Source organism: Wyeomyia smithii, chromosome 2, assembly GCF_029784165.1.
Source record: "Wyeomyia smithii strain HCP4-BCI-WySm-NY-G18 chromosome 2, ASM2978416v1, whole genome shotgun sequence".
NCBI classification, from domain to species: domain Eukaryota; kingdom Metazoa; phylum Arthropoda; class Insecta; order Diptera; family Culicidae; genus Wyeomyia; species Wyeomyia smithii.
The window spans coordinates 173150520-173253415 of record NC_073695.1 but is presented as its reverse complement, the minus strand read 5'-3'; the positions used below and the strand labels follow the sequence as shown (position 1 = coordinate 173253415).

At 38.0% G+C, this 102896-nt stretch overlaps 3 protein-coding genes across 6 annotated transcripts; 1 reads left to right on the top strand and 2 right to left on the bottom strand.

Moving 5' to 3' along the window:
* Positions 1–3277: 3277 nt before the first annotated feature.
* Positions 3278–65159, bottom strand: LOC129721382 (zinc finger protein 250). 4 transcript variants are annotated; one of them, XM_055673893.1, is made up of 7 exons: positions 63892–65159; positions 48319–48343; positions 15965–16482; positions 15119–15911; positions 14177–14718; positions 14003–14107; positions 3278–9857 (listed from the first exon to the last, which is right to left on the bottom strand). In XM_055673893.1, exons 3-7 carry the CDS (start codon positions 16388–16390, stop codon positions 9336–9338), a joined length of 2388 nt encoding a protein of 795 aa, XP_055529868.1. In that variant the 5' UTR covers positions 16391–16482; positions 48319–48343; positions 63892–65159; the 3' UTR covers positions 3278–9335. The 4 variants fall into 4 exon arrangements, with proteins under 4 accessions (XP_055529868.1, XP_055529869.1, XP_055529870.1 ...); XM_055673894.1 differs by having other exon boundaries at positions 14006–14107; XM_055673895.1 differs by having other exon boundaries at positions 15209–15911.
* Positions 34387–34998, top strand: LOC129720217 (gametocyte-specific factor 1 homolog). Its single transcript, XM_055671666.1, has one exon. It carries the CDS (start codon positions 34387–34389, stop codon positions 34996–34998), a length of 612 nt encoding a protein of 203 aa, XP_055527641.1.
* LOC129720216 (uncharacterized) lies at positions 43290–44639 on the bottom strand. The gene is made up of 2 exons (XM_055671665.1): positions 43706–44639; positions 43290–43613 (listed from the first exon to the last, which is right to left on the bottom strand). Exons 1-2 carry the CDS (start codon positions 44558–44560, stop codon positions 43290–43292), a joined length of 1179 nt encoding a protein of 392 aa, XP_055527640.1. The 5' UTR covers positions 44561–44639.
* Positions 65160–102896: the final 37737 nt, after the last annotated feature.

Below are 102896 nucleotides of genomic sequence, written 5' to 3'. Positions count from 1 at the left end.
TTCTGTGCATAACGCATTTTTGTTCTCAGCCTTCCCCAGAAATCCTTTTTTAGAAATAAATTTTATAATACTCGAAAGAATTTCGATATAGTTCCTTTAATGTATTTTTGTTCAAAATATATTTATTTGACACGGCACAAGCGTATCGTTGATGATGAATAAGCACCAAGAATTTCTCATAATGCGTCTGAATCATAATTAATTCTAGCTCCTCAAAAACCAATTCTCGCAAATCCAACAATACTTACGTTACAGTGGCACGTATTTAGTTCCGACCAGAAGATCGTAGGTACCTCGTATTTCTTCAACAGAGGAAGTAGACGCTTCTGTAGACGTTCCTCGAGATAGATATCCCCGTTTACAGTCCAGGTATTCACGAACGGCACACTCTTTTTGTCACATAATCAGATCGCCTGCTAAATCAGATTTTCTACTTCCTTACTTCCTCCGGAACATCAAACTTGTGCCGGGCAATGAAGAACAGTAGCCTCGGAAGCTGCCGGAAGTCCGCCTTAACGTAAGTCTCATAGAGGAGCTGCTTAGCCGCAAGGTTACAGAGTCCGCTTTGTCAAGCGAATGGTCGTGGGTTTGAATCTTAGTAGAATCAGGCCATTCGATGTCAAAACTGGACTTAAGTATGGATTCATTCTCAGGCTCCCCACCACTTACCCTTCCTTTACGCCGAAATCTACAACACCTTTGCGTGACGTCCTCTTAACGAAAACATAAGTCCCTCTTAACAATAAAGCTGGCCAGAAGGACGCACGACGAAACTTCTCCAGGGAATTATGATTGGTGATATTTGGCAAGAGGAACGAGCATCGGTATAGTAGAACAGTAAATGTGCAGAAGGAAGAGTATCACATTACACACAAGCACTGATAAACAATAATAATAAGCATGCCACTTCTCAATAGAGGTATTGCTATATTAACAGAAGTGCGGGATATAGCAGACACCCGGGCATATCTCACAATAGATCTACGATTTTGGTCGCAGTGAGGAAGTCCATACAGGAAAAAAAAAGTCTCATCATCCATGAGGCTTTGCCAGCATCTGGTTGTACAGTTTCCGGGCCCGTGACATTCTCACCGTATTTTTCCATTCGTTACGATTTGAAGCCTCCTGCACTTTGTACGTATGCAGTTCTTCCCGGTCCTTGACTCTCTGAACAGAAGACTTGGACAAATTCAACTTTTTGGCCACATCCCTGACAGATCCAGTGGGATTCCGCGTAAACGCTTTCACAGCACGCTTGTGATGCTGATCACTAATAGAATATCCATGCTCAGAGTAATAATCGCGAACACAGACGGAACACGACGAGTGTCACAAGACACTTATTGCTCTTACAGATATAAAAGGATATTAATAAAATTACCTTTCGTCTACAGGTTTCGGGCCACACATTGCCCATCAACAGGATGAGATCTCATGTCCAACTGGTTAAAATTCTCGTACGTTGTATCGCACGCGTCGAAGAGAGTGAGCCGGAGATTATTTTCTTCATTCACAGGTACGCTTGGGAACAGGGCTGTCACATCGAAGGAAACTAGGACTTCCCCCCTACGAATTTCCAGATTTTCTTCTACACCGAGTTAGAAACTAGATGTGTAACAACAACATTCCCTTCTTTTCAACCAGTTGGCCATATAGGTGAAAGTGTTGGTAGGTTGTAGCCTCCATTTGATAATTTAACGCTAACGTAAGAACTAGCACAATAATCACGAATACAGACGGAACACGACGAGTGATTAGACAAGACACTTATTGCTCTCACAGATATAAAAGGATAATAAGAAAATTACCTTTCGTCTACCGGTTTCAGGTTACACATTGCCCATCGACAGGACGTATGCTGTATCGCACGCGTCGAAAAGAGTGAGCTGGAGATTATTTTCTCTCCGTTGTCAAGGTGAAGAGAAATGAATTGATCGGCGTATCGCGTCGTTCATCAATGGTTTTTTAAGGATCATTCATTATTGATGTCACGCACTTAGGGGGGGGGGGGGGTGGGGGAGGTGGTTTAGAGTATTGTGACATATGGGAGAGCGGGGGTTAGCTTGAGTGTGACATCACATTTCAACTCAAAAAAAAAAAAGACACATAGCCATACCACAGAGTTCAACTCAGGACTATTTATGATAATTGCATCATTCATTCATCGTTTTACGATCACTTTTTTTTTGTTGAAGGTTCGCTTGAGATAAAATAATTTTTTTTTAAGTTTAAAAAACTTAATATTTGTTAGTTCTTTTTTGCCGTGCATGTTTGTTTATGAATGACAGCGCAATTTTATTCATTTTTAGTCTCTCATTAGTACAAAAATTGTGACAAAACGTGAATAAGAATGCTTGGTTATTGTAACTTGTGGAGAAAATTTGGATTGCGAATTGTTGAGTTTCGTAGTAACGTGTAATCACACGACTCATTGTTGACTGCACGATTCCGATCGTTTTTCGATATCCCGAAGAGAGCGTCAACGATTTTCCAGTTGTTTACGCAAAATAAATTCGCGACGTTGCTTTCCGGGTAACGCTATTTTTTTCAATTTTCGAAAACCTGACAACGACAAAAATTTACATCTTACCCAAATTTTTATCCAAATATTCAAAACAAAATACCCAATGGGTATATACAGCGTTTTCCCGTGATGTAATTTGATAAGAGATACCCTTTAGTAATCATCTAATCCTGAAGAGGTTAATGCCAAGAAAACACAGAAATGGTTTGCTGAAAACGTTCCGTAGTGTTGGGAGAAGAAAATTCGGCCCCCTTCCAGTTCCAATATCAATCCTTTGGGGTCCTAGAAATCGAGACATAGTAAAACATGCATGTAGCAGTTTTCGGAAGTGTCTATCAATAGTCATTGAAAAAATGAGGCAATTTTTTGAATATTTCAATTATATTCAATTTACAATTTCCGTATGTTACGAAAAAAAATAAACCAAAAAAATTAATACCTTCCTGAAATTTATCACAATTCTGGTGTCAATTTCCTCGACGATGCCATATTTTTTAGAGTTTTCATAGATTCATTATTCAAATTGCTGAACAATTTCATTACGAATTCATGAATTAATCTTTTTCCAGCGATACACGGTTCATGCGATAGGAATTTTCGAAGCAGATGAATTCAAATATTAAAAAGCAAGTTTGGAGTCTCCAGGAAATCTAGTGGAATCATAAAATTCAGTCAAAAGCTACATGATGATTCATCGAGTGTCATTTATTGTGATATTGAACTCCAAACCATGGATGAAGGAATCTTGAAATATATTCGTTAAATATTTACAATAATTTTATTCGATCATTAATTTGATTCAATATCATAACTAAAAACATGAGAAGTTTTGAATTCCGAACTGGTCGTGTTTTAAAATGCCAGACTTTTAATGAGCCAGTTTCTAAGTGTTATATAATGGGATGGTTCTGTTTTAATTTATAAATGTCTTTGATTATGTTTTCGTAGCACAAATTTCTGTGTTTAACTTCAGTTTAGATGATATCTGTATGTGTCGGATTTGATTCATAATTGCCAAAAACCACGTTTTTTTGAGTTTTGGAATTCGGTAATGTTGTTAATACCCATTTATTGAGCTAACTGTGATTCCTAATAAATTATCATAAATTGGGGATTTGCTAATTTTCTGTCGTTTGACTTTTCTTAAAACTAATATGTGTTCACATTTATGAGTGGTGGAGGCTACAAGTATTTAAAACCAAGAACCGCGCAATTTTGTCAGTGTACTGTTTTCTTATGAGCATTATAGTGTTGTTTTCAAAAAATGCTGTTACTTGCGTTATTTTGCACCCAGGAATTTTTCACAAAAATTTGGGTTGATGCATCGCAAGACATATTTTGATTTGGTGTACTTTCAAATAATACCAAATATTATTTTTATCAGAACAATTGAATTCTGAATATTAAATCCAACATCGACAAGGATACAATTTAAAATTAGCGGAGAGCTTTGTTTGCACTTCAGAATCGCAATCGATTTTTCGTTATAAGGACTGGTTGAGAGAATGATTGAGAATACAACATGCGATTTTGGATAGCGGCTAGCATATGCAGAAAATCGTAAGAAACAAAGGGGTTATGATTAACCGCTAACCCGTGGTATCGCGCTATTTCGAAAGTAGACATTTGATTGACATGTTAGTTCGTTAATTTGTTCATACGGTAAAAATGTTCAAGCGACAAATTTTTGTAATATTTCTCATTCCTTTAAAGTTTGTTCACAGTTTCAATAAACAGGGTAGGTTCATTCGTAAAACGGGCGTTATTGTAGTTGATTGCAAGTAACTAGCTCAAAATACGGTTTAAATTTCTCTTTGACTAAAGTTTTGCTCTAGCTATGCGATCTACTGACTATTGCTCTGGTTGTGTGCGAATTATATTTTGTGTGTAATTTGATATGATTTTACAGAAATTACCGGGTTTTCAGTGTAGTTAAAATATTTGCGTTATAGATCGTTTGGTCTTGTTCAACTTGGTTAACCTTTCAATATAGTATGCACATTTTTATCACGTTCTGCATGAAATCAAATTTATCCAATAAAACTATGATTCAGTCTATTGTTTGTTGAGTAAATTAGTATGCGTAAATGAAGATGCCATGTAATCTGTTTATGTTCTGGCTATTTGTACTATTTTGTTTTCACGTTTATAATGCGCAAAAAAAATGTATTGCAGCTTGAAAATTTACGGTTTCACATTCTCCATTTCTGTTCCAAAGCAATTGCATATGCATCCAATAATACAAATAACATATAGCATGAAGCGAACAGATGAATGATTTTGGAAGACACCTGAGCAATTGATCAGTTCAATATTAAATATTGAAAAATATTATTACGGGGTGTTGATAGATGACCAGTGAACGTTAGCTCTTGGTCATATCAATACCGCTGAAAATGCTTGCGGCAGGCTGAAAACGATGTGTTCAGCATGTAAATTTCAGAATCATTTTTCAGTATCTACGAAATGTTTTAAAAATTTTATAAAATATATGGCTATTGTAAAATATAGCAAGATAGCAAACAAAAAATATTCCAAGTGGTTGGTTGAGATCCGTCTTATGGAACTGATTGAAAGAAGTTGATTAGAATTAATGATTAGACGTAATTGATAGGTTGTTAGGTTGAAAAAAAAAAAAAACAATCAAAAAAATGTGGCGATTGAATGATCTTCAATTTGGGAAAGCCACGAGTGAAGTTTGCTTAGAAAAAGAATTTCTCTTGTGCGTTCGGTTTTTACCAAGGGCCACAAACCTTATTAGAGCCTTATCTACAACAGTCAGGAACATTTTGGAAAAGTTTCGAGCGAGGAACATTAGAAAAATTGTTTTCATTATCGCTTTTACTTTATAAATAAAAATTTCTAGACATTGTTTTCGATGAACGTAATCAAGATCTATATTGTTCGGTTGTCGCTCGAGTTTCATACTATGCGATATCTCCAATTATTAGTATATTAGAACATGCAATTGCTTTCAGTTAGTAGTTTTAGTTTGAAAGAATTTCTTACCCATCAGAACATTTGCGCTTCGTTCGAGAACAATAATTTTATTTTATGCATGTTTTATATATCATCATCAATGTGGTATACCAATGTATTGCTTAGAATAAGAGATTTTATATGCTGCTTAAAGTTAGATTATTCTTGCTGTTTGAAATAAATCATATTCTTTCGCATAATATACTTAAACGATTGAAACTTACAGAAACTAATAAAATAATGCAATTAACCAAACCTATGGCACGCGCCGCTGTAGTGGGTCTCCTTTTCACAAAAAAAAAAAACAAAAATGCGTGGGAAAACAACATTGGTTAAAAATGCAATCGACCTGATATACATAATTGCATACGGCTTATCTAAACTTGTCCTAAAATGTTTTGGTTACTCCAAAATTCTCGTGTGTGACTCGCGACACGTTTGGGGTTAACTGTAATTTTAATTTTAACGTTTGGAAATGTTTTTATTCAACACTAACAAAAATTCCAACTAATTAATTAGAACTGTGTCCGAGACGTAAAATAAAAACATTAATTTAGAGCATTTTTATCACAGATTTAGTTTTTCTCTTTTGAATTCACGATAAATTTTTATAGCAAGTTTGAAGGGAAGATACTTAATAAAATAAAAAAAGAAAATTCGAAAAGTATCCATAAATTACTCATTTCATTCAAACTGGCAGGCGACTTTGTTTGAGGAGATGTTCTATCCCTCACACGAGAAAGGATTGTCCTATTCTTCGTCATACCAATAGTTTCTCGCATTCACACATACACTAATTAAAATAATAGTTATATTTAGATTTTAGATATATAGTTAAAATTGGCCTAAATGTCAGATATCACGAGTCTTAGTCTTTTTTCTGGATCAATTTGGTTATTTTTCCTAAATCTTTCTTCAGTAATTTACTTTTGGTAATTATGGCCGTTGTCTATTATATGTTTCAAGACGGTCAAGGAGAAAAGAGAAAATCAACAAACCGAACTCTATCTGCTTGGGTTTTCAAACATATCAAATTAATGAGTTCATTGTGGCACGATGTTCGACATCAATTCATAGAACAGTATTATTTCAGCTTTCTTTATACACATTTGCGATTTAACAGCAAAGCTTTATCTGGAATCTCAGAGCACAGGGATTATTTTTGAGGACATCAAATTAAAATTTTTAAGAACATCATCATTCTTTTGAAGGTGGGACAAGATGCTTTTCAGGAGTTTCCAATCAAAATCAATAATGTAGGCTCAATCAATAATGTAGGGCTTTTCAGTGAACCGTGGAATGCTTGTCTCTAACCCGATATGCTTGAAAATGCTCTTCCAACTATCGTAAAGAACCGTAGACTTTAAGTAACGTTTACGTAAGTTACAATAATTGTAATTTATCTGATACTTCATTGTAATTATTTTCAAATTGTGGTCTGGTAATTAAATACATCTTGCGTCCAAATCGAAAGTGACAAAAACTAGCAATTTCGAAAAAATACTACTTTTGGGTTCAGGCTACTGCTGTGATTCCAAAAAAATATTTTCGCTTGTAAAATAAATAAAAAAAAAAGTTATGAAGCCCTCTTGCTGTAATCGCAAAACTTTCCAAATTTTCTGTCAGCCTGGCAATAAAAATTATTTTAGATCTTCCGGTTTTTGCAGAGATCCGTATACCTTTTAATTCTTTCTCTCTCTATATATGGCAAGACGAATTCCTTACAAACTACAATTCACCATCCGTTTCCTTTGCAACTAATTCTGAGCTATTTCAATCGTGCTTTTGTGCGCGAAATTGTGTCTGCAGCGAAAGCAAATGCCACTGAGTCCTATGGAGTATGTATTTGTAACTGGGGATGTGTTGCTGTAACACTGGCTTATCATTAATTGTTCTTGACGCCGCGTTTACTTCACTTAGGTTCCCATGGCAGTAATTATCACGTTTCAATAATTGGTTTATGGTTTATTTGATTACTCCAGTCTGCTGCCTATTGAGAATTATCGTCGTTGAAGCAACGTGCGTATATCTGTTTTAGAGTGTTGTTTTTGTTGCTTGCGAGTATGAGTTGAAAAACAATTTGATTGAGGTATTTTAAAATATTGATCTTTGTTAACAGAAAAACAAGCATGTTTTAAATTAAGTTTGATCAAAATCCATTATTTGCATTAGCTATTGTTTACCCTGCTTGGTTTTGTATATGTAGAATAACAAAAGGAAGTATTGGGTAAATATATAATTGCGGTTTCGGTATTTTTCTTTATCTTCTTGTTTGTTCTTGCGTATGTGTTTCTGTTGTTGACTCGTTTCGTTAGCTAGCAATATAAATATAACAATTGATGCTTGTCTTGTACATTGTTCAAGCGTTCTTGCTGTTTTAACTATTGTGGGTTGATGTGTATGAGTATGTTAAACTTAATTATGCTATTGCTGGCTGGTTGTTCGTTCATTTTTATGTCTATTGTATTGTTTATGCCATCAGTGTTGGTAGCATAAACATGATAATTATCATTTAACTATCCTGTTAATTATTTAATAAAGTTTTCCACTGTTAAAAAAGTTTTAATAAAAATAGCACCATCTGTTTTGTTATTGTGAAAGTTATATAACTATGTTTTGTTCTTCGGTTGCTCTATGTTTAGTTAGTTTTGTTTTCATTTACAGTTGTGTTTTTCTTCGTTTGCTCTGTAGAGGTATTTAGCGTAAGCTAGTTCTGTTGTGTTTGGTGGACTTATGAGTGGAATTTACGATCGTGCTCTACACCAGAAAGGAAACGGGTGGAAAATTCCTAATGTACAACAGCTAGGCACTCTTGTTTCTTATACATTAATCTTCATACGTCTACCGTTGCCCGGAAAATGTCTAGACTTTGCTTTCATATTGACTTTTGGGTTATATTAGAAAATTTTAAATTCTGTTATCTCTCCAATTTGGCATATACTTTACTGGTAACAACTACTTTTCTAGATTGAAACATTTGAACCTCGGCTAAGCCTGTACACAGTGCATGCAATTTGGAGATTTTAGATTGTTTTATTTCTGTTTCAAAACACGCACACAAAATATGGTTCAAACAATACTCCAGAAATGTACTGCGTACGATTGAATGTGATTGATTGGCTTTATGAAGGTTTAAATATTCTGTTTTAGATAATGTGCAAATTTTTCACTTTTTTCTATAGCAGTCTGAATGAAAGTCATGTGTCGTTAACGTATAGCACCGAAATGCGCATTTTTTAACGTAACGTCAGTCTTTGGGTTCAATTCATATTCGAACGAGCATATTTAGGTATCTGTAACAAAATTGACAGCTTCGTTTCTTGATAGTTACTCGATGAAAATTTATTGGCGTATGCTGAAAACTATGATATTGTAATTTTCAGCGAAGTATCCATTTAGCGTACCGATGGTTTTGAGTAATGATATAATATTATTCTGAAAAGTTAAAAAAAGGAAAAGTTTTTAGAATAAATATTATGTAATCTAGTCTCAATGACGCTATGTTTTTTTATACAACTCTGAAGCTTGTATCACAAATGCTTCGTAATATGAACGCGTCACAAAATTGGGAGAATATAAGTCTTATATTTAAAAAGTGAAAAATTTGCACACTTCCTCAAGTATCTCCAAGTTTTGTTGACTGCGTGCCACGCTTTACGTAGAGTTTTACAAAGGGTGGAAACTGTAATGTCAATAAGTTCTTCCACTAAATCTACGAATATGCATGAATACTACAAGCTTTTCAATGATGAATTGCAATTAATGCCGGTGGGCCAATGGGCGTCGAGTGCGGTTGCGGAATTTCTGGATGAGGATGACCGCCCAACAGGTGTCACTGAGCTGCAATGGTTTGGGGAGGCGCTGCGATTACAGCAGCTATTGATGTCGGAGCCGCCGTTACGGTCGTTGCAGTCTGATTTTGCTGTGTATTGGGATTGGATCCAGCGGTTGTGGACGACTGAGCAACAGTTGGCCCACCGCTGGCTGGTGTATTCGAGGTTACGACAGTAGCTCCTGCTATAAATGGTTGGTTAAAGGGTGAACCATAGCATTGTGGAAAATACAATTCATGTTTTACTGGACCCATTCGTTGGATCAAGTTGTTTTGCTTGTCCACTAGAAAATTTGGTGATACTTTTTGTTCTAATGCTGCGTTATTATTGTTGTTATTATTGTTATTATTATTATTATTGGTATTGTTGTTGTTATTATTATTTAACGCAGACATGGTAGCTAATTTACGCGACTTTGATGAATGCGGATTCATGTGATTATCGATGTGCTTCTTGACCTCTTGTTCAGTCGCAAACCTTCTTCGGCAGTTTGGCATGGGGCAGCAGAATGGTCTGTCTCCCTAAAAAGACAATGAATGATGAAACATAACTACTGAGTGATTACAAGTAGCGTTAAATATAATAGAAATATTTTTCGATTCCGTTTAAAAAACTTATTTAAAGTAACTTCATTCTAAGGCAACTTATTACTGCTATTAAAATTCGCAGTCTCGGAAAAGGTTTTAAAGTTTTGAAGGTTTAAAAAAATACGAGTCCACTTTGCAACTTCGAGTTCAACCGAGCCGAGACTTCGCCTAAAAGACTAAGTTGACGGGAGCTGCGTAGCCGCAAGGTTACACAGTTTGCATTGTCAAGCGAATGGTTGTAGGTTCGAATCTTAGTAGAAACAGGTCATTCGATGTCAAACTAAGTATGGGTTCATTTCCAGGCTCCCCACCACTTACCCTTTCTTTACGCTGAAATATATAACACCCAGAGCTACCGGATTTTATTTTAAAAAATCTGTATGCACCCGTAAAAAATCTGTATTTTTCTGTGTTTTGTTCGTGTACCTACAAGTGCTTGGGTTTGGGGTAACTTGGCTTGGAATCCGACCTTAAACCTTGCCTTAAACCGTAAAAAGGTTGGGTAAAATTCTTGAAAGAAAACTCAGGTCTATAAGCGTGATTTTTTCCTATGAAAGCAATCGAATCAGGTATTTTTGTTCCAAAGCTTTCCCGCTTAGCGAAATGTTGGATGTCCAGAAGAAATGAGAAAGGAAGTTTCTCGCTAAGTCAATGCCGGACGCCCAGCAGAAGTCGAACAGAAGTAATAAAAGGGCAAAAGAAGATCGTTGGTTGTCGTCAACGCAAATACAATATAAATACAATCAGCCGCAAATATTCCACGTTGTGCGAAGAAACAGATTTTGAAGCCTACTCGCACCAATACGAATTCCCATTTCTAACTGTCAGACTGCTTGTGAAAACCGAGGAATCAATGCAAAAATATTGCTTTCTTTTTCTCTCACATAAACAATCCACAAGACAGTTACGATCAACTGATTTCCGTTTTTTTTCAACTTTTTCAACAGCCTCAGGTATGCTTGAAGGATCGCAACGTGAATGCAATCCGGATCGAGAAGCGTTAAAAACAAACGTTGTCCGATCAGTTGTCCTTTGAACAATATTTATGCGAATCGGCCAGTTTGGCCGCTATTTGGGAAATGCATTCGAACAAATGAAAACTGATGCTCGGATCTGTTCGGATGAAATGTTTTTGAGGCCAACCTACCAGTTCTTTAGTTCGAACACTTTGAAATTCTGTACAAATTTGTATTAAAAGTCAAAATTCTGTATTAATTCTGTATTCTGTATCATTTCTGTAACGTGGTCAAAAAATCTGTATAATACAGAAAAATTTGTATACTTGGAAGCCCTGATAACACCTTTGCGTGACTTCCTCTTAACAAAAGCAAAAGTCCCTCTTATTAATAAAACTGGCCAGAAGGACGCACGACGAAACTTCACCAGGGAATTATAATTGGTGATATTTGGCAAGAGGAACGAGCATCGGTATAGTAGAACAGTAAGCGTGTAAAAGGAAGAGTACCACATTACACACAAGCACTGAACAACAATATCGCACGCTTAGCCTTGGGGCTAATAGCGGTCTCGATCAACTAGATTATAGTTGAGAGAATTCGTTATCGATATTGTTTTCGGCACATTTTGCATGCTGTAGGATAAGTACAAGGATACACCGTGCCCCAGTGCTGAGTCGAGGAAATTTCCAGCTCGAAAAGTTCCTTGACTCGATCGGGAATCGAACCCGACATCACAACCGTGTGGGAGAGCTAGCCGACCGACATCGCTAACCACAGAGCCACGGGGACCACACAAGCACAAGCACTGATAAACAATAATAATAAGCATGTCACTTCTCAATAGCGGTATTGCTTCAAGGCGACATCCATAAATTACGTAACGCGAAAAATCCAATTTTTGGACCCCCTTCCCCCATATATAACGAAACGTAACGCCGACACCTACCCCCCCATAAAAATTACGTAACGCTGTAGAAGGATTTGCTAGATACAGTCATGGAGAAAATAATAAATACACTTGCAGTTTTGGTTAATTTTACATATTTTGGGCACTGATTTTAGGTGTTATATGATGTTATGTTACGTCATTACGATCTAAAGATACAAAATATCTGGAATTTCTCTGTGTCGGTGATTCCGAAAATTTTTTTGCGCGAGTTATTGTTTTTAAGGTGGCGAAAAAAATAAATACACTATCGAAATATATATATACAAATCAATCCAAATGAACTTTATTTCTCTACATATCGTTAGCAAAGTGACCTTTCACGTTACAAAACTCACTTTCAAAATTTCATGGCCTGTCCTTTGTTTTGTTAAACCATATTTATTCTTCGTGGTATGTTTACCACCAAGTTTTGCATTTACGACGTTTCATAAGTCTGTTTCATTCTTTAGATGATGCGTTGCAACGTAGGACTTCTCAATGTTTATGATCGTTATCCTCCAACGAAGAGGCATGTTTTGTTTGGCATACGGAAGCATCACGCAACGTAAAATATCTTCATAGTTGTTAGTATTCATAGTCTATGTCAGCGGTTCTCAACCTGGGGTACGCGTACCCCTAGGGGTACGCGACAGCCTTCAGGGGGTACACGAAATAAAAATCAGTAATCAGTGGGACGAAGCATTTTTTCTTTATGTTATTTAATTTGTTTTTCAATCTTGCTCTTAAAACATGGCTGTTGCAATTAAACAAACCATAGTTTAATTTCAAACCTGAACTAGACTACATATCGCGATCTACCACTACTCTCACCCTCTCTGCGAAAACAAACCAAGACAGAGGGTACAATTGATTTGGAAGGTGTTGACAAGAGGTACGCGGTCAAAAAAAGGTTGAGAACCGCTGGTCTATGTTATAAAATGAATGGGTTCCACACCAGCATCAGAAAACACCACCACACCATTTTGTGGTCATTTACAAATTTTACTACTTTCTTGGCTATTTGTGCGTTAAAGGCAGTATTTACCGGTCTTCTCACCAGCTGCTGACCGTTTAGACCAAAAAGGTTAAATTTCGACTCATTCGACCAAAACACGATGTGCCATTTATTTGCACCCTAGTTTAAGAACTCTTTAGAAAATTCAGTTCTTGTCAAAATGTGTCGCTTTTGAAGTAGAGTAAAGTTTTCTGTGCACCTAGGCGGTCGATTTTACTTCCCTATGCCGAAGAAAACATGTCACTTTGTAGGATCTTTATGCAGTATAACGATCCTAAACATACAGTATTGAAAACTTGAAGATGATTTTCAAACGAAAATATAAAATTATTTGGCCAGCGCAGTTTCCTAATTTAAATCCTTTAGAAATTCTATGGAAGATTGTGGCAGTCTAGGTTGCAAAGCATCATCCAAAGAATAAAACCGACTTATCGAACGTCGTACAGGCAGCGTGAAATGCTAGCCCAGCTTCTACTCGTGAAAACCTGGTGGTAAACATACCACGAAGATTGAATATGGTTTTACAAAACAAAGGGCAAGCCACAAAATATTGAAAGTGAGTCTTGTAACGTGAAAGGTCACTTTGCTAACGATATGTAGAGAAATATAGCTTATTCGGAATGTTTTGTATATATATTTCGATAGTGTATTTATTTTTTTCGCCACCCTAAAAACACTAACTCACGCAAAAAACTTTCGCCACCCCTTTGGCATCACGCCATGTTTCAAGGGCTACCATCTCAACATATGTAAAAACGAGATAGCATATCACCGCTTCTTTTCATACATGTTCATCTTTCTGCTGACAGCGGGCACAAATTAATTTGAGCCCAGGACATGAGTTCATTGTCATTCACTGTTACTCGGTATAGGGATGCCAAAGGCTCGACTTTCGCAATCACCGACACAAAGAAATTCCAGTTTTTCTCCGTTCCGCTTTGAAAGCGAGTTTCTGCAGATCGTAATGACGTAACATAACATCATATAACAACTTAAATCAGTACGAAAATATGAAAAATTAATCAAACCTGCAAGTGTATTTATTATTTTCTCCATGACTGTAGATTATTGGCGTTCGCATGTTTCGATTAGTAATTCATGGCATGCGAATCATTAATTTCTTTTTATAGGAAAGTAAAAAATAAATAACTAATAACATGAATCGTAATTTTACAACTACCTGGTGTGTTCGGGTATGCTGATCGAGAATTGCCTTCTGTCGGAAATCCTTGCCGCACTGGGCACATTTGTAAGGTTTCTCGCCGGTATGTATGCGAATATGCTGGAATAGTGATGATACATTTTACTTTACAGTTAAAATAATCTTTATAGAGATGCGTTCGAATTTTACCTGATTTAGTATCGTGCGCTGCCGGAAAAATCGCGGACAGTATGGACATCCGAATGGTTTCTCATTTGTATGAATCCGGAGATGCTGAGTGAGATGTGACTGTTGTCGGAAACGTTTGCCGCATTCTGGACATGGGTACGGTCGCGATTCGATATGAATGCAACCGTGCTGAAGCAGTGTACTTTTCTGTTTGAATTCTTTCTGGCAGATCGGACATCGTACGTACAGTGGCATTCCTGCAGATCGGCCGTGTTGTATTACATCCGGAAGCATAGCTTTCGTCCCTGGTGCTTTGCTCAGGTAGGGTAGGTTGTTTCCGAAGATAGAGTGGTTGACAACTTTTGTGTCTTTGAAATACGATGGATATTGAAGATTAGTTTCAGGAGAGAAACAGCCACGAGACTCGGGTGTACCCTGTGAAGCATCATCTCCAAAGGTTTGTTCGTCTTTGGGTTGACCTTCTTGCTCTGGTGGGTAAGGGACATCCTGGGGCCATAATGTAGCATGTGGGCCATTTTTAAAAATTAAATGCGGAGAAACATCTGTAAAATAATGAAACGTTTATTCGGTTGTTCAATGCAATGTCCTCTTTAATTTTACTGTTGATTGGGTGGCTTTGATTCATTTTTGTTAGTAATTTTTAGAATTTGTTTCAATTGATGTCAAAAATATTGTTTTGGGCCAATTCGTTTTTTATATCAAAAGATAATTGAAAAAAGAACTATAACTGCGTTAACGTAATATCTTACTCTGCACCCGTTATTGTTTTATTATTTTGGGGATTTGAGGATTAATAACCAAGTCGTTATCTGAAGATACTTTGCATTTATAAACATCTTCAAAAATCGACCAGGGTTAATTTAGATCAGAAAGTTAGTATAGCGTGTTAGCAAACGGGTGGTAAAACAAATTAAAAATAATCAGAAATAATCGATCGCTCGCCTTGGTGGGTGCGCACGTGCTGATTCAAAATGGCCTTTTGACGAAATTTTTTGCCACATTCCGGATACGGGCAGCCGAACGGCTTATCACCTGAGTGAATTCGGATGTGCTGATTCAATATGGCTCGCTGTCGAAAAGCTCGCTGACAAAAAGGACACACGAAAGGTTTTTCGTTGGCATGAATCCGAAGATGTTGCGTCAAATGTGATTGCTGGCGAAATCGTTTACCGCACTCGACAGCCGGACAACCGTACGGACGAGAATCGGTGTGAATCCGTTCGTGCTGTAGAAGGGTACTCTTTTGTTTGAAGTCCTTTCCACATGTTAAACATTTGAAAAGGCGGAGATCAGATCCTTTGGGCTTATGAGCTCCGTTGGAGACTGGATGATGAACTTGATTGCCATGGAGTAAATCTGGCATTGCGTATTGCTCCAAATGGTTGCCATGTTCCATTCCCGCTGGCATAGCAGATAGCACTCCGGATTTGTTCAAGTAGTGATGCAATGGAGCAAAACCTGGTGGAGGTAACATCGTAGGCTGCGGTCCATGATGACGCTGCGTGTAGTAGTTCAGATCTGGTTGCGTTGATTCCGGATAACACTGCTGCGGGTTAGAAGCACTCTGTTGCTGCTGCTGTTGTGATGTTTCGATTTGTGGGTTATGGTTGTTTTGGCTAGATTGTTGATTTGGATGTTCTAAAATTTGAGAGGGAGATGTTGCTTGTCCTGTCGGCTGAATTTGGTTTAGAGGTGTGTTATGTTGCTGATTGACATTTTGCGATATATTTTGAGCCTAGAAGATTAAACATTTTGAAGTGCGAAAAACGAAAACAAATTCTATGTTACCTTCATGATTCGCTCGTCCAATTCTGCTCCGTTGTTTGGTGGGTAAGGACTTTTAGATGGGCTTTGTAATTGACCATTGGCTTGTTCACCCGGCTGTGGCTGCGATCTGCTTTCCTGGTGGTTCGGTGGACTGTTAGGTGTCTGTTGTGAAGATTGTTGTGTTTGTGGCTGTTGATGTGGAACTCCAGCGGAATTTGTGATATGATGTGAACCATTAGAGACGTGCTGCGTTTGAGCGTTTGGTAATGCTGGATAAATTTCGCTACCCCACTGACCTCCGATGGCAGCCGTTCGTTCGGTAGCTTCTTGTGAGTCCTTGTAGAGAACGTATGGAGTATCTTGTGAAATGCAGTACATAATTTGTCGCGGAACTTTAAGACCTGCAGCTAAGCAGGCTGCGAATGAAGCTGAGAAGTTGATTGCCATGCTGTCAATGTATGGTATACTCAGGATTAGCAACAAGGCATCGGGGAACTAGGCCAAAGTTGTTAATGATTCATAATTCGATCACGATTCATCTAGGAAGAAAAACAAAAAAACATTGTTTGAAAACTGTCCAATGTTTTTACTTGACTGATTTGATAATATTTCAGCGCAGTAGAAGAACGAAGTTTGCAAAGTGAGTAAACTAACCTTTTGAAAAAAAAAAACGTTATTGAGCAATGTCATTTCAAATCGCCTGGAAATACGCGAAAATTTAATCGACCAATTTTGATTTGAATGAAACTTTGCACACGTATTTGGCTTAGCAAACTGAGCATCATTTTTCACAGGTTTTTTTATTTTTTACACCCATGAGTTACATTCTAAAAGGGCGTATGCCTATAGAAAAACTGTCTGAGAATGAGTTGTAGCGAATCGAAAATGCATCTTAAAAAAATATACAATGTACAAAAAAATTTTTTTTGACCAAAAAAAAATTAAAATAAACATTAAATTTCAATTTAAAAAAAAGAGTTAATTTTTTTTTTAATTTTCGGGTTTTAACATATTGGACATAGATTACCAGCTATTCATTTAGTCACAACTATAAAGGAACGTTCTCCCAGATGGTCTCGAGGTAAGATGCTGGCCTAACAAGCCAGTCGTCGTAGGTTCGAGTCTCGGCTCGGGAGAGACTGTTAGTGTCAGTAGGACCGTAGCGCTAGTCCCGGAATTGTCCTGTACACTTAACAGTTGGCTGCGAAGTCTGTGTATAATAAACAGTAGGTCAGCTTCCGAATCGGAATGTAGCACCAAGGCTTTGCTTTTAAAGAAAAGCTCATGAGCTTTTCAAAGGAAAGCTCATGAGCTTTTTCTTAAATCATACCAAGCCTTTAACTGTTTGAGCATTAATGAAGCCTTTCAAACAGCAGGTAATCTATTCAACACACTCTCTCGATTCCTCTATTTAGCTCCCTCCCTCCCTATCTCTCTCTCTCTCACTCTCTCTCTCTCTCTCGCGTTGCAAATCTTCTGGTCGAGACAGGAGTTATGGAAAAGCTTAAATTATGTACATCAAGAATTGTTTCATCACCAATGCGCTGTGGACCGGCTTCATAGTGATGAGTGGGATGCGCCAACGCGTGATCGGTGCCAGCCGATCAGTGCGAGGATGTGTAAGTTGAGAATTACACGCAAAAATTCATGCTTTAATAAACAAATGCACACTGGGAAAAAATGAACCCAAATTCCCACTAATTAGAAGCCGTTGGGCTGGAAACCTGAAATATAGCATTTCTTATGTAAAATTGGCCAATAAATCGATTAATGATAGTTTCATCCTGTGCAGGGCACACGAAAAGGTCTGTTTTTCCAAAAATACGCAAAAATAGGGTTAACAGGGGCAAAATAAACCATTTTGCGTGCCCTGCACAAAATAAAACCATCACCAATCGATTTACTGATCAATTTCACATGAGAAATGTTATATTTCAGGTTACCAGTCCAGCGGCGATTATTTATTTCATTAACGCACAATGCTTGCTCCGATATGGCACAAAAAATATGTGAAATGCATAACGCAGTTGTACAATGAATCATACACAAAACTTGTGATATTTCGGTAAATTCCGGTCGAACGATCAGTTTTGGGGCGCTCGAAAAACCGTGGCTCTGGCGCCTGTAACGTAGAACCGAATGCTTATAAATAACACCAGAATCACAGTTGTATGCGAAATTTTTTGAGCAAATCTTATGATCTACTTGTTTAATTGTTAATCATCCAATGATGTTTTAAAATGACCGAATCTGGCTGCACTGATTTAACGATACTAGTCTGTCTGGGTCCGAATCTCAACGCCGACATAGGTGTCGATTGTTGTGGGGTGGCGTGATCCATTCACAACTAATCCAACTGGTTTAAATTTAACCCTAGTCGACACCGGGAGCTTTTCTGAGGTGAAAAATCTTTGGGATCGCGCCTTCCATCGCATGAGGAAGTAAAGCCGTTGGCGTCGCACATAGGCGTATTTGACTCAGAAAGTTGGCCAAGTCCGACATACAAAATACATGATTTCCATTATTTTGTATTGATTTCCGTTGAAACATACCGTCATGCTATCCCAGAATCCATCGGTGCCTAATCACATACACCAAACGGTTATATTCCAGAGTTATTCCACAGGTAATTGATCAGTTTGAAAAATACGTGCTATTGTTCGGGTGGCATGTAAAATTGAAAAATTTTATCAAATAGTTTTTTTTCTCTAACGGGACGTAATGTACAACATTAGGAGAATGTTTTGCAATATTTAAAACGTTAAATGCATAAAATAATCCCAGATTGTTTACGAAAAAAGTGATAGTTAGGGGGTTATATACCTTTTTAGTTAAAAAAAAACGAAAAAAAATTTATTGTATTATCTTCAAATACAATATCTTGAGAACATTTTCACAAATTTTCATAAAGATCTGAGCAATAGGAAGAAAGTTGGAGCGATTCGCAGTGCGCCACGCCACGGCCGCATAAGCTAAACTTGAAACTTTACACGCGATTATCTCGGAATAGTGTTTTCCGAAAAATGACTTTGCCGGGATCCTGATTGCGGGAAAACTACTGAACCGATTTCGTTCATCTTTTTTTAAATTTTCGTTATTTAATTCGCCGGTCCTTGAACGATCGCTTTTCGAAACATACAGTAACATTTTGCCGCAAAAAAAAATTTAATGCAATTTTTAACGCTCAAAACGTGCATTTTTTGGGAAAAACTTTCCCATTTGCACTGAAAACAAAATACTCATAAAAGCGATCGTTCAAGGACCCGGCACACTTCTAAACTAATGAAATAATATGAGTTTTTTGATTTCGGTTGACCCGCTGAGTCTCTATTAGGATCACCGCAAGCCTCTGCAAAAAAATAGCGTTTCGGGGAAACGGCCATTACTCCAATAATAATTGGTATATCTCAAAATCAAACGTATTTTTTGTTGTTGATAAACTGTACTTTTCGAGCGGGGGCCTAGTGTGGTTGGTAACGTCTCCGCCAACCACGCTCGACGCCTGGGTTCGTATCCCACCGCCGACATAGGTGTCGATGGTTGTGAGGTGGCGTGATCCACTCACAACCAACCCAACTTGTCTAGATTAAATCCTAGCCGACACCGGGAGATTTTCTGAGGCGAAAAATCTCTGGGATCACGCCTTCCATCGCATGAGGAAGTAAAGCCGTTGGCGCCGGTCCGTTAATAAACGGGTCGTGAGTTAGGGTCCTGGGTGTGGAGTCGCCTCCCTGGGCGTCGGTGATTGGCCACAACAGTGGCGGAACTAGACCGACGGAAAATAAGCGAGAAAAAGAAAAAAAAAACTGTACTTTTAGAAAAATACCCCTTTGATGCAATGAAAATGGTGCTATGCACTTAAAAATAGATTCAAACTTCCCTCATTTTTCTCGACCAAAAAGGTATATAACCCCTTAAAGCCGACCGCGAAAAATCTACTATATAAAATGGAATTCCGTAACGCTTGATCTTATTGATATTATTCCCTCAGTCTCTGAGCTGTACAGTACATTTTGAATCGTTCTAAATCAAAAATAATAAGCGGTGACATGTAGGTTTTTTAACATGAAAATGTTCGCTGATGTTCAGGAAAGACATTTGAGAAAAAATAATAGGTATCCAATTACTAAAACTTGAAATATTATTCACAAAACTACGTAAAACATGCAAAAATATGACTTTCTGTGCTAAATTTGCCTCTGAATCAAAATTCAAAGCGATGACATATGATTCTTTTTTCACTAAAATGTTTGTTAATGTTCAGGAAAGACATTTGAGGAAAAATAATTAGTATCTGATATCTGATCACTAAAACTTGAGATATTATACACAAAACTACGTAAAACATGCAAAATAATGACTTTTTATACTTAATTCGTCTCCAAAACAAAATTCAAAGCGATGACATGTGATTCTTTTTTCATTAAAATATTCGTTGATGTTTGAGAAAGACATTTGAGAAAAAACATTAGGTATCTAATTACTAAAACTTGAAATATTATTCACGAAACTACGTAAAACATGCAAAATTATGACTTTATGTGCTAAATTTGCCATTAAATCGAAATTCAAAGCGATGACATATGATTCTTTTGTCACTAAAATGTTTGTTAATGTTCAGGAAAGACATTTGAGGAGAAAATAATTAGTATCTGATCACTAAAACTTGAGACATTATTCACAAAACTACGTAAAACATGCAAAATAATGACATTTTATAATTAATTCGTCTACAAATCAAAATTCAAAGCGATGACATGTGATTCTTTTTTCATTAAAATATTCGTTGATGTTTAAGAAAGACATTTGAAAAAAACAACAGGTATCTGATTACTTATAATCGAGATATTATCCACAAAACTACGTGGAACATGCAAAATCATGAATTTTATGCTGAAATTGCCTCTAAATCAAAACTCGATGATAAATCAAAACACGTGATTTTTTTTCAATAAAATGTTCGTTGTTATTCAGGAATGACATTCGAGAAGAAATAATAGTTATCTGATAACTGAAAATAGAGATATTATTCACAAAACTAAGTAAAACATGCAATATCATGAATATTTTGGCTCAATTTGTCTCTAAATCCAAATTTAAAGCTATGATATATGATTTTTTTCTATTGAAACGTTGATTTGGTGCGAGTCGGAAGTCGATTGTATGTCGGCAAATTGTCGTGTTAGTGAAATGTTGGTGTGTAGTAACGATCCTACCGGTGTTTAATCCTCCTTATGTTAGTCCGTGCGACGCAGTGCGAGTCGATACCACGGTTCAAAGCAAAAGCGGTAATTTGAAGATAAGTATCGGTGGTGATGTTGGTGATATTTTGTGTAAACATTATTGGAGAGCTGGTTTTTTACGTACAACTTGATGTTACAAATATAAATACCAGGCGATTATTATGGGTCTCTGTGTTGATCGCCTGCGGTAGTTGAGTTGTTGGTAGGATGCCTAATATGTTGCTCAAAGTTTGTTTAGTTTACGAAACAGGCGAAGTCGAAATGTTGTGTTATGGAGTTGTGCTTTTTTGATTTTTCGAGCTTTTGAGCAGATGTTTTATATATTTATATACTATGTCCTGATTATGACTAGTTTGGTATTAAAGCACCAAATTTGCGTTTATATTCTGGCGTCGTGCACATAGAATCGCGGTGATGGACAAGGAGAAAGTACTTTGTGAGCAAATTTAATGGTTTATGTTAAAACACAAAAAATGTGCTATTTTGGCGGAGTTTTACCTGAGCGGCCTCATTTTTGTTTGACTAGGAGAGGTTTGTTTTCGGATCTTGAATAGATTTTTTATATCTTTGGCTGAAATAATTAAATAAATTGAAAAATTATTCAATAAAAAAGCTAGTTTCCTAGAATCCTATGTTGTTATTATATTTTTACGATTCAAATAACTAAAACTTAGACATAGTTGTGTAGGTATTTTGTCAAGCTTCATTTCATGATTTTTAGGTTTTTAAGCAGATATTGATTTTTAAGTGACTGTTTAGTTTGACTTTCGATGATTGTTTAGTCAGCCTGAAATAATCATGATTGGTTTGTCTTGCAAATATTTTTAAGACATTTGATTATTATGTGCATCTACACCTGATGTTTGCACTTAATGTTTTAGATGCACCAAGCTTTGCCATTTTTCTATCTTTCCAAGTGCATCACATCCATTATAAGGTAATGAATAACTCAACTTAGTAATGAGCCAACATAACGCATAGTATACCTCGAATCCGTCATCTACCGCGGTTTTGCACGGTCAGGCTTCAAGTAGGGTTCTATCAGCCAAACATGTTCTCACCTTGAGAGCAATGATGTGGTTTGTGGAAGCTGGGAGTATGGTGCAGTGATAATACATGTAATCTTATGTTTCACTTTTTCGATTTTTCTAGCTTTTGGGCTGTTTATGTTTTGTATACTATGTTCCAACAAGGACTAGGTCGGCATTTTGTTAACAAACTTGAGACTATATATTGGTCAATATTGAAATTTGCATTTTTAAATTATTTGTATGGCTTTGTATGCATGAAACTTTGCCAATTTTTCTATTTAATAGGCAACATTCGCATCGACAACTAAGAGAGAATCGGCGTGAAATGTCGTGTCCCCGAGTGTCTGCGTCGGTAGGAGGAAATAGAGAGGTCCTGCATAGTGCTTCGATGTAAACCGCGTTTTCGGCTCGGAAAAATTTTACTTATATGAACGTTTTCGGAATATAATGATTTCGACTGGTATACCCAGATACTTGTTCATGTCTCACTGTGACTGTTTAACCGAAGATTTGGTCCGGCCAATAAATATCGCGATTAACGAAAACGCGATGTATACCTTCCAAAGAATCGCGTCGGCCGACGTGCATTCGTTTCTTTGAAAGTATTCGGGATTGACAAATAGCTGATTGGCTACATCGCGTGCGTAGTACGAAGAGGATCGCGACGTTTGTCAAGAAAAATAGTCATGATTAGTTTTCGTGATAAGCGCGCAACATTGTTATATTCTGTTTTTCAGGTGTGTTTTTCGCGGGATCCTATCGTTTTTTTAGAGCAGACAAAGTGTGAACGAGAAACGTCGTTGATTGATCTGTTAGGAAGATAATGTCCGGTTGACCGAACGCCTAGAGACTCCGCGTCGATATCTTCATGAGGTCGATAGGTCAACAACGCGCAATTGATTTCGGTGTAAAGAGGATCACCTTACGAGGAGATATCATATCATTTGAATTGTTCCAATTTGATCAAAGGTCCAGTACTCTTGCGTACGATTTATTGTTGCGGTGTTACATTGTCAAACTTGATAGGTTCGAATCGCATTATGAATACCGGGGCGGATATAATGAGCCTGTTCGCGCGATACTTGTTCTAAAGAACCCGACACTCGAAACCAGCGCATCGTTTACCAAAACGAACCCTGCTGTGTACCTTGCCCTTTTTCCAACATCCCAGTGATTTCTCGTGGAAGTGCAGAGGTGTTCTCGGCTTCCAATAAGCGAGTATCGCGTCAACATTTTCCTATACCAATTCCTTCTTTGACCTGCATTCGGACGCGGCCGGCGCTGGTATTGCCTATTATGAAGATTAAGGTCACCAGTTTTTACACATTGAGGATGCATGTTGGTCCCAAGCATCATCTTTTGGTTCTCTGTGTAATTACAGCTGATCTGGCAATAACGGAGTAGCAACCGCGGGCGGTCAATCATGCTCATGCTCATGCTCATGAAACGTTGATTTGGTGCGAGTCGAGCAGAAAAAAATTACATTTCTGATGTTTTCGTAGTTTTGTGAATAGTAACACATTATGGGATTCGAAATACTTTTTTACTTTTACCAAAACTAGATTTTGGGACATTTGGCTGGAAGAAAGGCCGCATTTCATTGGTTTAATCTTTTTTTTAAATTTCCACGTAGTTATGTGGATTAAAACGTTAACTTCTTCTCAGACGTGTTCCTTGGACACCAACAAACATTTTCGTTATAAAAATTTACATGTTATCTCTTTGAATATGATTATAGAAGATAATTAAGCATGATTGGTCACGCTAAAAAGAGGTTTTACTGTGAACGTTTGACGAATATCCGGTTATCACCCGAGTGTGGTATATGCGGAACCCCACATAACATTTTCCAAAATAACGACTTCTGATTTCAGGAAAATAATCAAAGCGGTATTTGGCCAACCATTTCAATACTTCCGAAACTTCCGAACTCCATACGTCGTTTTGATGATGATGGTCCCACCTCATACCCCTACATCGGTTTGAGCTGGTCGATTTATCTATGAAAGATATTATTTAGAGACATACAATGTAACCAGTAGGCAAACAAATAACGGACTGGTTATTAATACAGACATAGTAACCCTTCAAAAGAATACCAATAATTTGAAAATAAAAAAAGCGATTTTCCAATAACATCATTGATCCAAGGCTCATCCAAAACATTTCCAACCCGAAAATTATCTGGATTTGGTTAGGAATCGAACCTAACATTTAGGAGCTTTAACTAATCAGAATTGGTTCTGGATAACGATCCAGAACTACGAGAGAGATCCTATGATACTATAGTTCTCGATAACGAGCTTTACAGTCCACAGGCAAACCCAAGCCTTTTCAGTTTTTTCTCCCAACCCTTTGTTATAAATCGTGAAAACAGATAAATATTAAAAATCTTGGTAAAGATATATATATATATATATACTATTACAAACCAAAAAGCAACTTATCAACCCGATATGCCTTTTGTTTCAATTTCAGGGGTTTAACCCTGATGTACTCAGTATCCAGATTGTCTATGTCAGTCTACGCGCGCGTGGCTCAAACATGTGTAGTCAACTCATTTTTTTAACTCTACTATTTAATATTATTAGCTATATTCAAACAAAAATCCATCATCATCAATGAACATAATAACTTAGTGTACCAGATAAATTTAAAAAAAAACTTAAATATTACAATCTTCTCCATGATTTACAAAAAGTTCGTTGAAATCTGTCTACAAAACAGATTTTATGTGTGAAATACAAAGCCTTTTAAACTCCCCATTGTTGCTGCACGTTTCACTTGTCTGGGCATCGAATTGAAAAAGTTAGTTCCTTTGTACAACAGAGAGTTCTGTGATCTACTAAATAAAAAGTGTGGTGTTCTAGCGTCCTCCGCGTTTCTAGTGTTGTACCTATGAAAATCACTTCCTCTATCAATTCGATCACACAAATATCGAGGCAGCATATTATTAAAAATTTTATAAAGAAACACCATTGTCAAAAAATATACTCGTTGCTTCACAGAAAGCCATTGCAACGCGTCCAGCATGAAACTTGAGGAAGTGTATCTATTACATCTTAATATTAATCGCATTACTTTATTTTGTAACCGCTGTAATCTTAATATTTGTGTATTATTTGCAAGGAATAAGATGGATGAGCAAAAGTCTATATGTGGTGAAATGATTGACTTATACAACAAAATTTTACTACTAACAGTCAATTCATTTTTCAAACGACACAGAATACCGTATTTTTTAGCCATTTTTCTGATGACGTTGTCAATGTGAGACTTAAAAGTTAACTTGTCATCAATGATTACTCCAAGATATTTTACTTCATTCACGCGATCAATCGTCTCACCCTTAATTGCAATATTTACGTCTGGTCTGGAGTTGGCCGAAGAAATAATCAAATATTTTGTTTTGCTAATGTTTAGTTTAAGTTTTTTTAAATTTAACCAATTCGCCAGATAATGTAAATCTTGGTTTAATAGTGTTTCAACATCATTTGGGTTTTTAGCCGCAATGAACAGAACAGTGTCATCGGCAAATAAATTTACATCGCAAAACCGTAAAACTCGCTTCATGTCATTAATATAAATTATAAACAAAATGGGCCCTAAAACACTTCCTTGCGGTACACCCAGTGTATTAGCAATGGAAACTGATTCAGAATCATAAAAACGAGTCTTCTGAGTTCTAGCACACAAATAGCTTTCAAACCATTTGTATGCTGTCCCTACGATACCAAAGCGCTTCAATGTTCGCAACAATAAGGGCCTAGAAATTGTTTCAAAAGCGCGTTTTAGATCCAAAAACACCGCAAAAATAGTTTCTTTAGCCTCGATTTTCTCTTTCCATTTTGCTAACACCAAGTTCAATGCAGACTCACAAGAGTGTCCCTCTCGATAACCTGATTGTTCTGGGATTCGCAAATTATTACTGTTCAAATAATGCATTAGCTGGCCTTTAACAATTAGCTCCAAAATTTTCTCTAATGTGTGCAGTATATTAATGGGGCGGAACTCTTCGGCTTTATCCGTCCCAGTAATTTTGGGGATAGGAACCACAAGAGATTCCTTCCAAACTTCAGGCACGTGCCCTGTTTGTAAAGATTCATTGACAAGGTCCAGCAGGTCGTGTCCAATTACATGAAAGCAATCTTGTATTACTTTTGCGTTGACATTGTCGATACCAGCCGATCTCTTCAAAGAGAAACAAATATCTTTAAACTCTGCAAAAGTAATAGGATGAAAACCATCAAATCTACAGTTATTATGGATCGGCTGTATTATCTCGTCAGGTTCATTGACCACATCAATACTTTGATTGATCGATTGAACACTTTCAACGAAATAACTGTTAAATTTATTTGCAATAACTCGCGCGGAGTTTTCCTCAATACCATTAAAAGTTATGGGCTGTGATAATGTATTATTACTTTTCATTAATTTTTTTAAAGTTTTCCATAACTCTTTGCTGTTATTTTGATGTTGATCGATCTTCCGTTGTATATATGCACATCTAACCTTTTTCAAGGTGCGTGAATATATGTTTCGCGCCTCGGTGTACCTGTTCCAATCATCGTTATCATTACTTCTACAAAAAATTTTATAACATTTATCTCTTTTACGTTTTAAACGCACAAGATCTAAAGAGTACCTGCTGTTCGAATTTTGTAACTCAACAAATTTTTCAAAAACTAAATTCTTGGTACACTCTTCCAGCGTATTGGTTAGAACAGCTGCTTTATTGTCCAAATTTCCAGTTATTGGATGAAAATTCAAACTTCTTGAAACAAGCTGAGACATTGCTTGTTTCGAATAACTATTCCAGCACTTTATTTTTACTTTATCCTCTCGGTTTTGATCGTTTTCAATTGAAATACAAATTGTCTCATGATCTGTTATTTTATAATCGGCCTCTGTAATGGAATGAACATTATCAAAATTTTAGAACACATGATCAATCAAGGTACGAGAGTGTCTGGAAATTCTTGTAAATTGAAAAACTGTTTGTCTTAAATTGAAAAAACCTACTAATTGCTTTAATTGATTCGAATTCGATTCACCAAGCCAATCAATATTGAAATCACCAGCAATTACGTTTAATTTATTCAAATCAACAAAATTTTCCCACCAGTTATCTAAAATTTCCAAAAAACGCTGGTCACTTGAACTGGGGGAATGGTAGACTATTCCAAAATTTCCCATCGTCATGCCTCTCTAAACTGATATTCCCAGAAACCAATTGTTTTCAACAGATTCGTTTGAAAGAATGTTGAACTTGACTGATTCCTTGGCGTAAATAGCAACCCCACCAGTATGTCTGGAATGTGAAAGGCAAAAAGCAACTTTATAACCCGGAATGCTATATTGATCAAATGCATCAGCTTCCACTATGTGAGTTTCAGCCAGCAATACTAACATTGGTCGTTTTGTTTCCACAAGATGCCGCAAAGCAACATAATTTGTGGATAAACCAGCAATATTAAGATAAACTATTTCTAATTTCCTCTCACATTGCATTTTCTTCAGCTGCTATTTACTTGACAACATGTTGCTTTTCCTTTTTTCAAACAGTCTCCGAAAAACTGGACACTGCGAACTTGATGCTGGATGTTTCGCGTCCAAATTCATTTTTAACTCATTTTTATGTTTTAAACAATTTACGCAATTATAATCAGTAGAAGCGCATTCCGATTTTTTGTGCTTTTCACTGCACTTAGAGCATGTCTCAGGATTAACACACTCTGTGCTTCTATGACCAAATTCGCCACATTTAAAGCAACGCAATACATTTATGGCTTCTGGTACAAAACACTTGTCCCACCCAATGCTTACTTTTCCAGCATTCATTAGGCAGTTATAAGTGTCTTGATCAACTTCGATTATCACATTAAACTTGTTATATTTGAAGCGTGAATTTTCATACTCGGCAATAACCTTTACTACTTTAAAGCCGATGCTATCATTTTGACTTTTTAACAAGTCTATGAATTCATCGGAGGAATATCGATCACTCATTCCCACAATTTTCAACTTAGGCTTCGGGATTGTGGGAATAACAGCATTATATCGTTCACCTAGATTGCTTTCAATGTCTTTTTTAACAACCTCAACATTATCCCCTACTGCACACTCTGCAATTATCGAGCCATTCTTACCGTTTCTAAAATTCCTAATTTTGTAGATTTTTGGATCTAAAGTTTTTTTCAAAAAACATCTATTAACTTCACTAGATTGAGAAGTCTCGACCGGTTTGATCACAATGACCGGCCGAGCCTTACGGTTTTCTTTTTTCTGTAATTTATTTGACATACTGCCAGTCGAACCCGCTAAAATATTCGCGTATGTTGGTATACTATTCGAAAAAACCTCGTCATCACGTACTATTAACATCTTTTTACTGGGGTTAGAGTCCGATTCAGAGTGAACCGTTCTCTCATCTCGACTCCTTTTTCTGTTCATTGGACCATTATTTCTATCGCGATCGGTATTTAAGACTATATGGTTTTTGAAATCATCTAGCTTTCTAGCAACACTGGTCTCAATGTTTGCCAGACTCTCACGAAGAGAATCGCTGACAGATTTCAAAATAGTCTCGATCGCGTTAGAAACAGCAACATTTATCTGGGTTTCAATTTTGTTTTGATTATTCGTGAGCGACTGGGAGACAGATGATAAGGCATCTCTCATCTTTGTCAACTCACTCAAAACATCATCTTTCCCACCGTCATCACAGGCTGATAAACACGAAACACATTTAAACACAATATTCTCATTATCATTAACGACTTTCGCTGCTATTTTCGTAAGGGGCGTGCAAACTCTGTGATACTGAGATTTGCATTTACCAACGCAAATAACTGGATCGTCGCTAATGCGAATTATATTACCACATTTGCCACAATCCATCTTCCCGCTGCAAACAAGCCGAAGCTGCTGCAGACAAATACGCTGGACTCGTCCAGCAGCAACGGAGGGTAAAGGCAAATGAACAATGAAAAAAAAACACAACAATGAAATTTCAATCAGCAGCCGTAGCGTCTATATAACATAGATGCGTTGGTCGGCGCTGGTATAAAATAAATCGGTAAAAAACAGAATAAATTAAAAGCATGCAAAGATACTTCTACTTATCCGTTAAATTATCCAATTTTGCCGTCGGATCACTAGCACTAGATCACCTAAAGCACTTGATTTCACACAAAAAAAGCTTTTATATATGAAAACTAGTGGTACACAAGCAACCATGCTCACCGTCATCAACAACTCGACTGAAATCCGAAATGGCGACTTCCAGTTTCTCTAAAACATCCCCAAATCACAAAATACAATCCAATATGGGTATTTCCGATCTATGCGTTCTCAGAATGTTAAAGTACTTAAAGGGATGATGGACGTATAAGATGTGAAATATTTTTAAAGTGAGTTGTGCTAATAATGCAATGAATTATAAAAAATGTTTCCTAATTTTGAAACTTTTGATCCCGAGCATCGCCGGGAACGTTCAACTAGTTCATAATATTGTAAAATTAATTCTATGATTTAGTAACCTTCCGGGCAAGTCCCGTCAACACTTTATTTATTAACAGAAAGGTCAAAGAGTACTTAATATATACGGAAAGAAAAATATTCCTCCTGGTTCCTCTTTTTTATTTTATTGACATTTTGATATATGAAGATTTATATGGAAATTGTTGAAACTTTGTCATAGATCATGTGTAAAAAGACAATAAAAATGCAGTAAGCGAATTCAAAGTAATTGTCATATCATTGGATCATTGTGTGTCATGACGTGACGTACTTCTCCTGGTAGGGGTCATTAATGTGAGACAAAACGTGAAAATGAATTTTGTTCAAAATTTGCGTGACGTACTTAATGGATGTCACCTTGTTTTGTACTTTCTCTAGTTTTATTGGTTGATTATACGAAAATAACACGTTTTCGGTGTAAATAGATCCAATTACTACCAAAATAGAGCGAATTGGACTTTTGGCCAGCTTTTTGGTTCAAATACTCCTATGTGCGTCGGTGTTTTTTCTACAAGAGCCGACAGTCGTTCTACATTTACGACCGAAACTCTAGTGAAGCAAATCAAATAAAAGTGTTGACCGTTTACAAGCCTGTCAAGAAGTACCTTCTTACCCCGCAAAGACATCCGCAAAGCCAGGTGTAGATCACCTGACTTACAAGTTGAAAATTAACCACGTCCTAATCGACGGTAGGTTCTTCTGTGACATCATCAAAGTTCGCACCTAGCGCAGTGCGAATATAGATTAGGCCTCTTTATAGTGCGCTCAAAACTCTCGACCGTGCTCGAAACGCGTCGAAGTCGCTCGTCGGAAACTAACATCGAGCAACTTCGGGACACCGAAGGTGCACAGGAGTGCGCGCAGCAGCTTGCAGCAGTACTACCAACGGAAGAGCAGTTTGGCGCAGCTACTCTTGAAGATGGTTGAAGTGACACTCAATCAGCCATATGTAGTACTGCTGTAGCGGTACTGAGTACAATGGCTTCGAACAGAAGAAGTGACAGGTTCCACAAACGTTCCTAAACAACCATTCGACCCCATTGTATTCAATATACAGAACTCAACGAATCTGTCTCAAGGTCGTTCAAACGAAGATGTCTTTGGGATTTTAAGTTCTTTGGTGTACACACCCTCCCAGCTGGTCTCGAGGTACGATGCTGGCCTAACAAGCCAGTCGTCGTAGGTTCGAGTCTCGGCTCGGGAGAGACTGTTAGTGTCAGTAGGATCGTAGCGCTAGCCCCGCAATTGTCCTGTATACTTTACAGTTGGCTGCGAAGTCTGTGTATAATAAAACAGAAGGTCGAGTTCCGAATCGGAATGTAGCACCAAGGCTTTGCTTTTGGTGTACACAAATACCTGGAGAGCAATGAACTGCAAATAGTTGATTGGTAGAATCAAGAGATGCGATTGAAAATCCCTCGTGGAGGCCGTACAACGTTTTTGTTTCGACAAAAAGTTTTGTTGAAAAGTCGGTTACGGACCTTTTTTAAATGATCATTTTTCGTTGATAATGAATGCATCTTCGTGAGAAAAACTGTCACAACTTCCTTGACCCCCCACTTCATTACGTCATGTTTATATGTTTTAGCTAGAAAAGGCATTTAATCCTTAGTCTAAGGATTCTGTTGATGAAGTCGCATATCGACGACATAGAAAGCCGAGGCAGTAACTGCAGCATTATTGCTGATTTCTGAAAGACCATCCACACTCAGTTCCTCTTCTTCAATCAATTCGCAGCCCAAATCTTCTCCACAAGTTAGTAAGATTAGGAGAGACTAAAAAATGAATGAAATTGCGCTGTCATTCTTAAACAAGCATGCACGGTAAAACAGAATTAACAAACATTATACTTTTTGACAGAAAAAAAATGTCATTTATTTTATCTTGAGCAAATCTTAAACAAAAAAGGGATCGTAAAACTACGAATGAATGATGCAAGTATCATGAATAACTCTAAGTTGAACTCTGTGGTATGGGTATGTGTCTTCTTTATTTTCTTTTCTGAGTTGAAATGTGAGGTCACACTCAAGCTAACACAACCCCCCCCCCTCCCCTATATGTCACAAAATGTCACAATAATCGAAACCCCCTCTCCCACTAAATGCATGACATCATTAATGGATGGACCCTTACCGTAAATTTCCTTGTCTTTTACCAGTCTTGTGCACACAGACTACTCTGTTCCGAAACGATTCGAGGATTCCAGTGAAATATGAGCCGTTGCGGAACAGAGTGGTCTATGTGCCATCGAGCAAATTTGTCAGGAGAAGCAATTTTCGAAAAATCTCTGAATAGAATTCTGTTCAACGGATTCTTTCAAACAAAATGTTCTAATATAAAGGTTATGAAGTGGTTCAACATGTGAATACATAAAATTACCATTTTTTTTTGGCGAAATAAGTTAATTTACCATACCAATGTACATAGACCACTCTGACTTCATATATATTTTACTGGAATCCTCGTATCGTTCCTGAACAGAGTGGTCTATGTACATAATCATAAATAAAAATGACGTTAACTCGTACAAAATGGCTAGTGTCACGTGTTATATGATGTACATGTCATGTCACATGTAACATGTGACGTGTAATATTACATGTAACACAAAATGTTACATATTACATGATATTTGACATGTTACATTTTTCGTGTTACATTACGTGTAACATGTTACAAACCACGTGTAACATGTTACAGAACAAGTGACAAGTTACATATCACATGTAAAATGTTCAATGTCACATGTTACATGATGGTATTACCTCGGTTTATGTACATAGACCACTCTGTTCCGAAACAGAATGGCCATTCTGTTTCGGACGAAATTTCAACATGGTATAAATCAGCTTTAAAGTTCGATTTTTCGAAATTTTTCTAGTCTCCTAACTTCAGTTTTTTGAGTACATGCGGATTATGTAAAAAACTCATTTTTAAAAAAAATGGTCTTTAGACCACTCTGTTCCGCAACGGCTCATATATATAATGTCAGAGTGGTCTACATTGGTAAGATAAAATCAATGATTTGTATTCCAATGTTAAACCACTTCATAACCTTTATTGTATTAAAACAATTTGTTTGAAAGAATCCGTTGAACAGAATTTTATTCAGAGATTTTTCGAAAATTGCTTCTCCTGAAAAATTTGTTCGATGGCACATAGACCACTCTGTTCCGCAACGGCTCATAAGTGTGTCTGTGGCAAGTGAGAGTTCTTCTATTGATTGGGCATAAATGTGGTTCATCAAGTGTCAATTTGAAAATTGTATGTTGCATGTATTTTTAATGCTTGTAGTGTGTATTTTAATGCGGCAGAGCCCCAAATTGAAATTATTTTATAACATTCATACCAGATTGTTCCGCAGAAAAAACGATCAAAATATATTTGAAAATAAACGAATAATTCAACGAAGAAAGATTCGATATTTTGTTTATGTGTTGCAATAGCTTTTGAAATAACGCCATTTGATCTCATGATAGCTTCTTCCGAAAAATGTTGAACCGACTTGGCTGGCAGAGGAAAATTCCGAGGTTGAAACATTTATCAAGCTACCAAACCACATAAAATTTCAATGTTGAAATATTTATAAAGCTATCTAAGTACCAATGGTAATTTACCATCATTCGGATATCAGTAGAAATTGGCACATCATGGTATCTACATATGGATATCTGTAGTGATCCGCGTTTTTTCTGTATAGTATTAAGTCTTACAATTTACGATCGCCCACACGCCCCTTTGGATTGACTGCATCGACAAATGAACATCTGAGCGCCGTCGCTTTTCGTCAACAAAGTGCATTGACAAATTTTGCATTTATGTGCCATTCGTGTAAAAGTGCAATTTAACGTCTTCCACTCAAAACTGACAACAGCGTGAAGTATACAGGCGGCTCCCTTGTACACTTCGGAATGGCTTAATTTAATCCTTTTTGGGAAAGATAAATGGAAACCTCATTCAAACTACTGATAGTCTTTATTGTCGTAATATCCATCAATACATGTCTTTTTATGGTTTCGTGCACACGCAAAGGCTGACCTGTGGAACTTCAGCAAATGAATTCTGTCCCAATGTTGCAATGTAGAAATCCGGCAAAAAAATAAGTTCAATTTGAGGCTGGGTGCGTCAAAACATGGGTTAGATGAGATGTTTAGTTTTCATTTGATGTCCAATTTTTATCAGTGTCGCTTTAAGATGCTACGCAATATGGAATCGCGGTAGATAATTTAGAATGGTGTTAACAGGACTTTCCAAAACCTTATTAATAGTACATGTAAACATAAAAACAGAAAATCGCTGCAAATGTTAGTAAAAGACCAGATGGTTGGACAGGTGTCGTAAAAATGTTGTAATCTATCAGATTCAATTCATCTTTGAAAAATAATTTAGTAGTTTTCGCAAAAATATATTTCATTTGTAGTTATAATAACAGAAGTCGAAAATTTTATAACTTCTCTACAAAAATATTGAAACATAGCTGTATTAGCTTACCTAATGTACAGTGAACTGAAAAACTACCCATTTATTTTATACCCTCACGAAATATGTGCGACAGATCTGGTTTACCTATTACATACTATAAAAAATCGAGTTCTTGACTTAGTGTTACTTTGTTAAAGCCAAGTGAAATTCAAATATAGTCGATATGCCAGGATTAGTAGAACTGGTAGAGTGCCCATACAATCGATCTCATCGGATCATGCCGCAATCCATGCCGAAGCATTTGTTCAAATGTCGAAAAAATTATCCTAAAGTGAAGTTGGTAAGTTGTCCTTTCAATACGGCTCATAGAATTTCATCTCTGGAGATCAAACTTCATACGGAGCACTGCACTGATCGTGGCACATTTGAGTTGTATAAGTACTGCGTTTCTAGCCTACCCTCTAAACAAGCTAGTCAGTATCAAGACCAACTTCCAAGCTTGCAACTAGTGCATGATAGTGAACCGAGCATCCCTGTTCCAGAATTGATCTATCACAACGATCTTCCGAGCAATGAAACTGGCAAAACCTTGATGGATGACGACGAATGCTGGGATGACAGCAATGTATTAGCATACAATCCACAAGAATACTGCAAAAATGCGAAGGTAATTCGAAAAGCTACACTATTGAAACCATCAGAAAAACGGGAGTTCTATCGCAAAGAACATATACGTCTGAAACAGCTCAATAAACAGACATTAAACACTGAAGATGTGAACAACGGTTTAGATTACGTAACAAATTTATTATCTAGAAAGTTGACGATGATTTGAAGTGATTTGTCGTAATTGTACAGCTTTTAACTGTAATTCTATTGTAGGTATAATTTTGGAGTGAGGTCAAATATTTACGAAATAAAAGGTTTCGATATAAATAGTTCGTCTTATTTGTTCGTGATCGAAACATTTACTGCTGAGAGTAAAACCACGGCTGTTATTGTGTAATAATATATCATTGTTATTGTGTGATAACCATAGCCCAAATTCAAATCGTAGTACTCTTCATTTTCTTCTTCTTATCACGAACTAGAGTCGATCACATTTGAGCAATACCGCTTTTTGAAATTCGATGGTCAAAATTATTCATAATACATTTTATTGGTACCTTAGTGTACACCTTCTCTGTTTCCGAAATTTTCAAAAAATATATCTTTTATATGTAAAAACTGATTACATTAACACTTGAACTTTGAAAAAAAAAAATACAATTGTTACGACAGTTATTTTATGCTACAAATAATACTTTTTTGGCAATTAACAGCGCAATATTAGCAAATATTCATAACTAAAATAGCCAGCTTAGAGGTCCGTTTGAACAATATACGACCTGAAGTCCAAATAATTCTACTACGCATGTCTGCGCAGATCTGCACATTTTTTGAAAAAGTCTGCGAAATTAAAAAAAATGCAAATTTATCGTGATCTGCCCACGACGGATTTTAAAAATTATATAATTATATTTTGGAGGCAAATCTGCATATCTTTTATCCCTACTTGAGAGACAGCCCATTCTTTTGATTTTGTTCAAATCAGGGGCGTGAAATATCCGATATGAAAGTGTGTCGTTATTTTCACATTTTAATACATAATGGTTTAGCTAAAAGCTCGATCATATAATAAAAAGTACTTTATGTGAAGAACATACCATAGTACTGAACTGATAACTTCATTTTGTTCAATTTTTGTCCAGAGTCTAGCTTTTCTCAAGTTATTAGGCAGCATCCATAAATTACGTAACGCTCATGAGGGGGAGGGAGAGTATGCTTGAGCGTTACAATTTGTTACATAGGGAAGGGGGGGGTAAGATCAGCGTTACGTAATAAAAAATCTCTGGAGAGACTCTCCAAAAATGAGCATTTTTATCCAGCAAATTTTTCTACAGCGTTACGTTATTTTTGGGGGGGGGGGGGGGGTAGGTGTTGGTGTTACGCGATCCCAAGAAGCAAAATTTGTTTCGATTATGAACTCTGTACATCACAGCAACAAATTCTTATGCGAAACTAAGTTGCAGCTACATCTCAGCAACGAAGATGCATTGTAGCAGCAACTAGGGCGCAATAGCAACTACATACTTGGCGTTGTGAAAGGATTGTCAAATGCCAAATGGTTCGAATGGAAAAAGATTGTCTGTACAGCGATTTATCTATGATTATTTCCAGAAATTTGATGTGGATTCAACTCCAGTTATCAGTTTCTATTCAATTTTCTCGTTTTTACTATCTACGTTATTTGCTGTAGAAACACTTGCTAGTTTATGGCTCAGTTTTAGATTTTGCTTCCCTTATCATGCTCATGGTCATTCTCAGTTTTTAATTTTGCTTCTTCAATTCATCAGCACCTCAGCGTGATAATGAAATTTAAAGCAATTCATCTCATTTCGTTTTAGAGACCCACACTTTTTGGACGAATTTTAGTCCAAATACCCAAAAGTTACAACGCAGTAAATAACCTCATCTCAAAAACAAATATAAGGCGAACGATCGAGCAAAAGTTGCTGTTACATAGCAAGTTACATAGTTACAGCAACTTTTAGAAGTATTGTTGTGTGTTTGTTTTGTGTATCTCGCAAGCATCACGTTGGCAACCTATATGCTCCACCTACTAGATCTATTCAGTGAAGGTTAGCTTTCCAAATGCCGTTTACACGTTTCAAAAACAAATCCAACCACGCGAATGACGTTGTTGGTGTAAAGTTTTTTAAGGCAGCGATGCAACTTTAGTTATTGCTTGTACCTTTACAATTTCATCGTAGTAACAAAAAATGTTTTTTAAAACCTCGGAATTTACTTAGTGCAACAAATGATCACAATTTATTTTTTTCCATTATGTTTCAGTTGTTGCTTAGGTTGTTACACATGGGGGGTGGGGGTCTGATAATTGCGTAATTTATGGATGTCGCCTTATAAGAGCTGAATATGTAGATTTTATATTTTATTATAAATTAATTTCCCAGTGTATTATATATATATATATATATATATATATATATATATATATATATATAAATATATATATATATATATATATATATATATATATATATATATATATATATATATATAAATATATATATATATATATATATATATATATATATATATATATATATATATATATATATATATATATATATATTTTTTTTTTTTTTTTTTTTTGTTTCAGGTGGAGGGGAAATTTGCATCCAAACCCCTGAGGTGACCAACCTCAGGGAGTGTGGGGTTGGTTTGAATCAGTGACCGGACCCACTAAAACCCCTCCAGTCTCCAGCCCATAATACTCCCCGGGACCACCGCTAGGTATTGCTTCGGGGAGCGGCTTTTGTGCTCTGTGCACCCTCTTGGTTCTATAGATCTCTTTGCTAACTTAGCTAACTAACCTGGAGACTGGCCGTTAGCTAACACTGGCGTGTCGGTGGTCAACCTGTCGCCTGTTTTGCAATTCTAAAACTATTTGAGAGGCGGCTGTACAAACCGCCCTCCAAATGTTTGGGTCTTTACACATCCTCCGAACTAGGTTGTCCGGAGTGGTGTCTGGCCCGCTCACTACCATCATGTCGCTCCGCGCATGCACAAAACGAGGGCACACGAAGAAGACATGCTCAGCAGTTTCTTCCGCATCCGCACACTCGGGACACATGGGGGACCCCGCATGCCCGAAACTGTGTAGATACTGCCTGAAGCAACCATGACCTGACAGAATCTGTGTCAAGTGGAAGTTAACTTCTCCATGGCGCCTCCCGACCCATCCGGATACGTCCGGAATAAGTCGATGCGTCCATCTACCCTTTGCGGAATTGGACCATTCCTGCTGCCATCTGACATCGTATGACACTGTACGGTACGCGCTCACAACCCTCAGGCACATGAGCCTGTAGGTACTTTCCAGTTTTCGACGATGACTGTTGGTACCTAACGCTTTGGACCACGCTGGCCCACCATACCTAAGTATGGACGAAACCACGCTGGCAAGAAGTTTACGCTTGCTGCCATATACCGCTGAGCTATTGGACATCATTCGAGATAGTCCTGCAGCGGCCGTTGAAGCCCTCTTACAGGCATAGTCGACGTGACTCTTAAATGTGAGCTTATCGTCAACCATAACCCCCAAGAGCTTCAAGGAACGCCTTGAGGTGATGGTGCAGTCACCGACTCTGACCACCGCCTGTTGCTCTAATTTGCGGTTGTTCACAACCGTAACCTCCGTTTTATGGTGCGCTAACTCCAGTTTCCTAGAGTGCATCCAGTCTTCGACCTTGCGTATGCAGTGCGCGGCCGTCAACTCGACCTCTTCGATCGACTCGCCGTAGACCTCTAGCGTGATGTCGTCTGCGAAACCGACGATCACAACCCCTACAGGGAACTTTAGTTTCAACACCCCGTCATACATGACATTCCACAACACCGGGCCCAGGATGGAACCTTGCGGTACCCCTGCGGTGATTGGGACGCACTTCTGACCCTCCTCCGTGTTGTAAACTAGTACCCGATTCTGGAAATAATTTTCCAAAATCTTGTACAACGACACCGGTACGTGAATGCTCCTAAGCGCGAGCGCTATGGAGTCCCAACTGGCGCTATTGAATGCATTCTTCACGTCAAACGTGACGATTGCGCAATAGCGAATGCCCCAACTCTTACGCTGGAGTGCTACCTCTGCCGTCTTGGTGACAGAGAGAATAGCATCCAGCGTGGATCTACCTTTCCGGAAGCCGAACTGGTTACTTGCCAGACCGTTTACACCCTCTGTGTACTTCACCAGTCTGTTGAGGATAATCCTCTCAAGCACCTTGCCCGTAGTGTCCAGCAGACAGATAGGTCTGTATGCCGATGGGTCCCCTGGCGGTTTCCCAGCCTTCGGCAACAGCACCAATCTCTGTCGCTTCCACCTGTCCGGAAAGAGGCAGTCATCCAGGCACTTCTGCATGACTGCTCGAAATAGATCAGGGGCCACTTTCATGGCCGTCCTGATGGCCAAGTTCGGGATTCCATCCGGTCCCGGTGCCTTGCTCACCTTTAGAGAGTTGGCGATCACGATGAGTTCCTCATTCGTAACCCTTACCTCCTCCACAACCTCTGCACGGCTGCCGTCCCTCACGGATTGGATGCCCGGCAGGTTGGCCGACCATCCCTGGTCTGTGTCTGAGATACTGGAACGTCGGACGTGAGACTCAGCAACCGGAGGCCAAGGATTTGGCTCGTGTCGTGGAAAGAGTCCCTCGATGATGCGCTCCAGCATCGCTGGTGATCGCTCTGCGGGCGCCAACACGCCTTTGGTCTTCGCCATTACGACTCTGTAGGCGTTGCCCCACGGATTCGTATTGGCACTCGCGCATAGCCTATCGAAGCAGGCCCTTTTGCTCGCCTTTATCGCACTTTTAAGCGCCGATCTTGCAGATCCGAATACTACACGGCGCTCTACCCTCTGTGCATCGGTACGTGCACGTTGCAACATCCGTCTTGCACGGAGGCACGCGCTACGGAGGTCCGCTATCGCGTCGGTCCACCAGTATACCGGTGACTTACCATTCCTAGGTTGGCGGGTCCTAGGCATGGTGGCGTCGCACGCCCGCGATAATGTGGCAACTAATTGGTCAGCACTCGGGCGGAGCCAACTGCCCCCCTCGCGCTCTCTTCTCATTGCTTCTGCAAATACCTCGGCATCGAAATGCGATGTCTTCCACCCGCGGACGGTCGGAGTATTGGCTCTACCCGTCGCCTGCCGCCTCACGTTCTGGACTACGCTATAGCAGACCGACTGGTGGTCACTATAGGTGTAGCCATCGTCTACCCTCCAGTTCACGATCAGTCCTGGGCTGGAGAACGTCACGTCGATGATCGACTCCGCACCATTTCTGCTGAATGTACACTTGGTTCCAACGTTGGCCAGATCTAGGTTGAGCTTTGCCAAAGCTTCCAACAAGATCTGACCCCTCCGGTTCGTGCGGCGGCTTCCCCACTCAACAGCCCAAGCGTTGAAGTCGCCCGCCACTACTAAGGGTGTTAGTCCCGTCAGCTCCATAGATAACAGATCGACCATCTGGGTGAACCTTTCGATAGACCAACGCGGCGGAGCATAACAACTGCAGTAGAACACTCCGTCCACCTTGGCAACCGCGTATCCTTCATTTGAGGTTGACACAACCTCCTGAACCGGGAACTTGCTGGTCGTGCATATGGCCGCCGTACTGGACTTATCTGCAACCCAATTACCGTTTCCGGGAGGAATGCAGTAGGGGTCCGATACGATTGCGATGTCCGACCGCGACTCAGACGCTGCTTGGTATAGCAGCTGCTGTGCCGCATAGCAATGGTTCAGGTTCAATTGTGTCACCCTCACGCCCGTGGTTTCGTGGCCGCCTTACCGGCTGGGCACCGTGGGCCTCCCATAAAGTGCTTGGCGTCCCGTTTTCCAGTACATACCAAGCACTTGGGAGGCTCCCCGCAGTCTTTAGCTTTATGGCCAGCACCACCACAACGCCTACATAACTGGCTCCTATCGGGCCCCTTGCAGGTCCAGGACTTGTGTCCTCCCTCGAAACACCTGAAGCAAACGTCCGGCTGCTGGAGTATGCTCAGGGGACATACTGACCAGCCAACCTTAAGTTTGGCTGTCTTCAGGGCCAGAGTTGCATCGGCCGATGCAAGCCGGAAAGTGGCCACCTGGGTCCCCGCTGGACCCTTTCGGAGGCGAATTACCTCAGTGGCTACTTCCACTCCGCACTTCTCCTTGAGGGCCTGTACAATATCGCACCTCTCGGTGATTTCATCCAGGTTTTTGAGCTGGAGAGTCACCTCTGAGGTGAGTGCCCGAATTTGCACATCTTTCCCGAGGACCTGCTCGGCTACCGTCTTGTAGGCAGCGCCCTTGTTTTTAGCATCCTTACGGAGCTCAAGGATCATCTCGCCGGTGCGAGAACGACGGATGGTCCGCACATCCGCTCCCAGATCCTTGAGCTGGGTTTCGCCTCTCATTTTCTTCAAGACTTCGGAGTACTTGGACCCCTCCGTCTTGAGTATGAGGGCGTCGCCCCTGCTTCGCGCCTTCTTTCCCTTTTTTGGACGATTTGTCGCCTTCTCGTCGTTGCGCTTGCTGTCTTTTTGGCGCTTCCTTCCTCCCACGGTAACCCAAGGGTTTCCCGTAGCTGCCACTTCGGCAGACTTTTCGGCGGACTTGGAGGCCGTTGGTGTGCTATCTCGCGGGCTTAGCACAACCAACCGTTTCTTGCTGTTCTCGGGGGCTTCCCCCGGAGACTGCCTTGCTTTTTTTGCGGCTGACCCGGAGGCGCAAACCGCTGCAAACGTGCAGGTGTCCGTTTGGACCGACTTCGTCGCCCTTCCGGTCACCTCCGTTGCATTCTTCTCTGCAGCCACCGCTCTTGCCTTGAGCTCGGCGTGCTCCTTCGTCGCAGCATCGACGGAGGACCGAAGCATGTAGAGAGCCTGCTTCAGGTACTTCGTCGTGTTGGTGCGACTTTTCGCAAACTCGATTATGGCATCGAGCTGCTCCGACAGCGCTACTACCTTCGGTAGCGTGTCTCGCTGTCTTCCGACCGCCTTTATCAACAGTGGACCAGCCACTGCGAGGTCTTGCGTCGATCCGGTAGGCGTACTGCCTTTGCCGTCTTCGCAGGCGTCCTTTACTGCATCCATCTCCGCCTTTCTCGGCGGAGACCTCTGGATGCCTCCTCGTGCAAACGGGTTTTTCAACCCATCTGCGCCCAATTTTTGATCTTCATTTTTTTCAATATTCATTCTTGTTAATTGGGTCCCCCTTCCAGCCGCTATCCTTATCCATACTGGAGTGGTCGCCTATCTGGTCCCATGGTAGTCTACGCCGAAGCAGTGAGGCCATGGCTAGGGGCGGCTGCCATAGCGCATGTATACATATATACATATATATAATACACTGGGAAATTAATTTATAATAAACCTACCCCCTAGGGGGTCTCCCATACAAAAATATCAAAAAATCACCATTTTTGGCACTTTATATGACAAAAATCAGTGAAATGGCTATTATTTTTCCGCACAAATGAAGTTTCTAGGGAAAAAATGTTTTTTTTGTTTTATGATTTTTGTTTTCTCTTTAAAAATTTATTCGATCAGAACATAGGAAAGAAACTAAAAAATTATTGTTTGAAGTCTTTTTTGGTTTCAACACTGGGCAATTTCGCACGGCTCTCTAATGTCGCCTCCATAACAGCCTCTACATTTTCCGATATTACTCGTTTGGAAACGCTAGCTAGCAGTTGAACGTGTTGTTCCGTTCCTTGTATATGTAATGGAATATGCGGATCAGTAAATGGTGAATCATCTTCATTTAAATATGCTATCAATGTTTCATACGGAATGATTCGCGTGAATGGTGGTTCAAATACGTTATTTTTATCAGTCAAATCGATCATTTTCGTGTAATCGAAGCAATGGAAGTTTATATCTGGTTTTTTATATTCTCTAAGTTCCGATGGGTCTTCAACATTGTCTCGATATCGTAAAATTTTCTTGATAGCAGAGTCGCGCACCTCTTTCCTATCATCAAACAACATTGATAGCAAGATATTTTCCGAATGTGCAAAATATGGATTATTTTTAATTACATGATTGACAACAGTGCGTAAATTTGACTCCAGAAATTGTGCCCAAGTAATGTACTTGAAAAATAATACACTACCGTACACGACAGAGCTGTAATACTTGATATTAAAATACATTGGCACATAAACCTTAATTATAAATTCAACCAGAATTCTTAAATTTTTAGGTGGTTTTTTCATTGTCACATATAATCGTAATAATCTAGCGGCCTTGGTGAGCCAGCGAGAATGTACAATTTTCCCTGGTTTTATGTTAGCCAGATCCACAGAAACCACGCCATTAGAAATTGCATGTGCCATGCAGATCCATGTCATGGCAACTGTTTCCTGAAGCCGCCGCTGACGATGATGGCGCTAGTGTTAAAAATGTTCATTGTGCCGCATCAGTAACACATGGTTTTTTTGAGTGCTTCTAATTATATTGAATGTAGGGTTATCCGGAACGTGTTAGAACATATTTGAACGTGACCATTTATGTCCTGCACAAAATCCATAAAACTTTCGAAACGGAACAAACGTTCTTGACGCTTCGCATTTCTACATACCACTTGCAGCAACAGTTGATCTCGCATGAATGGAACTTATCTGGCTGTTTCGCGAGTACTGACAGCCTTTTGACGTATAATCGAGCCAGAGAGCCAGAGAAAAACGGCTTCAAGTAGAATGTATGGGAATGACGTTTGTGACAGGGATGTGGTGCCATGTCGTATAAGTACTGCGAATCGGTGGAATATTCGTGCTGTTCTGCAACAGGAGGCATATTTTCCAACGCAATTCTCTGAAAGTCGCTCACCACCTAAAAATATATAATAATTAAATAAATTTATTATGATTTCACCATTCAAAATGTTAGAAAATTATAATAAATGAGTGATAGCAATGACTTACCGGAAGAGCTTCAGAATTTTCAATTTGCTTGCTTAGTTTCCCGGTTGTTGATGTTGGTCCAGTGGTGGATGATTTATCCAAAACCCCAAACAAATGACGAAACGGAAGTTCGTTGAAGTGTAGAAGGCAAACAAACCAATGCAATGGTCTTTTTAGCAGCAATTCGAATCTTCGTATAATTCCACCGTGTGTGACAGTGTTTGTTGGCTCACCGTCAGTGCATATGCCAATCAATGCATCCAGAGATATGTTTTTATCGTTGAAAAATTCATTCAATTTTGTTGTTTTGTATTCAGCACTTTCCTCTACCAGTCTTGCGTAACCAATCAATCGAGAATTCGGTTCTCTCAAAATAACAAGGTGAGGTTCTTTTACCATCCTACTATGATTCTTACCATCAATTTTTTCTCTCGTATAAGTATCATCTTTTCTGCCGTCGAATGAAAACGCTATTAAACTGGAATCATCAAACCTTTTGCGGAGCACTATTCGTCTGCATTTCTCTCTTTCTCTACGAACTTTCGATTTATCCATGATGAGAGGTTCGCCATGCTGATCTTTCATTTCAAAATCTTTTAAAAGACTGGTTGCCAATGCTGACGCTACTCTATCAGACACACCAAATCTGTCACACATCAAGGCAAAGTTAAAACAATCGTATCTTTCTGTGTATTGTGAACTTGTGCTTCTATTCATAACATCTTCATCAACCGTCATCGGTACGTCTACGTATGTTGTATCATCGGGATCTTCGTATGTTGGCATTGTTGGCATTGATGACGATGTCCCTTGCTCTTCAATTTCCATCAGAAATGCATCAATTGTTAGTCTTCTCTGTTTATGTTGATCGTGCATAAACTCTTTGAGGCGTTCTGGAACCAAACCGCAGTTACATTGAGCTGCCGTCAAATCGCATTTACATGCTCCAATATAAAAAATTTCGTTCCAAAAACAAAAAAAAACATTTTTTTCCTAGAAACTTCATTTGTGCGGAAAAATAATAGCCATTTCACTGATTTTTGTCATATAAAGTGCCAAAAATGGTGATTTTTTGATATTTTTTGATATTTTTGTATGGGAGACCCCCTAGGGGGGTCCCAGGGGGGTAACACTAGCATGGGTGGGTCGGCCCTCCAAAGTTAGTGGGGGTCGGTCATACATTTGGACTCGATTGGGGCACTCTAAATGGGTCAAAACAGGATTTTTGAAATTTGACCTTTTGGGTACCTACACGTTAGTACAAGGGACATCAGAATTCATTTTAGAGGTATGGTTTTTTGAGCAAAGTATCTTATTTTGATCCCTAGAATCCGAAAATCATATGTGCCTAAGCGATTTTTTGATCCCCTACAAATCGAACCGCCCTAATATATATATATATATATATATATATATATATATATATATATATATATATATATATATATATATATATATATATATATAGATATATATATATATATATATATATATATATATATATATATATATATATATATATATATATATATATATATATATATATATATATATATATATATATATATATATATATATATATATATATATATATATATATATATATATATATATATATATATATATATATATATATATATATATATATATATATATATATATATATATATATATATATATATATATATATATATATATATTAAAAATGTTGCATTGATTGATGATGTATAAAGTGCGCCGGCTTCTCTCTGCGTTGGCTTTTGAATGGTTGGATTTGAGGAAAAAATAGCTATATACACATTGCAAGGAATCATACTTTTTTTTTTAGGAGGGGATTTGTTAGTAGCTTAAGTATTTATGATAAATATTAGTAAATAATGAGTATGTGTGTCCAATCACAAATGGTGAATTCTCAACACTGTTAGTAATTTGTAATTTTAATTGTTAGGATTTGTTTGCTTTCGCAATTAGGACTTATCATTCGTAGGGATTTAAACCTACTTGTCAAGAAAGGAAAGCAAACTTACAACTAACTTAAATGCTAACTTATTGGCTATAAAGAGAGCTTATCGTAGCAATTGAGGATTGCAACGATTTTTGTCGAAAATTGTTAATAATTTTATTTGACATAGCTTGTAATGGTTCAACACCAGTAAGTCTATGTAATTCGAGTGTACCAAACCAAGGAGGACGCTTCAAAATCATTTTCAGAATTTTATTCTGAATCCTTTGGAGCGTTTTCTTCCTTGTTGAACAGCAACTTGACCAGATCGGTACAGCATAAAGCATTGCTGGTCTAAAAATTTGTTTGTAAATCAAAAGTTTATTCTTTAAACAAAGTTTAGAATTCCTGTTAATGAGAGGATATAAACATCTCGTATATTTGATGCACTTGGCTTGTATACTCTCAATGTGCTCTTTGAAAATAAGTTTTTAGAAATCATACTTTGATATTTTTCTGCCGTATGTCACTTTCACTGCTACTACCTCTTGAAAAAAAAAATGTTAACCTTGGTCCGGATCTTCAACTCGACTGATGAATGGTTTATTTACTTGTCTTGTACATTTTGCATTCGGCTCTTACATTGAAAACAGGCTGTAGTAAACTCAGGTCTGAGTTTCGATTTGTGTCAGGGCAATGACTGTCTGAGCGCATCTTCGTTCGTGATGACTAGAGACAGTGGTAATTCGCGGTAAAAAAGTGGAAAATTCGCGGGTGGTAAAATAGAAAATATTCAGAATTCGCGGTCATTTCGCGGCAAACTTTTCTCAAGAAAACGCCCAATGAAGTGCTTTTTTGGGTAAAAACAACAAAAAATCTGTTTTAGTCAATTTATTATACGGTAAATTAACCGTACGATTCTTGATTTCTCTGCAGAACGGACTATTGTCAAATTGTCTTCAATCATAGGGTAGGGAACGGCTTAAGCAATGGCGCCTATTTTAATCAGTCGAAAAAAGCAGGCCTTAAACTCATGGATTTTGATCAATATCGACAATTTCAATGATGGAAACGAAAACTTTGATTGTTGAATATAAGAAATACCGCTGATCACAAAGAAATCACACAGAAATTACCATTCGAAACAAATCGACATGTATTGCAGCCATTCAGGAGCCACTTCGGGTGCTGAAAAAAAAACGCCTACAAAACAGATGGAAACTGCTTAAAATAGGTTCGGGGCGATTGGAATAGTGTCCCTCGATTGGTAACTTTAATTGATTATTATTAAAGTTTGCTAACTCAGTTTTACAATCTGAAAACAAGTTCTGACAGAGAACAGATTGATATACTTCTGTTTGAATTTAACCCAACACATTTCGAGTATTTCGTCTCAATACACAGGCGGTTCCTAAAGCTGCTTAGAATATGTTCCCTACCCTATTTCGGTGTCGGCAGGCACGTATAATTCATGTTATTCAGACTTACGCTGCATTCCGCATCTACTGAGTTTCCGGGAAACTATAGATATTTATTTGCCAACCGGAAAACCTCAAGAAACCGTCCGCGTTCCGAATACTTACCAAAATTATAATATCAATCTCACTGTTGCGCATTTTGAATATGCAAGAATGTTTACTACTTGAACTAAGTAGGTACATCTTTCAACTTCGATTTTACATACTCTGGAACTCTATCATACAGGTCTCCAATCGCCAAAATGTTTGACCGAAGAGGATCTAGTAACCGAACCGTCCGAAACAACAGCCTGGGTTGGGCTGACAAAATCTCGTCGTAAGAGAGCAGTAGTATTATTCCATCTTATTGGTTGCGTAGGAAAAGGTTTCCCATTGCCATCGAGGTGCCCATTAATCTTTAGATTTGTCCGTGTTGCTGATTTTCGCGGCATTTCGCGGATTATTGGTAATCTCGCGGCCGATGCTGGATTTCGCGGAATTCGCGGCTTCCGCGAAATCGCGATTTACCTCTGTCTCTAGTGATGACCTTATGGTCCAGTTTTATTTCAGTTCAAATTAATAAATTATATAATAATAACTTCAAAAAATGTTTTTTCTTCTATGTCTTTTCGAAAAATTGAAAAACATGATTTTGAAAGCGAAAACTTATTTTTTGCCATAATTCTCCCGTTTTGATCATTTCCTTTCGAAGCTGTGTAAGCGAACAAATTTAATAGAGCTTGTATGTCAAGAGTTGAGTATGTGGAAAAAATATTTGAATTCGAAAAGCAACCGCGAATAAAACAAAAACATGACTGTGAAAGAATAGGAAGGAAAAAACGTGAAGAAAGAAAGCTATGGATACGGTCAATAATACAGTGTAATTCCACAAAAAAAAAAGATTCAAAAGATGGTTGTCGGCGTTATGAAAAAACTCGTGGCGTGCTGGGATACGAGAACACAATAGTAGAGGGGATTCGACTTTGGCTTCGGGTGAGTTATACCTTTCCCAGTAGTTTAATTGGCCAAAACACCTTGCCGGAGACAACGGAGATTGCGGGTTCGAGTCCCGTCTGCACGAGGGAAATTTTTTCTAAGCCTAAAGTCACACCTTCTATTCCCGTTCATTTTCGCATTCTCGAAAAACTACATACATTGCCCGTTCAACATAAGTGATTCTGTCACTTATCTTTTATTTATTAAAAAAAATTTATTATTTCATAATGTTCACCTACCTAGTTGAATACTGGATCGATTATCCTGAAAAAAAAAAAAACAAAATTTTTCTATTAGTTTTTCACTGATAGGTGTCCTAAAGCAATATAGGTCACATGGTAATGACTGTTGTTTGTTGAAAACAAGCTTTACTGAATAATGGCTAATTTTTAGCACACGTGATTGAAGTGTGTTTGGAAGATGGTATTTTGTGGCAATAAACGAAAATTAAATGTAGTTCGAGTTCAACGCGATCAATCGCCAGTCAATTTGTTGTAGAGGTTGGTAAAGTGTATGCCATGTCACGTCCGCACATCTGGCATCCTTGTCATTACACGTGAACCAGGGTTAGGTTTCCCACAGGCCAGCCAGATGTTATTCTGCAGAAATGCCAAAAGCACAGCTAAGCCTTGGTGCTGATTCGGAACCCGCTCTTCTGTTTTTATTATACATCGCAGCCAATTGTTGAGTGTACAGGACAATTGCGGGGCTAGCGCTGCGATTCTACTTACACTAACATTCTCTCTCGAGCCGAGACTCGAACCTACGACGACTGGCATGCTAGGCCAACATCGTAGCACGAGACCAGCTGGGAGGACACAGCAATGTCACTCTGCGCATAAATAAAAAAAGCTTATTATTTTAATAGAAAAAAGTTAGTTTATTCTTGTCATCCGCTTGCTTAATTTATTTTAGGCTGTTCGTTAATCGTCTTACTACCAAAAAGTGAATTGTTGAATATTGATCCCACATTTCAATATTACCTCATTGAAATGCGTCTATTTTTGAAAAAGTTGGAATAAAAAAAAATTAAATAAAATTTTTTTTGACAATTCTTGAATTTGTGAACGCCTTTTGAATTCAGACAAATTTCACAGTGTTGCTTCAAAATCGCTAATTAAGTAGCGTTGTTTCACAGCATCATTTGTTTTTAATGTTTTTATGTTTTATAATAGTCTCAGTGATACAATGCCCCCAAACAATAAAACAAAATACATTTGGTAAACCTTATCTGCAATTAGTTTCGCACCTGCAGAGCTGCTATTGAAATTATCGAAATTTATGCAACGCAATTAGTTTTGTTAATTTAAACGATGCAGTTTCGATGGGTAAGGCACTCAACTGACAGCCACTCAACTAATGGGGCGATAGTGGGGGTTGGTTGTTCCCACAAATGAGTATGGCATTATCAACACAGTTGTTGACTCTCATTCATTCTCTTCTGTAAGATATTAAGTAGAAGCAAAACTCTCTAATCACGAGAGTATTTTTTCATTGTTATTCTTGACGTGTTTCCACTCATCGAAATGTGATAAACGAACGATTAAAGGGAAAGCAAATTTTCCTGTATTTTTATGCTGTTTCGGTCAAAATTGTTGCCTGTCCGGAAAATTGGTGCTTAATTATTGATGTACCTACGAGTGCACATATAAGTGAAGTTTGCGGTGTATCGATACATGTCGTACGCAGACGGGTTGTTCTGTTTGTGTTGAGAAGCAGAACTGAGAATGAGAGTGAAGACCGCCAACGTTTGTGTAGGTGGGATGTGAGCATACTACCATCCGTGAATGACAAAGCGTGCAGACAGCGCGGGATGTATTGACTTTGCGACTCACAAAAAACCCTACCCCAACACAATTCGTGTTTCCTCGCGTTGCTTCGTCGGCGTCTCTGAACGTAGTTCATGTTTTGATGGCCGTGGTGCACTTCGAATGTTTTCGTTCTTTCCTCCTTTATCATTTCCCGTAACAGTTGCGGGTAAACGAAACTTGTTTTTAGGTATTTTTAAGACATTAGACAGATTTGGGGATCCACAAATTACGAGGCGGTAGAATATTGAAGATCACGAATAACATATTTTTATTTTTTCCGATACTCATTTTATTAGTATTAGTTCTATGACGGTAGTGGTGGGTTATATTTAAATGCGTAGTGTCTTACTGCAACAATATAAAATTCCTGACAATATGAAGAACGCGAAGTAAATTTGGAACAGTCTGTCAGTATTTTACTATAGCTGTTCTTAAATGTGTTAATTGACTCATTATTTGTGACTTACAATCATTACGCAATTAATGTGGAAATTGATGTGGTTGTTAAAAATTATAGTTTGTTAGTTGGTTCTGCATCGTTCGAACATATTGCATTAAAAGTTAACACAAAACTTAAGATTGTCCGTGAAAATATTTTTTTCAATATTATTTTTTCGTTCGTCTGTAGCTTTTAGGGGAATTGTGGGTAAAATAAACAGGGGTGGTAAAATGGACACCTGTTGAAATCTCAACTATTACACTGACAACTAATGAAAACTTCATTAACATCCTATAGAAGCATAAGAAGCTATTCGAGATAAACTATGCGACATGAAACAGTCAAACATCGAAAATAATAAACAAAAATAAAAGACACGTAGACATTCGTGTTGGTGATGTAATTTTTGGCCTAAAGGAAATTACGTTGTTTATAGTGTAAACCAGTTTTTTGTGCAAATACCTATTCTCAGATTGCTAATCAGTAGAAATCATTGCTAAGATTGCTAATCAGTAGAAATCATTGAAGATTAGTAGGTAATCGTTCAAATGATTTTTCCGATATATTAATGTATTTTCAATAATACGTACTGTGTGGGTAAAATAGACAGATCATAGGCTGTGGTAAAAAAATTGTGCAAACTTTCATTTAAAATTCTGGAAGCTTTTTGTTTATAACAGAAAAACGCAATGGTAAATATGGACCGATGAACAGATGGCGGCGACTAAGCGTGTCGTTGAATGCGGAATGTCCATAAAACAAGCTTCCATCATTTCCCAGTTTCTTGCGGATAAAGTCATATATTGTTATTAATTCTACGTCAACCAGTGAAAATTAATCTGTTGGTGAATGTATAACTGTGTCACGTATTATGGAATAACATTTTACTACCAGTAGAGCGATAATTAACGTTCACGTCCAAAGTGTTCATATTACCACCTCTCTATGTTCATTTCACCCTCAGGTGTCCATTTTACCGCATAAAAACTTTTTAAAAAAAGCTCAAGAAAACTGAAAAATACTATATTTGAGTGTCTTTACCTATTTTTGCATCAATCATTAGTTGTTCTGTTAATGTGCTCTATCGACTCATGGTTTTAGGAAATTGAGAAATAGCTTAGGGTGTCCGTTCTATCACCCCTTACTCCAAGTGTTTTACTCCAGAACGAAGTATGACTACTGCTGGATTGGCATGCATGATTACCAAAACTTTCCTTAATTTATTTATACAAACATTACATTCTTTATAATTGTAATTAAATTACGCACCTATTCCATCACAATTATAAAAAATGATTTTGCGATGTTTTTTAACGCTTTTGTTGCAAAAGGGGTAGAGGAATAGAGCATTAATTTATTTTATATTTATTTCTGGACAGTTTTAACAAAAGTGCATGATTACACGCGGAAGACCCTTCCGAATATTAAAATACTTTTGTTCAATGATTCAGGCGAAAAGAAAGCCCAATATTGTGTACGTCATTTCACTCGTTAGAGACGAACCGCCGTTTGAGTTTGGGAATATTCACTCAAATAAAAATCAATATCGTATTTTTAATGCAAACTTATATATAGTCTATCATTGTATCTTCTCCCCTATCTAAAGGGTTCAGTGACAACAATGACTGATGTGAAAATAATTTCGAAGCTGATTAATAACATCTCGCAGCTAAACCGTCAGGGCACGAAAGGACGTCTGGATGTTATTTACCCTTGCATGTATCCGTTTGCGATAACGCAGCGTGAGGTGCGAAAGTGTGATTGCAACGAAAAAGAGAAGCATAGAAGCAGAGAAATACCGACAAGTGGAGCCAAGGATCCCATAAAAATACACCGAACAATAAATTCTTTTGCATGCACTTTGTGTACCCATGCCGCTGCTGCCACCCCTGACAGAAGTGCTTCGTCATTAACCTCCCAGCGAAAATTACTTTTGCCAGATTGTATACAAATTCGCAAAATTGTTTCCGAGTAACGAAACTGGGTGGTTTCGAGAAGATAATGATATTTACATTCGTTTGCAGATTCAATCATACCTTCTTCAAAAACGTCATTGATTACATCTCAGCGTTCGGCCTTCCGGCGACCGTAACCGTAACGTTAAACTAAAATCGTCACATTCCAATAGATTTTATTTGTCGTTAGTGTGGCTTCCAAGGCCTTAAGGCTTCCAGAGTAAGCTAAATCATTTTGTTCGGAAATTGCGTATACCGAACATTTTGGTAGAATTTCAATATTTTTAAAAGTTCAAAAATCATAAGGGAAATCAGGTAGCGCTCATAAAGAAATACCCAGCCGTAAACTGTGTTTCTAGCATTACACGTCAATCAGGTTGAGTTTTACAGCTGGGTTTTTGTATATGAACGCTACACTGCCGCTCTTCGCATTAGTGAACTTATGTTCATGAAATATGGAAAATCAAAATCCGTTTGTGTTGTCCCATTGCCGCAGTTGTCGGATACCCTGAAGCAACACTTTTCGTTACGAGACGGCTATGCGAATATTCAGCTGATCAGATCGAAAATTATTCGCATGTCAGTCACATTGCTGTTATGTTAATAGAAAAATATAATTTATATCATTTTTAAGTCAATTGATTTGAACATACTTAGTTTAACCAATTGGGTCCTAAATAGGGTGGTCGGTATTACCGACTTTTCGAAAAACCGATATTTCGGTATTTATAAAAATAAAAACCGGTAAAACCGGTAAAAAACCGGTATTTTAATTTTTTTCAGATTAATACAAACCAGGGGTGACTCATGGTCTTTAAACCTACTTTTTCAACTGCAAAATTCTTAAAATCACAGTTTCGGGAAGTTATGATGATTGTCTTCGAAAAAAAAAACTCTGTACCATTTAAAAATAAAACTGAATAATAATTAAAGGGTGTCGAACGTCTCCGGAAGTGGTTTTCTTCGGCCGGTTTTCTGCTGCAGTCTTATGCAAAAACCTGCCGAAGTAAGCCACTGCCGAAGACGTTACCTACATAAATTTAATTTTGAAATTTATTTTTTGCTTAGCGTCTCAGGTTGCATCTATGTACGGACGTGTCGCTGCATGATTATGTTTTTGCATTTATGAGTATCTATGCTCCATTACGATCCAGATTTTTTTTGTAAGATTAGGACCTCTGCGACCATTGTTTTGATCTCTTGTGGGATACGATCCAGATACAACACTAGATAACAGTGTTTGAAAAAATCCAATGAATGAATCTAGTGATATGATTACGAAGAACATAATTTCAAAATTCATGTAATAACAAAAAAAACATGCAGATTTTTATTTTAACTTTCTTTCGCATCGCAAAGCTTAGTTTCAAACTAGTGAATAACTTTAAAATTCGTAGAAAAACAATATTTGAAACTGTTGAGAAGAGTATATGAATGAAGTAAAAAAAAAGAAATCACGATCAGACCAGAATTTACTTTTCACGAATCCGAATGAATCGAAGGTAAATACTTCTTTATTCTGCTCGATGCTCTTTAAACAGTTCGTCCAAGTTATTTATTATTATAATTATTTTATTAACTCTAGCTCCTGATGGAGAAACGAAAAATGTGGCATATAAACAAGTTTGTAACTGTAATAGAAATAAATATTTGAAATGAGAGGTTGGTAAAAAATATATAAAAATATAGAAAATGATAGAAAAAGCAGAAACTTTTACACGAGTAAGGCCGGATACATTCAGCTAGATGCTAGTAAAAGCCCTCTGCGATAGGGCGACGAAGCTTTGACCATGCTACAGGCTACAGCTATTTAAATTTCACTTTTTCAAGGAGCAGTAATTTTTAGGATGAAATTCTTCATTGGTTGATTATTTCATCCTGTGAACACTTTGTATCAACAAAAATAAATTTCTAATCCAAATTTTATTTATTTATTTATATTTATTTATTATTTTTAAATAGCACAAAATGAATAATGACTTGCGTATTTTCGCTGACATGATTGTGATTACTGCCTCAAACTATGATTTTTATAATTTGTAGTTAAACTGGTAGGTTTGAAACCCACGCGTTGCCTCTGTGAGTATGAATGTGTAAAGAGATTAGCTGTTATACTTAAACAATGAATGTGTTGCTTTATTGATATGAAGTTTTTTGACATATTATCGATACACACAAACACATCGTTTGAATCCGAGCAGATTGTTAGAAAATAACAAAAATTGATACATAGGCAAGGGTTAATTAATATTTAATGTTGCTTCTGTCTAAATGTATTTATTATACAGGATGTTAGGGAGCTCACATAAAATCCTTTAAGGGGCGATAGAGGACATATTTGATAAGAAAAAAAATCCTTCTACACATATGGCCAAAATTCAACTACTGCAGAGTTATTCACTATTTTCAGTTTTCGGTTATGTTTGCCTTTAACGAGCAGAAAATTGTGAATTTTTGAGACACTATTGATTACGAAATTTTTTTCAGCTCTCCAAAAGAACCAACATAACTGAGCTAGCTATCATACTTCTTGTGATAGACCTCGTTGAGATGAACATAACCGAAAACTAGAAAAAGAGAATAACTCTTCAGTAGTTAAATTTTGACCATATGCGCAGAAGGATTTTTTTCATCAAATAGGGTCCTCAATCACCCCTTAAAGGATTTGATTGAAAGTGAGCTACCTTACACCCTGTATACATCATCATGTGATTTGTAACGCCTACCTAAATGAGTAGCATTCATTAGCCTAACAATGATTTATGAATATTGTGACAAGTTTTTTTTTTCAATTTAAAGAAAAATACCGAAAATACCGGTTTTTTCGCCTCTCCAATACCGGTATTTCGGTACTGAAAAAAATATCGGTTTTACCGGTAAACCACCCTAGTCCTAAAGCTATACCGGTTTTTATATATCATTTGAAAAAGCCGCGTTTCCTGAGCAAAACGTGATTTTCAAAAAACGTTTATCATTTTCCTTCGATTTTTAAATGAAGAATAAAACAACTGCTCGAATGGTCTTCGATGACGTTTCGCCCAGGTACGGTATATGAGAGAACTGTCATTTAAGGCATTTCGAGCAGATTTTTATCCTTCATTTAAAAATCAAAGGAAAATGATAAACATTTTTTAAAAATCACGTTTTGCTTAGAAAATTGCACTCTTCCAGTTGATATATAAAAATCAGGAAACCGTTTAAAACTTTAGGACCCAATTGATAACAATTTCTTACCAGGACTAGCTATGCGGACACGAAATAACCGAAAGTTGCTCAAATAATTCAATCGCCGTTTTCTCCATTTGAGTTTTTTTGCTATGGGACGGACATGCGAAGAGCGGCAGTACAGGAATGTCTCCTGTATAAAAACAAAACACTTTCATACTATCAAAGAATTACGTTCTAGGACATAATTATTTTATGAAATTCAACAATACAATGGCATTTTAAAACGATTTCTATGACCGAACAGTAATCTGACAAAACTCAAATGAAATGTTTTCGAACCAAAATAAAACTTGCTTCACTGAGGATTTAACATTAGTTGTGATTCATTCAGTGAATCGGAGCTTGGAGGCGCTAAAAATGATAAAGGTGTTTGAAAATATTTGTTTTATATATTTTTCCACAGAAACATTATTTTACGGTGCACATTTTTTCAGAAAAAAATATGATTAATTAATACAGCTCTGCCGAAGACGTTACACCAATGAAACACACCGTTCTGACTTTAAAAATATTTGTAATCTTCAATACGTTTTTTTACATAGCATTCTTGAAAATGAGACCTAATCAAAAAAAGCACAAAACGACATCCTTAACCTTTAGAAATGTTTGTGCAAAGTTTCTGTCAGATTGGAAATGGTCAATTAAAATGGTTGTCTTATTTTGTATGGAATTCATCAGCATGGAGTGACTCAAAGACATTTTCGGCAGTTCATGTAAAAAATTCAACCGTGACGAACATTGCTAAAATATTAATTTCATATGATACCCAAAATGAAACGGAAGCTACGAGTATGCAGCTTTCCGGTAGTTCATGCAAAAAAAGAATAGCTTGACTAATAGCAAGGAGTGCTTTAACACTAAACTTATCGAGCTTATGCACTAGCCCCATAACTTTCCTATACACTAATCGATGTCCGTAAAGTCTATATCCAATAAATAAAAAGGTCTAATTACGATAGCACCTAGACTTTGCTTCACATTATTGTTCATGACACTTCACTTAGGCTAATATAAGCTCCACCAAAGACAGGAATCCATGCGTGCATTTGAAAAATGCATTAAACAAGCATCAAGCGATTGATTGAAGTTTCGAGAGAAACTATTTTTATAATCTTTTGAAAGCATGCAACTGCCGGAACTTAAAAGCAATAGAGGAATAACAAGCACCTTGAACAACTTGTTGATTTAATCAATGTATGTTCTAGAGCATTAATAAATACAATAAATCATCTTGATTCTTGTATTCAAAAAGTATCAGAATAAAATTAATACTAAATATGAGCGAATGAAAGTTCCAGCACAGACAAACAGACGTGCCACTCGATGACGATTTCATCGACTAGAAAAATAACGATTATTTTGAAATTTTGCTCAGTAGGCAATAATGCCACTAGTGTCGCTATAAGCAAGCGTGCACATTTATTATCAAAGACAAAAACCGTCAGTAATGTCATGGGTGTTAATTCAAGCAAGCGCGCGCACCCATTAGCAAAGACAAAAACCGTTTTACGAAAAGAAGTTAATAGGCAATAAGCTCACATGGTGGCGCACTAGTGTAACTTTTCGAATAAGGACGAAGATTTTTCAGGATTTTTCTTCGAAGAGGCACGTCTGTTTGTCTGTGGTTCCAGTGTAAGTATTACATACATAGCCGGATTTAGGGAGCTATATTTAGGAAGGAAAATTGAATTTTTAAAATTGAGAAGGGCCCATCACATGTTACTTCACCCCCGGGCCTCCATAAGCCTTAATTCGGTCCTGGTAATATATAACTACATTCAAAGGCGGGCCAGATTTGTATTTTTAGGGGGATTTTTGAGGGCCCTTTTTCCTAAAAACATTTAGTGGTAAGAAAATTGCAAATATTTATTCTAGATAACGTTTATTGTTTGTACATTAAAATGGTAGAAGGCCTCTTAATCCAGGCCTGTTTATAGGGCAAAACCTTCAAAAGTGTGCGACGTTCTGTGTGGGCAGTAGGTACTTAAGTACAAATTGTTCATATTGAAATGAATCATATTATCATTTTGATTGAAAAATTCAGTTTGGCAGGAATGACCAGTTTAGGCTAGTTAACTATACGACTGTTACCCGTTTCGCACTATTCGATTATCCCGTCTTTCCTGTTGTTATACATATTTGTTCACGATTTGGAATCCATTGAAAATGTATCCGTTGGTTGGTTCCTCATACTCATCATCACTGACGCGATTCTCTGTCAAACTTTCAATTGTTTCGCCAGCAGCAGTTGGGAGTGAAATTGCAGGCGACTGAATTTTGCCAACCAGTTAAAAGCAATCTATATTCATCATTTTGGCTAAAGGGTGAAGTTTCAAGTCGGCGACCACGCGTTTTATTTTTTTTTTGTATGCATTCTGTTTCGCATAAAAACGCCACGAGCTTGTTATATTTATTTTGCCGACCCATTCTATCAGGATCGCACATCCCTTTTTATACAATTACCTATGTAGAAATTCTCGCTCCGAAGTGAATTGGAATGATGTTGAGGGGCCGCGGATTACCCACTCATGGTCCGATTGCTGTACTGGACACTGTACCCGATTCTAGGGGGAGAAGGGGTTTACCGAAATGAGCTTTAAGGCAACCCATATCCACATAGTAGTGAGTTTCTGCTCTAGAGTGTTGACAGATAGTTATGTAATAACGTTCTACAATCGTTGATTAATCATAGTTTGGTTAAGTCGGGTAATTATTTCTCAAAATGACTCAACGGAATAGATGTTTGTTGACGACTTCCTAATTATTTTCGAGATAAAAATAGACAAAGTAAGCCATAACAAAACACAATTTCACAGATATATGCAATACTAAAAACAACATTATTGCAAGAATCAAGAGGACCAGAATCAAAAAATGCCCCTAATTATATTATTGTAAGCACGCATAACTCAGCAATTATAAAAAAAGATATTGCGTAATGATTCTGCAGTTCGAAATTTTATAATATTAAGGAATAGTTTGAATTTTCTAAAAATCGTCGAAAATCTGCACACTATTTGGTTTTTCTCATAAGTTAAATGTAAAATATTCTGACCAAACCTTTTGCCATCCCATAGTTAAAATTTCCATTAGTTTAATTGAACAAATACATTTCACGGGTGAAATAAAAGCTTTTCCTCAGCGATAAAGAATTGGCATTCGCGGATTGGGAGGGGGGCAGATTGGTACGAAATGCCTTCTATATACGCAGTTGTGCAAAAATTTCGTGTACATGAAGGGTAGCGCCAGCGAAAAAAAAATCTGCCCACTGTACACTGATCGAGAATGTCCTTGCTGCGTTTCATCATGTCGAAAAATGCGAAAAACCGGAGGTTGGTGAAATCAATATTGTGCTGATGGCGCTGTCGAGCGCCTGCTCTGGCATCGATCGATCGGCCAAACGCTGACTGGGAGTTTGCCTATGATACTTACTCGGTAAGCAAGGTGTGCTTCTGAATTCAGCATTGGGCGTGATTGCATTTTCGTGATGATGAATGAAAAGGGAATTTAATTTTTGATTCGAATAAAATAAATAAATGAATAGATGAATTTCTCTATGCACAGGTTTTGTAAGTCGAACTAGAAATGTATATATCCGTATTGCAATATCACTACTATGTTCTGCAGCTAGCTTTAAACTCTTATACTGCGAACGTTACTAATAAATGGTGAAGATCTCACTTGTTTGTATTTCATTTTTAAACCGGCAATATTGCTGGCATGAATGGATAAGTTTAGTATTTTGATTTTTAAATACTAGATACTAATCAGAAAATCATGATCAAAATCAATTAATGTTGAGGTGTCCAATGACATTTCAAAATTCAAGATGCTGACTTCCCGTTTCAGAGAATCCACATAAGCCCAGCATACACCCAGCAATATGCGTATTTTTGGAATCGGAATGACGTTCAGGGACCAGATATAAACCTGAACAATTGGGCGCAAAAATATAGTTGCACCGATCGATCTGAAAATTTACACAGGACCCACAAGGAACACGAAATGTGCATTGGAGTTGACATTTATTTTTTGTCCCACCCTGGTACACTAAAATCTTTTTTACGCGGGGGATACACAGGGCGTAAAAAAGCGCGTTAACTTCGAAATCTGCGCAAAAAAATCGTGTAAATTTCGAACTCCGCGTAAAATATTATTTGCTATAGGTTTTTAATCATTTATACTGAATACTTTCGAAAAAGAATCAATTTCAGTGTTATTTCCAGCTGCGAATCGAGCTGAAAATCAAGAAAAAATATAAAAAAGTTAGGCCAAATCAGTGCATATAAAGTAGGGTGGCAGCGAAAATGGTCATGTCACATTTCTAGAACCGACCTGTTTATTGAGTTAAAAAAAAGATCTGTGTAAAATTTAAGCTCAACCGGACGTGACTAAGGAGTGCCTCAGAGATTCAAAGTATTGATGTTTTGACTCTCGAAAATGGACATCCCTAATAAAAAATCTAGTTCAAAATGCCTAATAAACATTAGAATGAATCACCGAACTATATGTAAATCTTTTTAATGTTTATTAGGCATCTTGAACATAATTTTTTATTGGGGATGTTAATTTTCGAGGGTCAAAACACCAAAATTTTAGGCGCCTCGTGGCCCCCCGAAAAAGAAAATTATTGAATTATCATCTTGAACAACAACATCTTGATAACATTTTTTCAAATTTTCATAAAGATCTGAGCAATAGGAAAAAAGTTATAGCGAATTGCAGCGCGCCTCGCCACGGCCGCATAAGCCAATCTTGAAACTTTATAGGCGGTGTTTCTCGGTGTTTCTCAAAAAATGACTTTGTCGTGTTCACGATTGCGGTGAAACTACTGAACCGATTTTCTTCATTTTTTTTAAATGTTCGTTAGAAAATTTCCCGGTCGTTGAACAATCGATTTTTGATACACGAAGTTTAACTTTGCCGATAAAAAAATTTAATGCAATTTTCAGCGCTCAGAACATTTTTTTTTTCAAGAAAAATGTTCCCGTTTGCACTGAAAATAAAATTCTTATAAAAGCTGTAATTCAGATACCCGGCAAACTTCTAAACTAATGAAATAATATGAGTTTTTTTAATTTCAGTTGATCCGTTGCGTCGTTATCGTAAACACCGCAAACCTCTGCCAAAAAAGCATTTCGGGGAAAAAATGGTATTCTCTATGAACAAACGTGTTTTGTTGTTGTTAAATAACTGAACTTTCATATAATTACTACTTTGAAGCAATAAAAAAGGTGCTACACGCTTAAAAAAATCCAAACTTTGTTTTTTTTTTCTCAAGCAAAAACATATAACCCCTTAAATCAAAATTTGATCGAAAATATCGACCGAACAAAATAAAAACATCTGAAATCTATTAATATAAAAGTGGAAGTGTTTTCGAATGTATGATCCATCATCACCTCGTAACAACAAGACCTGTCTCTACCAAACTTGGCAGAGGAACCGCTTGGTAAAATTTCAACAAACTTGGTTTCATGTGAAAGAAGCAATGTAGTGTAAATGATCACTATTGAATTCCATTATGATTCGATGTGCCGTTTGTAAGTTATAATCTAAAATGTGAAAACAATGTTTCCAAAGAAATAACCGCGAGGATGTGTCAAAGAACTAGAAAAAAGGCGAACAGTGAACGTGAACTGGAGGTTCTGATTAATGAGAACCAAAAAACAATCTAGATCAATGAAGACTCCGATACAGAATAACTGGAAATCGAAGCGGGGGACAATTTGTATCAGGCAATCAACTTTAAACTTTAATAATGTGTTCCTTGTCGTTTGAATATCTGAAGATGAACAACTTCTCGAATGAAGAAATGAGCACAGCCCAGCAAACAATTTGGTTGAATAACGGCTTATCAATCTTTTGTTCAACCGCAATCTTCTTAATAATGGCTGTAAATCAACAAAATTGTTTATTGGTAATATTATAAACTACATAGTAATCCGAACATAATCAATTTTTTGCCGTGGGACTACGTCTTTGTTTTCAATACTAGGGTACATTCTGTGAAATTGGAAATGAAACTGGTAAATGTTCCGTCAGATTTCAAACGATAATAACAGCATTAAAAATTGATAAATGGTTTCACACGCGAGCCAATTCTCTATGTCAGTATCAGATCCCGATCAGAATTTGATGTCTCGAAGGTAAAGGTTTTTTGAAAAATTTGAAACAGCTCTCTTTTTTAACAACTTGTTAAGCTGCTGTTAGAACCCAATGAAAATTTATGTCTTGAAAGAAAACATGCTGGTAAAGGCAACACACCGTACAGTACAGGTGCAGTAGAGCGCCGCTGGTCTATCATTGCAGCGGTAAACGATTTTTTTTCGTGTGTCATGTGCAATGAAGGAAAAACTGCACTGCAGCTGCTGATGGTGATAAAAGTTTTAATGAGAGAATGAAAAAGAATCCATTAAATTCTACTATCAACTTCAAAAGTTAATATTATTTACTTTAGAAGTCGATGATTGATATCTACTAAAACGCTCAAACGATATTTTAAAAATTTGACAAGCTCATAAACATGGTTGTCATAAAAAACCATTAATTACTCAACAAGAATTCAACAGTCAATGTTCACTGAATAACACTGCACACTGGACTAGGAATTGAGTCTAGCAGAACGAAATTGATAGCTCTCTCAGGGTTTAACCAATCAATTTCCGACCTTCCAAAGTTTATTGGTATAGTTGGGGCTTTAATTTGGATGTTTAAATTAGTTCGCCGCGTTAGCCCCGAAGGTGGCGTTGCTATTCCAACTCCTTTTTCTTACACGCTAGAGCTTTGTGGTTTTCGACAAAGTTGTAGATCTTTTAATTCTTTGAAACTTTACAGAACATGCATAATTTCTAACTCTTTAAGTTCTACAGATCTATGAATTTTTATAAAATTTGTCTGAATTTTTACGTTTTCTTGTGATAACTTTTTGAGATCGCTCAAAATAACTTCTTACAATATTTCAATTTTAGTATAACCATAGGTTTATATGAAAAAATACAATTCTTCAGCAAAGTTTCTCGGTGCAATGAGAGCTTCAATTTGGCGTTTAGTTTAGTTCGCGGTTTGGCCGCAAAGATGGCGCTTCGACACCAACTTTTTACTCTCACAGTTTCAGTTGATGTTCTAGATCATAACATTTTATAGATCTTCGTAGAAGACACAAAATTTCTTTTGGCAATATACGAGTTTTTCCTGAATTCCACGTATTTCATGCTACATATCACATGTGACATATAATATCACTTATAATGACGGGTCAAATAACAATATTGCACTGATCTATGTACGTAGACCAGTCTGTGTCCAACAAAATTTTAACATGGTATAAATCAGCTGTAAAGTTCGATATTTTTAAATTTACACAATTGCCTATGTTCAGCTTTTTGAGTAGATGCGGTTTATCTAAAAAACTCATTTTTGAAAAAAAAAAGGTTCATAGACGCGGTTCCTCAACGGCTCATTTATTTCTAAAAAGAATTTAAGGGAACGCTGGGAATGAAAAGTTACTGAACCAACAAATTGATTCTGTCTGCGGACTCTAAAATCCCTTTAATGACAATGTTTAGTCCCACGTAACCATTTCAAACAACGCGTACGGTTGAATACCTTGTAGTATTTGATGGAGGATTTTAACAGATTTGTCGTTATTCAGAGAGCGGTGAATATTTCCTTATTATTACGCCTCGGCTTAAACTGCTTCGCGTAGATTTCGAAGGACATTACCCTAACTAACACACAAAAAATTCTGAGTGTGAATTTTTATAATATATCAATGCGAAACCATGCATGGACACTGATTTGACAATAATTGAGGAATATGTCCAGATTTATACGATATAAAAGACGAAATAAAGTACTTTTGCGGAATATATTATTACCCATCAAAAAGTTCTTCGCTTAAAAGAATTGATTGCACAACAGCCTTTTGTACCCTGACCTTTGTCTAAGATTATTTGATAAAAGATACTTGACTTTTTTTTCTCTCGTGATTTTTCCTGTGAATTAACCTATCTGCGATTGATTTTCACACACAGTAAGTAAATTAAACTACCACTGATTAATCATCGCCCACGATAAATGAAACTAGTAGGAATGCTGAAGAACAGAAATTTAGTGTTACTAAAGTTGATCCATTACTCAGGGCGATGAATTAAAATGAAGAAATGACTAAGCTATCAGTGCCTAAACTCCGATCACTTTCGCGAAGGTTGCATTTTGGGATTTTTATTTTACCCCCGTAGCATCGTGTAATGCGCAATCTTACGGCAGAAAAAGGATTTTCTTACATTTGGATTTACACTTGGCCCGCTCCAGGCATCTGCGGGCTTATGATTGCTTGAGACAGAAATGTTTTGCTATGCAAATGTATTCTCTCACCTTCTTTCGTGAAGCGTTTCTTCCACAAGTTTTTATTATCAGCTGATTTGTTTTCCGAAATAACAACACACATACACACAGAATCGATAATATCACGTTTCCCTTCGCAACACAGTGTACTGAAGTAATGAACTCCTGTTTATGTGAGAATGTGACTCATTCTTGGTTTCACAATGCAGTTTTCTTTTATAGTGATGGAAACAACAAAATTTTTCTATGAGCTGCTTTTTGCAGGTATCCGAAATAGGTCAATTAGTTATCTGTATCTTCCAAAAACGCACGACGATGTATCATATATTGGTATTTTAGACATTTATACACAATAGCATTGTTGCAATTGTTTACAATTTTGGGGATGATAAGTAATAAACTATTTTTATTCACAATTTTTCACTTTGCCAAAAAGTGTCAATTTAGTCCGCAGAAACAGTACACTTCAAACGTAAGCAAAATGTCCATACATTATTGAGCTTTTATTGTGTTCTCCAAAATTGGTCCAAAACCAACAACTTAGAAATAAATTCAACGTGATAGTGCTTCTGTTTCTAATCACATTTTACGGTGTGTTGGCTATGTGTAGAAAGGTAACAAACATGTAATAGTGCATGTTGAGGGTAATTTCAATCCATATTTTTGCTCTTGTTTTTTTTTTGGATGACCGAGAAATAACTGTTGTTGAAATTTCCTAGCACTCTCTAATATTTTCCTCTCACATTTTCAAGGACCTTGGAGGAGGGCAATGTTCACAGTTTTGCCATTGTTGGGAATTGAATGGAAGATGCAAAGTCCAAGCGTTCATACCAAAATGTGTGTCCTTGCAAATTTCAAAGTGAGTTTGCAATATTTGAATGGTAGTTTAAACGTCAAATGATGATTTACATAGTTTGTAGGAAACAGATTCGAAAATTTACGCATGATCCACAAACATCATTAGTATCATTTCACTACGAGCACTAAAAGCAAAATGTTTCACTCGATGATCAAAAGAGTGTCACTTTGTATTAAATTCTTACAACAATTGTGAAGATTTTTTTGTCGGTTCTCGATGAAAATCCGCTTTGTGCATGAGTCTAAGCGGAAAACAGAAGCGAAAAACTGCTCATTAACGGCGGCGGCGATGACGGCGAGGAAAAGTCCCAAACACACTAAAGAGGATACATGGAAAACTCAGAGCTGTATTGGCTCTTTTTTGCAACAACATTGTTAGCTTGACGCACATTGAGAACAAAATTAAAATGTTTCTGCGGAGACCGGCGACCGAACAGATAAAGAGTACATTATAAACTGTTTTTCTGTTTTCTGTTTTAGTATTGGCATGGTCGTTTTGGAGCGGCGTCGCATCTACCGCGAGACAAAGTTGAAGGACAGAGTATGAGCGCGAAATTTGCGAGCGCGAATCTTTTCCCCAATCGCAAACAACTAGCCCCCTTTTTCCCGCGAATCGGCACTCACTAGCGGTGCACTGTGAAAGGATTCCATTAGATTAAAGAAGTATGGGTTAAAAACAACAATCGTTACATGCCTTAGGGACTTCTAAATATTTCTAGTAGTTTCTACTTTCTAGTATTGTTGATTTGAAGTTTTTCTGCTACATTGCCGAAGTTATATCATCAGAGCAATTTTTGAAATTTTTTACGTTGTAACAAAAACAACCAGATTATAAGCAAATAATTCCTAAACATAATGAAATGTCTGTACATAATAGTAACATAATCGAACAATTGAAAAATCTTTGAAAGATTTCGCACAAACATTTTTTGAAAAACTGATGTATGTACATAGGAAAACCAACCAAAGGAAACGCATGGTAAGTTGTACCACATTGTGCATTCAATTGTTTCATTTTCACACTGAACAACGAACGTAAGAACTAGGGGTCCTTACATACGATGTTGAATGTGAAATAATTACCTAGTGGGTGGGGTGAGTTCGTCCATGCTGTGCATTGATCTACACCTGTCGTGATAACAAAGTTTCACTTTCAATCTCTCAGCAGGGGAAAATGAGTTCCACGCTTGTTCTCTGCCATGCACCTGCACATGCAGCTCGTTGTATTCTCTCTCTCCCTCTCTTACTTACTATTTGCGCTCAATAAGTGCAATACATTTCCAGAAAGCGGTATGTTGATCGTACCGGGCTTGACCAATATCATCAAGCAAACAAACGAAAGACTACTTTTTGTACAACAACAAAATCAGTTTATTTTTTGTGAACTCATCATCAGCACACAAGCAACGCGAAGCTGATTTCTTTTTTGCTCGTTTGGACGCGCTTGTTCAGACCATGCGCATTCGATTTGTTATTTTAGACATTTTATTCTCTGCCCGCCGCGTGCCGGGTTTCTGTCGCTTGCCACCCAATACATCCCCTCTTCGTTGTGCATCATATATGCAAGTTCTTTGCTTGCGTGAAGGACAACAGACTGTCGGATGCAGGATGGAACTTCGAACGACGGGGTAACGGAGCACTGTTGTGGTGTTAACAATTTTCTCTGAATGAGACAGTGCACTGTTGTAATGTATGCAAAAAATCAAATATATTTTTAATTGACATGTATTCCACGAGCAAATGTTATTTGTCATGCAGCTTCGTTTGATTTCAATGTATAATGGTGTCCTTCTACATCAGCCTTCGCAGCTACAGAATTGATCGAGAAGATAGTCGATGTTGTTTTGCTCTCCACCAAAAGAACCAGTCTAAACTGTTTTGTCAAGGAATCAAGTTTTTTTTAATAAGAACGAGGTATAAATAGTAGAAATAATTTTTAGCTTAGCTACGCGCTCGATTTTTTTATTGTTCATATACAAAGTTCGAGGTGAAAAAATAAAGCAGAAACCGTTTATTTCCATTAAAAACGCTTTGGACGCTATTGAATCACTCGCTAAATTTTCCTTCACTTGATAAAAAAGACACATATAAGTTGAATTTCAGCTTTATGTTTTATTCAAAAATTTATTGAATATTTTTAAAATTTAATTTTTAAAATTGCAGATAAAATGAAAATTACACTTAGATTTGAGATCAAACCCGGAAATCTATTTCGCCAAGAGAAAATTTACTTTTATTCTTTTACGAAGCACAAAATAAGTCATTTTATAATGGGTTTTCTAACAAAAGAGTGGTTCTATTTCAAATTCCCTATGGTCGAATATCAACCATTTTTGATTCAAATGAAACCTTGTATAAGTATCTGATTTTGCAAACTGTGTATTTTCGCGGATGGAGGATTTTTTCAGAATTTTGATAAAGATTTTGTGTTCATAAACCATTAGTTTTACAGAAAAACTGCCTAAGAACGAATTGTAGACAATCGATAGCGTTTTTCAAAAAAAAATATACACACTAAAAAAATATTTTTTGATCAAAAAAAATTCTTGTAAACATTAAATTGTAATTTTTAAAAAAGTGTTTATTTTCTTCACCTTTAAGTTAAAATGTAAACTCTGATAAAAACTCCAGGATGGAAAAATTAAAAATTATATTTTTAGAAAGGGTTAAATTTCCAATTATTTGTAGTTCAATTGATTCAAACAACTAAAACAATAATTTCAAATCGAAAAGCTCATAACAATCAACTTCCGTTTTCAAGTTATTTTGAATTTTTTATTTGAGAAAATTAGAAAATGAACATTAAATTATACATTGAGTCAAAAAAAGGGTTGAATATTCCCCTTAAAATATTTTTTTTTCTTTATTAGAGAAGCTTTCAGCCTTTGGCTGGTTCGCCTCTAAGGAAAAAAAATGAAAAATTACAGAGCATTGGTTTTAGAGTTTCGTTGTAAAGTCACGTTTGTTTAAGAAATGAAAGCAGGTTGTTTTCGGCCTTAAAATATTTTTTTTATTGAAACTTGACATTATTTCCAAGCTTTTGATGGAAGTTCTGAATGGAGAAAAAATATTAGTTAGGTATCTCAAATATTAGTTTATTTTTCAAAAACCCGCTTCTATACTGCCTATAATCGCATACCAGTCCCATATGGATTTGCATCGTTTTTGAGTTAAATATCAGATTCCATTCATTTCTTGCTCTACTATCGATTGAGGAAACAAAAAAGTATGTTTTATTTGAAAAAAGCCACAAAAATGTAAGGTCGAATTGTCCCATCTTGAAAATAATCGCATATCAGTCCCACCAAATGTTTTTCCTGAGTATGGCCATATTTTTCTCTACAATCCATATAATAAATACTTGGTGCTGTTTTTCAAGCTTTTTACTGTTAAAAAATCATCAAATAATTAATAATTGCAAGGTTATTTCAAATAAATTTCACAAAAAAGATAATTTTTAGTAGGCACTGAAACTGCAACTTTTCCTGAAAGTTCGTTCCCGAAAGATTATTGGTTTCGTCAATCAGAGGGATAATATCCTTGAGCAATGCTGCTTCCTGCAAGGGGTTACTTTCCTGTTGATGACCTGCCCACTTCAAACAATTATTCAAGTTGAAATTGTTAGAACTAAGAAGTTTTTAGTTGCTTAGCTAAAAACACCTTGTACCTCTTTTCATCGCCGTCGTCTTCCGTCAAGTCACTGTTGTAATGAAATTAGAAACTTTCCTTTCTCAATACCACTTCTCCAATATGCTAAATGCACGGGCTAATGCGGAATAATTTTATTTAGCAAGTATTGCGAAACTCTGAAGACATAAGAAAGGATATTATTCAGTAGCATATCCAAGACTTTAACCTTATATTTTGCTTTTTCAACGACGACCTTTCCGATGTTTCCGCCATTCTCCAGAATATTTAGACGCGCGGCCATAAACGGCTGCCTATATTCAAAATACTTGAGCAAAATATGGAGTAGTAGACCGAGTGGTTGAAAGTGAGAGTGGTATGCGATTATTTTGCTACTCGATGGCCTAAATATTCGCATATTAGTCTCTTCCTTATTTTTCATTGTAATTTTCACGACAAAGGCAATTCTTCAATAAAGAAGTTATGATTGAGGTCTATTTCATCACATCATGACGAAAAATCTAGAATAACCCACCCCAAACAGGAGAAATATCCAAAACAAGAAAAACATCTTTAAGCGCTGTTTTCTCAACTTGATGATTTTCCATATGGGACTGATATGCGATTATAGGCAGTATATGATAGTTACAAAAGGTTGGATAATAATAAATTACAAAAAGGTTGGACTTCTATATGATGATTACAAAAGGTTGGATCGATGACTGCCCGATCATGAAAAAATGAGTAAAAAGTTAAGACTTTCAATGAAACTATTGTTGATGTCGGTTGGCAAATGACTGGACAGGTGTAACTTGAGACCCTAATGTGGCCATTCACCTCTGTCCAGCAGCTCCTATCCCAACCTCCACGTGGTGCCGACCGGAATACGAGTAACCTTAGCGGAGATCGGGTAACCAACCCCGGTGGAAACTATGGTCGTATGCTGACTGGGAAGGGGGTCGTACGCGGCTGTATCCCCATAGGGGCGGCGTACAACAGCGTCTGACCCGGAGCGGGCGGCTGAATTATGAAATGCTGTATCTCGACAGCTACACCTAAGATGGCAGCCCCATCAGCAGGATGTAGGTATCGCGACCCTGGTAAGGTAGCATACCTAAACCTTTCATCAACCACGAACAACGAATTTAGAAATACGGAACGGATCAATCGGCGAAGACCTAGGCTACGAACACGGAAAAAGATTAAGGTAAACGATTGGAAATCGGGTACTTGGAACGTCCGATCCCTCAATGAACCGGCGCGGGCTGGCTTACTTGCTCGAGAACTACAGCGGCAGGCAGTCGAAATCGCAGCGATTCAGGAGGTTCGGTGGCCAAATTCCGGAGAAAGGGAATTCCGTGCAGTAGACCCTATTGCACGCACTTCTTTAAAGTACCACATCTACTACAGTGGCGGCAAAGCAGCGGAACGGGGCGTCGGTTTCGTAGTGCTGGGAAATCAGAAAACAAGAGTCATCCGGTGGAGGCCCGTAGATGACCGTATATGCGTGTTGAGGATTAAGGGCAAATTCTTCAACTACAGTTTAATCAACACATACGCACCGACAAACGACAAATCCGATGAAGTCAAAGATGAGTTCTATGACAAGCTTGAGCGAATCTATGACGAGTGCCCAAACACGACGTATTCACGGCGCCATCGAAACGACTGCGAGAGAGGTAGTAGTACGACGCGTGGAAGACAGCCTAACGGCTGGTTCGATGCCGAGTGCCAGAGAGCGACAGATGAGAAGAACCGTGCCAGGAGCCGCATGCTCACTGCGGCTACGCGTCAGAACAGAGAGAGGTACAGGATGGCAAGAGCTGCTGAAAATAGAACCCACCGTCGGAAGAAGCGCGAGTACGAGGAGTAGGTGCTCGCCAGCGCAGAGGACAGCTATGCTCAAAACGACGTGCGGAGATTCTATAGAACTGTCAACAGATTCAGAAGCAGGAATTTCCCGGTGCCGGTCATGTGTAATGAGAAGGACGGCAACCTGCTTACTGATAAACCGACGGTTGCAGCCAGGTGGAAGGAGCATTTTCAGGCGCTATTGAACGGTGAGGAGCCGGATGAGCAGAGCAGGAACAGGATGACGATTATGAGTGACGAACAAGCTGTGGAGCCACCAACACAGGAAGAGGTGAAAAAGGCGATTAGTGAGCTGAAAAACGGCAAGGCCGCTGGGAAGGACGGTATCCCGGCCGAACTTCTAAAAGCGGGAAGCGAGCGGCTGTACTATGCGATCCACCAGATAATACTAAGGATCTGGGTGGATGAACAAATGCCGAACGACTGGTTGGAAGGCCTCATATGCCCTATCTATAAGAAGGGCCATCGATTGGACTGTGGCAACTATCGAGGGATAACGTTGCTCAACTCCGCATATAAAGTGCTCTCCCGTATCCTGTTCTTCAGATTGAGACCGTTAACGGAATCCTTTGTTGGCGAAAACCAGGCTGGTTTTCGACAAGGGCGTTCCACGACGGATCAAATTTTCACCCTGCGACAGATCCTCGATAAGTTCCGGGAGTACAACTTACCGACTCACCATCTGTTTGTGGACTTCAGGGCGGCATACGACTCAGTGAAAAGAAACGAGCTGTGGCAGATCATGCTGCAATACGGTTTCCCTACGAAACCAATAAAGCTGAGTCATATGACACTGGAGGGATCAAAATCGTGCGTGCGGATAGCTGGCGAGACATCAACCGCGTTCGTAACGTTGGATGGACTGAAGCAGGGGGATGCGCTCTCCAACCTACTGTTTAACATCGCCCTTGAGGGTGCAGTACGAAGAGCAAACGTCGAAAGAAACGGTACTATCATCACGAAATCTCACATGCTTCTTGGCTTTGCGGACGACATCGATTTCATCGGTAGCAACCGAAAGGCCGTGGAGGAGGCCTTCGTACCTTTTAAGAGAGAAGCAGCGAGATTGGGACTTGTCATCAACTCTGCCAAAACGAAATACATGGTAGCTGGCAGAGAGCGTGAGAGTCCCCGTGGTGATGGTGCTGAGGTGGAAATAGATGGGGAACGATTTGAAGTGGTTGACGAATTCGTTTATCTTGGTACGCTTGTGACATGTGACAACGATATGAGTCGTGAAGTGAAACGACGAGTTGCAGCTGCGAACAGGGCTTTCTACGGTCTGCGTAACCAGCTAAGGTCCCGTAGTTTGCAAACTCGCACAAAACTAGCGCTGTATAGGACGCTGATACTCCCGGTGGCCCTTTACGGACATGAAGCATGGACGCTGAAGGAAGCTGATCGACGAGTGCTCGGAGTTTTTGAGCGTAAAGTTCTGCGATCGATACTTGGCGGTAAACTGGAAGATGGAGTGTGGCGCAGACGCATGAATCACGAGTTGTATCAGGTATACAAGCATGCTGATATAGTGAAGGTAATACAGCGGGGCAGGCTTCAGTGGGCTGGACATGTAGCCAGGATGCCTGACGAGAGAGCCGCCAAAACTATCTTTAGTAGAGAACCAGGAAGAGGCCGTCGACTCCGTGGTAGGCCTCGCACGCGGTGGATGTGCGCGGTGGAAGAAGATGCACGATCTGCTGGTGTACGGGGAGACTGGAGAACGGCTGCCCAAGACAGAAGAAGCTGGACATCTCTAATTCGTTCGGCCCTAGACCGGTGAACGGTCCGTTAGCCAAAAAAGTAAAAGTAAAGTAAGTATTGTTGATGTCATGTCTTCAGCAAAGTTGTAAATAATATTTCTCTTGTTCCAGAAAAAATATACTTCGTAAGAGAAACAGACATTCTTCTTAAAAAATAAGTTATTTTTTAATGAAAAATTTGTTGTTTATTTTTACGAAAACTAACATTTTGGCTCTAAATATATTTGTTATCCATCAGTACCTCTTCTACATAAGCTCTGCTTAGAAATAAGATAGTGGTTCAAAAGAAAATTACCAATACCACAAAATGACTTCTTCAGCTCATCATAGGAACATCTGTGCACTTTCTTTCGTTCCTCCCTCACAGAATATTGTACCTAGTTTACTGAGAATGCACTCTTTGGGTTATATGAGAGCCTACTTTTGCTCAAACTAACGATTTTACCAGTGGATGGTAGGAAGGATAGTCCCAACCGATGACACCCCGTTAAGCATACAGACGCGAGGCATACGGACGCGAGGCATAGTACCCTAGGCATAATGGACGGCAGGCATACGGACACGAGGCATATGGACGCGAGGCCGAATGGATGCGAGGCCGAATGGACGCGAGGCCGAATGGACGCGAGGCCGAATGGACGCGAGGACGAATGGACGCGAGGTCGAATGGACGCGAGGCCGAATGGACGCGAGGCCGAATGGACGCGAGGCCGAATGGATGCGAGGCCGAATGGATACATGGCCGAATGGATACAAGGCCGAATGGACACAAGGCTAAGGGGAAGACATGCGAAATATTTTATTATCGTCATCATCATCACAGACCTCTTTCAATAACATGTATTTCGTTTTAAAGTGACATTTGGAAAGCAATACACTCGCGGCCTTCGGCCGACTCGCTGTTCGAGCGAATGCTGTCCTTACTCGCTACCGCTCGTTCGGACTTAACTAAGGGAAGAAAACTCTGTTTGAGTAGACCTAGCAAACCAGTAGATCAGTCGTTTGGGTGCGAGAGGCCGCCGCTTCCGACGGCGGGTCGGCGGCCGGCTCGGACTGCGGAAACCACTGCGGCTTAGTGCCGCCTTGTTTCCTTGCCCTCGATTATGCGTCTTCGCTGCATGATTTCAAGAAAAGTATTATACCCAACTTAAACTCTTTAGGAATATATTTACACCTGAACTACATAATTGGATCTCATGCGATCGTCGTCCATTCGGCCTCGCGTCCATTCGGCCTCGCGTCCATTCGGCCTCGCATCCATTCGGCCTCGCGTCCATTCGGCCTCGCGTCCATTCGGCCTCGCGTCCATTCGGCCTTGTGTCCATTCGGCCTCGCGTCCGTTATGCCTTGTGGCAATATGCCTCGTATCCATTATGCCTCGTATCCATTATGCCTCGCGTCTGTATGCCTAGCATACTATGCCTAACATCCATATGCCTAGCGTCCATATACCTCGTGTCCCGTCCCCGTCCCAACCCAACATAGTAGCAGCTGGTATCGGCAGCGGGTATCAGCAGCGGTAGTGGTAGCAGCAGACTAGCCGAGTCTGCTTTCGGCTCAAACAAATTATTTAACCAGCAAATGTTGAGACATAGACGGCCAAGCAAAGCAAAACTTGGTGCTACATTCCGATTCGGAACTAGAATTTCTGTATATTATACACACATTTCGCAGCCAACTGGTAAGTGTACAGGACAATTTCGGGGCTAGCGCTGCGATCCTAATGACACTAGCAGCCTCTTCCGAGTCGACACTCGAGCCTACCACAACTGACTTGTTGGGCCAGCATCGTACCTAGAGACCAGCTGGGAGGGAAATAAGTTTTTTTCTTAAAATTGTCCCCCCAAATGTTTTGAAAATAATGTGGAAACAGTTTTTTGTAATCAAGTAACTATAACTTTTTATAGAAAAACTTTGGTGAGTTTTCTCACAAAAGACAATAAAGCTATGATTAAAAACATTTGTTTTTTGCCTGTGAGACATTTATTCATGTTTCTTCCAAGAGTTACATACCATATTACCATATTATTTTACTTTGGAAACAAAAGAATTTTTTTTCATTAAGTAGTCACGGTGATAATTTAAAGTACAAATGACATTTTGTCGTAGAACACTCACCAAGTCGTTAAGAGAATGTACCTGATATGTCAGATGTTGTTTGAAACTTATATGTTATGAATATTCTTACGGGAGTTTTTAAAATTATCCTTTTTCAATCAAGAAACAAAGAAAACATTAGTTCAATTTAATAAAATCACATATTCCCTCAAACTAACGTTCCATTGTATTGTCTCACAATGCTCCCAGTATCAAGTGATTTTAATTAAAGAATTTAGAAATTATCTATGATCATTTGCATCTTTTTTACGAAAGTCACCAAGAATGGTTGGTGACGAATAACTATAATTTTTTTTTCAATTTCATCAAGAAGGGGGCGGTTGAAGTATATATTAGAAAATTATAACATAATATGATTTATACATTTTCGTCGTAAATTCCTACATAATTTTTTAACAATATTAAAACAGAGATTGCATTAGAACAGACATATGATTGAAAAGAGGAATGAATTTAATTTTTTGTGTTTCTGAAATATTTTAAATTTTTCGAATATTTTACTAAAAAAGGAAAAAATAATCTGAAGGCGCATGAAAATTTTAAGGGGTATGCGATATAGTTCCATCATGAAATTTTTTGGGATTGTATTTAAAAAAAAACTCTTGGCATTTATCGCAATTTCAACTTGTTGTATTTTATTCCTTTATATGTATACATTCAACCATTTCTATATTCTATCAGCGAAACAAACTAAATCTTCGATGGTAATGCTCGGGAGTTAGTCACAAATAAAATATTTTATTCTAGAACTTTGTCACGGAAATTATTCTTGAATGTATTGATGAAAATACAACTCGCGGTGACAATTTAGTAAAATTAGAAACGTTTCTGGTTTCTCCTCCAAATATTACCAAGTTGGAGATATGTAGGAGTAGAATATATCTAACAAACTACTATGAGACAATTTGCAAAAGTTTGTATAAGGCCTTTTCGACACTTTCTCAGCATTTCTGACCATTTACAGAAAATATTTTTGAATATTCTCTTAAAGATCACTAACATGTCATTTGTGTGAGCTGGGTAGCTCAGAAATGCGATCAGCATCATATTCGATTTTAAATTAAACAACAAATTTTCAACAAAACAATCAAATGATTTAAAATTGAATACTTTCTTTATTTCGCTAGAATTACAAGTAAAATGTTATTTTTATCTGCATGCACTCTGCTTGTTAATATTTTGTCTTTTCATTATTCTTGCGTAAAGATGTGAAACTACAAACCATGACCCTGTAGCATCATAAATCAAATTCCGTTAGCTTGAACGAATTTCATAATTAAACTTTCCTGTTAAATTCGAGTAGTTCCGATATGTTATATCAAATTAAAAAAACTTCGTAAAAACGGGAACATAAACGTCAAATGTTATAGAAAATTATGTCATACTACATGTATTTTTTGTACATACCTTATCGTGCAAAGTATTACCGAAGCATAAACTGTTGGGTATATCCAACTGCCAGACCCTTCTCTCAGCTGGAAGCAATCGGGTTTTGAATGAAAACGAAACTGAAAATGAAAGAAAAACAAGTCCATGTTTTCCCACTCTACAGTTCTATCCATTCACCAGACCCGCTCGGTAAGGCGATTTGTTTTTCTTGTATTTTCAGGCTTTGTTTACTTTGCGCGACGCTTTATTTTCACTGGGCTGCTACGAGCAGATACGATACCGAGAACTGAGTACTAACTGTAGTTACTGGTTGAGAATTGTGACTCTTTGCTGATAAGCGAATACATGATGAATATGCCAAATTGGTAAAATAATAAATTTTATATTGCGAAACCAGTAAATATCGATTGATTACTGAAAAAATCGGAAGTCACTGTACGGTTGAACGAAAAAAGAAAAAAGATAATGGACTCTGCGGTCTCTAACCTAATTAGATTGATTGTAAACCTGGGTATTACTTTTTATAGCTATAGGATGAATCGAATTTACACGATCGCTTTATTTTGTTTGGTTATGTTTTATGTTACAGAGATGCAAAGCTAGTCTAACAAATTTGCAATCTATGGTTGTCTCTGTAATGCGATTAAGGCTTTTTTACAATTTCATAGGACTTAATGGTTAACAGTTTATTTTACTGATCAATGCAAAAGTCGTTAACATCGTACGAAATGTGACCCATACTGCGAGCGATTCATAATAATCTGCATGGCGGTGAATTTTTAAGCTTATCTCACAGAATGATCATTCAAGAGAGTTAATTGAAATCTTGTTTTGAACCCACAGCATGTCCGTTGCATCTCTGTTTTTATTCTGCGTCCAGGTTTAATAATTAAAGAGTAGCAGAAAACGTGCAATGACAATCGCAGTTTCGCAGATAACGATCTGCATGAGAAATATGACTTGATTTTGAGTGTTCAACTGTATGATACTTTTCATTTTCCTTTTGATAAAACTAAATTATATAAACATCTAAAAAATCATAGAAGTAAGAAAAGTCAACCCATATACCTACTTATGCAGCATCATCACCGAATCCACTTGAGTATGCAATATCCAAATACCCAGATTAATCGGATTGCATGATTTCCGTAAGCGATGAGATGGACACAGCACGCAAATTAAATTACAGAATCTGGAATAGTGGTTCATAAAATGCTTCTGCTATTTTTTTTAAGGGGATTTAAAGGGGATTAAAGGGGAGCAAAATTGTAATTTTAATTGATTTGATTAGTTTGCTTTCGCGGTAAGGACTTATCATTCGTAGGGATTTAAACCTACTTGTTAACAAAGGGGAAGTAAACTTACAACTAACTTAATTGCTAACTTATTGGCTATAAAGAGAGCTTATGTAGCAATTGAGGATTGCAACGATTTTTGTCGAAAATTGTTAATAATTTTATTTGACATAGCTTTTAATGTTTCAACACCAGTAAATCTATGTAAATCGAGTGTATCAAACCAAGGAGGACGTTTAAAAATCAGAATTTTTTTCTGAAGCGTTTTCTTCCTTGTTAAACAACAATTTGACCAGATCGGTACAGCATAAAGCATTGATGGTCTAAAATTTGTTTGTAAATCAAAAGTTTATTCTTTAATTAAAGTTTGGAATTTCGATTAATGAGAAGATATAAGCATCTCGCATATTTGATGCACTTTGCTTGTATACTTTCAATGTGCTCTTTAAAAATAAGTTTTTTTATCGTAAATTAGCCCCTAGTACTTAACCTTGTCAGACCAACATAAAATAACCCCATTCATCTTGACAACATGATTATTGTTTGGCTTTAGGAAAGAAGCCCTAGTCTTATGGGGAAAAATTATCATTTGAGTTTTAGAAGCATTGGGAGAGATTTTCCACTTTTGAGTTGCAAAGTTGGAAGAAAAAATATCTAAACTTTTCTGCAATCGACTACATATGACACGAAGACTTTTTTGTGTCATCGCAGAACAATGATTTTGTGCATCCTGGAGGTAAATCAGGAAGTTTTTCTATAATTTGGGAAAAATGTAATTTTGAAACAGCAATCGAAAATTTTTACTAAAAATTTTATTTTGCTCTCAAGAAGATGTTTGATTAATATGTTAAAGATTCCGTCGTTACCAGGTGCTTTCATATTTTTGAAATTTTTAATAATTGATTTAATCTCATTCAAGTCAGTTTCAATTATTTCTGCAGGTAAAAAATTCTGGGAAGAAATTAAATCGATACTAATTTTCAATTGGACTCACAAAATTAAAATTTGAGTAATGAACACTCTCGAACTGCTGAGCAAGTCTTTTGTTCATTGGATACAAGAAAACGTTCACCATCTTTTAAAACTGGAATAGGCTTTGAAGGTTTCTTAAGAATCTTCGACAGCTTTATGTTTTATTTTATGAGAAGAGTCTCCACAAATGAGGCATTTTTGGTACATGTTACAGATTTTTGAACCATGGCCATTACGTTGGCGAATACGGCATTGGGTGATAAGCTTTTCACCTCCGCCAAACTTTCGATATAATTCCCACTTTATTCGCACATTATAGATAGCATGTGCTTTGTCAAAAATTTCCAAATTGTTAACATCAGTGAAATTCCAGCTCTCGGACTGTTTTCGCTTCGAGATTTTTGTTTTATTAGAATTACATGGGTAGGGGATATTCCAAGTAATTCTTAAGTAAGTTTGATCTCATCAACGGTTTGATCGTTGGTGAGACCTTTCAATACGACCTTGAACGGCTTGGCGCTCTTAGCGTCATATGTAAAAAACTTATACATCTTTTCAGTTAAATACTGAATAAGACGATTCCGATCTATCAATGTTTGGACCAGCAAGCGGCATTCGCCTCTACGGCCAATTTATTAGGTAACTTTGACGTCGGAAGAAAAACGTTGAAAGTTCTCTTTTAATTACTTTACTTTTACTTTTAAGGCGACAGACCGATTATCGATCTAGTGCCGAATCCAGAATACGTCGTATGTGTATGTACCTCGGTCTTGGGCTGCTATCCTCCAATCACCCCTAACACCTATTTCGCGTGCATCCTCGTCGACAGCACACATCCAACGAGTTACCCCGAAGTTGACGACCTCTATCGGGATTCCTGCTAAATATAGCCTTCGCTTGACGCTCATCCGGCATTCTCGCTACATGCCCAGCCCACTGAAGCCTGCCGTGTTTTATCCGCTTGACTATATCCGCCGATTTGTATGCCTGGTACACTTCATGGTTCATGCGTCTGCGCCAAACACCATTTTCTAGTTTGCCGCCAAGGATTGAACGCAAAATCCTACGCTCAAAAACACCAAGAGCTCGCCGATCAGCCTCTTTCAGCGTCCATGATTCATGGCCGTAGAGAGCCACCGGAAGAATCAGTGTTTTATAGAGTGCAAGTTTAGTACGGATTTGCAGACTGCGGGACCTTAGCTGGTTACGTAGTCCGTAAAAGGCCCTGTTTGCGGCTGCTATCCGCCTCTTTATCTCACGGCTAACCTCATTGTCACATGTCACTAATGTTCCCAGGTAAATAAATTCGTCGACTACTTCAAATGTTTCCCCATCTAGCACCACCGCAGTACCAACCTTCGACGGACTACCACGCACTCTGCCAGCCACCATGTATTTCGTTTTGGCAGAGTTTATGACAAGCCGTAATCTCGCAGCTTCCCTCTTGAGAGGTCCGAAGGCCTCTTCCACAGCTCTACGGTTGATACCAATGATGTCGATATCGTCCGCAAAACCGAGAAGCATGTGCGACTTCGTAATGATGGTGCCGCTTCTCTGCACACCAGCCCTCCGTATAGCATCTTCCAATGCGATGTTGAACAATAAGTTCGGCAGCCCGTCACCCTGCTTCAAACCATCTAACGTCACGAACGAGTCCGATATCTCACCGGCTATCCTGACGCTTGATGTAGCACCTTCAAGGGTGGCACGTATCAGCCTAACCAGCTTTGTTGGGAAGCCATGTTCAATCATAATCTGCCATAACTCATTTATCTTGACTGAATCGTACGCTGCCCTGAAGTCTATGAACAGATGGTGCGTCTGCAAGTTGTATTCTCGAAATTTATCGAGGATTTGTCGCAAGGTAAACATTTGGTCCGTCGTTGAGCGTCCCCCTCGAAAACCGCATTGGTACTCGCCAACAAAGGTCTCCTGCAACGGCCTCAGTCTGTGGAACAGGATGGGGAGATAATTTTGTACACGGTATTGAGAAGAGTTATGCCCCGATAATTGCTACAGTCCAGGCGATGGCCTTTTTTGTAGATCGGGCATATGAGACCCTCCAACCAGTCCGAGGGCAATTCTACATCAGACCACACTCTCAGCATGATCCGATGGATGGCACGATACAGCTGTTCGCTCCCGACTTTGAAGAGTTCGGCGAGAATGCCGTCCTTCCCGGCTGCCTTGCAGTTTCTCAGCTCTTTCACTGCTTTCTTCACCTCGTTCATGGATGGTGGATCCACAGCTTGACCATCATTCTCAATAGTCATCCTGCTCCTTTCGACTTCACTGTTTCCCTCACCGTTCAACAGCACACTGAAGTGTTCTTCCAACGCCTGGTCACCTCTGTTTTATCGGTTATCAGGTTCCCCTCCCTATCGTTGCGTATGACAGGGGCTGACACGTTTCGATTCCTGATTCCGTTGACCTTCTTGTAGAAGCTCCTCGCATTGTGCCTGGAGAAGCAACCTTCCGCCTCCGCAAGAATACGCTCCCAATGCTGTCGTTTCTTCCGACGATGGAGTCTCTTTTCAGCGGCTCTTGCATCTCGATATCTACCCATGCTCTGACGAGTCACAGCCGTGGCCAACATGTGACCCCTGGCGCGGTTCTTCTCCTCCGTTACTCGCTGGCACTCAGCGTCAAACCACTCATTGGGGCAGCTGCCGCAGTTGTACCCAACACTTCTCGCGCTGTAGTGCTGATCGAACTGTGGATGTGCCTCCACTGTTCATTCAGGTTCCCTTCAACTCTTTCCTCAATCCGTTCAACAACTTTCTGCGAGTACTCTGCAGCCACTCCTTTAGTTGATAGCCGCTGGATGTTTAACTGCATCCTCCTCGTTGCCTTGGATTTCAGGACGTTGGACAGCCGAGCGTGGATTTTGGCTACTACGAGATAGTGATCCGAGTCAACGTTCGGTCCTCTGAACGACCTCTGTAACGTCTGAAAAGTGCCGTCCATCAATCAGAACGTGGTCAATTTGAGAGCAAAGCTCTCCATTCGGGTGCATCCAGGTGTTCTTACGTATGTTCCGGCGTGCAAAATAAGTGCTACAGATAGCCATCCCCCTAGCTGCAGCGAAATTAACAAGCCTCAGGCCATTGTCGTTCGTAGTAGAGTGAAAGCTTTCGCTACCAGTTACGGGGCGGAAGAAGTCTTCCTGCCCGGCTTGTGCATTTGCATCTCCGATGACAATCTTTATATCGTGTCCTGGACACTCATTGTATGTCTTTTCCAGGAGCTCATAGAACTTCTCCTTTTCGTCATCGGGTTTCTCGTTGGCCGGTGCGTACACATTTATTAAACTGTAGTTGAAGAATTTGCCCTTAATTCTCAACACGCATATACGGTCACTGATCGGCCTCCATCTAATGACACGCTTCATCTGTTTTCCAATTAGTACGAAACCGACTCCTCTTTCTGCTTTCACGCCGCCGCTATAGTAGATGTGGTACTTAAATGACGTGTCCGCAATAGGATCTACTGCTCGGAATTCGCGTTCTCCCGATTCCGGCCACCGCACCTCTTGGATAGCTGCAACCTCCACATTCACCTTTCGCAGCTCTCTAGCCAGGATACTTGCGCGTGCCGGTTCGAGTAGAGCCCTTACATTCCAAGTACCGAGTTTCCAATAATCGTTGTCCTTTTTCGTTCGCCTAGGTCCATGCCGATTATTCCGTTCCGTATTTATATCTGGATTGTTCGTAGTATTTAATATTCAGTATGCTGCCTTACTAGGGCTGCGATACCTAGTCTCGCGAAGGGGCTGCCGTCTTTGATATAGCTGGCGAGACACCGCGTTTCATGATTCAGCCGCCCGCTCCGGATCAGACGCTGTTCTACGCCTCTAACATGGGGAAACAGCCGCGTACGTGCCCCCTTCCCAGTCAGCATACGATCAAAGTTTCTACCGGGGTTGGTTACCCGATCTCCGCTAAGGTTACTCGTATCCCGGTCGGCACCACGAGGAGGTTGGAATAGGAGTTGCTAGACAGAGGTGAATGACCACAATGGGATCTCAAGTGACACTTGTCCAACCATTCGCCAACCAATTCTCTTTTCTCTTTTAAAAATGCTAAATTCAGAAGTAATAGTTACCACAATAGGTAGAACTTTCTCCTTTTTTGAAGAAATTTTATTTTGAATGGTTTTATTTTCGAACATTTCAGTTTCGCCGGCTTCTTGCTCAGGCAGAATATCAAATAAATTTTCACTGCATAAGCTAGTGTCAGAAAGAGATATCTCTCTTTTCCTCGCCGTAGCGATGCGTGGTTTCTTTTTTCGTATGTACTTGGTTCATATACAATCGTGTAAATTAAAATCACGTAAAAAACAGTCGCGTAAAAACAGAATTCAGTGTATAATCTTACTGATGACAATTCTTCAAGGATACAATTAGGAAAGAGATATGTTCTATGACCTAAATGTTTAGTAATTGAGATGCACAAACACAAGTAATCTTCATGAAGGTACACCGAAACCAAACCACAGCCATATTTTATCTTAACACAAGTAATCTTCATGGAGATATACCCAAATCTAACCACAGTAATTTGTTTTGAATAAATTGGTGATTAAACTCAGATAAATAATTAGCGCTGTGATTATTATCAATCTCGAATTAAATCAGAGCTGCAATAATTCTGTACAACCCAAATTATGTTGTACATTGTTTTGTGCGCCATAATTCATCCTTCATTACACTCAACCACGAATGGACACACGGCAGGCTGCAGCTTCGAATTGATTCCAGCATAATTTATGCTTGATATTTTACGTCGTCTTTATGCTCTTTTGTTAGTTGTTAATATGAAAGTAAGTGCTTTTTTATTAAATAAAAATGGCAAAATAATGATAAGACCTGAGTAAATATTGCGTTTAAATTATGAAACTTAATGTATCTCCGGTGCCAAGGTGCGTTTTCTTTTCCTTTTTACTTCTCCATGGAAACGCTTGAATCGGCCAGAGTTCAGCTCGAATAAATACTTTTTTGATCGCTCCGCAATATCTTATTGCAGTGCACAGCGTATTGAGTTATGCAGAAGAAATGGCCAAAGGACGTCCGAGCCTGTTTGAGTAGGGTGACTAAATAAACATCGATCGATCAACCGTTAGAAGATTCATAGATTTATTTAGATCGGTTAAAGCTATCTTGAAGGTCATGTTTACAATTAATCAACTGATCTAACTGTTACGGATACTTACATTTATAAAGAAATTTAAATTATTAGTACTAGTAGTATTAGTACGTATTAGTATTAGAAGGGATATGGTTATCTGCTAGAATATTAATAAAAAATTAAACAAACAGTATAAAATCATCAGTTGAGAATTAAGTCACCCTAATAAGTGAAACAGCAGGTATTTATCTGATGCAGAGTGAATTGGGATGAAATGTGCTATCTGAGAATTGGTCGTAAATTACAGAATTTCGAGACACTCGGTCGCTGAATGTAGTAAAACTTATTGATACGGTAAAACCTAGAATCTTTTGAAATGTATTTTACTGTAAAATCGCAAAAGTGCCGCTTCGAATACAGATAGTAATATCTGTAACAGTAGCGGTTTTGTCGCAAGAAGATAACTAATTTCGCTTGCATCAATTAAAATCTTTGTTCAAAAATCATTGAACGCAAAAAAAAATATTATGCTCTTACTCTCCGTTTATGTCACATAATAAATAAGAGCAGTGCTACTTGAAAAGCGCATTTTATACCGCTTATGTTCTGCCGCTTCTCGTAGACCCAAAGCTTTACCAGAGATACTGGCGGTGAAAAGACTTGATGGCCGCTTGTTGCTTTTCCGAGATCTGTATACAACCAACGTTTCGCGGTTGTCGCACCTTTCATGTCAAGTACGCTGTAAATTAAGTTAACAACTTGCCTGGTAAAAGGTCAATCGAGTATCAATCAATTAAGCGATTTGTTTGATAAGCCTGCCTTGTCTCTGTATCGTTTTTTTCTGAGACACAAGAGAAGAAATTAATTTTGCTCGAGTTTTCTGCACCTTTTGGACCATGTGGATTGGCCAAAATCCCTTCCTGGATTCAACCTTACAGTTTTTTGGAGTCTACAGCACTGTCCTCAACTGACCAGGGCGTGTTGCTGTTAATCTGTTTTATTTCTGTTTTTTTTTTACTCTCCTGCAGCTCGAAGTACTTGCATTTATTTCGTAAAGGAACTTATTCACACGGAGCGAAAACAACAGAAAATTCATAAAGACCTTCCTTTCACTTATGACCTCCTTTTGACATGGTCCCGGATTGGTCATGTGGTCACATTATTACTACTGCTCTAAAGACAGCGATCCTTGAGCCACAGTGATGGGGTACGCAGATTACTAGATTTGACCTAAAGGTTTCATTGACCGGAGATGGAAACGGTAGCTGGGTGTTGTAAGAGAATCTTTCATTGATTAGCCCTTGCATTTTACCTACAAAATGATAATTTGACTGTTAAAACCTACTACCCAGAAGTAACTACGAGATAATTCTGTAGATTATTTTATTGAACGTGGAAGTAAAAAAAGTACACTGGGGTCGCTTTTTGCGCGGGTTGTTTTAATGCGTTTTTTTGAACGGGTATTTTAACAATAACGCGGATTATTTTTACTCGATTCGGAAGATTATTTGTACGTGGTATGAAATAAGTTTAGTATAAGTATATATAATCTAATCTTTTAAATGCACATCCAACCGCGTAAAAAGCGACCCCAGTGTAAACGGGGTATATTATTTTTCAAAACTCAGTATAATGGAGTTCGAACTCTGTTGATAAACTGAAACTGAACCAGAGTTACAAGCTACGAAGAATAATGGGATTAGAAAAACTATCCTAAGAAAAAACTTTTTATTTATTTTTTGCTTCATTCTACTACTGCATTGAGTCATATAATGACATGAAGTGTAGTTTCAGTTTCATAGCAAATATTCGAAATTCTGATAATAATTTCCAATTGCTCAAATGTATGTTCAATGTTCGCGTACTACATTGACTAAGGACTACATTATGTTGTCTTCATTTAAGTGTTATTAAAAAAAAACATGAAATAACCATAATCAACTGACCTTGTTTGAATAATACAATTTACTTATGCGTGGACGAAACCTGAAAAAGCATCTCCATCACACTATAAACCGTTCAAAAATAACTTGCACTCAACCATTTAATACAGAGTTTTCAGCTAAATACTTTCGACAAAATTATAATCATTATCCTCGGTGTCCTTACCTTGCGCACCAGATCGATCAATCTGTCGATCCAGAGGTAAAACACTCTCGGGGGTTTCAAAACATTATTAAAGTTAACTGATTTCACATCGGTCGTAGTGTCGGGAGCATTCTCTCGCTATACGCACCACTCTGGTGGCGGTGTGCGAATATTGATAAATTTCAATAAAACTTAACTACCTCTAGTAGGTAATTTAGACTCACCATGGCAGCGTAATATATAGTCTTGGAAGATTTGCGTCAGCGAGGCGGCGTGCTGCCGACAGCAGCCAGTGACCTAAATTATGTTCTTTTAAACTGTTCCATAAGCAACACTTCACCACTAAACCGGACGAACGAAGCAGTTGCTTCAAATTCCAATTATACAGCCGGAACTTATTATCATATTACTAATATTTCAGTATGAGTATTCTATGTGTGATGATAAACTGTATTTCTGATGCTTTTTATATCTAATTAATTTTGTCAACGTTATGTTATGTTTTTAGCTCGATATGAACAGGCAGAAGCATTTTTTCTATTAATACGTGTCGATAGAAAATGCGTACGATTTGAGCAAACTGAGAATGAGAATAAATTCATGTGTTTATATCTTAACTTTTTAATGTTTCATCTGAGTCGGTTGTAGTGGCTGCTAAAAACATGTTTCTTTTTTTTTGTAATTTCAAATATATAAGGAGAAACCTTCTATATAATTATATATTTGCAGCATATTTTATACAAGTTTCTATTTTTTCTGTGATGTGAAAAGTAAAATATAGCGAGTATTGTTTTACAATTGCTTTCCTTAAAATACTTATTTAGAATGTTTATCGGTGGGTTATGTAATAATTTTCCTCGATACGTTCATTAATGTTCCTACGGAAGAAAAAAAAAACGATCAGCTATATAAATCGATGCGGTCGATACTTCAGGTCAGCTAAATTTATTATCAACATCAATAACCGAACCTGCTCTCTTGGTTCAATCAACGGCGTTTTGTCTTGCCTCGGTTTTTATGCAATTTAGCTCATGGATGTGAGTGCATATTTTTCGCTGAAAATGCGTTCACGAACCACGTTTAGTACAAGTAATTTTATAGCCAAAAGCTTCAGGTGGAAAACAATCAGACACATCGTAAATGTCATATATTGCCTAATTAGAGGGTTTATAATACATGTTTATTGCCCTGCATTAGCTTAGAAACGCCCTTCTTTTGTATGCACTATCTCGAGAGCTTAGTCCGTCGCATCATTTTAGTTTGGCCTTATAACTTCTGAGAATAATTTATGAAAAATAAAACATTAACAGGACTTGCGAACAGACGATCGGCATACCATCGACTTTCGCACAGTGTTAGATAGTCAGAAGCTGAAAATTTTATTTACAAGGTAAGCTAAATGACTTTATTTCATCAAAACATGACTTAATCGGCAGCAGCGAAAGATTTGCTTCTGGCAAGTGGAAAGTACTTGAATTGGTTTTGAAAAAAGGTATAATTTGTATAATTTACGAATTAGCGGTGTGGCAAAGTGAACAGCAAGGTGGACGCTGCATATTTTTTATCGAAATGATGAGAGTTGAAACTGAGCGTATTGCTTGTTACGTGAAAATCATAGCCTTTAGGCAGCGATCACAATTCGTGCAAATCTAGTTTATTGTGTATGCCAGTCGTTCTCCAAATGCGTTTGTATTGTGGTCGACGTCGATCTTACTGCCGGATGTCCTCTGCTATGATACTTATTCGTAACTAATGCGTCTATAAAAAAATTATCGCTAAAAGTGATGTATAAGCATCACATTTGTGTATCACACCTGTTATCAAGGTAGACTGCGTGCTTGCAACTCGAGAAATTACTTCAAGTCGCTCCAGGTAAGCTACCACTTTCTAATCATATATACGCACTGCTTTTAATCGATCGCAAATGCGTCCGATCCCCAGAAGCTAGCCGCGGGCAATCGCTGCGCACCATGTCACGAAGCTAGGCGGTGGCTAGGATGATTGTGATTAGCATGCCAATGCAAACGCTAGCAGCCTGCCACCAACATCGGTCGTTGTAACCCTCCTATTTTATTCCAATCAATGGAGCCGGGAGATAAAGCCCTCTGCGCCTGTGGCCAGACATCCTTTCGGTTTCATTTCATCGCTTGCTGCCCTTCGCGATACTTGGTATGTAATGTGTGCAGATGGGAAAACGGCTTAGAAAATATAGTTTCCCACGTTATAATTAGTTATAACGTGGTGTCGCTTCACTGCTTCAACCCGAGCAGTTCGTGTTGCTGTAAGTTGTCGCCCATCGAAACGCACAGCAGAAGCGGAAAAAAGTGCATAAGTAATGTAGGCAGCAAGTAAATTAAATCAATTTTATTCCCATTTCGATAATCACAATAATGATTGTGGACAAGCATTGCATGCATGGATTAAAATCCCGGCTGGCCGGATGGCTTCAAATCGGTTGATAAGCGATTCAAATTATTGCCTCGTGTAACTTTCTCAAGATGATCTTGAATAACACGAGGTTCCCACATACGACTAATTTCTAATCCTTGGTGAGAGGTGGATACAAGCTTTAGGATTTGTCGCGATGTGGTGGATGGAAAAATAACGCACTGAAGGTGATAAATTTCAGAAATATTTCTTATAATCGGAAATTTACCTGTTTACTATCATTTTCCTTTGCACGGGTACCGTTTCATAATCGCAGTAAAATTTTGACGCGTTGTTTTTTTCCGTGATAGCTCGAGCTCGAAGTGTACTGGTAAAATGAAATTATTGCAGACATAGGCGCCAACTTTTGGGGGGCCAACAGAAACTCTTTATGACCCCCGCCTCAAAATTTATACGAGGAGCAACGTATCATTTTAGCCCCCTCAATAATTGTGCTGTTTAGCTATACCAGTTTTCATATAACTTCTCAAAAACTGCGTTTTCTGAGCGAACCATGATCTTAAAAATTTGTATAACATCCTTCGATTTTTAAATGAAGAATAAAAATGCTCCAAATCTGTTGAACGACAGACATGGGTGGTAGACTGGGACATGGTTATAAGGGAAAAAAGTGAGGGTTTTTTTTCGGTGTTCCCTATGGGTCCTACAACAACTGTGTCAATTTTCAGATCGATCGGTGAAACTATAACTTTGCGCCCGATTTTTAAAGTTTCCATACTATTTTATATGGGAAAATCTACTTTTTCAAAACTTTTTCTCTAGAAATGTCCAGTTGGCTCCTAAAAATAAATCGATACATGATATATGTAGATAATTTTCCTGGGAAAAACTTTTCTGAAGACCGTAGAGCGCTACGATACTTGTAGAAACAGTTTTTTCCCTCAAACTGATTGAATATCTGACGAACGGCTCACCATTGAATTTTACTAGCAATACTGCTGCAGCATGCTGCGGTTGCAAATTCAACCATGTGATGAGAAATGATATCGCGTAAAATTTATCTTGGAGGCTTCTCTTAAGATACTACGAGTAACAATCACACTTTCAAGCTTATTCCACGTGAAATTATTTCTCATGCTTAAGCAAGTTTGCAAAAGCAACATACTGTAGCAGTGTTGCTGGAAAAATTTAATGGTGAGCCATTCGTCAGACATTCAATCAGTTTGGGGTGAATAACTTTTTCTTCAAGTATCGTAGCGCCTTACGGTCTTCAAAAGAGTTGTTCCCAGGAAAATTTCCTACAAATACCATGTATTGATATATTTTCAGGAGCCAACTGGACATCTCTAGAGAAAAAGTTTTGAAAAAGTAGATTTTCCCTTATAAATTTGTATGGAAACTTTAAAAATCGGGCGCAAAAATATAGTTCAACCGATCGATCTGAAAATTTACACAGCTGTTATAGGACCCATAAGGAACACGAAAAGTGCATGGGAGCTAACATTTTGTTTTTGTCCCACCCTAATGGGTGGACTGTCATTCAATGAACTTTGAGCAGTTTTAATTAACGATTGAAAAACCGAAGGACAACGATATAGTTTTATAAAAAAATCACATTTTGCTCTTTTAGTTAATATTTGTAAAATCAGAAAATCGTGTATAGCTACACCGTGTTCAATAAATTCAGATACAATTTCGAAAGTCCATAATGATATGTAAATATCACAAATTGAATTTCTGAGTATTTTTTTACTGATAATACTTTTCATAGTGAACATCTACTGCAAATGTTTTGATAAAATCTTCCCTTAGCTAGCTTCACCAACTTAAAACGCGCCGCTGAGATTTCACAGGCGGCACGCAGGGATTCCATTCCCGATATTCTGGATAACCGCATTAAATTGTTCCAAGTTGAAGATCTCGCAATCAGCAAGCTTCGACATCATGTAGGAATAGACAAAAAGTCCATTGGTTTCAGATCTGAGGAGCTTCGCATCCATTCATTTTTATCCACAAAATCCGTGAAATTATCCCAGCCTTGGACCAAGTTCGCGATATGAGCTGGTGCACCGTCTTACTGGAACGAATAGTGGTCATCTCTGAAGAGTTTTCGAAACCTCAGGGAAACGATTTTCTCGAAAAATTCCGCTCCGATGAAAACCGGGTGTAGGGAGCCCATACACCAGAGAGACACAGAGACATTCACCGTTAAGGCAGCTGTCAACAACAAAACGGATAGCGGCAATTCAAAATTATACAGCTCGCCCGTTTTGATGTTGACAGTTTCCTTAACGGTGAGTGCCTTATCATTACTCTAATATACAGCTTCACTAGAGAACCTGTATATTAGAGAAATGACAAGACACTCACCGTTAAGGCAACTGTCAACATCAAAACGGATAACGGCAATGCAAAGTTATACAGCTCGCCCGTTTTGATGTTGACAGTTGCCATAACGGTGAGTGTCTCGGCGTCTCTCTGGTGTATAGGCTTACTAAGGTTCACTAGCCAGGTGGAGCTTACCCGCTTTCAAACTACAGAAAAAAATTAAATCGGGATCAGCATGCTGTGGAAGTATAATTATCGCTCTCCAAGCCTTTTTTTAATGACAGGGTTTAAAAACGCCGTGAATTTTACGCATCTTGTAGGCCTTACATCCAAGGTCAGTTGCCAGAAAATTGTGGACAGATTCAATAGATATAGTCGGATCTCGCTTAGCCTCACACGATCATAGATGTTTGAATGTTGAAAACCGCTCCTCAAAATTGCTTCATCGCGCATTAAAAACAACTGACAGACAACCATGCCAACCATACACCATGCGTATTTATGAGGGCATATATAGAGTAAGAATAGGAAACACTCGAAAACTTTCGAACTACGAAGCTGGTACTTTTGTTCGTACTGACACAAAGATTCGTATTCCTGATAGTTTTATTTTGTGGTGTTAAACTTCACAACCCGCACGCCATTTTGCAAAATTGTCTTATTTGCTGGTTACTGCCATTTCCAGCATTTTACGTCAATTCTGCGATCTTTTGCAACAATAAAAATTTTCAACAATATATTTCTAGGAGTTCTGTAGAGTTTTAAATGCCAAATATATTCTAAACTATCTTGCTCAGTCCAATAATTCAATAAAATTGGCGCCTATGTACAGTAGGGAATCGCTGGCCATCAGCCAAAAAAAATTTTTTTTCGTTAGCTGTTTCATAGTATTTTTCCTTTATTGTTATAACATTCAAGTGTCCAAATCCAAAATTTGGGCGCCATATCATGAAATCTGAATTTTTTATGATTTTTAAAAGCATGGAATACTGACGTTTTTTGACATTTTTTCGAAAAAAAAGTACATTACTTTGAAACGCTCTGTAGCTTCTGTAACCGTTGGCTACAATTCTTAGTTTTTTTGTACATAATTATTTGTTTGCATGTTTCGAGCTTTCACGTTTTTCCCTGATACAGAACATTTCCACACTAGTTAGAGTAAAATACCGCTGCAACGAAACGACTTGCTGTTTGGTCGATGAGGCTGGACTCGGCATGGCGCAAACTGCTTCAAAAATGAAGATTTAAATGAAGCGCAAAACTATTGTAGGGAATACAACTTTATGAAGCTATTTTACTTTATTTTACTACGAGCTTTTACTTATACACCAGGCGTCCGTGTGCTGTTCAGCAGTGAGTTAGACCAACGATTGGAACCCCCCCCCCCCCTTGGGGCTACCGGTAGTGCGTTTGCAGATTGTCCCTCAGCTACAGGAAAACTGCGCAGCACACGGTTCGGCCCGCGAACCTGGAAAGGTTCCGCGCCTAACCCGTAAAGTAGCATCGACACCCTCGGACATTATGTCCTAAGCGTTAAGGAGGGTCCCCTCTCGGTTCTGGCCACTGCGGTCAGCCTGCAAGATTCGGTTCGAGATAATTGGGTTCCCGCTATCCTGCCATCCGCCTTGGACCGGTACGACATCGGGTTGCGCAGTTGAGAGGACTTCTGCGTCACCATAAGCAACGTTAAGCAGCAGATACTAGTGAGTATACACTACACGCCACACCATTGTTACACTTACACGCCACAAATACAAGAAATATAATAAGAAAAGTGAAAGTTCTTGGTTCTTGTCCTTCATCTCGCGAAATCCTTGATTACCCGGTAGCTAGCCGACCCTGCGATACCAGCAATAGGGCCTGCTCTGCCGCAGCATTTGCCAGCCGTAAGTGTTGGGAAGTCAGTCGGTTTCACTTCAATGATAGCTTGGATTTTTTGACGTCAAAGAAAAAGTTGTTGTTAATTTTATGCAAAACAAACCCCTTCCATTAGATATTGTAAAATTTGGTCATAGTAGGCCTGACACTAAAAATACTTTAGAAAAACGTGATTTTTTGTAGAAAAGTAGCTTAAAAGTTTAGTTGCCGCAGTTTGCCACGATAGTGACTACATTCAAAATGTAGGTAAAAACGTAAGCTTTCAAATGCATACTGTCCGCTGTAGCGCAAAACTGCGCAAATTGTCACTTTTGTGGAAAAGGCGATAGCAGATTTTTTAATTTTTTTTAAGTTGAAATTTCATCCAGGATTAATTTTAATCATAACCATAGTGAAATGCTCTAATGCTCTAATGCATCTTATGAAAAATTCCTCATTTTGACAACACACCCACGTCCTGGAAAGCTTGCGTTCAAAATACATGAGCCGTCTGATTTTGAGTGTTAATCAGCATCAAAAAATGATCGGCATTTTATCCGATATTGAGTTAAACAGCAAATTGTGCTTTTCAAGATGAAATAAATACCTGATTGAAGAGTTAATATTTTCTCCTTAAATTAAATTTGACTTCATTTCCATGTGACTCAGAACGTACTGAATTATTTTTTCCTTCAGTAATAAGCACAACAGCTTTTATTATCTGAATAAAAATTAAGTTATCGCATAATCAAACCTTAACAATTGTCAAGCCTAATATGATAAGTAACTATATTATTGAAAATGGTCAATGCTCGTTGAAACGCAAATTTCGATTGATCTGATTGGCAGTTATATGATTGCTTTCAAAAGCACAGTCAACAGAATTATAGACCTAGTAATTCGGAATGTACTATTTGGCCTATATAAGAACCTATTTCAGCCGAAACTATTCATATTAGTTCTAGGCAGCGGATAGCATCAGCAGCAGTAGTGGTATCAGCAGCGATATTTGGGCCAGCTGGTACAGCAGCACTTCCTCTAGTAAAAGCTGCCTTAGTGCAGTAGCGAGTAGCTTCAGTAGTAGATACATTAACCGGCACTTCCCCTAATAAAAAGTTGCCGTATTTTGACAACACACAAACGTTTTGAAATGCAGGCTTTAATAGTATATGGGCCGTCAAATTTTCAGTGTAAAAAAAGCTTTCAACTGTGTTATCAGAAGAATGCCTTAATCTCCTCTGTTGGGGTAGCACACAGATGCGATGAACATTAAATCCGATATGAATTTGAACAACAACTGTCCTTTTAAGGACAACGCGCTGCATTTTGCGCTGGAATTGAAAGTAAAATTTTATATTAATCTGCAAGCACTTTGACTGTTTAAACTTGTTTTCATTGTATAGTGTTTGTTTCATTCCTGTTCAGTGTTGTTCAACTCCTCTTTCGCACAAAACTAAAAACATATTCAATACATGTAATGCAATAAACAACCTTATGTAGTTCTACGTCAACCTTGCGGTCGTGGCTTTACATACAATCCTTGTGATTTTTTATTCATTTATTCATTTATTTATTTATTTATTCAACACTACATAATATTTTTTTTTGCGAAAATTATAAACATCATTGTTTGGGTGACATTATGCATTTTTTATGAAACAATAGATTTTTAAAAAGCAGTTTTTTTAAAATATAAGATTTGTTTTTTACTATGTTAAGTATAGTATAGTAATAAAGCATTACAGAGCTCACGAAGTAAAATGCAAAAAGTTAGGGTACAAATTTTCATACAAATTTGAAATCAACCGACATCCTTACGACTTGCCCATAAGGGACTAGCGAAGTAGTTTTCGGCGTAACGAACATCTATTTCTGTTCCACTGACCAGAAAAACCACTTTATCTGTCGCCACAATTTGCTTCACTTAATCTTGCAAAAAAATTAAATATACTATCACATAGAACATCAAATAATATGCACAACATTGCGGAAATTGCTCAAAATGATCAGAAATTCAAACAATAATTACAGACAACTTTATGTTGTTTTACCTGAATCAGCACAAAAAAGGGTAAACTGTTCATTTTTCGGGTGCCAGTGCCAGTGCCATTGGTAACGAGTCAAATTGATGGTAGCTGACAACGATGCCAAACATTTTTAGCATCTAACCGGTTTGTTTGATAAGTATAGTGTCTTCAGCAAAGTTGTAGATAATATTTTTGTTCCTAAAAAATACACTGTAAAAAAGTTTGAAAAACAAGTTTTCAGTCAATTACTTTTGGTTAGCTTATAATGTGTAGTTTCCGTAAAAGATTCATGGAAAATGAGTTTTTAAGATATTTAATTTGTCGCACGAAGTATTTTTTGTCCGAAAAAAACAACTTTGCAGAAGACGTTATACCAATCAAACCAAACGTTCTGGCCTGAATTTTGTTTTCTTTTTTCTGGAAAATTTCAACCTTTTTGTTTCTCATTTCTCCATGATCGGGCTGTCATCAATGTTTATCTTATATTTTTTAGTTTGTATATTTTGTAGATTTATCAGCTTAATCAGTCCGTGGCGGACTGATTAAGCTGAAAAATCTACAAAATTAACCGCTACAGTTGACAAACAAACAAAAAGTTTTTATAAAAAAATACTTTTAATTTTTTAGCTAATCAACTTTCAACTTGAATTAGCTAATCAACTTTCAATTTTTTTTTAAATTTTAATTTTGGAAAAAAAAATTATCAAAGTGTAAAATATACAGATAAATTATTATTTGCATCTTTGCTGAACGCATCACATCAATCAAACAGACCGTTTTGGCCTAACTTTGCCCATAGAACCATCTATGCAAATTGGCAATTGAAAAAACAATGTGCCAGAACATTTTTCGTGGAATTGCTCAGTAGTCTAATTGCTGTAATGTTTGTTAGTCTTCAGCAAAACTAAGTGTTGAATTCCTGGAACTAATTTTCGGGGTTTAACTAAAATTAATGTGGAGTATTCTGAACGATTAGTGTACATGTAACGATTAGTGTACATGTATTTCCAAGTTAATACTATAATATACGTGAAGCCAAGTATACCAACATTTTGTGACGCAATGTTACGCCAATTTTCATTTTATATCTTATCCTGCCTACTCTCAATAAAGTTCCCACGATGGAAAATATTTATCTAACACCGACAGCAAGCTACAGATTTATCTATGCACGATAAGCGCCTCACGAAGCCACCAACGGATGTTGAATTGTTGCAAAGAGATGACCGGTAATTAGTAGCTGTTATTACCTCTCGCTGTGACGACTGCTGTGTGCACATTTAACTTCATGTGGCAACACCCCACCGCAGATTGCATTACGATTTATTTTGTTTATTTACGCTTAGAATTCCAGTTTCGCAAGCCTATTGGGACCTGTTTTCTTGCTCTGGACGACGCGTTACCCATTTTACTTGCCGTAATTTATATTGGCATGTAATAAAGTAATAAAATAAAACGAGTACGATCCAATTAAGAGTTAATGCTTATGCTGGGTGCTTTGATTTAACCGATACAGGTATGCTCATGTATAGAGTCGAAATAGTATTGTTTAGAACACGTTGCATGATAATAAGTGTTTTCTTTCCAGTTTCAATTCAAGTTGGGATTATTTTTCGTAGGATACGCGAGTTCTTTAAGTTTTCTCTTAACATTACTCATAAGCTTTTGCACAGTGTGTTCTCCGTCCATTTTTACCACTTTAAGCCAATCTTTTTTAAATTTTTCAACATTGTCCGCTGGTTTGACATATTTCCTAAGCGTTGCCTTGGTCAAAGCCCAAAAAGTTTCAATAGGGCGAATTTCAGGGCAGTTTGGAGGATTCATCTCCTTTGGGACACATGTGACATTATTTATTTTATACCACCCTAGTGCATCCTTAGAGTAACGGCAGGAAGCAAGATCGGGCCAAAAGATTGGAGGATTGTTATGCTGCTTAACCATGGGTAACAACCTTTTCTGCAAACACTCTTTCACGTAAATTTTACCCTTCATTGTGTCATTCGTAATGAATGGACGAGATATTTTCCCACATTCACAAATGGCCTGCCAAACCATTACCTTCTTGCCGAATTTTTCGGTGTAAATGGCTTTCACTGGTCCAGGGACATCCGTTCCCTTCGGTGATGTATAAAATTGCGGTCCTGGCAGAGTCTTATAGTCCAGTTATATGTAGGTTTCGTCATCCATGATAACACACCCCTTTTTTCTGGTCAGAAGTTTGTCATAAAGCTTCCGGGCTCTCGGTTTCACAGATTCAGCTTGTTTTGGATTTCGTTTTGGCTGCTTCTGCTTCCGACGGGTCTGCAGACCCATTCTTCCCTTGGCACGCATAACGTTACTCGCCGAGGTTCCAAGCTTTCTCGCCACATCTCGTACTGATACTGAAGGATGCCGCTTGTAGTATTCCTTAACCTTTTTGTCCATTGTGGGATCAACAGGCCCGGATTCTCTACCACGTCTTGGGGCATCAGTAAATGTGCACTCTTCACAATACTTCCGCAATGCGGTTTGAACTGCTCCGACACTTATACCTTCTTCTCTGGCTAATTTTCTTATAGAAAGACCACCCACGGTGCCCCATTTGTGCACAATTCGCTTTCTTTGCCCGGGAGAAAGGCCACGCATTTTCAAAATTTCGCACTAAATATTAGAAAAAATGACAGCATCTGTTTCTTTTGGATGTAAACAACAGAACGCAGCCAACGTTTGGTTGAATACTGCACGTTATTTGAAATAAGTAGTAAGTGTATTTATAATTATCGGAACGGTCTATATGAGTTGAAGTTGTAACTTATTTTTTAGTTATAAATATTTGAACAACTGGAAATATTTATTCAGGTTTCTTTTTGGAAAATGAGTTTATTTCTGTCTATGATTTTCATCAGAATTAGTTTCGCTGTGGAAATTATTCGGATTCTCCGGACCTCAAAACCTTCACCCAGTCTGTAGCACATCTTGGTATTCATGGTTTTGGTTCCGTTAGAAGCTGGACTTTCCTGACTATGCTAGTTTTACACAATGTGATGAGAATGAATGAGATGGTTTTAAAAATGGCAGAGTACAAATATCTCAATAAGTAAAATCACGCATTTATCAATGGCGCCTCGACAATTTTGCAAAGAAATGAATTTGAGAAAAAAAATAGTCGAAAACGTTTATTCTTTAACCGTTTGACTATATACTGCACTTAGAACTCCTGTTCCTCTAAAAGCACTCTCACTTTTTTCCATAAATATCTTGCTAGTGGATGTTTCGTAGAGAAGAAATACTAATAAGAGCGGTTAGTGTGTACTTCGCATAGTCGATTCTAATTTTAGGCTCATTACCATCCATTAAATTCAAACCGCTGTCAACTTGTCCTTCGCTGTTGGAGAATTTGCAAGCTGGGATCGGTCTGCAACGACAAGTGCAAAGACAAGGGCCACGCGTTCTCGCACAGCACAACGGGAAAAATTTGCGTAACTTGCAATTCGATGTCAGAGTCTGCAAAGGACAACTTTTTTCCTTTCAGTTTTGGTTTCTGGTTATTGCAGTTTCAAGATTTTGTTTTTAGTTGTTGCATTCATTGAAGCCTAGATTGTTTACAGCCAAAGTACACGAGATTACCAGGTGTTAGAGTTCTATAATAAAATTTTATTTTCGTCAACGCGTCGTTGATATGCACACAGCATGCAGTATTTGAAGTTCATTGGCAGAAAAAGATCAAAACAGTAACAGCACGGCGGGGACGTGTTCTTACTCGACGGCGAGTGTGGTGACAAACTTGAACATAAACTTGATTTAATGTTGTATATTTCCAATTTGACTGTGAGTGAGTAGTGCGCATCATAATAAAAATACAGCAACCGCTCGGTAGAGGGAAAACGAACAGTCTGAATGGTGAATTAGGTAATACTGCAACTTCATTTAGGCCTATACATCCTTAATTTATTTATTTTTGTTTTGTTTTGTGAACACCTTTCTGTTTCTATGTTCAACCTAGATAAAATTATAATGAATTAAATCGTGGACAAGTGTATTATAATTAATACTAACAAACGTAGATTGAACCTGAATATGGATAAACCTACTTTTAAAAATCCTTTAGGGATTTATGTGGGATGGAAAAACAAACCGTGTAAATGCCTTAACTACAAAATCTGTACACCCCGTACACCCACGAAATATCGATAGATCCTGTCTGTTAGTGTAACTATTAGCGTCACTTAAAATTGTTTTTCTAAACGGTAGCGATTAATTTGAAGTGGAACACAAAGAAAAACTCGTTTAGATTACGTTGAATTTTCCTGGTACATATTTACTGTATATTTTACTGTTAGCTAGACAAGTTGGTACCTGTTTTATTTTATCTCGAAAAGAGTTATCAAATGGCTTTGATTTCAAGCATCTTTTCACTTACGGACTTGCTTCAAGAAAGTGCTTTTAACTTACACATCAGCAATCATGTTTAGTGCAAATTAACTAAACATTTATGCAGTTTTATTTGTTCAAAGGCATATATTTTTAGAAAATTTTGTTGTAAACATTGTAATGACCATACCTAATTTTTTAGTTAAAACTATATGCCAAAAATTTTCAAAATGAAATTATTTTTATTAAGAAAAATTACACAGTATTTTATTATTTGTAATATTTTCGTTTTTATTCTTTGTGATTGTGACATTTCATCTCACATTGTCGAAATCGAGCCTGCGCAGATTGCCGATGTTTTCGTGAAATTGCTCTAAACATTTCCCATTTTATGTATCGAAACTTAAGTAGAGCTTGAGGCATTCAGCTTTTTCGATAGATGATTCCTCAGGCATTTCACGGAAAATTGGTTTTTCAGATAATCTTGTTTGAACGCGCTGTAAATTTTGATAATTTTGGTTCTAGCTCACCGATCTTGATAAAAATCCAAGAAAATTTTCTTAAAAGTACGCACTTTACATGCTACCAAAAACTTTTTTTTCTGATTGCTCAAAATAAAAATTCTAAACCAATGTATAGATCCCATTTGATCACGACGATGAGAAGCAAGCACGTGATCGGAGACGGTTGGTTTTCTGACGCAAATAAAAAAAGTGCAATTTGGAATTTTTCAGCGGAACTTGTTTACTGAACTGCCGTGAAGAAATCGGTAGCAGAGTTTAAATTTACTCCGAGTTAATCAGCCAAATTAGACATAGAAAGCTGACATAGAGAGACAGTCGGGCGAAACATTACGCTTGGTGCAAATCGTTATTTATAGTCACGTGTCGCATAGCTCAACACGCATAAACATGAATCTCTACATATAGGGGCAAGAAGCGCTAAACTGCATAAAACGAATGGAAAGGATTCAACCGAACGGAATTTCAAGTGAATTAATTCAGAGTTCTAAAATTAGAGAAAATATGTTTGTTCTTTTAAACGACTTACGGTCGAAGTGAACCTATTTGTGTCGAATGTCAGCCACACTGCACTGGTACAGAAGCCTGACCTGCTCCTGGTGGATGGCAGCATGGGGCGTGATTAATCTGTAATCCGTTTCTCCGATGCGTTCATATAAACCACTGCGCCAGAAAGATAATAGGCCTTGCGGACATTTAAAATCAGTGGTACCCTGACAACGGCAGCCATATTACTTGTTTGCGGTCAGAGTTGCCAGCGTTTGCAGTCGAGAAACAATTAAGGTGGAAGAAATTATCAACGGTAAACCAACAAAAGACAAAAAAATGCTCTGCAGATTTAACAAATTAAAGTCCTATAAATTCCCATACTAATTAACCTGCGCTACCATTGCCACCAGGTTTGCACCGCCAGACGTTGAGAAATGTAACCGAAGTTAAGGTAAATGCTCAATTGTGGTAACTCTAAGTTGTAGAGGTACAGCATACAATTGTTGTCACTCGAAGAATTTAAATTGAATTACAGCGTGACTATCCTTCAAGGACGACTTATCACCAGTGTTATCGAACCATAAAACATATCAAATCATGGAAATTAAAGTTAGCAAATATATAATTCAATGATTTATGATAAAAACATAAAAAAATTGGTTTAATTGAAAATAATGGAACAAAATTTTCCTCAAACTATACTTTTGTTTGTTCGACAATTTGTTTTTCAACCTTACTCCATCTATCTAAAAGACGGCAATGAAGCCGAAATTTCTCCGCCGCATACAATTATATTCGCTCTGTTCAGCGGATTCTTTTGAAATTTCAGTTTATTTCGATCGTTTCGGTACCGGATCGCAACAACACTTGGGGTCTCGATCACCACAGCCCCTTTTCGCTCGCTCGCAGTCTCATTTATCACGCGAACAAGAAACCCCGCCCGGACCAGTCAGAGGTTGAAAAGTGCTAGCACTGTGGAACAAAGGCGCTATATTTCTGAATACTCTTCGGAGTGAAAAACACCACAAAATCGCTGCTCTTCGCACTGTCAATGGCCCCATGCTACGCGACCTGTATAAACTAACTAAGGGCCAGCGGCCAACCGCGAGGATAGCTGCAAAGTTTGGTGGTCAAAAAATATTGTGTCAAGCAATAAATGAGCGTAAAAATCCCTTCACTTTTTCCGTGGCTTTATACACAGTTGTGCGTAATCCTTGGTGTGATTGTTTTAGTCTGGTTTCGCTCTTTTTTTTTAAGCACGTATTTTCGCCGATGGCCTTTCCATTTTACGCTACCTTAGGTGCCCTCACGCCCTCTGTTATCGGCTATACGCCTGTGCTGGCAGCCGGTGCCCCTTAAGGGTGAGCAAATTTTTCCAACATAATTGTTGTTGATGCGGTCAAGTGTAGTACCATGTCTTAATTTTTTAGTCCAATCCTCAACGTTGTCCGTACAATTAGCCCATCTGGGCTTGGTTTTGCTTTTAAATACTTATCTATTCGAAGTGTCTTGCAAATGTAAGACTATCGTCGCAGGTTTACTCGTAAACAGCATAAGCTTCAACAGAACCTAATGTTTTCCATTTTTTTTTTTGCAAAAAAGCAAATTCTTGCTTAATTTTTGAAAACACTTATTGATAAAAGTTCATCACGATGAGATGCTTCGTTTTCGCATCGCTATAACCTACAACAACAGAGGATTTCGAACCAGTGCTACAATGTTTAAGGTCAGTTATTTTATTGATTGTTGAATAAGGTTGGAAAATGAATTGAGATTGCTGTCTTAAACCAAGAGGTGCAGTAGAACAAAATATAACTTTGAAGAAAAATTTTGTCGAGTGGAACACTGTTTCATATTTTTTTATTAACATGATCTATTTCCATAACAGCAACCTATCGAAAGGATGTTCCAAATAGGTATATTTTATCGGTAAAATTTTGTTAAAACGTCAAATGAACCCAGAAACATTAACACAGCTATCGGGGTAGAAGTTTAGAGAGAACCAATACAAAGATGTTTGAAGCTTTTTTTGGATTCTGTTATTGTGGATAACTAGTAAAGCTATCATACAATTTCGAATAATATGCTGAACACACAATTCCAGTCCGGATAGGGTTCAGGAAGGAGGTATATAAAACACGGTAGTACGCTTAAAAAACAACCCAAAAAACGGCTTAATAGTGAAGCCCCAGCAGCACCCGATCTCGATTTTTAAACCATCAGGACATACCCGAATGGTAGTAGGGTAACGAACGGCTTAAGCAGTAGCGCCTATTTTAATCAATCGAAGGAAACGGGCCTCAAACTCCTGAATTTTGATCAATATCGACAATTTCAATGATGGAAACAAAAACCTTGATTGTCTGGCTGTCTTACAAATATAAGACATACCGTTAATCACAAAGAAATCTGTGAACAATCAACAATCGAAACAAATCGACCTATATTGCAGCCATTCAGGAGCCACTTCGAGTGCTGAAAACAAACGCCTGCAAAACTCATGGAATCTGCTTAAAATGCTTAAAATAGGTTCAAGGTGATTGGAATAGTGTCCCTCGATTGGTATCTTTAGCTGATTATTGATAAAGTTTGCTAGCTTAGTTTCACAATCTGAAAACAAGTTCAGACAGAGAAAAGATAGAGAACATATTGATATATGAGCCGTTGAGAACAAAAGTGGTACATGTGCCATTAAGTAAATTTTTCAGGAGACGCGACAAACGAAAACACTCAAATAGTAAATTATTTTCAACAATTTTTCCCAACATAACTGCACTAAATCATTGCTGGAAAGGTGTCAAAAGACGGTACATGAAAGGATAACGAGCTCTGGTTGAGAAACTTACACAAACTTCAACTTCTGTTCTATGGGAAAAATAATGACAACCAGAAAACGTTGAGAGCAAAAGTGGTACATTTCCAGTCTAAGCATGAAGGATGCATCTGCTCGCTAATCTTAAAACATAGAACATTCATGTCTTCAGCAGAGTTGTTCAAGTGATTGAGTACTATAGAATGATGATCTGTTTGTTAAGGAATTCTGTCACTGTGTGGCGCTAGTGTATATGTAACAGAAGACATTTTAAATAATCTAGATCGACTGGGGCCAATTCAAAGGAAAATACCCTGGTATCTTTAGAATTGCTATTTGGTCGATAATAACTACACGATGGACCCAGGTTCAACTTTCGGTAGACTACCGGTTGCCCTCCGGATCCAGAAATACCGTAGAAGAGGAAAACTGAAAATTATTTCGGCTATAACTCCGGTATAAGTTATCAGATCTCGGCTTTTCTTTAATATTATGGTACATTTTTGCATGTGATAGTTTCGAAAAAAAAACACGGAAAATACTTGGACCTGTTCATTAAAGCAGACAGTGTATGAAGTTATAGGAGCGTCAAATGAGTGAACTGAAAATATGATACAGTTTTGGAAAAATATACACCGTATCCAGATGGGACTAGGACCTGTTTTTCAAAATTAATCTCGTTTACGGTAATTCCGGATATTTCGAGGGCTATCTGATGGTAAATTTGAGTAACATTCTGTCATGATATCATTTATTTTCGTCTGGGAGTGGTTTCGAAAAGAAGTGGGGCTGTTCTTAAAATTTAATCTCTTTTATGGTAGTACCGGTGGTTCACGTGGTGGCCATCTTGGAGCATATTTCATTAAAAGATCATTTTCATTCTAGAATTGGTCTCGAAAAAAAAGGAAGCTTTAGGAACACTGTTGAAAATTGACATTTTACGCTAGTTCCGGATCTTTCGGTGAGGCCATTTCGTTTCTAGTCAATCCCACAAAAGCAGTTTCGAAAAAATTAGGAAGCTCTAGAATCACTTTAGAAAATTGACCTCAATTGCGGTATTTCTGTAACTTCCGGAAGGCTATCGGCGGCCTGCCTAAAGCCAAACCTGGGTCCAGTGTGTAAATATATATCTATATCACAGACCTCAGAGAGTTATCT

What these genes read in the sequence shown, in the direction of transcription:
- LOC129721382 (XM_055673893.1), bottom strand. Translation starts at nt 16,390, where the DNA reads ATGGCAATCAACTTCTCAGCTTCATTCGCAGCCTGCTTAGCTGCAGGT. An exon ending in TGGACGAGCGAATCATGAAG is followed by an intron (nt 15,912 to 15,964) that starts GTAACATAGAAT and finishes TTAATCTTCTAG; the next exon opens with GCTCAAAATATATCGCAAAA. An exon ending in GCACGTGCGCACCCACCAAG is followed by an intron (nt 14,719 to 15,118) that starts GCGAGCGATCGA and finishes ATTATTTTACAG; the next exon opens with ATGTTTCTCCGCATTTAATT.
- LOC129720217 (XM_055671666.1), top strand. Translation starts at nt 34,387, where the DNA reads ATGCCAGGATTAGTAGAACTGGTAGAGTGCCCATACAATCGATCTCAT.
- LOC129720216 (XM_055671665.1), bottom strand. Translation starts at nt 44,560, where the DNA reads ATGCACGATCAACATAAACAGAGAAGACTAACAATTGATGCATTTCTG. An exon ending in AAAATTCTGAAGCTCTTCCG is followed by an intron (nt 43,614 to 43,705) that starts GTAAGTCATTGC and finishes ATATATTTTTAG; the next exon opens with GTGGTGAGCGACTTTCAGAG.